The sequence below is a fragment of the Homalodisca vitripennis genome, chromosome 5, assembly GCF_021130785.1.
Source record: "Homalodisca vitripennis isolate AUS2020 chromosome 5, UT_GWSS_2.1, whole genome shotgun sequence".
NCBI lineage: Eukaryota > Metazoa > Arthropoda > Insecta > Hemiptera > Cicadellidae > Homalodisca > Homalodisca vitripennis.
Genome location: NC_060211.1, coordinates 94,544,258 through 94,688,436, shown reverse-complemented (window position 1 = coordinate 94,688,436; position 144,179 = coordinate 94,544,258). Strand labels below are relative to the sequence as shown.

Genomic DNA, 144,179 nt, shown 5'->3' with positions numbered 1-144,179 from the left:
TCGTCAAATCTTTAGGAGCAATTAACGAATACATATTTTTATATTCTGACAATTATATTTAAATGACACTTGGATTTCAGATGTTACCATCGTTATACATTTATATAAAACTAGACCACTAAGCTTCGCGGATTGGAATCTATCCTCTTCTTTTGGTTTCAAAACAATATACATTGATTTGGCCTCAAATACATTTATTACCTTTTATGGACACCTGAATAAGAGGATATATTGCAAACCTCGAAACTCAGTGTTTTTAATATAGGCTATACCGATGGAAAATATACAAAATCCTGTAATCCAGACATTCAGTTTGATTTGCAGTTATTGTATCACCTTATAATATATTCCACTTAAGATAAGAACTTAAAGTCCTTAAGGGACTTATTCTTGGTACCAATTTTTTTAGAACTCATATATTAACAACTATATATTAAATTATAGCTTCCAATTGGTATAATAGCTTCTAACCCATTGAACATATAAATCATGGTTCTACAGTTTAGACAGGATGACTTTATTCATTTATCGTAAATATCTCAATCATGCAGGGAGAGAAAGGAACAACAGCTTTATTAGTGTTCAGGACCACTCGTCAAGTCTGATAGGCGTAACATAGTATCGTATGATTCAATTTTATCAAGAATACTATCATTGAAACATAAAGCTGTATCTGTTTGCCTTGCTGAGGTATCAGTAATGTGGGGCCTGAAATTACGTTCCTAAACTAGTAAACCAACACACGTAAGCTGAAACCCAATATAAAAATATAATACTTAATAGAAACATTTTATTAAATTTCATTCGTTGTTTAATCTAAACACATCTTAAATATCCCTAAACAATTTATTGTGATACCTCTCACGCTTTATGCGTTTTCGGTGATTCTAAAATAAGAATGTCCTGTATAAGCAGCTTCATTAGTCCGACAAGTTCAGTTTACTTAAACACTTTCCTCTCCGGCCGCTCGCAGCGCTGCTGTCGATAAAAGCTTTTCGGGCTTGGAACTTCTCATTTTTAAGATAAAGCATTGTGCATGAAATAAAACTATTTTGAAATATTTATATTTCATATTTTATTTTTCACACTTACACATTTTTATACGTAATTAAAAATCACCAGATTAATTATTTTCTCAATGTATGGCTTATTCCAGTGCTTATTTTACAGTGAAATTTACATATGTTAAGGTTAGATGACAAAACGTACTTATATACCTAGATACACAATTACAATGAAATTCTCAAAACCTACATTATAGAAAGAATCTAAGAGCAGAAAAAAATGGGTTTTGTTCAATGAAACAGCCTAGTTTCTACTAATCGGTCATCATCAGCTACAGCAGTTTCGTAGCAGTTGGGAGGGGATGGTATTGAAAGAGTTAAAAGTATTGAGTCTCTTTATTATTTTTGACAATTCGTTTTTACACATTTTCTTAGCATTGTTACAACTTAACTGAGGAATGGCTTGAACCATCGTATTTTCATTTGGCTTCAAAACGATGGAGAAAAGATAAAAATCTGTCCTAGAAAAATCTGTTGTTTCGGGACAGGATTAAGTGCGGAGGCTGCAATTATCCTAAAAAATACTTGAAAGAGCAGCAAAGATGAAATAATATGCAGTGATCTAGTTCTCTTTCAATGGCCATAACTTACCTCATAGATGCTAGGGAACATATATCTGTTCATGATAATTGTCCGAGTAATATCCATATCGGAGGCAATATAAAAATCTGTTTTGGAGCAACAACAAAAACGTAAGTGCGAAGATTGGAGTTTCAGTACATTATGACCATATGTTACACTCCCATTTTTGTGGAAAGCTATTTAGTCTAAGTTCTAGCGAAAGTTTTAGAAAACTCTCATGCAAGAGTTGGAATAAGAAACAGAGATGTAGTTTTCTTCCAATGATCATAAATTTCCACACGGATGTTAGGGAACATATACGTTAATGACACGTTAATGGGCTGAGTAACGTCCGTATTGGAGACAATATATAAAATTCGTCTTTAAAGAATCTGCATAAGACTAAGTGCGGAGATTGGAGTTTTCCAAATAGTTTTAAGTTATCTGAAAGCTGTTAAGACCACCGAAAATGTATTGTGGCCAGGTATCTGTTGTGTAACGGTTTAATATTATGCCCCTACGACAGCTTAGTTTATTTTGAATCTAAATGATCATTACACACAAGTCTCCCCGCAAATTTAATTTGTCAGCTTAACATTCAATAGGCCTATTAACTATTAGTATTATCAATAATTATTTTATCACTAAAACTTCGTATATATTTTAAATTCCTATTTTAATTTAGTTAAAAACATTTGTTTAATAACGCAAACTAGTCTATCAAAAACTACAATGTTTTTAAATAAATTTCCCATAAACTCGTTTAGTTTTCGTACATTTCCATGTTGTAGAATTTAAAAAAACAGTTTTTTAATAACAGAGAATTTATCACCGTGTCAGCAGTATGTATCCCTAGAACCTGGCAGTTTAAAATATCCTTTTAATTTGGTAAAACGTGTCACTACGGCGATTGTTTGTAAAAACGAGTCAATTTGCCAAAAAATTTACTCGTTTGACCCAATTTGTTTTCTTTTTAGCACAACTCCGCAGCATCATTAACTTGTCACATGATTGCTAGTTTTGTTAGGGTTTATTACCAACAACGCCCGAAACATGTTATAACTGTTATAACTCTTCGTACGACATGAACACTGTTGTAGTACTGTGAAGCCTTGCTTAAAGTTTGTTACGTTCACAGTTCAACTGAGTTTTACAATTAAATTATTTGGTTAGTAATTAGAGGCAATGGTACAATGTTTTTTCTATGACTATTATTTTGAGTGAGAATAAGCGTAGCTATTAAACTCAGGTAACCGACAAAATATTGTATCTTGGTACTGATAGAAAACTGAAATATAGTATCCTAGTTTGGCTTGCATATCAAAACTATTTAACATTGAAATTACGTATGTGTAAATCGCTCGTCATTTTTAAATGTCACGGATATCAATTACAAAGAGTCGGTAAACACGTACGTCTATTTGGCCGCAGCAGGAGTGGTGTAAAAGTTATGTAGAACTATCACAGAGCTACTTCAGAGAAAAATGTAAATCAACCAGTTTTGTTACTTGCTAATTTACACATTTAAAATCTTGTATAAATGTTGATCACTGAGATAAAAAGATTTGCCTACACACCGAATTAAAAATGTAAATAAACAAATAATTTGCAAACTTGGTATGGCTGAACGCTGGTTTACAAATGAGATAATAATATAATATTTAACATTTAAATATAATAATTTTTACAGCAGGAAATGTTAATATTTTATACCAAGTTGATATTTTACCATAAATCATGTCTATGAACGTTATCTTTTTTGTTAGTTAGGTATGCAATTTAAAAAGGATATGCCTATTATGTTCGTTTATTCAGTGGAAAATTACGTACAAAGCGTTATCAGATTATAATTAATATTCATCGGTTAGTATCAAATTAATATTTCTTTATATGTAATATTTTCTTATAAAATTAACTAAAATTTCAATCGTCTCCAAGATGAGGATATAAATATCATCACAAAAAACACCTAAGCTAAATAGAGGTTTATAGAAGCAATGTCTTTTTTTAAAATAATAACACTTAAAATCACTGACCTTTCCAGACATCCTATTACGTTATGCTACAAGTGGCAAAACAACAAACTTGTTTTCAACGGTAATGGGCGGTGAAGAATAAATTCTTTCCAACAACAAACATATAATTGATTCAAATTCACTGCATTATATTTTGACGACAATTATAGTAATAATAAAATTCCAACATCAAGATTTATTTTTCACCGAATTCTTATTAGCAAATTCTAGTCAATATTTTCTAATTTCCATTATTTATTTTCTTCTTGCCCTTCTTTATTTTACGAGCTTATTTCATAGAATCTGTTGACAACCGTAAAGTCAAAATATTAAGTATAATTTCACTTCTAGATTAATTTAATCTTTTTATTTAATATATAATATTCAATAGGCTGTCTACACTGGGTGCATGGATACAGATGAACAGGTAATTGTCCGTTAATTGGTCAACATATTTGACCGACCCCTCTAGCTGTGTAATATCAACACCACGTGATATCGTGTAAGAAAACACACCATCGCTTCCCCTGCCCGCGTTCCAAAATGTGAATCGTGAACGCCTGGATTTCGAGTATGTTGCTCGTTTTGGAGAGCACATGTCACTTTAACTCTCTTTATGTAGGCGATTTCAAGAATCCTTTGATCTTAATTAAATTTAGTTTGTAAATATGGCTTCTCCGTGTAATTAAACACCCCCTCTTTGAAGCCAAGTGACTCTAAGTACTGAGAGTTTGTATAGTCAATCTCAGCTTTCATCTATGTAAATGTGCCTATATTTAGTGTGGCGACCCTGTGACAGTCCTTTGGAGGATGAGATATCCCTAAGTCGTTCTACCTGTGTGTGGCAGGTGAAGACCGTTATTAGTCTATGTTCAATTCACCCCTTCCTATCCACATTTTAGATGTTTTTTTTTTTATTATTATTTGTTCTCTTAGGACAAGAAGCTTATACATTGCACTTAGTCCTGTAAGAACCTTTGCGCTGTTTCCGGAGTGACAGGATATTCAGGATGGGTAAGGTTAGGGAGTAGGTGCCGCCTCCTATCGAGATCCATGAGGAAGAATTAGGGCACTACATCTCAAAGTCATCCCGGAAGAAGGGGAGGCCAGCTCTGAACCAGCCTCTCCAGTCAAAGTAGGCAAGGCGTGGCACACCCTTGTTGAGGTTAACAAGAACCTCTGAGGTAAGGGAATAAACCCCACCAACTCCAACAGTCATCTTCCACAGTAGACTAAACCTATCGAATTGCCCATGAACCCCAGAATCTCAACATTTGCGGTTAGTGATGTGCCGCTACTGGAAATCCTAAGGTTGCCCAGATTGAAGTGGCACATCGGTTTTTGCTGTGCCCAGTAGTGGGTTCAACTGGTAGGTATAAACCAGCCAGAAGTGATCCCTGCTGGGTATCATTTTAGATGTTGCTTTAAAGGTAAATTGCGTTAGCTTTGTAACCGTTCTGAAACAAGCCAGTTATGCCTCGTGTTACTTAATTGGCTGAAATAAATTTAAATCCCCTCAACAAAAACCGTTTCATAGTTGTCTTAACCAATTTTTAAATGCCTATAACGATTAACAGTGATTTAATAATAAGTATTATTAGGCTCTAATGATTGAAACTCATTAGGCCAATTAACTCTGATTGAAACATTTCTAACATGATTTCCCCGTAACATCGAACTGATAATTATAGAACTTGATCCAATAAAGGATATCCTCCTAAAGCTCCCACCTCCCAGCTCTGGTACATATCAGTGATGGATGCTAGGTTGGGATGCTTATATATATCCTAACATTCGGATATTGATGCTCGATGGATGGTCCCTGTTTCAGGAACACTAAAGGGAATCTCATCATTTAGGGCAAATTCCAAAGTTATATCAATTATAAAGCCATAAATGTGTCGGGAAGGGGAACCTATACGGCGTGGGCTACGGAGAAGGATTGCTTTTCAACTATGTCATTGTGAATGTACCGAATGATTTTAGGGTACTTAAAGAGAAATCAATCACAATGAAACTAGGAATATATCTTATAAATAAAAATGAATCACAAAATGTGTTGCTAATCTAAGCGCAAATCTTGAGAATGGCTGGTCCATTTCGGTTAATTCTTTTTGTAAAATGTTCATTGAAATCCATGGAAGGTTTTTATGAAGCAAAAAATAAGAAAAGTTACCTTGAATATTTTGAAATTCATAAAAAATTTAGTTTTTACGTTTCATATTCCAAATTAAACTGGCACTAAACAGCTGTTCAAAACTTCAGTTTTATGTCGACAAATTGGCTGAAACATCTGTTTACATTTAAATTTGATGAAATATTAAGTAAACAGATTGATCAGTATTTTAATGCAGATAGTAAATATGAAGTTAATATATAAATTTTAATCCACATTGCGCTAGTGATGGATTTAAATAATCTAATGAATTTTAAATATTATTTAAACACTGTTATGTAACCAACCTTAATGAACAAAGTTATGAATTTTTTCACATAAGTTACTTTAAACTGGTGGGCTTCTTTGACATTGTGATAATGGATTTTAACAGTGGCTTATGGAAAACAGAGAAATGGACACTAACATGCCTCAAAGATTCATTGTTTCCCTGGCTACAGTCCAAAAAGTAAGACTAGTATAACGCAAAACTTTAATAACGATTATTTTGGAATGTCGCATAACCTTAATTAATAAGGATTTTCCCCTTATCCTGAAAGTACATAAGAAGTAAGTGGGACTTCTCCCTAGGTCGTAATAGGCTTTTCAGTCCTACTTATGTCTGTATTTTCTTCATCGGGCCAAGGCAAACTCAACTATGTCAACACTCTTTTGATATTATGACATGAAGTTTTACAATGGCTTACGGAAAAATAGAGAAATGAATACTAACATACCTTAACGATTCATTCTTTCCCTGGCTACAGTCAAAAAAACAAGTGTAACGCAAAACTTTAATAACTATTATTTTGGAATGTTGTATAACCTTGATAAGGATTTCCCCCTTATACCGGAAGTACATAAGAAGTAGGTAGGACTTCCCCCTAGGTCGTAATAGGCTTTTCAGTCCTAGAAAACTCAACTATGCCAACACGATTTTGACCAAAATATATTTCCGAGGACTATATAATCGAACGTGTGTAGTATTTTAATCGAGGCAATATGGCAAGCTAACCTGTGACATAGTAGGTAAGTGAATTTAAACGGTCTTAAGTAGGCACTTTTTAACCGAAGTATGTAGGCCTCAGTCCTATGTAAGTATATATATTTTTTCTTCGTCAGAACAACAAGGCAAACTCTACTATGGTACTGGAAATATCTTAGACGTGAAATATATGACAAGGACTGGAAATATAAGTAAGTTTCCAAGATATGTGCGATCCGAGATTTGTGTTTTCTTGATCGGGATGACAAGGCAGATTCAGCTGTGACGTTTTGTATATAATTAATTTAGAACCAGAAATGCTCCTACACGTGCCAAACATGATATAATAATTAAGTTAAACTGATACTATTTACCATGAACTTAAATAATATCTACCTTATGCCTACTTACGTTTTAAAGACTCCCATCATATTACATCATAATTGCTTTTACTAAGTAATTCGGTTCTAAAGATTGCGTGCGAAGCTACGGGTAACAGATAGTATATATAAAAGATCCTAACCCAGAGTTAATACCAATGGTTATTAATCTGCACTTTTTACAGATTTTCTATATCCTAGCAATAATACAAAGTCACTTTTTCGCGTCGGGAATATAATTCAATCTAGCCAGCAGTGCTTATACAGGTGCACAATCTACGAAATTTCGTACCCAACTGCTAGTTAATTATAACTTTATTCTATATTTAAGTATATACCTGGTATTTCATTCTATAATACACGGTTAAAATTGATTATACTGTAAAAGTTTTTAAATTATTAATTTACCTGTAAGAGAAAGTAACCCATTTATACAATTTATTTGTAGAAACCAATTAACAGTAAGATTGATTAAAAGTATGTCAATGAAGCACAGTATAAAGGATTTGAACATGTAAAGGAAATGAACTGGATGTAAATGGATCAAAACTAAGGAAGGAGCTTCTGAACCTGAAATTTTCTACAGGCCAAGACTTTCTAGATCTCAAAATCTGCTACACATGGAAACCTTCCGGATTTTCAGACTTCTCAGAGACTACCATTCTTAAAGGCTGAAATGCACCAAATTCTATAAATGCCAGAGAGCAGAAGTTTCTAGTCGCTCAAACACTTGTAGAGGCTGGAGGCTTTCAGAGGGTGGGATCACCAAATGGCTTGATCAAATTTGGGCTCTTTCCTTCCACGCTACCATGATTTCAGAAATCTCAACAATACGTCCTGAACTTAAATCGGCTTTCATGGTCAGAAATCAATATTGGCATTCAAATTATTATGCACTACACAGCGGATAAGTCCTTCTCTCTCACCCCTTGTTTGATTGATTTTTTAACATTATCCAAATATATTCTGGACTGCATTCAAAACGTCTTCGTTATTTGATGTCGATGGCCTTACCGGAGCGGGCTTTGTCTACCAGTTTCAAACAAGTGTTCATGATATCTTTAAATTTGTTTGCAACTAGAAAATCGTAACTTCCATTTTCTACTTCAACATCTCTACGTTTGAACAACAGACCGTTGTAATTTATGTCTAGAGGCTATTTTAGCACTTTCTTCAATAATTAGTACACCAGCTATTTGTGACACCTCGAATGCGACAATGTTTCTTTATAACAGTGGCAATGAGCATGTAACAGCTGACATTATAATATCAATAATCTTATGTATCTTCTGCCTCATACGTTAAAAGATAGGTACACATTTTTCAGCGTAAGTGTGCTTTGTGAACATTCACGAAGGTATTGTAATCTGTAAATCCTTTGATTATTTTTAACGGTTTTAATTTTAATCTTCTTAAGAGTAAACATCTAGTTTTGGGGTAGTATTACTTTTTACGGTTTGATTACATTTTAATAATTCCATTAGATGTTTAATAAAATTATTTTAACTATAAGAATCCAACAATACTTTCAAAATACATAAAAGATTGCTTTTAAGTTTCATTTAACGTAATTTTTACCGTGATAAAGTTAATAAATGTTATCTGATTTTCGCAAAATCCTACACATAATGTTAGTTTACGTGCGTTCCCATATTAATAAATTATTTATTCACATTGAATTATCATAAAATGTTTACTCTAACGCCCAGACAGAAAACTTCGGTTTTTGTCACTAAATATGTTTTGTCAAAAGCTACAGAAATTTATATTAATTTTTTGTCTGTTTTTATGATTATTATATTTTATTAAATATTTAATCAAATAGTTCTTAGTATATTTAGTAACTATTTAATTAAATAATTATTAAATACTTTAATAAATAGAGGTACAAAGAAAATTCATAACAATGGTTTTTAAAGTATATTTCATTTTGATTTTGTATAATACGTATTCCTACTTACAATGTCAATGGAAATGCAGGTTTCTTTTGTAATTTTCATATTCAAACATCAAATGAAATTTTTTCTTTTGTAACCTTTGCAAAGCACCCCAAATATCCATTCAGCTGTCAGATAATCTATAAAAACAAGCCAATCTAGGACAAAGTAAACTACTGCATAATGCTGCCTTTCAAGTTATTGAGAGTAACACTATTACTCGTCTAACTCTGTTACTGTAACTATCGGTAACTTTGGAGCTTAGCTTTTATCGGCTGCTTAGCGAACCATAACGTGGCATAGTTCACAATGACCAGGTTAATAAACAGAGCTGCAAAGGTTGTTTGGGGTGAAATACCTCTTATATAGAAAGGTGAATAATAGATGAGCAAATAAGCCATTTTCAACTGGGCATTTTTTAATCGGCATGAAACAAAGTTTTAACTAAATTACTCTGTACTATGAACCTAGAATCGTCTCCGGAAATGAAGCAAATGCACGGATGCTGCTGCGGTGATGAAGGATATTGCAGTGATTAAAAGTTAGTCTGGGCATCTCTCTTCCTTCGCTTAGGGATATTGATTCTTCTTCATCCTTTATGTATTTATGCAGATGAATTATTTACGATCTTTCAGCTTTATGTGTGTTTCTGTTACTTGATAGCAGCTATAATTAACATTTTGTTTTAGTTCAATTACTTCTCACATAATTTTTAGCATTATAAATTTCATGTTTCACCAAATTCTGAACTAATAACCTAAATTTTTTTTGTCCATTCAACGACTTAGGAAATGATATTAAATTTTTCCTGTAACTTAGGTTTTTAAAAGTACTAGTTGAACTAACAGAATTATCTCTAAACTGTCACATAAAAAACAATATAAATATGACATTTTTGTTTGGAGTAGTATCATAATCACAATTTCCTCAGCTCCCAGTGATACTACCCTGACAAGATTGGAATCCACCCAGATGTTCTTTTTACAAACATCAGTTCAAAGTGCTTATTTCACAGCTCAACATTATAATTTACTTGCAATATGATAACTAAACAAATGTTACCGAGTAACAGCTGTAGTAAATTTTCAGTATGTGTATATTAGTCATAGATTCTAGTTCTCAAGTTAGAAGTTTTGATTGATCTCTGATACTTTACAGAGCGTTTAAATTCTTGTTTATTGTATTCAGCTTATTATATCTCATTCCGAGGTTGACACGTTTTTATGCTAAAATTATTACTGGACAGGTTATTGATAAGTTCATTGATAAGTATAATACTATATAATACGATATGTTTAGGTTACATGAGTGTTTTATTAGATATAAATTATCACTGTTTGTTTTTAAATTAGATAAAAAATTACCACTTATTAGTTCAGTCTTATGTTTTCGATGATATGAAGTATATGGTTTCGTTGTAAATTGTCAATGTGTCTAAATTACCAATACATTTTTAACTAAAACAATTTGTGAATATCAAAAACTCTAATTATAACGTACATAGCGTATTCAAAACATATTGAAGCAAATTAACACGACCTAGATTTGAAAAAAAGTATAATAAACAAACCCCACGTTCATACGGTTTTGTATGGAGGGTATACTTTTAAACCCCTTTCATAGTAGTATATTAAAGTGAGACATGGTAAATAAATAAACTTCTTAAAAATGGGCAACATTTACTCACTTTCGCTGAACCAGTTTAACCGATCGTCTGAAAATACGATTAAATATAAGTTTGTTTGTAAACTTGCAACCGTTCAATCTAACAATCACTTGTCGAAGTTTGTTTTTGACGATGGAAGGATTGTGAAGGACACAGGATTTTTCCGGACATTTGCCATCGTTAAGTGATACAAAAAAGTCAGGCATAGGTGTTTGTTTGACGAATGCAGACATATTGTACCCTGTATTCTGTATTTCAGTCTGTATAGTTAGTTTTGTGTTTATTTTTTAATAAGTGCATGTTTTAGAGTGAGTGAAGTTGACACGCAACATGGTGGTTGTGGTTCCTGACTGGTTTGATTTGTTTATTTTAACCTAGTTTGTAATTATGTGTTAGGTTAGTTATTTACCTGAAGAAGAGATCAAATTTCAGATCTCGAAACGTTGTGTTACTGATGTTTTGTATTATTGAATGATGGCAAATGTCCGGAAAAAATCCTGTTTCCTTCACTGAAAGAAAGTGACTTCTCTGTAGTTTCTGATCACTTGCTTCACGGTTACAAAACGGTCTTCTCATTTAAGTCCAAGATTCGGCATGCCATACCGCAACTTCTAGGTATCTCTCTGCTACTGCAGACAGTAAGGTAATCCGTGTTAGTGACATTGTTGAGTGTGTGTGCATGTGGCGATTCCAAACGGAACCAGCCCTTCCAGACCTGGGATTAAGGTGCTCCCGTTAGCCTCAACTAAGCTCTAATCTGCAGACCTCCTCTATGTGTTTTATAAGTAACTCTTAAGTGTGTTTTGGTTTGTTTGTTGAAAGTTTACGTGAATTCAAGGAAGCCGGTGTAGTATTTAGGACAAATATGTATTTTTGAAGTATAAAATAGCTTTCATTTTTAGAATAAATTGTTCTACATTTGTATTTTATACATACATAATGCTCAACGGACGATGACGTATAATTATGTGACTGCTCTTTTAATTTATAAACGTGCATGACATCGCTTGACATCACGTGGACATCAAGAATTGTTGCGCTTCGCTCTCGGCCGACAGCCATATTATTCCATAAGATAAATCAGGGAATAGTGAATCTCGTTGATCGTTTTGGGAAAGGCATATGTCGCTTAAATTATCTGTAATTGTACTCGCTGTCAGTGTATTCTATAATGTAAGTTAAATGTACGGTTCCCGAGTTACGTTGTTCTTTATGGGGCCGAGCACATGTCCGTAGTTCATTCCCTTCTCAATATTATGTTGTTTTAATTAATACGAGATGAGGACTTGCTTCCCCTATATCCGCTTAAAATGCTGCTTATGGAATTTGCCTTTCGCACATTCATCAAACGTAATTAAATGTGCCTATAAATAGTGTGTCGATCCTTTTGGAAAGATGGGTCATTTTTGACCTGTACTATGTTGTGGATGGAAAGTGAACACTACTTCGGTCAGTGGCATCATCATTTATTTAACCGTTTTTGCTTTTATGTACACCTCTCCCTTCCTATTGATACCTGGTCTCAAAATATTGGAATTTTGCTCTTTGATTGATTGCTAAAGTTTTTGATTGATTATTTTACGTATATAAATATGTGAACTGTAAAATTTCAAAAAAAAACATTGAAACGCAAAATCTGCTTCCCCCACCGGAACTCGAACACGGTTCTCTCACTTGCCGAGTGAGTTCGCTATAACTACACATAGGACCCTTACTTTTTACAATTCAATTATATTATATGTAAATTAACATGTTGAACTCACTAATCTAAACAGTAAAAGTACACTACGAAATAACAGACCTGTGAGCAGCAACTGAAAACTAAAGTCAATTAATACAGCTCTGAATAATATCGTTTAGTATAAATGTTATAACTTGTAATTTCAATATCAATTATTTCTAGGGAATACATGACGCGCTATGCGAGTCTGTGAAAGCTCTAATCTTTAAACTGGAATTTATGGAAACCATTTTACAATATTTTTTTGGAATATTAGCATTATCACCAAAACTTTGTAGCCCATCACATGATACCCTTTGCTAACGCTCAGCGAGCAAATTAAATTCACTAGTTTTAATAACTACGTTACTGATATTCCTTTGTTTGGTTTCATTGGTGGCACTATTTTTTAACAGCTTAACAGTTTTAACCCAAATTTTAAATACGAAATATATGTATTTTTGTTTTATAAATTCTCAAAAACTTATACTAAAATCAAAACATTTATATTTTTAGAGATAATAAATTATTAAAACAAATTGTATTGCATTTAATTGTTTAAGATAAAGTAAATATTTTTTATAGTGACATCCCTAACCAATTTTTAGATGTATTATAAAACAAGTTGTGTTTGTTATACTTTATACTGATTTTTTCATCTAATATAAAGAAATACAAGTAACCCATGCTAAATTCAATAAGCAATATTGTTAGGAACAAATTATAAAATTTTAAAAGTATTTAATGTATTTAAGGATTGTTCCCCGTATGAACAGTTGCAAATTCCGGAAACCCCTCTTTTCACATTAGGGGAGATGGAATATAAAAATTAAAGGCGTTTTTATAAAAAAAACAAACTAAATATATTTAACAATTTCACATTTAAATGTTACAAACAATAAAATTCATATTCAATAATGATTAAACTATTTTACTGTCTAATGTATAGTTCCTATCCATAAGAAAGCTATCCATGCAAAGAATACTAAACATTTTATTAGAACGACCTGATTTAGCTATAAGCAGTATATCTTGTACTAAGCAAGTTTGCTGTTCCCTTACTTTGTACAACAATATATTATGTAATTGAGGTTTTTAAATATCAGGTGTTTTGAGGAAAATAGAGTAAATTTTACGACAATATGTCATCGTGTACGGTAGTAAAATACGCATATCCAGTTCGAGTCATACAGTAAAATATGAAAAGATATGACTCGGATTGGGCGGAGTATGGCATTTATGGACTAAGGCAAGATAAGTGAAATTTTATGGTGAAAACTTGGAGGAGAATTTGACTTACTTGTGTGTTATGTACTGAACCTATTTGGTCTAGCAAGCTTTTTCGTGAGTTATTTCATAAATTCATTATTTCAACTTTATCTTAATATGTTAGATTATTGGTTTCATAACTAATGGTTTATTGGACATCTCATGTGGGTTGCTTTGCTACTGTAATACGAAAACAACTTTTTATTCTAAGTCTTTTTGTAGAAGCGTTTTATCTCTATTTTTACCATTACTATCAATTAAGTAAAATAGGTACTACTACTGGATTTCAATGGACGTACATTTTGCTTTGCGCAATTTCCAGCATAGATTTCATTTAATTGTTAATATCCTTGTTATTGCTTAGCTACAATCTAATCTGGTTAGAAAAAATATGTTTTTAAATGTTATTAAACCTTTGACGCTGTAAAGAAATCGCTTTAGCCAACGCCAACGCCGAAAACATCAAACATTGCCATCAGTTTAATCGTTTTGTAACAATTATAAACAATATTTTAATTTATCAGTTAGTTTTTTTTGTGACTAAGTTAATGAAATTATATTTTATTTAGAAAATATTTATTATTTTATAAAATGTATAACTATATGCTATAATTAATAGTAATTCGTTTTATTAATTATGTTATGATAATAACACACAGCTAGAACTATTATAGTTACTATGTTAGTAATTTTACATTACTTTAATATATAAAATACAAATAAAAGATAATAATAAAAAAGATACGAAGATAAAGAAGGCACAATATTAATGGCTTAAGATCTGATAAATATCAAACAGTTTTTTATTAATTAATTATAATTACACAAATTTACTACCCACTCCCCTCATTCGTTCATCCTGACTGCGAAGTATTTTAGCATAATGAAAAGAGACAAAATAGGCTGACGCTGAAGGTTAAGCTGACTGGTTTTTTTCAAAGTTCCCTCTCTCATATGTCATTCCTGTTATGGATGAAGAAAATAACTCGGAGATGCTCACAGAAGACTTGAGTTCCTTCACAAAATTCCCCCTTACCCAAATTAATCTATTAACGATCAGGTACATGTACCTGCAATACCTGTTAACATTGAGTTTTCTTAGTGCCTTAGATCTTTCACAACAGTTTATATCTATGCTTGTACATTTTAAAATAGCATCCAGATATTTGTGCCCAAGAAGGGCCAAAACGGGAATTGTCCCAGGATAGGTTATAATTGACGGTGAGAACAGGACCAGCTGCCGTTTTCAAAATTTCCAAATTATTGTCCTTCTTTTGATAAAATCAGGAATACCCACATGCGACGTAATATAGTCAGGTCCTGGAAGCAGCATCTTCTATTCCGATGGCTTTCAGAATACCACTGCCCGAACATCTCAAAGATGTCTCGTTCTGCTCCTGGTTACTCAAGGTATCTAGTGACACCCTGGTTAGGGATAATATGATTAATCATTTGAACATAATTATTTCTTGAATATAAGTCAAACTATTACAAACATTAATTACAATAGTAACACAATTTTATCGTAATGTACAATAATGGAGCACGGAACACAGTCGCCTATGATTGGAAAGTTCTTAACAGATTGAAGTGTTACATCCCGGCTATTTATAAAATCCCCACTAGGGTATCTGAGGCCACTGTATTACCTTTTATATAGAACAAGATTAACACTATAGGACCTTTCTAGGGTCGGGTAATCACCTATATCGTATGTGAAGGTGAGATTAATTAAAAGGAGTCGATATCTTGGTACTGATTCCTTTCCGAGTGTTCAAAGATTACGAATGTCACCCTACACATGTGCCTACATGTCTCCCGGTGCACTTACAACGGTGACGTGCTCACACGTCAGAAGTCACTTAAGAGGATTAATGTGGGAATTACTGTATCTGATCTTTCAGATCACCTTATCATTTTCTTTCCAAAGTTTGCTTTCTGCTTTTTTCAATCTATAGCCTTATTAAATTCTATAACCCGACAAATAAGCCAATACAAAATTGAACTGATTTAAATATCTTTAAAATTTAAAAAAATTCACAATTTTTTTATATAATTTTTTTTAATAAGCAAATAGAGAAATACTATTTTACACGTTTAATAAACGGTAATAAATACAAAGTCATATTATCAAACTAACAAATTTCTAAACAAATTTCAAACGTAGTGTTTAAAACACATAAAATATTTTTAACTAACTTAGAGAGTTCAGGCTGACCCTATTTTATAAAATCATAATTTGAGGGAACAGAAAACCGTAAAGGAATATGAACAATGTTTCTACAAGTTACGGAAAATTTGTATGGAATACAAGAATAATGCGAACAATAAGATAAAAGTTATCGCAAAGGTAAACTTTGCATACCAAGGCATTGTTGGAAAATTAAGTTTTCTTCACTTGAACTAACTCGCTAAGTTTTTGTTGGAGTTTTCTATCTTTCTACTCATATTGTGATTTAGTTAAATAGGTAGAAAAGTCATAGTCATAGTCTAACAATCAGGTAGTCGAAACTAGGCAGTAACTAAATTTAAAAACTGACTTAAGATTATAAAAAAAATCCTGTTAATGACTCCTCTAACTATTTAAAATACGTAGTTTTCTTTAAATATCTATAATTAAATGCTGAGAAGTGTGCCAAGAGTTGACAATTAATTTTGCACCTCATCAAAGATAGGTTAATGCAATTTACATTTAGTTCGCGGTCGATAAGACTATCTTTGTAGTGTTGTTAATTCACAAGGTTGTATCTTCTTTTATTATTTTGATATTTTATCTTGGCCATAAATTCAGATAGTCCCTGTGCTGTGAGTGAGAAGAGGTTCTAAAGTAGTAAAACTAGGTGTTTTTTTGTGCACCTTATTTTACTCATATTAACTGATTCAAGTATGAGTTTTAATGCAGATTTTGCAAGCAGCAGAAATCTTGTGTTATGGGTATTTAAAACCCCGGAATTACAAGGTACTTTATACAAAGTTGGATCAACTCTGTTTGAAATTACTAGAGACAATTGCTTGTCTCTCTGACTCGTAAAAGTTTTCAGATACAGACAAAATCTACACTGAAACACAAATAATTAAAAACCATAAAGTTGCTCTTGAAAGTCAATAAATAACTTTTGATAGCTTGATGTCATAATTGCGATACACAACTACGCTAGTGGTTTAACTGAAGAACACACAAACTGTAAAATGCACCAAAATACGTAATCTACCAGAACACACTTGCAAAACAATGCTACAATATAATTTTAGCAATTGATAGAAGTATTAAATATTACGTACCATAGTTTTAAGATGATGAGGCAAATCTTAGAAATAAAGCCAACTTGTGACAAAGAACTATATTTATCAACGATTGTTCGGTCATAATGATAGCTAATTGGATGAACTTCACTTCTTCTTACCTATCTTTATTAGCGAATATCTATAACTGGCTCTGCCAATTTAGGCAAATACCTATGTATTTAAAATGCTTCTCTAAAGAAAATATCCAGAAAGTTTAATTTTTTTAGTAATGCTTCAACGATACTCCAATCAATAATGTATTTAAAATAGTAATAATGATATAATTTACAAAAATTACTTGCTAGCCGAGAGCTAAACACGGATCTCTTACTCGCAGAGAGAGCATGCTACGCTACACAGTATAGCTCTCACGTTTGTCATTCGATCGCGTATTTTGTATATAGCAGTTCGTGTCACACGTGTTTCAATAAAAAGCCTTACATGAAATCGGAAGACCAAATGAAATGAATTTAGCTAGCACCAATATAAAACTACTGAAACTACATTGTTTATCATAAGAATACTATACACATATTATTGCTATGGTGGGAATGGTTGATTCAGTGTGAATGTTGAATGTAGCTCTATTTATATTTCGGTTTTGAGCAACATTTTAAATCTGACACTATTACATACTCTACTCCAGAAATCTGGAGTCCACGTCTGAATAGATTCAAAAGTTTTTGACGAAGAAGTTCAGAACGGATTCTTTGCCTACTTTCAACAGAGACACCTAAGGCTACATAACAAAGAAGAACTTCAAAATAAACTCTTTGCATAGTTTCGACTACAGAGACATCTACACAACAAAAGAGGTCTTTCTGGTTTTCCAGCAGCTACCCAGTGAAATCCAGATCCAGAAAATTTGTTGTCTTTATCTCAGCTGGTGCACAATTAGGTGCATTACGATGTTTTAGACACGATTGTAAAGCACAGAAGAGCGATCACTTAATATAAGGAGTTAAAATGGCAATACTAAGGCTTAATTTTCAGCAATGTTGTTTTTGGCCAAAAATAAAGATGTTTCCAATACAGCAAGTCTCGCGGTGCTTTAGTTGTTTCTACGGCTGTGCTTATGACCCCATAATAATTTTATTATACGAAATTAAATTAAAATAATTTTCACTCTGACCCACCCCTTTTAGATATATTTCCAAATGACGGAACCAAATGTGAAAATAATAAGTTGTCTATATGGGAAAATCTGAATATAAGTGTTGAAAAGTAATAATTTAAAATATGTATATGAAATTAACGTAGAGTTAATTATGTGATTGTATAAAAAATGTGATTTCCCAAAAACTTAATATATACTAAAATATTGTACCCTTTCCTTTAAATTATATTTAATTAAATGTTGCCATTCCTAATTCCCAAATCGTTACTTCAGACACGATTCAATGCTAGAAAGTCATACATGATATAAAACGCTTATTTTATATTCAAGGAAGTATAAAATGTCTAACTATAAAATTATAAATGTCTTCTTCAGGTAATTATAAAACTAAACGTCCATACACAATTGCATTGCCGTAATAAAGCAAACCAAAAAAACGTACTGCTATTTATCGTATATAAATTTTCTAACGTGTGTTTAAATTGTTATTCATATATGCATGTTGTAAAGACTTGATGAATTTTCTCCAACACTGCATTGTTTCTAAAATAAGAACAAGACATAAGCAGCTTCATTAGCCCAACAAGCACAGTTTACTTAACACTTCCCTCTCCGGCCGCTTGCAGCGCTGCTGTCGTTAAAAGCTTCTGCTCTGAACTTCTGTTATGATATAAAAATATTCACTATATTTTACAGATTTGCAAGAATTTGTAATGGAATGAATTAATAGTTTTGGAATTAATAGTTAATGGAATGAATACTAGTAGTTCTATTGCAAATTGCGATTAAATCGTCCACCAGAAATATCGGAACCATCACTACTCAGGTTACTACTCTTAGTTTAATAGGTACACATTGTCCAGAATTGCCGGTAATATAGCTTAAGATTTTTACTATACCGTATATTATACTTTAACATTATTTTAATCTTATTCAACACTATTTTCCAAAAATATACTTTGCAACATTTTTACAAGTTTTATTAACCTAACAGTATGAAAATGAGTTGTTTTTAAAACGTAATAGGATTTAAAATAAACAAATTTTAGTACTGGACAAGAAGACAAAAAATGATTTACGGTCTTAAAATACACGAATGGATTTAGTTACTTTCCAATATTAATTATTATACATTCAGTCATATACAGTAAATTTTGGTAATAAATAATTAGGGAGAGAGATTATGGTTATTCGTGTCATAAAATAAAATATTGTATTATGTTCCTCAAACTCAATCCATGATATCACGAAAGTTTTGAAGTGTTTTTATAAGATTCATTATAATTAATTATTGTATTATATTATGGTTGTGTAGTTATATTTTACTCTTCATACACCTTATAATAGATTTATAACCTTTCTCTTCTAAAAATCTTCGAGCACGCAGGTATAAGAATAACAAATTATTGACTGTTTCCCGTTTGTTATTAAAAATTACTAAAACTTTCTAGTGTGTTTGAATATTCCATTTATGTTTGAAATTATTGTTCAGTATGATAATATATACACAAGTAGGAATACGCCACATTACGCTGAGGTTCAATGCAAAATTTCAAGTTAACAGCTCATTTCATTATTCACAGATAGAACGACAATCATGTGGCAAACATTTACACATACCCTGCGAAACAAAAGAGAAATTGTGTCAGCCTACTGAGTGATAGGCTTCAACTACAATCAGTCAAATTATTTGGTTGCCACATGTTATATTCACATCATACTCCAATAAATTGCGTTTCACAGCAGTGTTTAAATAATAAATATTTTACACGCCAAGTCACCATGAAATGATGTTGAATGTGTTGGGATAATTAGGTTACATGTGTTAATATAGCACATTTTAATATTTTTCACGAGTACACTTAGTTTGTTTATTCATAAAACCAATGTAAAAATAATCGCCAACGCTTAGCCAAATCCTATAAAGTCATGTGTACCATCATCAAACTCAGTGTTTCTCATACATAATTCAAGCTTCATGCATAATTTCAAGTCTGTATGTTGTTTAGGCAGAGAGACAGAAATTAAATTTCTGGAGCCTCACGAGTGAGGTAACGCTAATAGCCTACTCGTATATTGACTTACAGAAACAAAAGTTTAAAAGGACATAAGATAAGTTTAAAACTATTAGCAATAATAAGTAAATTGAATGTTTCATAAGCTTGAAAAATCAAAGTGTGCTTTTCGCTTTGATGGACACATTTCAAATGCAAAGTTTTGAGCAAATATTTGAAACTGATTGCGGGGTAGTTAGAGGCCATAGGGTTGCTAACTTCTGATTGACCATTTCCCTCCCCTCTTCCATCATCTGCTGTACAAACCTTAGTGTACTATCAGATTTTGTATTTGAGTTAGCCTTGTCTAAGTGTAAACAGACTGTGTAAACGCTGACCAATTCTCAGATTATGAGAACATTCTGTTTATTAAACCGCTTGACATAGCATGTTACGTAAGCACGTTTCATTCAGTGCTGCAGTCCATATACTACGAGCAAGAGACGGAGGATATTTTACTTTCTGGCAGCTGTTCGGATGAAAAATAAAAATGAAGATGCGACAAATTCAGCTATGTTACGTTCTTAATTTTGAGCGGATAACATGTTTATGATCACAATTGTTTTGAGTAAACGGATGTAAAATCATGATTTTCACAAGTATACCGCTTTTCACTTGTCATGGTTCTCAGTCGAGTAACAAAGACACATCTTATAGAAATAGTTTAACGGAAAACTCAGGACAACAATCAGGGATATACGATTAGTTGACGGGGTTGAGTATCTACGTGATTAATGGTTTCAAGTTAATATTTTTCCTCCTATACCGAGCAATTAAAACATAAAACTTATTAAAATATTTTTTGTCCAAGAAGTTCTATATTTTAAGGTTTTAGCAACTACAGAAACAAATATTGTGGCTGAGTACAAGTTTTGACATTTCGTAAGTTTATGCGTAATAGATTAAGCCTCTGAGGGCATGGCGCCTATTTTATATATAATAAGACCTGTGATAACAACAAAACATATAATCACATTTGCACTACCAAGGTTTGTTCTGGGTCTCAAGGATTTTCGAATTCAGAGCTTCTAAGACGATGTTTACATTGAGGCACTCAAAATGTTCGCGAATGTTTGAACAGTTAGATCTAGTCTATGCTATTGCAAACAACATATCGTTCTAAAAAGCGACCTATAAATGCGCATTAATTTTCTGAACGTTAGCGAAGCCTATCAGTATAAGGGTGGAAAAACCCATTACTACCTACTTGGGTGTCTGTCCACAAGAACGCAGAACGAATTGATGTGTGATGATCTGTGAACTTAAAATTGTTATATGAAGTTTCATTTCTATATAAGCAACGATGATTTCGATAACAATACATATCAGTCCAAGGGATTTGGCTGAAGGTTACGGAATATTTACATTGATCTCACAGATGACCTTGGCAGCAACGAGAAATATTCAGAATATATAAATATGAAAACAAACTGAGCTTAATACAGACATTTTTAAAATGTAACATAGTAAACAAGTAACCTAATTAAATAAGCCATAGATTTAAAAATTTACATGCAACTTCAGCAAAGACTGTTGAGTAAGTCGTGGTGTTGCGTATTTATACCTTATAGGCTTTTGAAATAACAGTAAAATAAATTGTATTTGTTTTACAACAGCAATTACACAACATACATTATTTTATGGAAATTTAAAGTTTATAAAATAAATTTTAATGTAGATATTTCATTATAAACAAAGTAATTTACATGTACCGACATGCAAAAAGTTTCTGATTACCAACAGAGGTAATAAATTTTATATCACCTTAAAGCTGAATAACTTTATTTCTGGAAAAGTATTATCGTTTTTAAAAGTAATTATTAACATGAATGTTTTCATCTGTGACTAAAAGCGAAGCGATTAAAGATTTACGTTAGTTCCATCTACTGTAACAGATGTCGAAGTGCACAATCATGTTACATTATGCACAAGTAATGACAAGCCGGCCAATAACACATCAATTATACTTATCACGCTTTTAGGGCATTTATTTGGAAACACTTTTAGTTACAACTTATAGCACTAAATCAACAAATAGTAATAAAGATTTATTGATGTGGTGTACTTTATATTTAATGCACTGAGATTATAGTGCACTTTGCATATAACTCACGAATTAATTCATGTGTTTCTGTAAACTTATTTTATACTCTTGGGCTATGTTTTGATCTATAACTAATTAGCGGTGATTTAAAAAGTAATAACGATGTGTTGTAGTCAGTAAAATTGGTAAAATAGCCTAAACAGTTTTTTTTATGAAAACTAAATTGGAAATAAGTAATTTTCAGTTTGTCCTTTAAGAGGATTTTAGTACGTACATAAACTAACCCTTACGCAAGAAAAACTATAACCACTTTCCAGGTTAAACTGATATTATATACACAGTATAAATCTTTTGTTGAAATACATTGTTAATCTGTCTCGACGTAGATAACAAGGTATATACACAATGTGTCGCGCAATACGCTTCGCAAAGGCTGTGTACAAATTTACATAGTATATCTCATTTCAGTAACTTCATATGTTACTATGTTACATGGCAATATTTCTATAAGTGCACTGCTTGTATTATACATTATTTTATATCTTACAATAAACTAGAGGTCTTAATTTTGCCTTAATTAAGGATAGATGATAGAAGCTTTAATTATTAGCCATAATTAAGCTTAAAATCAATAGTTTTGTCTTTGGAGAATTGCAAGTTTCGTCTAACATATTTTCTATTTTAATTTAAATGATGACCAATTGACATTCATTTTTTGAAGTGAAATTGTTGCTCTGTTTATCTCTGAAAAAGTTTATCTAATTTCCGAAATTAAAATAAGGATTTTTTGGACGTTTGCTGTAAATAAAGATATTCTAGGTTTGTTTTGGCTTTGGAAGGATTGACTTATTTACAAAAATTGAGGTATACATTTTGAGAGAAGTCTGAAATGATCAGGCTCACTGAGATCATGCAAGTCTTAGATATCGTGAAAAGTAGTGACAAACCAGAAACTTTCTGTCCGAAATCTGAGTTATTCAAGTTCCTATTAGTGTTCATCCTTTCTAAGAATCAGTATTTCACTTTCCTGTAGACTTCATAGTTCAGGACATGCATAATTTATCTCAAATTCTCTTAATTTGACTTAATTGTTGAAAAATATGGTTCAGTTCATATACGCGTTTATAAACTAAGACTAGTTACTGACGATATCCCTATTACGCATTCATTAGGATCTAAAAATGCGTCTAATAAAGTGACAGTATAAATAAAATCCAACCGCTGGTGAAATATTTACGTCAGGAAATGATAGAACATTGAAGTTTCTAGATCCAAACCGACAGCGTTCAAAATTTAATTGGGTCAAATTTTTATGAAAGTTATCTCCATTATTAAATCTATATTTATGTCCTTACCTGAAATCGGCCAGGGCATATTTCAGGAGATATTTTATCAGTCATTATGAAAACCATGCCGTTATTTAAGTGATTATTACTGAATACTGAATTAAAAGGAATATAACCAAATAGTCCAAGAAAGGTCAACATGTGATGGACAAACAGACAACATCCAAAGTTCAATCATTTTTACTTTATATTAATTAAGCAGTTAATACTTGAGATAAATAATATAAAATAAAAAGAAATTCGGATGGAATAGGTTTCATGTATCTTAAGGAAGTTCTAAAATCATTTGCTTAAGCTGATATTTAGTACAATGGTATATTTTAAGAGAGACTCCAGAGGTTATGACTTCCTCCTCCACAAACCGACAAAGCAAAAATCCGTCTTAGCTCCTGGATTGCAGTAAACAGTATGATGAATATGAGCAGTTGCAGAATCTGGAGTTCATCAAATGAAGTACTCCTCCATTGGGATTACATTGTTATAATTGTTACTGTCTCCATAGAAACCGACGTTACCAAGTAAATGAGTGAACTGTCTCTTTCATCATTTGGGACAGTAAATGTTGTGGAAATAGTTTAATTGCTTTCGGTTTTGCATTTTATAAACAGCATTATGTAATATTCATTCCATTATTTTAATGAATATTCACAACCAGTATTTGTGTTAGATTTAAAGTAAGATGTGTGTGTGTTTTATTGTTGTTTTTTCATATACAGATATAAAAATTATTTATCGGATAAATTTAGAAACTATTTTTTAATTCAATTTTTAAAAGCGGAAATTAATAAAAATGAATTGATGATTTATAAGAAAAATGTACTTCTTTAACGTGCAACTGTGAAAACCAGAATGACTTATCAGAACTAAAGCCGTTCGACACACATTATAACTTCGGTTCGTCAAACCTTTGTAAAGGTGGCATTTGAAAGATTTTTATTGTCTGTGTTGAAGTGCTCGGATCCCCATCACTATCAGATTACACAAAGTTTGTTCCTTTAGCAATGTATTGAAAAAATTCAAAGAAACATCTTTTTATACAGAATCTTCTTTAGTAAACTACATACACAATATTATTCGTTTACAAAATACTATCCTGAACAAGGCTGTAGAATTTATTGTTACAGAAAAGTAGAAATGTAAAATTAAATACTGTATGGGCTTAAAAATCTTAAATATTGTCATTGTTATAAATTTAATATTTTAATCAATGTTATGTTTGCGTATTAAATGTTAACAAATTTACGTCAACACTGTGTCAAGAGAAATTCAATTCCACAATTGATGATGTAGGCTATTGTAACAATAATTTGTGAGAGCTCAGGTCTGTGATGATATAGTTACAGTAACAATATCAACACACGCCTAACTAATATACAATGTATTGGACAGAAGGATCATTTATATTCTTTATATCATTTATATTCTTTTATATTCTCTACTGCTCACACAAAATATCGTGTGACTGTGGACACCCAAAAGGTATAATTTGTAATTTAAGTTAGTCTTACCAACGGTTACCAGTAATTCTAAATTTACTAGGATATACCACTTTCATGACTCAAAAGTAAACTGGTCTCTTTTAAATGGACTGACACTAACAATAAAAAACAACTGATACTACAGAGTTAGTGGATAACAGGATCATGTGTGTATCTATTACACAACTGATAGACTTGAGAATGAACGCTGTAAACTTGCAAACATTTGTTACGTTACAGCAAGACAGATATGCCTCTGTTATCACTAATAAACTAATCACCTCGCGCTGTGCATAATTTCATAATTCGTGATGATCTTATCACTCCTAAACACAACCTCTCACATAAAAACTCAGTTAAAAAAAGTCAGTAGTGTGGTCGTCAGTTTTAGCGTACGCACTAACACGGTATCCTTGGGCATCACTAATGTGACATTCATCACATTGGTGTTTCCTTACCTTGTGTTCTATATTATGCTTCAACAAAACCTCTCATAGCAAATGATCATTAGTTTGGCAGACGTTCTAATAATCCATCGTTGGGCATCACTAACTTGACATTTATCGGATGCTGTAAAATCATTTATGTCTATCTGTCTGTCTGCACTTTTCTCGAGAACGAACTAGCCTTTAAAAGACTTGATATTTTGTATGAAGTTTTATTTATACACAAGAAACGTATGTGTATAAATGTATGTATATTCGATATATATTATATAATATATTCGATGGTGGTGCATTTCACTCAATGTGATTTCGCTGAGCATTAGCTTGAGCATTTTTACATTGGTCTGATGTGTAACCATGATGGCAACGATAAATCTCAGAATAAATGTTTATTTTTATATAAATGTTTAGAAATAAATATAAGAAGTATAAGGAATTAAATTATGAAAATTGCATGCGAAGCCACGGTCCCAGCTAATATTACATAAAACAGCTTAATTTTTATTTTGTGTGTCCAATAAATATATACAAACAACTTTGCCAGACTTTTCTTATACTCTTTAAAGAGTGCATAATGTTTTAAGACGTGAATATCATGTTATGACACCAATGGAACTTTTGCGCTAAGTTAAGTACTTTTTACATTTATATAAGGGAATCCAGGCAATTAAAATGAAATATAAATAATTAAAATCTATAAAACGTAAATATAAACCTAAATATACGAGTTACAATATAAAACCATGAAAACGTTTTCATAAATGTCTGGGACATGTTATATAGTTATATAAAATAATACTGGTGATATTTTGAGTGACAAGTGTATTTTATGGCAATAGTTAATAACATTTTAGTTAGTTTACCAAAATGGTATCAACGATATAATTGTAGTATATATAAAGCTCATTGAGTATTATATTTAAAAATACAAATGTAAAACAAAGGAATCTAAGAGTGAAATTAAATCTTATATTGTGAAGGAACGCATTTATAGATAAGAACATGAGTGCTGTATGAAATCAGTACTGAGACATTATTGTAGTTTTTACGGTATCAAAATTTTTAAATTCAAGTAATAAGTCGGCTCATAGAGAGTTTTGACGTTATTCAATCAGTACAGTTCCATTAATTTTATATGTTCCTCCCTTCTTGTTTGATTTGTAGATCATCGCGAAACTCTTCGCCCGACGCTGCTTACTACTAAATACAGTTTTTGGTCGGTACAGTTGGTACACCACTTGCTTTCCGATTTACACCTAAATATTTGATATTGTTTTAGAATTAAAATTTAAAAAATTAAATTTAAATTTTAAATTTATCCTTTCTATGTACGTCTAATTGTATATCCAGTTTCAGTAAAAATAACACATACAGAAAGTTTAAACTGTTCTAAATTGTTAATTATATTGCTCTACTCTATTTTTACTCTATTTTTTTTTCTTTTCTTTTTTGTAATCTTAGTACATTATTGGAGTAAATTTATCGCTAATGATGGTTGGTTTGAATGGATAGCAAAATTATTTTGTGGTTTAATAAGTGTTACTTTTAAGAACCTTTCCAAAGTGTAACATTAAGGCAAACATTTTATTTTGTTACTTTCATGATTATTATTATTTAACCGCATTATTATTCAACCGCATTATTCTTTTACCGCATTAAAATGAAACCTTTCACATGTAACACAGACTTTAATTAAATTTTATAAAAATTAAATAGTACTGCAAAAAAATTAACTACACATGACCATGAGGCCTAAAAAAATGTTACTATGCTATCAGTGACCATAATCAGCTACACAATATATTATTCAGGACGAGAAAATCAGATTACGTTGCATTGTAACCCGTGTAACATATGAGACACTCGATGGTTATAGAAGAGTTAATGTGTTCAGGATTTATAGTCAAGAGCTAATAAGGAGAGGCTCTTTATAAGAGGCTGATTAGACAGATCTTAATATCTTGTTTAAGTGCTGTCTCTGGTGCATTGTATCATATGTCTGGTACTCGAGAAACATGTTTCTATGCACATTTGAACAGTTCAAAGTATCTTTTATTTCAAAATGCTTAAATTCACCAATATCTCACCCTTTTTGTGCTCCCCATCACCTTTTTAGTATTTAATTTATAACATGATTATTGTAAGTAGTTCATCCGCTTTCATGTGCCACCCTCAACCCAAATTTGGTTACAATATTCTTACAGAGTAAAATTTATCAAGGTGGAGAATGAAACGCATAGTAACTTTGATATAATATGTATTATCATCAACTCTTTTTATATTATCAATGTCAACAGAAATATACTTCTCTATTTAACTTATAATGGTTACTGTCACCTAGGAAAAGAAGTAATATAAAAATAAATTGTAACTGCATTTCTATTGTTCTTAGCTGTATTAAAAAAATCCATTTTGTTTAAAACGGAAAACTAGTAAATTACTTTCAAGAATCTGACCATTAGTAACGGGTTTTGGAATAAGAAACTGCCTAATTTATTTATTAGAGAAAGCGTGGATTAATGCTCAACCTGTATTCATTAATTTATTAATCATGCTACCGTCATTTCAATATATGTTATGCTTCAGCAGAGCTTAAGATAATACGCTGTGTTCTCTCATCTGTACGATAGTATTGGTAAATTTAAGATAACTCTCTCATCTGTAACATAGTATTGATAAATTATTTAAGATAACTTTTAAGATAACTCCCCTTATAACTCTTTAATCAGGAAGTTTAAAGATACACTTTGAAAGATAAAGACGGTATAAAATTACTAAGACGCTAAATACTGAAGAAGGCGGTACGTAATGTCATAATGCATTGATGCTGTTTTTTTGTGAATAACCAGTGGATGATTGAAGTAAACTGGAGAATTTACTCATGAAGTAGAAGAAGAGTATTACTCTTTCAGTAGACGTGAGGTAAGAATCCTTTCTCCAGGCAACACTGAAATTATATTACACTTCTACACCTCACTAATTAATATGTTCCGCAGGTGACAGTAACGAATAAACTGAACAATTTCCAAACATACCATATTCTATATTAATACTCTTGAATAATCTATATCAAAATATAAACAAACTTCAAACAATAGCATCTTATTCACTTTAATACATTTCATAAAAAATAGTCCTTTAATTATTATGTTGGATTGCACCATGGTAACATCTTCTGATTACAATAAACACTATGTAATCTACCCTGACACGCCTTCACACCTACTATAAACAGGTGTTGATATCACTGCTTGGCTGAGTAGGTAAGGTTTATGAAAAATTCGTATAATGCTGGTCCCAGCTGGGTTAAACTTGTTCTTGAATCAATACAATAACTCTGTAATGAAACTGTAGGTACGATCTAGGAATTAAAACCCCATGTAGACTAATTAAAAGTGAAGCTTGTTCGGTTTTATATTCTCAGAGGTGTAAATAAATTCAGTGGACATTGCTCGATCCTTTAAGACACCTTTTGGAGTATTTGTTTTTATTAATAGTGAATGAATAATGTAAACTTATTCAACATATTAAAGACTAAACTCTAGTTATTTGATATCAAACACAATATTATCGCAATATACGCGTACATCATTTGATTTATTTTTCTATGTAAATTTAATATACATTACCTTAGTAAGCAACACATATCTGTTATACAAAATTACATTTCAACTTATTCACTCTTCATCTTCCAGACAGAGACATTAATTCGCAAACTGGACCTTTAAAACTCCACGTAGATTAAACTTATATCCGTCCTTTAATAACTTGAAATTCAAGACGAACCATAGACTTGCGGATATTTAGTAATTGACCTAAGTGTATGAAAGTTGTAATGAAGATTAATTATGCCTTTAAAGAAGATAAATTACTTAAAATCCTGATTCCTGAGTACACACATATTATCCACATTCACTACCAGGCTGTTATATAGAAACATTGAGTCTGCAAAGCTTCAGTTTTTAATTTAACTACACGCAATTAAGACCATTTTAGTTATAGATAGAGGTAAAAAACATTATTACAAAGCTGTTTTGCTCAGTTATTCTTCTTTCACTTTAGGGCAATTTATCTCTTCCTTGGATATACAGGATTTCAGTTTAGTAATAAAACTGTTTTAAATAGTTTTCCAATCTTCAATTCATAAACTATACAATGAAGTAATCGAGATACAACTGGGAGAACATATTAAACTGCGCCAAACGTTGTACGTGTTTGGTACATTTAAACATAATACTTGGGTCTTTTCATTGTACAAACAATTATTGTAAATTGTTTTGATGATATTTACATGTTGTTAAATAATATTAAATTATTTAAATATAAGATAGCCTGATAATAATGTTTAATAATAACTGTTTATATATATATATATATATATATATATATATATATATATATATATACATATATTTTTCCAAAGGATTGTTATCTTGGAGTACAAATTTTACTTTACTTAGAGATATACTCATTAACACTTGTTTTTACTTCAATAAACTTTTGTGTTGCACTTACTCAACTTTGAGTTTAACTTCACACACTCTGGATTAGCACTCATTAAAATGGTATTTTATTGCACTAAATCGAGATTTGCTAAACATGCTAAACAAGCTCACTTAACTATGGATTACTTTATTTAACCTGCAGTTACACTCGAAAAACCTTGCATTATTTCCGTTAAAAAGCTTGAGTTGCGCTGTCAAGCTTTGTGTATTTACTAAACTTAAATTCCAGTTCCATTGACAAAATTTTGAGTTCTCTTTAACTTTACTTAGACTTGTACTCACTCAACTCTGTGTTTACCTTCATGTTAGAATTTCACCCACTAATATTAAGTGGTTTACTTAATCTGAAAATTTGTATTTGCTAAACTTTATATTTTACTTTATTTATATGGAGTTATTAAACTTTTATCTTTTACTTAACCCAGAGTTTCGGTTTGAGAAATTTAATACTATCAGAACTGCAACGTCAAATTAAATATACTGTTTATTATCCATTTACAGATCTTAATTTGTTTGTTAATACAAGTTTATTTCTGTTGTATCACGGTGTAGAAAGATTATTTTACGTAATAAATTTTAACATAATGCTGGTAAAACAATCTGTTGAAATTTCTTTTCAAAGCTTGAAGAGTACGGATCAGGTTTAATTCATTAAGAAGTTATACTAGAAAACGTAGAGAACTATGTTTGGAAAACAAACTTATTTGCTTAGATTTCTTATAATATTCCAGAACAATACCGATGTTGCACGTAATTATTTGTTACCTTAAGCAAAATTTAATTTTTATGATGATAAGTGGGATTGCTGACATTTTTTCACAGTTATGACCCTCAAAAACATTGGATATCAAAACATTGTGTAAGTTTACTTATAATATTACGACCTTCATCGAATCTTGTGGGGTAAGATCGGTTACTGTATGCCTAAACAGTCATCTTACAGCAATGACACTCAAGATACTACGTGTACAGTAAGTGGTCTTGCTTGCCGACTTGACACGACTCTAAGCGGGAAGGTCTGTTCGCCGTTGGATTCTCTCACTGCGGCTGAGGTACGCGTACCAGTAACTCATGTTGATGGCCAAAAAGCACAGCGGAAAGAACACTCTGGATATTCGATCTATTTTGGAGACCGAGTTGAATCTAGGAGTCCGCTTCTTGCGCCGATGACTGCGGGGGTGGAAGGTAAGTGACGGTCGGGCGGCCTGGCTGGGCGGCAGGTAGGGTGTTTCACGTCCCGGAGACTGGTGTACACTGGCTTTCCCACAGCCTGCAAGTAAGCCGGGGAGTTAAACACTGGAGAGGAGGTTTTGAAACAAAACAATAACATTTCTACTCGCACCACAGGCAATAGTATTTTCATCAAAATTATCTCTAGTCTTTAACAAAGGGTAATTGTTCCTGAATATGACTTGAGTATCATATTCGACGTGGAAAATATTTTGCCTCACTGTTACCATCATTAATATTTCACTTAATGTTAAATTTGGAATATTAAAAACAGTTTTGAAAATATTTGTCGTAGTATCAAAACATATTAGATACTCGAAACTAGACAACATGAAACAAGGTACATTAGTGTTAAGAATTCTGATTGGTTCTTTCGAACTTATTTTACGAGTTTTATAAGACTTATTTGCTCTAACAAAAAGCCTCCAATTTATGTGATTTCTCTTATTTTTATTTGTGAACTTTTATTATAATCACCTCATATTTTTAACCCCAATCAGCCTTTGTATAATGACTAAGAAATTTGTTTTTAACTGGTACTGTTATACATCTTCCATACTAACCAAGACAGGAAGGCAAGCCACTGGTCCAGGATTCTTGCTGTCCTCGCCCGCTTATAGAAGATATGGTGCACGCTGATAGAGGTATTACCTGGAAGCAAGTTACCATTTTAGATTACTGTTAGGTTTAGGTTACTATTAGGTTTAGGTTACAGAAGGTTTGGTATTAATACTATTTCGTATTAAATCCCTCGGTATTAGCCGGTTTTATAATTTTTAATCAAAATTAACACATTTTCAAAACTAAAATGTTTTCTTTTCAATATTAACTATAGTCAAAGCAAAAATTAAACTATCAAATAGTTTAAAATTGCTTCATAGTATTTTGTCTTAATGGTTTTAAACCAGAAAAAAACATTTTGATTGTGCCTTGAAGTTAATAAGGATATAACCAAATTGGCGAACGCAATGTAACAATAACATCGCCAAGTTTACATCGTCACAGTTTTCTGAAAGACAATTGCTTTACCCTCTCAACAAAGAACAATAATATATTTATTTGAAAGTCATTGCAATAAAAGCAATTTGCCATAAACCTCTTGCCGTAAAGTCTCCATCGCTCAACACTGTATTTCTTCTTCAAGAGGATTTAAACAATCAGCTTTTACTTGTGAATATATTTGATATTTTATGAATTGTACAATAACGAAATGTATAATATTTAATACAAAATTATGATATTATGCTTTTATGCTTTTAACTACATAAAACATGTATGATATGAAAGTATTGATACATTTTAGGATATAATATAAGTATGGACTCTTGATTTTATGTTATTTGGTTCATAGGCTTATGTGGCGGTGTCATAATTGTTCCCTTTTTCGGTTCACACCACGTTAGTGACACAACTACAATTTTTTAAATATTTCGGCTTCGCTGTTAACCGAAAACAGAATGAATTATCTTGTGACTGAAGCTCTCTACATTAAAACAGAATGATTCAATAATTGAGTTTTGTAAGTAACGTTCCGACGTGTTTCCAGGCAGAAAAGTATGAGTGTGTGTTGTCTATTACGATGCAGCATTAGCTGTGGCTTGAATAAGTCGCTTTTCCTCTTTAATCTCAGCGGAATAGCGTTAGATAATTTTTGTCGTTAAAATCCTTTTTTAAGAGGATCAAAAAGAAGAGTGGCTTACTAGATCTTGATGCTTTAAATTTCTATATTATCTACTACGAAAACATCAGCAGCATTATGTTTAATCCTAAACGGGATAAAAGTCTCTTTACGAAGGGTTACCTAATAGTTTAATTAAGAAGATATTTTTCTGGCTCTTTTAGTCTGAAAACACCTTTAGTGCACTTTCAATACCTTTTATTGACTGAAAAAGGAATCAGGATTATATAGGTGTAGCAATCGAGGATGATATTTCTTTACAGGAGTGCTTGGACTGCTAGTTTGATCAGCTTGTGTTAATGTAATCTTTGCTTGTATCATTTACATAAGAGAATCAACTCATCCAATGCTATACATTGAAACACGGAAATGTGAGCGTCCAGACTGCCCTCTATGGAGTGAGATGCTAAGGTATTAAATATTTAAAGGTAACAATCAAAGTTACGTAACGCAGCTCTCCCAGAAATAACTAAAATAATCCCTCGGAACTCACGACACTCCGTGCGTATGAATTATTTATCTCCTGTGACGTACCTTTAGTATATTTACAGTTATTTATGTTTATGTACTATAGGTAATACAAATTAGATAGTATACCTTTATTACAAGAGATCCGTATATTTTTCTCTACTTTGGAATTTATAACTCAGTTACCAAGTAATATTTTAACAGGTTGGACCTTTATTACAAGAGATCCATCTTTTTTCCTTACTTTAGAATTTATGGTCATACAAGAGATCAGGTGACAATTAACAGATTGGCTTATTTTTAGTTCGTTTAGTTGGCTTATAATTTATTTTAAATAAATAAATCCATCACGCCATTTAATATACGAATGTCAACTATTTTTACATGGTCATAAAATACTAAATTTCTAACTACATCTCTTCAAGTATTGTAGTTTGCCGTCAGAGTTACTGAGCCTTGTATGATGTTATTGAGGAGATGTTTGGTGATCATTTGCAGCAGGTTCACTTAATTGAAATGAGTAGACGTAATGAAATTCTTTTTAATTCTTACCTCCACCAGTCGAGTGTTACCATTGATGGTGACGCTACGGCGAGGGACTACGCCTGCGCAGGTACTGGACTTTCTTCTTCCAGGACCTTCCTGAAACACAGTATATACTCTCGAACATGAAATTTATTTTACGTATTTTTCTATTAATATTATGTGTGTGTTTTGTGTGTGTGTGTGTGTGTGTGTGTGTGTGTGTGTGTGTGTGTGTGTGTTTTGTTTAATATATAGATTATACTGTATGTATAATCATAGTAATTTAGATAGCTTTTTATGTAATTTTGTTTCAATAACAAAAAGATTGTGTATATGATCTTACGTACTATTTATAAAATGTGTATCAACGCCTGCCATATATTTCAAGATAACATAAACCCATTGGAAGTGATTAAGGCAAGACAAAAGATTGAAACTAATACAGGGTGGAGCGCGGAAATTTGCTTTTTTGCACTGCAGGCTATGGCGGCACTGTTGGTCGAAGAGAGGGGAGAGTGGGCGTGGCTTATAGTGGCTGACGGGAGATTTGTATTCCTCTGCGTTCCAAATGTTCCAATTGCCATCATGCAGTGGACACGAGAGGAGAGGTCGTTTTGAGTTGAAGCGTATTTTTCAAATGCCCACTCGATCAATGCAGTGCAGCGTGTTTTTCGTTTACGATTCGCTGTTCCCCCATGCGGACGTGTTCCTGGTCGGCAATCAATTGTAAATTGGGTAACTGCATTCAGAACAGCAGGGAATGTGTCATGAGTACGAAGGGGACCTCAGAGAAGGATTACAATACCGGAAAACATCGATAGAGTTAGAGCAGCAGTACTGCAATCTCCAAAACGCTCTACTCGGAAGCAATCACTTGCTCTTGGCATTTCAAGACGTTCTCTCCACCGGATTCTTCATGATGAACTGAGATTATACCCGTATAAAAATGTGCGTGGTCCATCAATTGTCAGCACGGGACTATTCGACACGGCGTACTTCTTGTGAAGACATGCTTGCAACTATACTGCGTGACGCAATTTTGTTCTTTTCTGATGAGGCACATTTTCACCTCAGTGGGTGTGTCAACAAGCAAAACATGCGCTACTGGAGTGAAACAAACCCCAGAGAAGTCCACCAGAGACCTCTGCATTCGGACCGTGTCACTGTGAGGTGCGCCATATCATGAGTAGGCATCATTGGCCCTTACTTTTTTCAGGATAACCGTCGTGCTATAACTGTGAACTCCGAAGGGTACTTGACTATGATACAGGATTTGTTTCAGCCGGCTCTTGAGGCAATGCAATTAGAGGATACATGGTTCCAACAGGATGGTGCCACTGCACACACAGCGAGGGTTACCCTGAATTGTTTGAGGCAAATGTTTCCTGGACGGCTTATCTCTTTGAGGGGTGATGTGAAGTGACCGGCACTCTCACCAGACTTAGCCTCATGCGATTTTTTTCCTTTGGGGTTACCTGAATTCGAAGGTGTATATCAACTGTCCCAACACCTTGGAAGACCTAAGGAACAATATTGAGGCAGAAATTGGCAGAATACTAGTCGACACGCTTGTTAGAGTTAATGAAAACTTCAGAAAACGTATGCAGCAGTGTGTGGATGCCGAAGGTCGACATTTTCCAGATACATTATTTAAAACCATGTAATTTAAAAATTCCCTTACTGTTCAATATAATTAAAATAAAAAATAATTTTTTTTAAGGTTCATAAATTTTTTATTTTATTTCCATATCAGCAAATTACCGCGCTCCACCCTGTATAATGTGCAATGCAGTACCTATTACTTCAATATAAACGTGTATAACAGAGCATCAGGTAGATATATACTATTACAAATTTCTTGGGAGTAGTTACAGTTACGTAATATTGTATCTACCCAAAAGAGCACTATAAAATTAATTGAGGTAATGCGCACGTTTATTGTACTATTTTGATGGGCTCTAAATGTACATACAAAAACCCCTTACCATGGGGTGGTTCTGATCTATTGCTGCCACCTCATACCATCTCCTTATGCGTTCTCTTATTTACTCGAAATGTCCGTTTAAGTACTTCTTACCAAAGGCTCTATGGTTCTGCGAGAACTCCAGTCGTCTTCGTCAGAGTCCGAGTCCGAGCTGAAATCGGCGCTGAAGTAGCACTCTCCACTACCGTACTTGGTGAAGTAGTGTACTAAGGCAAACTGTAACCAAAGGTTTTACTTACTATCGGTAGGTAAGGGTGATTTTTTTATCAGAAAATATTTAAAAGAAAATATACAATATTCGTTTATCCGTATTACCTTAGGACATCAATAGGGAGGGATAACATGAAGTGCAACTGTTTGGTTTTTTATTTTGGTAAACACATACCAATTCCAAAGTGTTTTGGATTTTATTAAGTCAGTAATAAATTTAATAACCTCAGTTTGATATTTATCTCTCAAATCGGCGCTGTGAAATTGCCATTGATAGCAGCCTATCACTAAGCGATCAGACATTCGTAGGAATGTCTCATCGCTTTGTAACTTGTAGAAGTTCGACCAATTCCTGGTAGAAATACCATACTCCACCATTCTTATATAAACTCCAATATGTGAAGCGCATTTCTAAGAAAGGCCTATTGGCTTATTTTAAAATATTAACTGGCCTAAATACACTTTACGCATGAAGAGCCATCTACTGACACTGTGAACGCAGCTCTCCAATCTACGCGACAATCTATTGACAAGATGATACAATTCATTATCTCTTACTGGTAAAGGCGAAGAAACTTGGATATTGCACAACAACACAGAATATTTAAAGATGTTGGTGCATTACGAAAATCATTCATAACTAAATGATTGGTTTAAAATTAGTAGAGTGCGAGAGAGTAGTATACTATCGTTGTTAGTGAAAAGCTTCTCCCATTTATGCTTCTAAATGAAAAAACTGACCCTACTTCAAAATTATATCTCGCAAATTTGGCATTTCATCCTCGATTCTGAAACCAATAACAAGACATTAATGCATTGTCACTTTTTTATTCTATAAATTTATTGACTTACTGTATTAGTAACAACATATGAAATTTTATTATGTTTACTTCCAAACTATTTTATTGACTAAATTGTCTTGTACTGTTCCTGATTAAATGTTCACACACGCTTTGCTTCGACCATGTTTACACATTACTTTTGAAAAAATAATTAACCAATTCCTTCAATCTTGATAAAGAGGAAATAAGAATAAATAAGCTCTTACACGAACCTGTATGATGGTGGCGAAGATAAAGCCGAATGAGAGGAAGACAAAAAAGTCGAGAGCTGTTGGATAAGGAACTTTAGGCAGATCAGTTCGAGACTCCAATCCCAGAAACGTCATCGTCAATACGGTCGTGATGCCTGTAAATAGGAATTTGTAATTCGTAAAATATTCTTACATAAATTATACGAAGATGAATTAGGGTTTTTAATATTTCTTTTACTGGTGTTATGTTAGACGAAACGCCATTAACCTACATCAATAATCTACTCATGTAATTTCATTTTCTCTTCCACATAAGGTCAGAGTTCGTAACTACGACTACACTTTTTCAGAAATGTTTACCTCTAACAATTATTTATGTCTCGTTCTTTTCTCCACAACCAGCTTATAAATACCAAACCTTAACTTATAAATGAATACTTTCAATTCAACAACAGTCCAACAACAGTTATTTAATGATATTGAAATGAAATATGTTGGCAGAATAAGCTTATCAAGAAAAAACTTAGGTACGCTTCTGATATCCTTTTTAAACATTGTAAAACACTATTTTATCTGTTAATACTCACTTAGTAAAAGTGATATGTTTTGAGAACCAAAAATACAATCTTTAAACAAATCAAGACTAGCTTACTTATTAAACCACTCTAAATGTTTGGATACCAGCCACAATCCTAGTTTAAAAGTTTCACTTACAGTTAAGTTCACTTACCCAGTGACACTCTGTCAGCTGTGGCTTCACGGTTAAGCCAAAAAGACACCCAGGACAGAACGACAAGTAGGACACAAGGTCCATACACTTGTATCAGAAAGTTACCCATGTGCCGTTGTAGGTGAAAGCTGACCAAGAGCATGGAGTATTCTCCTGGAATGAGACATCACATAACATATAACACCAGAAGGACAGATAGGACAACACAACCTGCAGGATACACGACCAGCACAAATTTATCAGGAGGTTAGCTACGAGCACCTGTGAATGAAAATTGACCAGGTGCATGGAGTAAATATTTTAATGTAAAAAATATTAGAATAAAACTGTAATAGTTCTTACTATCTAGATAAATTACAAAATTTGTAACATTTCGCAAGTTTAACATATACGTATATAATGTAAAAATATAAAAAATATTTCGTTTCCTTGGTTTATACAATAGTTTTTAGAATGTTTAGTGCAAGCAAATAATTATTTGTATTTCGTATTATAATATGTTTATGTTTTAATTTCATAACCTAAATTAAGGAAATATGAGTTGTTTAGTGAATAAATTACTATGACATTTTGTTCGTACAGTTTGCTAAAAGTGTTGACACAATCAATTAAATTTATCAATTTAAATTTTTCCAAAATTATAGATAAGAAGTTAACTTTTTATAATACTTGTTTTTACACTCATCGTTAAGAAATGAATTAAATTACTTTTACAATTCCTGTTTTTTACTTCATTATCCTGAATAACTTTTCTATCCTGTAAGTTAATATGGCTTAGTAACTATAAAAAAAACTACAAACCGATAAGTTCATATATCATTTTGTCTCATATTTCCTGTGGTTGCCCTTAATTTACTTTAGAACAAGAATTGTATACTATCAATATCACTCTTATTGTACTTATTATAGTTTGATGGACAGATTTTCACTTTTATAATTGAACATAGAAATACTAATTAGTATATTGTCAAATATTGTGTCAAATATAGTATAATACAATCAAATATTGTTGTATACGGTTTTACCTAATACATTATGTAACAAACCTATGCAATTTATTTAAATTGGGTTTTATAATATAGATTATATTATAATTTTATTATTACAACACCTGCAGTAAATTTGTACTGTTATGAAAAATCAATTTTTAATTAGTAAAGTAGGTTTTAAATTGTTTAATAAAATAATTAGTTTTCAATTTGTAAAAAAATTGAATTATTCAACCCAATCCTCATTATATTTCACAAAAAAAACTCTTGTTATTTTGGAAAACATCTCCGCTGTGAGAGTTTTCCGTTACAATAACCTCAGCAGAAAATGATCTCGGGACTCGGTGGAGCGAAATAAACCCAAACTTGAACCAACCAGAACAGTCTATTCATTTGTAACTCTATGTTTACTGTTGGATTGTACTACAGATGCATTTAATTAGATTTATAGTTTTCTTCAATACAAACTAGTAACGTAATACTCAAGAGTGTTCTAGTGTTCTTTTAATTTATGTTCTAGTGAAAGAACCGGCTTTTATGTGCTCACTAACGCAACTAATATATATATATATATATATATATATATATATATATATATATATATATATATATATATATATATATATATTAGTATATATATATATGTATATATATATATATACATTTAAAAGATGTTTTAGTAAAATTTTAGTTTAAGTTTGTGTAATGAAAATATGCATGAGGACTATATTTACTGTATGTGAAAAAAACCTCTGGAAAAGAGATTCTTTTAAAAATGAGTTGTTTTCTCCTCACCCTAATACAGGAGAGTACAAACATATTAATAATATATGTACTCGGGATGTTTGAAATGGATTTTCCAAATTAAAAAATGCTCAAACGTAAATCATATTAAAAACATTTATTCTAAATAAATAATTAGCAACATTTGGTACATTTAATTAATGAAAGACCTCCTTTAAAACCATGTTTTGTATGTACAGATTTGTTAGCTATCAGTATTTAATCATTCATATCAATAAATAAAGTTTGTTACAAAGATACCTGAGTTATTTGTCCTTAACTTAGCTTTTATCAATTTAGATAGATCATCCTGACCTATACTACTCTCCGTGTTGTCAAACGCTCACTATATACTGTCAAGAAAAAGGTTAAATTATTTTACTTTGTGGTTTTAAAATATGTTAACAAACTATAATCATAGAAAGTAATATTTCGCGAGCTAAGCAAGCACTGCACAAAGCTGCATAACCCAAATACTTTATATACTGGAGGTCCTGTAATAAAATAAAAATATAAAAATACAATATTAGCGAGATAGTGAATCAATGAGAGATAAGTACGTGACTGAAGTAGGTTAGAGTTACAGTACGTAGTAAGAGAGTGTATACTTATGGACGATAGATGTGTGACCCAATACTGTAATATTACATAGTACGAGAAATCATAATTATGGACAGCTGATATACGACGTAATATTGTAAGAATGTAAGAACACATAGTACGAGAGAGTATACTTGCAACATTTTGGTACCCGACTTAAGCATGTCCGTCTGATTGGCGGCTGGGGTGGCGATCAAGTCGAACTGGGAGAGTTTCATGTCGTCTGCGATAGCCACTTGCCGCTTGCCGTTCCACACGTAGAGTACGTCATTCACCGTGTAACCAACTGCAACAGACAATATTGTCAAGTTCTATCTAAATATGTGACAAGGTAGGAGTACGCAACATTACGTAACGGGTAACCTTCTCTAAGGTTGTATGTACAATCTCAAGCTCATTTCATTCTGATAATGATTTAATCAGTTACAAATTTATTTTCTCTGTGGTTTTATCGTTGGCATAAAAGATTATACGTACACCAATGTAAAATGTAAGCTATACATTCCATGAAGTGAAATGTACCATCGTTGAATATTCATGAATTCTCATTGACAAACTTTTAAATCTATAGGTCAGTTCTTTCTCAACAATATCACGTGGACAGGCACACAGATAGACAGACGAACAAAAATTAATTTAATTTTTCCAGCCCTTCGAGGAATAGGCTTCGTTAACGCCTAACCAACACACATTTTCCTTGCTGAGTATACGTCAAACCAATATATGTATACAGTGGGAGAAGTGTACCTCAAAGATTTTTACTTTGATACCTCTAATAGAAACAAAATTGCTGGTCCCGACAGCAATGTATAGTTTAAATTTGCAGCGGCGGGTGCTGCAGAACAAGATATACGTATCATAAAAGCTTCAAATTTTTAAGAATTGTAACTTTTTTACAGGATTTTTATATTTTACTACCTTAACATAGAAATCGATGGGGATCTAAAAGGATTGGTCGAAGAAGAAATGCTTAATGGAATTGTCTGAGGGTTCATGATAATTCATCTTATGAATAACCATTAGAGCAACTAGAAAAGTGCAGAATAAAAGAATGTGTAAACAATTTGATTAAATTAAAAATATGAAATTCTAACATATTGTGACGCAGATCACATGTACTCTGTCAGAATGAAAAGAGCTTTAAGCTTGATACTTTACATGCTACCCCAACGAAACCTGATACACAACACGTATTGAGGCGTACTTCTACCTTGTATTTTAGTAATTAAATAAACATTTATTACGTTTACAATTATTAATAATATTTACAACACAATATAACATGTTTTATTACAACTGCCTTGTATCTATTACGGATGTAATGTTAATGTACATTTTGGAATATATCCCATCATATACGTAAATATTGCTACAAATTGGCTGACTCATCCGATGGTTGTTCAAAAATGTAAATATCTTCATGAGGCATAGGATATAATATTGCTAGAATCTATGAATAGTGTTCCAGGACTACCTACCGTCTCCTTTAGTTCCGCCACCGTCTAGTATCTTTTGGTTTCCTAATTTGCTTGGTTTTCAAATTCTTTTTAAATAGTTAAAATATAAAAAAGTAATGTAAATACATATCAAATAAATTAAAACATACCACATATATTTCATAATTTTATTTTGGTTTTCAATATTGACTGAAGATGAATGGCCCCGTGAGATGAATGGTGGTACAGCCAGACTGACATACGAGCTAAGTCTGCAAGAACTCGAAGATAAGCTTTCTCCACACGTGATTAATGATTTGGATCAAGTCAGAGAGAGCCCCACATCACTTGAAATTTATAACACGGGAATAGCTTTGAACCCTGATATCGGTTTTATAAACTACTAACTTGTAATCAAAGAATTTAAATAACAAGGTCTGTTTTTTCTGAAGACACAAAACACATTACCTTTGGTATTAGTATAAACCTAGGTGAAAAGATGAATAGAATATGAAATATAAATCAATTGTCTAAGCGCCTAAAATATAATTTGACTAACATATATTTAAAGGCGAATATGAATTTAGACATGAAAGTACCTTATGAATGGAATTTTGCTTTGATACACGATATTGCATATTGATATTAATTCTCATAACTTAAAAGTGCAATTATTAATACAGACAGAAGTTTATTTTGATTCCAGTCTATGGGGGTTCCTGTACGTAATTAGTGCACTTAAATCCTAAACGCAAGCCAAACATTAACACTTGAAATGGTTCTCAGAATTCTAACCCTTCACTATAAAAAAGTGATCTATACAACTTTACGAGGCTTCCTTTCTCCCAAGGAACGCGTGCTGTCCACAGGCCACAGAAAATATTTATTAAAATATATCTTAACTAACTTTATAGTGTTTTTACAATCTATCTTCACTATCAAAAGTTATTTAGAGGTTTACAACATCCACGAATCAGTGCTGACAACAAATGACTTAAAAAGGATGATTAAATTCTGTGTTAATTTTAAAGTGATCTCAGAAAGCAACCTTCAATTAGCTGGATATTCATACCGTGCCACCTCAACCCTTGGAACATCTATGATTACTAATGATTACTTCGTGATGACAAAAAGATATATATATTTGTATTCCAACGATTAGAACATATTAATAACTCTGAGTCCTTAATTTAAAATATATAGCTTTACATAGTTTTATACATATATATCGTATTAAGTAAGGCACATGTATCCAGTAATAAGGAGAACAATTATAATTTTTATAAATCCGTTTCATTTTAAATTTATAATTTTGAATAAAATTTAACTTTTATTATTAAATAAAAAGATATCTATAATAGAAATGTTGTAGAGATTTATTATTTTTTGTAGAGTGACATAAATTTAAACATTCATGTGTAAAAGAATATTTCCCAGTACTGTATATATAATTGTTGAGAAAAGGCAACGACATACAGCTACCAAACTTCAGAGGGCACCGTTGTGTGTCCATAGGGAAGTTCTCGAGGTTCATAGGGCAACCAGCTTTTATCGTCAACCTGCAAAAAAATCTCATTGTAGTATGTATTTACACCTTATACAGTAATGTACTCAGGTGAAGCTAAAAAAATTAAATATACAGTACACTCACTCTTGAATAATTTCCCGTTATCTACCCGCGTGTTTAACTGCGGTTTTAACCACGGAATTCCAAAATGTCGTGACTTCTCCGTTATCAACTGCTATCCGTTATCCGTTGTGTTGAACCTAGTGTTGCGGTGCAGGAACAGGAGCCACAAACAAACAAGTCACATGTCGATACATCACTGTTATTTTGACAGTTGTTTTCCATAGTTTACTTCGAAGGCGTTGAAGTTTTAGCTATACGTTATGGCAATTACACGTGATTCAGAGATTCTATACAACTCTTTTAACATACTGTTTTAAATTAATACCAACCTTAAGTCTAGCCATATAAGACAATTTTGATAAGGAGTGTATTGTAATTAAAATTTTAAATGTACTAAAATATAAAAGACATAATTATTACATAAGCACTTACTCTTAAAATTCCTTGTGTAAATAACTGTAATTGTGACTATTTTGATGTGTATGCTACAAGAACAGTGATAAACCATTTTTGATAGTTTTGGTGAGGTATCTCATTTTTAAGGCACAACCTACACTTGTCCGGGATTTTCAAATTGCAAGATACTAATCCTAGTTATTCAACAACAAAATATCATTAAATCACTATAACTATAAATCAAATCAATGAATCGAATCAAATTACTCAATATTTTCAACCGAGGCCTATGCGTAGATGTAACTTTTTAGTTAAAATAATTTTTATAATAACAGACAGTTTTTAAATATTTATCTACAAAATAAACACAAATACACTTTTCTCTCTCTTAGGACAAGAAGCTTATAAATTGCACTTAGTCCTATAATAACCTTAGCGATGCTTCCGGAGTGACAGGATATTCATGATGGGTTAGGTTAGTGAGTAGGGCCGCCTCCTATCGAGATCCATGAGGAAGGATTTAGGGCACTAATTTCTAATACATGTCCCCACGGAAAATATCTATCATTAACAAATATAAATAATACTTTCCGAACTCGCGAAGTACCGTAAGGAATATGTTGCATGCCCTAATCAAGTTACGCCATCGATAAATGACATTATTATATTTACGATTTTGAATTTACTTAGAATATTAAACACGATATAATACATCGGAAATCAATTTCTAAATTGATTTAAATTTTAGAACAGAAATAAAATATGCTGTACAGAGACAGCAACAACAGTATATTTTTGGAAACATTCAGCCATTTTAGTGAATATATAGATAGATAGATTATCATGTTAACTATTAGAAAGAAGCTTTTAAACTTTTAAATTGTCGCAAAATAATTTTTATATCAGAATTTTTATAAAGCACTATTGTAATTGTAGAAATTGTACTAATTGTAGAAATATCGATCGGAAAGAATTGTTTACTCTATGGTAATCGAAAAGTAAATAACACTATTATGATAATTAAAGTGCGTTAAATTTAAAGCATAGATAATTATTGTAAAGTTTACGCTATAATTCATAATAATTACCGTTATTCTAACTTAAGATGACACATGTTGGGAGAAATTCTCCCACTGTGTGTTTACGCCATTGATTATGCAAATGATAACAAGTTTGATAATTGTGTGAATAATTCAAACTTTAAGACAGCTTCAACTTTACGGGGTAATTTCTCAACCCATTGTTAAACTTTATATGATTAGTTTACAAAGCGTGAACTACAATTATAAAGAAATCAGATGGATGTTACAACCAAATGATGGGAACTTGTAAGGAACTTATAATGACAAATGTATACTTCATCTGTGCACTTCGAACTTGTCAGCTGATAGGGAAACTCTTATTTAGTCACATTTACATTATACTCATACTTCTGTTGAAACAAATTCTTTAATAATGTAAATAAATTCCTTAGAAAATCTTTAGTAATCAAATGTAAATAGTAAATTTGAAAAACCTTTTGAATGCCATCTCTATATGTTTTCAAAAGAAATGGTTTCAGTTTATGTTTTTTATACTAATATTTAATGTGTGCCATGGTACTATAACTACTGTAATATCGAGGGATACTGACCGACTACTGATGTCAGGTTGTCAGATGGTATACTGTAACCTGAAATGATTGGTAGCCAGTTCCGTCTGTTCGCAGTAGAGTCCAAGAAATAACTTCACAATCCAGACAACTCTAGTGATATTGACACTTTTGAAAATTGTATGTTTTAAGACGTGAAGTCATATTTGTTTCTAGGCATTTTTACTCTTTTCGTATATAAAGATTTTAATTCTACCACTGAGCATGAGGTGGTGCTAAAATATATGATATTTAAATATTGATTTGTTGAGTTTAAATTCCATGATAACAAATAAATTTTGTGAAAGGATTTTAAATAAATCGAAATTGCAACTTCACTATCGTCTAAATGTTTCCGGTTTAAACCGCTCCACAACATTGTAAAAGCAATTTAATCCTTTAAATATTTTGTCTTCGCTGTGGAAAGCCACCTTCGATGAGCATATGTTAAATGCACTTGCCAATAATATACATTCGTTGTACAGGGAAGTTAATAATGGAGAGCTGATCACTAATGAACGATAAATCATAGAGTTATGACCAAACAACAATCAGTATAATAATTATATGACATAACAGCTTTTTTATAATTAGACGTTAATTCCTTTCTCAGTTTGAAATTGGTTATCAAGATGAATGATTTCAATTGATATATTGATTTTGGGCATTAGCTTTAATTACATGTTAGAATAGAACACAAAGTTTTGAGGATCGGAATCCAATCTCTCTTTCATGAAAAATAATTCATTAGGTCAAGTAATCACAAACCAATATTTTTCAAGCCGTATCCCACTGTAGCCTTTGCCAGTGTGATGTGTGATTGTGATCCTCGACGAAGAGGATAGATACCAATCCTCAAAACGTTGTATTATACTTTTTAAACCTATAACGATGATAAATGTCCGAAATCCTGTTATCCTTTCAAATATTCCATCGTCAATAACAACCTGTAAACAAAGAACATTTTTTCATGGCAAGGCAGCATTTTAGGCTAATATTTAAACAAAAGTGACGGCAATCCGTTTATACTGTGCTAATAACACATTGTAACGAATTGTTTGTATTTGAAAATCAGTTGCATTGTCTTTTTGACACTGCTTTCCCTATACAAACCCAGAATGTAAAAAGAGAAAAAATTCTCAGCTTTAAAATATATTTGTAATAATAATTTTAAAACATTGCGTTAGACTACTGGGATAAAAACACTGATAACAACCACATAACTTACTGATCTCTCCTTAATTATGTAGTGCGAGACTAACCTGGAGGAATAAAGGACCCGGCCGTCCTGATAGAGACGCACAAACTTGTTAGGCGTAGTGATGGTGTGTAGGTAGGATTGCTTGCCGTTGTAGAAGTAAGTGTCGGGCTTCCAAATCCTCTCCAGCATGGTAATACTGAGAGCCAAGGTGTCCTTGTCTGACAGGAAGGCGAGGCGCCGATCCACCCATGTCTGGCGGAAGTAACAGTCCATCGAGTACGTCTGCAGACATCGCAAGTTGTGAGGGTACAGTAACATTGCCAGTGGATTTAGATATTATGTGTATTATATTTAGGATCAATCCATGTCAAATCAACACACTTTAAATAAAAATTTCTCCTCACCACTTTAGGTTTGGTAATATTTTGTATATAGCGATTACTATATACAATCACTGTATAGTAGTGATTGTATATAGTACAATCACTACTATATACAATCATAGTATACTATGATTATGATAGTATACTATGATACTATATACTATGATTAGTATATAGTACAATCTAAAAAGACTCCAAGTTTAAATTTTTAGTTTCCAAGGCTTTTTAGTTTCATATATTTTTATTGAAGTGTATACTGGAGAATTCCTAAGAATAAATAAATATTTACATAGAAAATAGTGATTTCTAGTTGAAAAGAAGGATTGAAAATTAAATTGTGGAGCAGTAGCAAACAGAACGGTAAGAGAAAATAGGTGATATATAAGTGGATAAATGTTGTGACGGGAAAACAACAAGTACTTTCATAAGTTATTCAACCCAATATTATACTTAATACACAGAACACTAAGTGGTTGCAATATAATTCAGTATTCAATCACTTTTCAGGCAAATAAAGATGATTGTAGATTTTAACTTTTAATTTCTTTGTCGTGAATGAATCAAACAAGTTTTAGTTTTAAATGGACAAATCTATATTGCAGTGTTTTTGAAACGCCCACGGAGCCATCAGCTGCACGTGACTATCAATTTGTGAGGAGACTAGGAACACAACGAAGTTGGTAAAAACAATCAAAAAGGTAATATAAAACTAGAAATAGTAAAACGGATCATTCTTTGTAATACAATCGAATTGGATGTTTCTTAACCAAACCCAGGTTTTTATGGAGTTTAGATGGTTTGTTATTATTTGTTTAATGTGGTATAAAATCCCAATATTAACTTACTCTTTTGAATTATATTCTTTCTCATGTAAAGTAGTTTTTAAAAATATTTGTGATGTTGATTAATCAATTGCAGACTTATAAAATTACAGTGACTTTCATTATCTTAATTCAAATATTTTGATTTCCTTATAAATAAAAAAAATACTTGAGTGTAACTAAAACGTGCATTTAGATGATTAATCCGTCTAGACAAGGGGTCTCAATCAATAAAGGATTTATTTACTTAGTACCAATCAGCTCTCATCAATTATATCCTGTTAGCATTCACCAGTTCATACCTTTATTCAACTTGTTCAGTTTCTCATATAAATGTATTTTTTTTGCAAATGATCTTCTTCACTTATGTATGGAAAATACTAAGATAATCCTTTACATTAACAAAGTGTAAGAGTTATACAAAACAATTAATTAAACTTTAAATTTAAGTAACACTATATTAATGTAAACCCATTTCAGCTATTTGTCGAATTATGTAAATTAAATATGTATAACTCAATAGTACGCCCGTTAATTGAATGTCACAAAACCATTGATTGGGTGACACTTCATTATATAAAGTAAATTGTTCTTGATAGATAGCTAATTGCCTCATCAGGGCGGTACAGAGAGTTAATAGACTTTGGTTAATAGTGTAACATTGACTTACCATATCAACCTCGGAAATAGGCCCCATGCTGCGCACCATGATATCTACCTCCACTACGGCGGGAGGACCTAGGGCAGAAGAATTGAAATGAAAATTTTTGGATTAATTCATTAATTAACAAACTGTCTCACTTACTAACAATTACTAAATTCTCAGTAAAGTGAGAAAAACTTTAATAAAAGCACACAAGAGGAGAGGCATTAAAATGAATGGAATATTACTTCAAAACATGTATAAATTCTTGGTCATTATATAAAAAACATTTCTTTTAGCACATCCTTTTTCTTTGCAGCCTTGAGGCGCTATTAATAATACAATAAAGGTGTTGAGAAGTTGGTCTCTCATACTAAAACAAGATTCACCATTATAACAATCCTAATTTCCAGTTTTATAATTTTATACACTAGTTCGAAGTAGTATAAAAACTTTTAACTTTATCATAAACATATCTGAACGGTTTCCTGATAGAAAAAGATATAAATATAGTTCACAATGAAAACTATCCTAGTTTCATAATGGTGAAAGAAATACACTATGTTCACCATTAACATTACACCTCCAGTTCCATAGTGGCACTGGAAATACACCAGGTTCACCATTAACACTGCACCACCAGCTCCATAGTGGCACTGGAAACACGTAAGGTTCACCATTTTGATATGGGCATTGGTTCTACGCATGGTTCATTATACATACACACGAAACGGCACTTAATAAAACATACACGACATGTCAGATAAGGTGAGAGACAAACATTTCCCGCCATTTAAAGTCGTTAGAGCGATTTCGAGTTACGAATTGATTAGTAACAAAACATAAATTGCGAATGCTCATCTCATTACCTCATCACTACTCCTGGACACTGTTGTAACAACAGTTGTATGTGGCGTCAATGTACTAAATACTAGTAATCTTCAAATAACGGGATATTCTCATTCCAGATATTAGTTCTTCGATAAATCAAGACAGTCTCACTACCATGCATCAGCACATCTCTTATTACGTCATTACTGCATCTGGATAAGTGAATTGTATGTGGTGTCAATAAACGGAATACTCCAGAACCTGCACATGAAAGGATATTGCCCCATGCTGGTAATTAGTTTGTCAAAATCAGCGCGTTATCCGCAGTCTCACATCACCGCCTCCTTAATTTCCTTACCGCTATATTAATTTATGTGATGTATAGTTGTTCGTTACGTTGTCAATTTAAGTATTCATCCCAGCAAATGGCAGGTCAGTATTTCATGTCGAATAATAATCACGTTATCTTGTATCTAACTATATAACTTCCTTATTTTTCAATACTGACGTTCCATTTTTTATATTCTTCTTAACTATAGATTACTCCATAAAAGGATATTTTCATACTGGTAATCACTTGTCTGAATATTTATGCATTACCCACAAACTTTTGCATTACAGACCTTTTTACTTTTACTTTTAATCTCATTACCTCCTTCGTAATTACCTCACTACATTGTCATCTAATGTTTTGTAACGTAATCAATCTACAGTGTTCCCCATGCTAATTAAATGACAGTATATTGTCTCTTGTTGTTTGCCAGTCTCCGACAATTTGTATATTGCAGCTATGCATCGAATTGAAATGTTTACGGCATTATTGTAACGGTGAATGTAACAATTTAGTTTATATGTAATGATAGTTAATTACAGACTACTAATAACAGCACATGACGGTTTATTACCAGATGCCGGCGATCAGTTACCCGATGATCAAAGCGTAACCCTCTCTCTCGCATTGCTCCCTCTTTAGCTATCTATTGACTGCGCTTGCTCCGGTACGCATTTTCGTCTGTGATCTAATCAATCAAAAGCTATTCCAAAACGGCATAAATAACTGTTAATATAATAGTTATAATAATTATCTGGAAACCTGATTGTATTGTAACAGTATTATTGGTTAATTGTTGAGACACCCATATACTTTATAGATTCTCCCACTACCTAATAACACCTAATCAAAGCATCAAGTAAATTAGAAGCATTATACTACTTAAAACAGTGTGACTCGGTTTCTATAAACACAATCTGTTAACTTTTTATAAAAATATTAGAAGAATTAGCGATACCAGTGTATATAAGGATCGGATCGTAAAATAAAAATTTATAAAAATTAATGAATCACAAACTCGTTACATCCCCCACTTATTCCAGAGTGGAAATAAAAATCTAAGAAAAGAAAATATATTGAAACGGTATAAGATGTACACTAAATGTATCCAATATTTAAGGAGTTAGATAGTCCATCCACCCGTATAGTCAGCAATATCGTTTGTGTAATTTCTTTTCCTTTCTTTTACTATGGCCTTTCCTATATATTTCCGTCGATTTAGATGACGGTTTGATTGAGATCTACCCCTCTGTCCGTGGATCTGTCAACATGAGCGTGACTACATGTTATTTCCTTTCACCATGATTCTAATCCTGGAATAAAAATAACACACAAGAGTAAAAGAGAATTCAATCTCAGTCATAGCTCGAAACATTAGAATCACCGACCATTATATGTATTTTCTTATGTATATTTTACCAACAGTGCGACTTTTCTAGAGAATATTCGAGAATATTCAATGTGTTGGAGAGTCACCCCCAGGTTGCGGAGTGGTTTACTCTAGTATATGAGAAAGGGAGGGAGAGAGAGAGAGAGAGAGAGAGAGAGAGAGAGAGAGAGAGAGAGATTGACACCACATACAATTGTATGTAACTTATCCAGATGTAGTGATGACGTAATAAGAGATGTGGTGATGCATGGTAGTGAGACTGTATTTTTTATCGAAGAACTAAGACAATATCGTCAGGATTAAAGTATTGTGTACGCTGTCGCCACATACAAAGTAATGTACGTAACTTGTCCAGGTGTAGTGATGACGTCATGAGGTGAGCATTCACAATTCATGGCCTATACTAGTTTTGATATTAATCAATTCGCGATCAAAAATCGCTCTAACGATCATAAATAGCGGAATTTTTGTATCTCACCTTATCTAGCGTGTCTTATATGTTTTATTAACTGCTTAGTTTTGTTTGTACTAATTATGAAACATGTGTATAACAAAACAAATATATACATAAATCTATATCTTAATATATACATAAAGATAACCTATTCTATGTAATAAAAAGGTAATTTACCTTAAAATTTTTGTTTTGTGTCTGTGATATAGGTGTTGAAACATCATCATCAGTCAGAGTTTAGAAAGATATATAACATTTATTTTCTCTCTTGAGTTGGCAATCATATTGAAATTTACTTTAGGGTAATACACATAGACGCAAACATAAAAGTACATTCAAGTTTCAAACTTTATACTTCATTGGTTGGCTGCCATGCCTATCACTTTGACAGAGGCCCAAATTGACAAATTCTCTTTGGTGAATGATTACATTACAATATGATTCCTTCTTCTTCATATTATGAACTTGTCATTTTATTTCCTGTCTGTTATCTAATTCCATTATAACTATAAAATTAATTCATTACAATTGAAATAAGAAAGATAATATGTTTACAAAATTCTTTTGTTTAATCAGAACTAATATTACTAATTATTTTAAAGATTTATACCATTTACCATTGCATTATGATCGTATACCAGATAGAAATCAAACAAACCCACTCATATATACTATGAAAAGTGTCTATAACAAGTATGCCAACGCAAATATAAAATTAAACAAGAATATTATCCCATAAAAATATCAACCAAATGTTGGTGTATATTTATTTTTGTGTACGTGTGTATTTTATTTCAACTCTATTGTAACATCATTGATCTACAGAGAAACTTTATGTTTATATCTGTCTAAAACCTAACGGATGATCATGTTTTGACAGCGAAATCGATCTTGGATATTAAAACTAATGAGCAAATATCAAGGACAGTATTGAAACAATCTAGATGATAATATAAAATTTATCTGTTTCAAGAAGCATGCTCAAAACTGATTCATTGTTCAAACATTAAAGCAGCATAATGTGCATAAGACGCTTGAATTTTGCCTTTCATCAACGCTTACAACAGTTCTTTCAGGACGTTTAAGACTAGCTGTCTCTTCTTTAGCAACTTAATTTCATGCAGGTTTTAACTGAAACTGAATACCTGAAGGCAAGACTTAGGATACAGATTGCTCTTACTTTGAATATTGAATAAGAGTTAATTGTAACAGTTTCGTAACGTATTGTTTTCAGTCCAGTATTCATATAAAAAAATTATCCCCAAAAACTACCCCAAATAGAGTAAATTATAGGACTATAATTCAACGAAAATTGGTAAGAAACCTTACAATTTACATTGCCGCTTCTTTAAATTCCTCATCTTTCTGTATCAGGAAATATGACGTTTAGCTTGCAGTCATTTCAAACACTACACTAAAGAATAGCAAATGTCAGAATATTGTGTAATACTACTAATGGTTTCTCCAACAATGTGCAACGTTACTCTCTTTTTAGCATTTCAATATCCTTAATTACGTCATCACCTAAATGTAAAGTCTTTTTTTGTGTCGTAGTGAATTTATAGGCAGCCTCATATATAGGAGTACTAAAGGTCATAATACTATATTATACTGGTTACCGGTACCAATACAATTACGCGTCACCCATTACCTCACAATGAACATTTTTAATCACGCCATTTCGGTATCCATAACCTGCCATCAAGGTATAATCTAGGTGTCGAGATCCAATTTGCATTGTACAACCATGGAATCTATTTTTACGTGAAATGTATAGAGCAATTTCCCCTAAGAAATATATCGATGGTCAGCAACGCTAGTTTTAGCGGAGCTTTAAATGGTATCAAAAGGGTAAAAAAATAATAAACAACGCTTTTTTCTGTATTGACATACTTTAAACCTACCATTAGACCTGAATAATAGTTATATCACAGTCAGCCAAAAAGTTAAGAGGTTAAATATTCCTTTTTTCGGCAATAATCAACAATCTTTTTTTCTGAGAAGTAATAACTCTATTAATTTTTCAAAAACTTGTATTCTTATAAAATGTAAATTGGCTCTCGTTCTACTCTATCAAGTTTTTTGCGTTAATAACACCTGAAACGACAAAACAACAGACAACTCAGTCATATTAGTATTTAGTCCTACACGATTTGTTAAACTCTAACTGGCGGAAAAAAAATTCCATTATTATGTCATCACTTTACACGTATATGCAACGTACTAAAGGTATATAGGCGAAGCCGGGGACAGCCAATATTGCTCAATATTGTATTATGTTGGTAATTGCTAACTAGTTCCTAAATAATTAGCATATTACTCCCTATTTTCAACCACCGTCACTTACCTTCACCTCAAAGAAAAATCTTCCTGAGCCTGATTTAATTTTTTTTGCCGTATCAGGTGCCTCATAATAGTGATTTGATGGGAAGTTATTATAAATTACCTTGTCACTTCCCTGAGTGTTATTGACACAGTCAGTCTACATACTCTTCCACGAAATTCAAGAGACAAAATCAATAATTACTCCCATGCAGCTAGTTAGTTCATCGAAAATTGACTGGACACCCATTACCTCGCATTGAACATTTCTTGCTTCAAAAATAAATTAAATTTTAACCATTAAATCCATTACTTTCCGATGACATTATTGAACCTACAGACCATCCCAGAAAAATAATGTAACACGATATTTTCTCATACCGGTAAATCATTTACCATCCGTATGCACGTACATACCATCCCATGAACATCAAGTGACAAGATATTTTCTCACACCGGTAAATCATTTACCAACCGTATGCACGTACATACCATCCCATGAACATCAAGTGGCAAGATATTTTCTCACACCGGTAAATCATTTACCAACCGTATGCACGTACAGACCATCCCATGAACATCAAGTGACAAGATATTTTCTCACACCGGTAAATCATTTACCAACCGTATGCACGTACAGACCATCCCATGAACATCAAGTGGCAAGATATTTTCTCACACCGGTAAATCATTTACCAACCGTATGCATGTACAGACAATCCCATGAACATCAAGTGACAAAATATTTTCTCACAGTGGTAAATGATTTACCAACCGTATGCACGTACAGACCATCCCATGAACATCGAGGACAAGATATTTCTTCACGGCTATAAATCATTGCCAACCATCTGCAATGTTTGCAATCCTATTATCCTTAAAATTATTCATCGTCAATAACAAGCGTTAAAAATACTTATCTGAGTTTGTTTGGACAGAATTAATTTGACAAAAATAGTCTATACGCATTTCTTTTTCTACTGTATTTCAATAAATTGCTCGCAATAACTCAAATACACATTAGTGCATAAATGCATGATGTGAATGCAACTATAACTCTTAAATAATTATTACACATTACTTACTTTAAATCGTCAACGGAGTATACAAGCTCAAGTTTCATTCTAACTGACTGTGTAAAAATGGAAGGAATCAAACTATACCAACATATAATTCATAAAACAACAAAACTGTCATAATAACAAATACAAAACAGGAAAAAAATAGTAGTATTAATTATTAGTCTAGTATTATTTATATATTTGAACTCCTCCGTTCATTTTCTACTTTGTATCCTTGGTGGAAGTAGGTGGGTGTTAATGGAAAATACATTTTTTAGATACTTCCACATAAAATTTATTTTTTTTAAAAAAACGCTTTCGCCGGTTAAAGAATCAAACTGATGATGCCTTAACCGGCGAAAGCGCTTTTTTAAAATAAATTTTATGTGGGTGTATCTAAAAAATGTCTTTTCCATTAACATCCTCCGTTCATTCACGATTTTGTACTCTGAGGAAAAACATGGGCAACATTTCTTGAGTTTATAAATATGGTTAACACGAGGTTTCCTTTTACATAATATGCAGAATTCAAGTTTAACATACTTATTTTAATGACACAGTAAAATAACTAGCCCATTAAATGTTTAGTGATCATTGTTCATCATATAGAGGATGAAGTTTACTGACCGATTACATTGGAATTTATATTGAACAGCGAGGTATTCCCAATAAAGCTATTGCACCTTTCATGGCAACATCCAAATGAACCTCTGACGTGTTTGATGACATAGTTTATATAACGTAATGTAATGTCCAAACACTAACAGGACCTTTGACATCCACTCTGGTTAACATAACAAAACAATCTTCAGTAAGTTGTATCAGTATCCATTTTTATCATACTGTACAGATATCAGCTGTTTTTTATACGTAAACGTAGTCGGTGAATTTAAATTTTACGTAACCTTGTAAAAGTTATATGAACAATTAAAGTTTTTTTTAGTGCCTTAACCTCTAATTTTATTTTTGTTTTATTTGAAGTAATTGTGACCGATATTTTATACAATAACTTGACTATATTGCTACGAAAATCCACATTGGGTAATAAAAAGATCCTGACCTATAATGAATGGATAATTGTTGGTTCGGATTATGAGCTCTGTTTGGAAAAGGCTTGATGTGATCCCGCTTGAGAATGAGAGGTCATTGTATTGGCCTTATCGGAAAAAAAGCTTTAATAGGTTGGAGAGTTCCAGGTCTGAATTCTACTTGACAAAGAAAAGAGTATCAAACATCTGGGAATAAATTATACATGTTACTGTTATCATGTGTAGTATGCTCGGACCAGAATACAACAGTGCGTGGCTACTCAATAATAGTTCTGTACTAAAGTGGTCCAAGAATTGTTTGGGTCTTGGTGTGAAATGTGGATCAATCTGTGTAAGTAAAATAAATTATGTAGGAATTAACTTTGTCATTTTCATGTTCAAATACAAATTTAGAGATTTGTGTAAAAACAAGGAGGTCATGGCTGGAGATACTAAAGCGTGTTATCGTCCCAAGACAGGACGTTTGCGGCTAGATAGAGTATCGTCTTTAAGAGTCCATAAGACCCGTAACAACCCCCTTTCCACCTTTCTATCTGCTGTATGAGTAGTAACATATATAATGACAGTACCTTCTGCTATAGTTTTACTAAAACAACTTTTTTTAATTGTTGGTTTTCTTTGAAAAATACGTATGATGTACGATAGACCCCACCGAAATTCAAACTATAAAAGGCTTTTAATTGTATTGTTAAAAATAGGTCATATATTTCAAAAGGTATTGGTGAAGTGTACGTGTGTGTGTGTGTGTGTGTGCGTGTGTGTGTGTGTGTGTGTGTGTGTGTGTGTGTGTGTGTGTGTGTGTGTGTGTGTGTGTGTGTGTGTTTGTTTGTGTTAGTATAAACATAGATATAGTGGTAAAGAAACAGAGTTATTGTCGTTGCGTGATAATATGAAAAAATATTTGCGTCATAATTAATACACTTTCTCACTGTGTGCAGACCAAGAATTCGTGACTTTACAAAAAATAAATTTTCTTACGGGACTCTAAGGCGGGCAGAAGAATGGAACATACTAATTTTATAAAACTTAAAAGGTCCTTCATTTTTATAGAAATAATATTTCTTTCCTATATACATGGAAATTAAAAGATCCTTTTTACTTTTAATTTACTACAGATATCAGGAGGAATAATAACTGGTAAGCTTAGACCTTGTAAGGCCTTGTAGGGCCTGTTTTTATGTCTGTATCCATCAGTTAAATATATGGGGGTTGAAAATTTATATTTCTTTATAAAATAGAATTACATTTACCAAATTATACAAACTTAAAACCTAACTATGTATGTTATCTTGAGAATAAAAGTACCTGTTACTTCGATATGAAGGCATTAATCGAGATATTTGTTTTACATAGTATCCATAACATGACAGCTTGGTTGTGTATTCTCTATAAACAAAATGTTACATCATAAACTGTCTCAGTAAAAACGGTGAGAAATTTTCAGTATCGGCATTTTGAGACAAATTATATTTTACTATTACTTTTAAAAATTATTTTACAGAAAGCTTTATAACTTGTAAAATCATAAAGAAGCAATTTATGACAACACTATTTAATGATCTCTAGAAAATCTACCCAATTAAAATTGATCAGTTCTACAATATTCCGCGTTTTTTGTGTGCGTGGTTGTTTATTTCAAATTTAACAAAGCTTGTTATGAATATCACTGTAATAGGATAGCCTATCTCTGGATAGAAAATCAACTGTGAACTGAAACTATACATGATGGGAAAATATTTTAGAATACATAAAAATAAAATGAATGAAAATTATTACAATTATAAATTTACACAAGTTGTCCGGTGATTCATTTACTGCTACTATTGCAATAGTTCTCTCCGGTAAAAAATAGCTTTTCATTCAACAGTGAGTTAATGCTGTCTATCTAATCAGGATTAAATTATTTATGTAAGTATATTTGTTTTTATAATTAAATTCAAATTTATTTTGTCCAACTTCAACTCTGTAGCAGTTGCAATAAAATAGCAACTTAAGCACTTTAAACCCATTGTGTGTATGAAAATCATAATTTATTAGGGAACAGTGCCCGAATATGACAACCACAAATATTGCATGAAGAGCTCATGTTATACCATGAACCACAAAATCTATTTAGATAGACCGGTGTGATCCAAATATTTCGCAAATGAGATAGCTTCATTTGTAATGTGGTGTATAATATGATAGATACGTCAGCTATAGTTAATTGTTACAGCTATATACAAAATATACTTAATACGCAGTTAATTAATGGTTAATTTAATTTAGTTTTTTCTATGTGTTTATAGGTTACGCAGAAAAAAGAACTTGAAATTTTTAAATTTCATCGTGTAAGGATTAAAGAATATACACTGATCTGTATACTTTTGGATACATATTAATTAGATCTTCAAAATGAGACTTCTCCCATACTGCTACGGTAAAAACAAGTGTGTAGGCCTACATGAGGGGTAATTCTTTTCATTGGGAATAACTTAAAAACCGGTCGTTTAAATCAAGACTCATGTACACAAAGATCTGGAAAGATACTCTTTCGTACCGAAAAATGAAATTGAATTTCTATATTTATTTACTGCAGGACATTAGAAGATGTAATCATGAAATACTTAGTTCAGAATAGCATAAAAGGCACAATTCAGTTTGGTATTTAGGATTTTGATGTTTGTTTCATGTACACTTCTTACAGTATATTATTATTTCTTTTAAAACAACTCGGGTAATTCTGCATATTACTATCTATTTCGAATTACTGAAATAAAGGAAACGATTTCTTTAAGTATTACACAACTTTTTGTTAAGGTCTCGTCTACTCCTTCTCTTGAGGATTTTTTTCAGTACTCTTCCCCCCCCTGCATAATGCTATCGACAAGCTAATCAGTCATCTTTGCTCTCTTCATTGTTTACAGGTAACCCTTTCTCAGGATTTTCTTCGCAGCAACAAAATGAACTACTGTCTCAATATGGCATGTTTGACACATTGTTTGGGTTTTCTATTGCTATTCATTCTATTAAAAATAATACTGTTTTATTTCCTAAAATATTTACAGTTATTTTACAAATAAGAATGATTAAGAAACCAGAACTGTGTACAAAAAAGTGAATTAAAGTTCAATTACACACTAATTCTACAACTAAATATCAATACATACAGTACATAGTTTGAGAAAGTGTAGAGACTCTAAGGCTAAGCCTGTTTTGAGGTTCCATCATTAGTAATGAAATATTTAAATGTAATGTGCAATCAGACAAAAACTATTGTTATACTTTTTTATAAAGCCGACAAAAAATCATTCAATGCCATTTCTTAAAAAAGAGCATGAAAAAAATGTAGAAGAAGTTTCCTTGTACTACTGTTTTAGTTCAAATAAGAATTAACATAAATCCTTAAATATATTACATTGTTAAAAACATCGTTTTCAACAATATAACATTTACTGATTGCATATTTTTTCTACCAATGCACTCTGTGCACTTATAATTTGTGGGTTTTAAATAATTTATTTCTTTTCTGAGATTAAAATTTACATCTATACGGGGTGTAAATAAAATAATAATGTTCAAATATATCCCATATTTCTTGTTATAAATCGCATACAATAATGGAAAAATTACACATTTTATACATGTCACTAATAATATACAAGTTTATATATTCTTTATTATAAACATTTTTTTATTGTTCTGACGTTCTCCCGCCTTAATATCATACGCAGCATGTACCCATTTGTATGTATGTATATATATATATATATATATATATATATATATATATATATATATATATATATTGTATATATATATATATATATATATTTGTATGTATATATATATATATATATATATATATATATATATAGAAGGAATATATCATGTATTTTTGACTGCGCCTATTCTTAGAGAAGAGACACACTATATATACATTACACATGATTAAAGAGCACACCAAGTATCTCGTAACAGGCTACGAAGAGGTTGCATGCAAAGTTTTATTTATATAGCTCATTTCATTCTTGAGATGCCCTGTGGATAGCTACACATGTAGACAATCATACGGAAAAGAAATGTTAAACACCCCGGCAGACAAGAGAAACTGTGTAAGCCTACTGAGTGATAAGGTTTCACTGACTGATCAGCCAAATTCCATGATTGTACATGTACCATCATAAAACTCATTCTTTTTTATGTCTAAATCAAGTTTCACACAATATTCAAAGTTTCCAGATGAAATTTTTCCTCAATATCTTGCCACATGATACATTCCCATTTTGTTCATTGAGTTACTATTACGCAAAAGGTCCTTGAAAATCAAATCTACTACCTACCTACTGCCTACCTACTGAATTTACTGTCCACTGTATTATGTTTTTCCTTTTACTGTTGAAGTAACCTATATGTTTTATCATACATATAATTGTATTCCCCTTGTTTACAAATTAATGTCTTTTTCTATTTTCTTGTTGCGATTATGGTGATCCATAAGATCAATGTAAAAATATGTTAACGCTTAGCAAAATTCCATGGTCCATCTTTAAACTCAGTGTTACCATAGAAAACTACATGGAAATGAAGCTTGATACAAAAGATATGATCTGTAGGTTGGTTCGTTTTAGAGGTATCAGACAAACATTTGTTATGAGTATTTTCGCTAACGCTCAACTAACTAGCTACAACAATTTACAAACATTTACAAACAAATTACAAACTAGCTACAACATTTACAAACAATACATCGTACTGATTTATTCTTAGTAACTTGACACGCTCACTGTATACTGCCATGAAATATACCACAGAAATACTATTTGTAAACGTGTTCACATTTATAGAACGCGAAGGTATATCACCATATTTGTGTTCATACAAACAATATTAATGTAAGAAGTAACAAATGTAAAATATATATTAATTTTCAGCCATCTATATACTATTTTGGTTACTTTAAACAGATTATCTCTTATTGAATAGAATCAACTAAATTTTCTGCCAAAATAAAATTGAATAAATGAGGGTCTAGTAATGGTATGAAAATATCCGTTTAGTTCCGTAGTTTTAAATTCTTTCAATAATACATTAAGTACGTTTTGAAATCGATACGAACATTGATTTGACTTTGATAAACCTTTGTTACTGTGCGCACAATCCTTTTTATTGGATTCTATGGTTGAGAGGTGATAGGGTTATTAATTTTAATTGTGACATTAGTTCGAACTCCTAGACTATTTCTATTACATCGCAGGAAACTGGCAAAGTAGATTGCGAAATCTTTTAGATAAATGAAACGCCGTTTCAATTCACTGCAACCTATCTATTCCAGTAGTTTATTCCGAAAAGGGTTGAATGTATGACGTAGGTGTTACGAGAGCATAGCACCCCCTTACTACTTACTGCAACATGTATTTATTTTACAGTACTTGGAGTTTACTTGCTTTAGATTATTTGAAGATTTTTATTCCAAAGAAATTTAGTTGAAATTCACTGTAAATAAACATAGGTACTAACTTATAGTAGTAGGTTTTATATTATTTTTGTAAAATATTTACCAACTTCTTTTGCTCTCAAGCAATTTTTTTTTCATAATTTACAAAATATAGCTAATTAAATTTTTGACATGCGCTAAACATAGCGAGAAATAACATGACAGTGACCTTTTGGATTTTAGTATTTAAAATGTTGTTCTTTAAAAACAGTTCTCTTATATTATAAGTGAATTTAAAGCAAGGAAAATACTCATATGAATAAAGAACATTTTTGAATTCACTTTCTGTAACTATCCTTTTTCCTTGGTTTTTGTTAATAGCAACTCGTCACAGTTTTGTGGTATGAACAAAGGGTGTGTTAAAAGGGATCCGTAAACTAAACATGGCTCTTCAAGTAGTAATGTGTGGCATCATTTGCCCTCGACCTGTTTTACGGTTTTGTGAGACAGTTTTTTTCTGTTTATGACGTAAAAACTAAATTTTACATTTTTAACTTCATGATATATCTAAGTGATAGTGGTAATAATAAAATTAATATACTTGTGTACTGACATTATTGCTGATAAATTAGTGATTGAGTACTAATAACATATAATAAATAATTTGATTTCTATATTAACTATATTACCTTTCTCACTTGGCGTGATTAACATAGTTGCATTTTAAGACAAAGAACAACTTGAAAGTCTTGAAATGAAATTTTATTTATCCCTTGCGTTTATAAATTTTCAATGAAGATACCGGTCGTAAATGTCTAAGACTTTTGGTTTATATAATAAAAGATACAATGTTATGTGACTTTTTAAGTTTCAAACAACATCCACATTGTCAGAAAGTCACACAAACGCGCATGCACCATAATTCTCCTTCAAATGTACTGTGCAACTAATAAGGAACATAACAGATAAAAAAAGAAAGAAAAGTAATAGCGCAAAATAAATTTCGAACTCTTATAGGACGTCACGTGACTCGTATTAAAAAAGAATGTTAATTTTAACATTTGGAGTTCTGCTAGAAAAATATTGTAATGGCTCCAAAGTAGCTGCAGAACTTATTGTTGTTTATGAGAATTTTAAAAGTTATTTTACTATATTGCAACCATTTCTTTTCTGGTTGAAACACGACAATTTGTAGACAATGCGCAAGAAACTGTCAAACTGTTTGTTACTTTATTTGGTTGGTAATAAGTGACATAAAGTAATGATACGTAGAACAAAAATTACGGAAAGTTTCATTGCTCTAAATGGAATTTTATTTAAAAGATTCAATAGGAGTTAAAACAATTTCCAAAGCACGAAAGGAATGCAGGTATTCTTATATTAATCGATGACCTCAAATACAGGCGTAATCTTCTGACAGTTGTAAAATACACGTTATAACACCAAAGTGAGGGAGCTATCCTTTTTCTATGAATCAACTAGTACAATAAATTCAAGTATTTATCAACTTATACACACATATCCTACACGACTTTCTTCACAAACGCTCCCAGTCATAACTGATGTTTAGAAAATATTTTCTTCCCTTAATGTTGACCGCATTTTTATTTTAGTTTTCGATTTTACATTGAAAAACTACAAACCATGAATAAACCATATAATGAAATCTCAGTCGCATTTCAATTTTATTTGTCTTTCATTCTTCTATGTACTCTAAACTATATGAGGAATCTGTCAAATCACTTAAAATAATAGTAAAAAAAAAGGTATTTACCATTTACAAACCACTAAGTAAATTTTGAGCTTTAAGGGGTTATGTGTGTAGTGTTACCTCCCAGACCAGGACGCACGCTGTTGTCGTAGCCCCTGAGCAGATTGTCCAGTAGCTCGGAGACGTTGCGGTGATTGTTCCTCTGAGATCCGAGCGTGTTTCTGGAATAATGCAAACCGTCTCATATAGTTTTCATGGGTTTTCAAAAACCAAAAGATATAATAAATTATTCTTATGAACCTAGTTTCTAAATATAAAAGTAAATTTTCACTAAAACAATCAGTAAGAGGATTTATTTTTAGGGAGTGTATGAATATATTGTAATAATTGAAATTATTCTACTCCAAATTGTTGTGTTATGTTTTTTATTGGGAGGTTCTCCTTACAGCGAGTTAGATGTAAGGTTCAAACTGACCAAGACAGGCTACACGCTCTGAGATAAGAATCACTGCAAGTTATCATATTCCACTAGGCTTCTGTGTTATTGTTCCCCGACTTTGTGTGTTGTAATCCCCACAATATCTTACGTGGTTTACAGATCATGTCCAATTTTTGTCGAATAATGTAAGAAAAAAATATTACAAAAATTAAAAATATTTTTACATACATGTAAACATTTGATAAACTTAAACTCTATGTAAATTTGTATAAATTTTCGTAAGCACCAGTTTTAGGTAGATTTTTATAACAACCATCCTCATAATGGAATTTGCGAAAGATTTTGTAAAAGATTTTAAAAAAAACAATTAAAAATAAACACCATAATCCGTAAATGTATGTATAATGTGGGGGCTATTTTTCTATGGCTTGAATGAGTTCTTCATACAGTATAGACCAATAAAAGGTTTCAAGACGGCGGCGGCTGTCCACATGTGTGCAAAGATTCTGTTTCAAGTTTCAGACCCCAAAAAGTCTAATACATTTTTAGGATTACTTATTTTAATACTATTTAAATGACTTTTACTTCTTCACATATCATAATAACTCTTTATGTTTCAACCTCGCGGAAGTTCAAAACTTTTAAAAGTGATTGCATCAATTATTAGGCATGACGTAACAAGAAAATTATTTAAATTCTCGCTTACCTATACAATAATTATTATTCTTACATAGTTTTTAATGCTTCAAGGGAGTAGCCATAGCAATTTTTAAAATTATAAATCAAGTAGTGGAAACACAAATGTTTATCATGCAATCTACAAGTGAAGATACAAGAAGCTATTTTTAATTTTGAAAGTTATACGAGTATATAAATATACCAAACTTCAAAAATTCAATATACTAAAAAAAAAAAAAGTAAAGAATGTCTTATTTTACCAGGCGAAGTTAGGGCTAAGAAGCCCTCTCTAACACTTAATACTACTGTGCTGTATATAAATAATCTCCATAAATAATAATGTATTTTCCGTTTGATAATTTGACGTAATGGCCACACATGAAATCTACTTTTTCTGTTTATGCCGAAAGGGAAATATGAAATGTTGTAAAGTAAAGTCGTTCTATGTTCTAATCTTAAAATAACCACAAGTGCTTTAATTAGTGAAGTCATAATGCACTATATGTAACGTTTCTGAAAAAGAAATTATTTAATTAATTCAATATACAGTGTGCCCACAAAGTCATGTTTCACTTTTCATTGTTTATTCTATTATCGGTCACAGGATTAAGAAACAGTTGTAAATTAAAACAGCTGTTAATAAATTTTTGTTTTCATTAATTTAGTTATTAATTTTTGATATCTAGTAATGTGTGATTAACGTTAACGTCACTACATCATTGCGATTTATTTAACACTAGCTGTTTCCCACGGCTTCGCACGCTTTTCGTAAGCTTTGCCCGTGTATGAGGTCTGGTTCAAGTGAATTATACTTCCTAAGCCGATATAGAGTTTACCTTGTTACCACGATCAAGAAAATCTGTCAAAATTGTGTGTTTTATTGCTATTGTACACGTGCATGTACTGTAATATGAAGTGGACTAACACTCAAAGTCTAAGTTCAACCAGAAATTTATTTTAAAGACAAATATAAATCAAAACTTAGCGGCTTTAAATAGTATTTGGCTATTTAATATACGTAACTGTCTCGTAATAGCAGTTTATAATGTCCAGTCGCTTTGATAACTGTTACATTTTACAGCGCCGCCTGGTGGTGAGTGACATCAATGGGCATGGCATATAAACCTTCTACTTAGAAAAATACATATACATAAAAATTTATATACATATACATAATGATTCGTCAAATAGTTCCTGAGTCTATTAAGGACATGCAGACAAACATGCATTTAAATATGTATATATATATATATATATATATATGTATAATATATGTGTATATGTATATATATATATATATATGTATATATATATATATATATATATATATACACACAAACACTTTTGGTGTGATCTTTTCCGAGACTGTATTATTGGTCTATTTTTTTGAAAACACTTTAAACAGATTGATATATTTTTATATACAGAAACTTATGATTTCCACAAGTTAAAAATGTAATTTTGATTTTTCACCAGAGTGGAGTACCTCCGCACTATGGCAAAATTGTCCATGATTTTTTAAACCAATAAATTGCATGGAAGTTTGATAGGTTGAGATGGGGAAAAGGTTTGACCATTACGCTCTCTCAACCTTCTTTCTTTAGATTCATATTCATTTGGCTGTGTCAAAACTTAAGTTTGTAGAAAAAAGTTTTTAAATATTGATATTTAAAGCAACGAAACAGAGCAGCAATTGAATCAGTTACCCCAGACATCCTGATCAAGGTATGGGAAGAGATTAAAGTTCTCTTGGACGTCTGTAGGGCGATTCATGTTACTCATGTTGAGCTCAGATAACGGACGTCTAACTGTTTAAAGTACTTTTTAATCCTATGTTAATCTTCAGACATAATAGTAGTACAGTTAGAATTGTTATATGTTAGGGACATGGACCTAGTACTTGAGAAAAGAAGTTATCTAATGAAATGTTACTAAATATTAAAAATAGTGGTTTTGCAAATTTTTAGAACAAAGACGGGGAACAGAGAAATCTAGTACTAGCTATAAAAGCAAATTAAAATGTAATTACTAAATTATCGTTGAAGACAATCTAAACGACAATATTTTAGAATTTTAATAGTTTTGTCAAAATATGGGTAACTAAATGGTTTATTGTCTTAATAAATGGTCCGAGAAATTATGAATGGTACGGTAAGACAGCGGTGGAAGTTGTTCAGATGACCATTAGTTTCTCTATCCTTGTGATAGGATAGTCGGAGGCCAATCAAGGGTGTCGGTGATGAGGCAGTTTTGTTGAGGAAGAGGTCGGTATAAAAACCTCAGACACTTCTTTCACAAGGAATTATTGTACTATTCTGATACAAAAGGGGAATGAAGAAGATTTGGAGATCAATAAATAATCAGTTAACAAGTCTTCATCAAGTAAAGTTTTCAATTTTAATATTAGTTAAAGGTCACTTGCAATAGAAATTCAGTCAGAATAAATAAATCAAAATATCAAGTTTGTAGTGAATATGTTTGGGTGAAAAATAGTTCAGTAACAGCTTTAACTTTGAATCTCTATCAACATTAACAAGTAGTGACACACGGGATACGAATAATTATCAATGAGTTTTAATAGATTTATTTAGCTATGCTTATAATAAAGAAGAGTACATTTAATTTTAGATAAAATCATAAATATTTATTTTATTTGAATTTTATTAAAAAAATTTATTGTTTTATTCTAGTTTTTAATCAAGAAATTAACTTTAATTAAATTCATTTTATTTAAAACAAGAAAACCGTTTCTTCAGAAATCTTTGTGGTTGTGTAAGTATTTAGGTACTAAATCTCAATATTTAAATTGTACATGGTTAATTTATCGAATGGCTATTTAATTTGGTTTATTAATAAACAATTTTTAAGTAATTCAAGAAAGTATTCTCCTGCCTATCTTCTCTAGCAAATACAGTTAATTAGTTTTTAAAATAAAAATATAAGAGCAGTTAAACTAATCAAAATTATGTTAAGATATTTTGTGGATTTTGAGGATCACTTTACGGTATCACGATTCCCTAAAATAAGTACTGTATAATAACTGTTACTTTTAACGGACATCGAATTCGTTCATTCGGTATTATAAATCAGAACTGTTGAGACTGTGAGGATCATCTTCAGCAAAGATCTGTGAAGCATTTATCATTGAAATAAATGTTAATACAAATACAAGTAAAGGCCAGATATGTTTAAGTTTTTTTTTTTGTGATTCAATCATGTTTTACTGGTGAATTTTAAGACAAGCCTGGATATTCGATCAAGGAAACAAAACACTTTAAACCCCTTTATAAACCTATAATACTTTAAATACGAGTTACAAACGATACTTTTCATACCACTGTAAATGCTATTAATAATAATTGTATTAATTAGTATAATTTTGTATCATAATGTAGTTAATCACCACAAGTATATTTTATTAGGTAGTTAAAAAACAACACTACGAAATCCGATTGAATGTACGTACAACATTAAAAATTGATAAATATTGTTTAAATAGTTCTTGTAAAATTTTTTGGACTTTTGAAAGTTTTGAATGGTCTTATTTATTGGTAAGCAGTATACGTATATGCAAATAGAGCAGTTAAAACTCTACCTGAATGATCGACGGAAATCATAAATATTATGTGTTACTAAAGTTATGAGTCTGTAAAGCTCCAACGTATTTTATAAAAATAAACATGTATCGGCAGTAAGTTTACACATTGTACTTATACTCGTACAAACTTTCAAACTACTTGAGGAAACTCACAAGCAGTTTCCAAATCACTTACTCAGCGCAGTTTCAATCTGTCAATACGTTGACTTAGTTACTTTGACACAACTGAACATGTTCAACTTTACAATGTCTTGTGATGGGTTAATCTGAATTTGACGGTAATATATTTTGTGATCGTTTGATTACCGTGTGTGAACAAATATGTAATTAGTTAATACTAATAAGTTTATATTCTTAAATTCGGTCCAGAGGTGACATGTACCTGTTTTTAGAAAATATAGTATCTTATACAATTTTTCTTGCATAGAACCTCACTGGCACCTTATATTCGTGCCGATTCACTTTCATCGACATCACAGAAAAATATATTTTCTTTTTGCAAATTTTAACATCCATATTACTTCCCCCCTTCTTTTAGCGATTGACGGTAAATCGTCGACTTAATTGTAAGATTCAGATAAAGTTAATATATTTTAGTTAATCCTGGTATGTGTATTATAATAAAACACACGTAGGCCTATACGTAACACAATGTTATGTTGTAATATGTAGCAAAATATGTAGTACGTGTCACCAAATGTGATGTGTTAAACCATAGTTATTCTTAATTCCTTTCTACACTTGGATATCGAGAGAAGTACTGATATTGATTTATAGTACCTTCCATTAGTGAAAAATTGGATTTTCAGCTTGCAGAAGATTTAAAAAGTTCAATAATATACCCATCTGACTTTCAATACACTATATTTAACTATTGCTCTTTAAGATGTAGTGAAATAAATTGTCACTGGCAAATTTAGAGCATTTAAATATCCTGCATTGTAAAATCTAATATGTTACTGAGATAGCAAAAAGTAAATTTTTACCAAGTAAAGTGATCCTTAACTCGACTAAAGCTATCATCTTACCGTTCTTCTATGCCCTACAAGTACAAGTAGTTGATTCTGCTGGCAGCCAAATATATCTACTGGTGGACTGTGGGATGCCTCCAAGATTTGGATTCCATTTTTTATTTGGTTTATACATTGACAGCTTGAGGAATAAATTATGAAGAACACCTCTCTCATTGAAAATGAGGACTCCTACTTTTTCCTTAATATGAAACATTCAATATAGCTCCGTATTTTGTTGGGAGGGATTTATATTTACAGAATAGTATTTGCAGCTAGATAAAAGACCATTGTTGATTGTGCCTTCAGAGGGAAGAGTATTGTGTAGAAGTCTCACTCTCAATTAAATTCCAACCGGCCTCCACTGCGGCTCTGTACTGAGTGTTACTGTGTAATCTTAATCTGTAATGGGCAAACACTTGCAGGAATGGAGGAAATGGAGGTAACGGAGGAATCTTGCAGATAAAATGTTAAACTTAAACTACTATAAATGTCTAGCTATAATAATTAGCATCTAGTTAACATCTTCATTAAATGTTAATGATAAAGTAATTAATTATTAATATACTACATAAGGCTCTGACGACTTATTTACGTACAGAGACGTCTTATTGAAATCTCTGACAAAGTCCATAAACCTATCAGGTTTATTAAGGTCGTATTAAGTACGTGTAATTTTTTTTGTGTGTTAAACACTGTTAAAATGTATATGTGTGGTGTGTGTGTGTGTGTGTGTGTGTGTGTGTGTGTGTGTGTGTGTGTGTGTGTGTGTGTAGAAAAAGGCCAACACATTAATCTTATATATTATTATTTTATATATATATACATATATGCTACACCAAGGGTCACATAGTACAACGCTAAGGTTGTACGATAAAGACTAGTACTTATTTCATTTTAGAGACGTTCCCCGATCAGATAGACGGTCACACAAGCATTACAGAAAAGAAGTATTTACGTTGATTAAGCAGAAAAACTAAATTACTCCATAGTTGAAAATGCACCTAGAAAAAGCAGTTCTAGAAATCATTCTTGGCTATGTAGAAATGTTTCATGCAAAACCTAAAATCTTCAGAGGATCTTTATCGGTATATCTTGCAGTATAATATATTAAAACTTTTGTTAATTGAGTTAGGTTTCATAGTCAGATCTTGTACCAACTTTAAACACTGACTTTCATTTTCTTACGTTTTTCTATATTAATAATGTATATGTATTAATTTCTCACGTGTTAAATTCTCATATGATTTCAACTAAACTTTACTAATTTATTTGTTCTGATATTTTCTTATTACCATCATGGTTACCGATGTAAATATATTTTCTAACGGTAAGTCAAAACCCATGGAGTGATATGCACCAACGTCGAACTCAGTGTTGCTAATTCAGTTTGTTTTCCAGATATTGTGCAGACAGATAAGTGATAGGCTTTGATAACGCTCAGCCAAAGACACATCGAAATTGAGTCTAAAGATAATTGTTAGAGTATACAAAACCAAAATTAATTTAATATATAAATTCAACCGAAATTTAATTATAGGCTAATATCACTGTAATTTATAACTAATCCGAGAGTAAGTAATGAATAGCAAGGCCATGTTTCGAGAATGTTGCAGCAGTTAAGGCAGTTGAGTGCTGCTGCTGCAGAACACTTCGTCCACAGCACTTGTTCAGTTCCACACTATAATCAGTTCAGTTGCAGGTATTTATAATCAATTTCAAGTTGCTTCCGAACTGAGATCTATGTAGTTGTTAGTAGGCTAAAAAGGGCTCAAATTCGAAGTAAATTTTAACAGACTAAAACAATAAGCACCCTCTCCTGGTTTACTTTAAGTTCCCTTAAACTTCGAATTGAACATATAGATTTAATTAAAACAATTTGAGTTTTTGAGACTTTTTGAGTTAATTTTATGTGGTTTTTGTATAAAATTCAGTCTATTGCTACTGTGTAAAAGTCCATAAACTCGTTATAATAAACGTATAGAAAATTGTTAGTCTTTTGGAATCCACATATCATTTCCTACACTTTTGTATATAAAATCATCTTGGCTTTTAAGCACATATTGATAAAAGTGATTCCTCTTTGAACTTTGGAAGGAAATTCCGTAACTGCAAAATAAATTAACTCGTTTATCTAAGCTTCCTGCGAGTTGGTGCAGTTTTAAAATGTACACATTAACCTGGATAGTAAAAAAGTCGAAATTATTTACCACTCGCATATAATACCTACAAATTAAATTTATTACTCAGTACTTTTAATGCGCCGCAATGTGTCAATAATTGATTAAAGGAGAAATGTTTTGAGATAGACACCAACTGAACCTTCCATCTGTATATGAAATTAATTATAATTATTAAATTAAACAACTAAAATTTATAATGAGTGAAAATTCTTATTTGTACGTTGTTACATTATTCACCCAATTATGGAACGCATTGAGGAGAGGGATTTAATAGACGTGTTCACTGTATGAACCTGATTATATGTGTTTAGCTGCACGAAGTGTTCAAGAAGGAGAATGTATCATCTGTTAGATTTTCCATCTACAAGTGTTCTCTGCGCCACGAGCTCTCTTGAAGTCAGGGGTTTAATATCCTGTGTTGAGACACAGGATTGTCAGTACAGTAGAAGTGGCATGTATAACTATTCGCATCAAAACATTGCCATCATGCTACTGACAGAAATGTTTTTTTTTTATTTTAAACAGATTTATTGTCCATCATATTAAAATTGTACAGTTGTATTAATAAAACAGTTACGTGACAAATGTACAAACACAAAGTGATATGTGTACAAATATAGAATTGATTGGGTACTGTTATTGTGTGGGAGAAAAGGACGTGAATAAAATAACGTTAATAAAAAATAAATAACAAATATTTTTTTATGAAATAATAAATTTTAAGAACAAATTGAACTTAGAAATTAAATCTTATTCCTCTGTCAGACAGTTGGAAGAGGAACAAAAAATGCAATAAAAGTATGCTTATATGGCGATAATGAATGATAATATAAAATGAGGTGGTTTAAAATAAACTTACTTACTTAATCCATAAACAAACAGAGCAATCATTATTTAATAAAATGTTTTGTGAGGCCTTTCGTGTAACTTTGGAACACATCAAAATTATGTTCTCTCTCTCTCTCTCTCTCTCTCTCTCTCTCTCTCTCTCTCTCTCTCTCTCTCTCTCTCTCTCTCTCTCTCTCGTATCTTTTTTCTCATATTTTCTTTCAAACTTTATTCTGTTAACTTACATCCTGATCATTTACATTCTGAATTTAGATATTCAACATTATTTATCCATCAACCCACCACTTGTTCCTGGAAATGATTTGAATAAAATACGAGATATAATCCGTCAAAACGAAACGGTTAGTGTGCATGTATATTATTTTTAAAGATTTGTTGATAAATTGGCCTTAAATAGCTAAATAACTTAAAAAGACCTTTCTATATTTGTGATACGCCTGTTGTTATGTTCATCGGGTTGTTTTATTCAAAATATGTACAAGGAAACTATACAAGGTGGTTCAATATTATGTCATGGCATGTCACATGAAATCATTTTCTAAATGTGCTGCGGACGAACTGACAATCAGACTTTAAAGAAATGTTCATATTTCCGTGGCAGGCAGATAATAAATCTTGCTACTGTACAGAGTAATAGGCTACAATAACGCTCACCCAATTATTGTTTGTTTTATGTATATATTGTTGTTATTTTGCTTCAATTGTTTATTTTGTTAATATAAACAAAATACTTTACTTCTGTTAATGTATAACCGATTATAAATGAAAATCTAATATTAAATCCTCACGGTCGTCCCAGACTGTAAGATGCTTCTCGGTATTATGAGCGAAGAATAATAAACAAGGCAAGGATGAGCAGAGAGCAGCTTCATTAGCCCAACAAGCACAGTTTACCGTACGTTTTCCCTCTTGACCGCTCGCAGCGCTGCTGTTGTTAGTGTCTGTTTATTGTGATCCTGAGTTGTGCAGGATAAAGGAACATACGTGAGACGAAGTATAAACACTGTATATTTTGTTATTAGTATGAAGATTTAATTTTTAATTAAAATCTAAAATGAAATAATCATTGTATAGAATAAATATTATCAAGTACGTTGTACTTTATAGTTAGACTGCATCCAAACAGTAAGTTAAAAAAACTATTTACCGAATTAAAGTGGTTTGTTAAGTAATAAAAAAAATATATAAATCTATTAAATTACATTTATTACTAATATCATGTGTATATTTTAATCGAAACTGTCAACAGCTCTATATATACTGTATATAAGTAGACCTTTAAGCCGTGTTATTATTTTCAAGAATTTTCAAAATCGTTGTATAAAAACTCTATTAGATTAAACGTTTCAAGAATTTTCACGGGTAAATATAATATTACTCATTGCTCATTGTAAACCTACGATATAATTTACACCAGTTGCAAACGTATACCTTCAAAATATCATGATATCCTAAATGTGTAGTGTATTTGGAAAAATACAAGCATATGCTCATATGAGCTCGATGAAAAGTATGTTCCCCGTTAATAGAAATATCGGGATTTTCCTGTATTTCAGTAAACATTCCCGAAATAAGAATCAAATGCTTTAATTTTGTCTTATATTTGTATATATTTTAACAATAAGGCAAACAATTCTAAACCTAGCACTAATTTTATATTTACTTTAATTAGCTTGATACTAACAATGAATAGTTTTAAATTTAGAGATCAAAATTACCTAAAGGTTGATGGTACAGCAATGGGAACTATGATGATATTTTCGTTATCTGGGAACATGGTAAAACTTTATTGAAAACTTTTCTTAAGCAACTCAATTCATTTTCATTTTTAAATTTTACATACTTGTAATTTTTCTTCTAAAACTGTTACTTTTTTGGACTTAGCCATTTTTATACAACACGGCTATCTAAAGACAAAAACTCATGTAAAGGAAACTAACACCATGCATTACCTACACTATAACAGTTGCCATCCTGTTCACATTAAAAATTCCATACCAAAAAGCCTATCAATCCGAGCAAAACATTTATGTTCAAACAACTCGGATTACCATCATTATATTTAAACATTATCTAAAGCTTTTACTGCTAGAAACTACCCTATCAAGATTATGAGAATTCAAATTCACAAGTCGAAAATAAATAACAACAACAGAAGGAACAAGAAACATTATACAGATTTATTACGCAATAAATTTATCAAGCAATATTTCCCGGGACTACATAAAACTAACAATATATTCAAAACGGCCTACAACATTTGGAATTATCTCCCTTGACAAACAGTTTGTTTTCAACCCCCGAGAATTATTTTTAGTAAAGCCCCTAATCTGAAGAACCTTTGGGTAAGACCTAAATTATTGCCTAATTAAATTCCAAATTCAGATGCTGATAAAAAGTTGTTAGGTTGTCATACTTGCGATGACAATCGTTGTGCTACATGCAAATTTCTAAATCCTTCTAAAACTTTTACAAGTAGCACAACTAATAAAACATATCAAATTTCAAATAACATTAACTGTAAATCAAAGAATGTAATCTATCAGTTGTCATGCAAATTGTGTGCCAAGGACTATATTGGTTTAACGACAAATCCCTTACATATTAGGATGAATAACCATCGGTCTTCATCCAACAGAAAAGACGACAGATTGGTTTCACAACATGCATCGGCTCATAACGAAATATTTAATAATTGGTACACATTAAAAGGGATTTGTAAAGTACCAGAAGATTCTTCCAAAATTCAATTAGAAAATTTAGAACAAACGTATCAATCAGTGACTAAGTCAAAATTACCTTTTGGTTTAAATAAGTGCAACAGACACCGCAACTAGCACTGTCCGTGCCTGCCGTAGCATCGCTTAGCGTAGCCATTTGCCCATTACGTGTAGTTTTAACCCTCGGCAAAATTTACCTCGTCACAAATTTTAGCTCCGTTTCATGCGTATAATTTAAAGCTTTATAGCTAACATACTTTACTACGGTTGCTTATGATACCGCATTCAGTGTCTCTATTGTGCTCTATTCATGTGACGAAGAGCACTCGGATGCAAGATTTTAAATACGGCATTCAAGCTTTTTTAATAACTTGAATATACCAAAAATTAAAATCCTGTCATTCATTCAATAAGTTCATTATCAAAATAATATAGAGTTTTTATCAACAAAATATCAGCAAAATTTTATAGCCAGTTTGGCTTCTTCATATTCCTCGGTGTAAAAGGAGCCACCAGAAAAAGATCAGTGGGGTTGGATCATTTCAAAGAAGTTGTCATTTGCATTTACCTTTGCTGGACCAGGCCCCGAAACTCCTGGTCTTCTAAAGAAGAATTCTTGGCTTACATTTACCACTGAAAAATCTACAAATGTTTTTTTTTAATTAGGACAAATTAAAACCTTTCCCATATATGTAAGTTAAAGAACTATGAAATAAAAGAGAATAATGTAATAATGCTTATTTGTCACAATTTTTGTTACAAAGTAACCGCTAAATAGAAATATATACATATATATATGTATATATAGTATTGTATATTACTATATAGCTCTCTAAAACTTTTATACATTATAGACCAAGTATAACCTGCCACAAAATTTCTGCTAATTTATTTTACAATCTACCATTTCAGTAGCCTTGTCATTTTGATTAACCGCAATTGTGGGAATACGTCCTACATATATTGGTTTATCAAAATTATTTTTGGGAACACATCAATATTTCAATTCCTATAAACACAGAGTTAGCATTAGTTATGCACCACCGTTTTCTTCAGCAAACCAAGCTAGGAAGAAAATTCAATGGTGAATACACGTCAGGTAACACTAACTTCAACCTGAAGGTGGAATTGGGAACGCCTAGCGCTTCACCGACAAAGGACCGTATTTTTCTTCAATGGATTGGAAATGGAGTTTAAACTAAACTAAACAGGCTTCTTATAATAAACCTTTTGAAGACAGTATCATCAAATTCCACAGAGCTGTTAATGAATGAATACTACAATTCTTTAAAATAATCCTTAATAAATGAACTTTAACAAAAAACTAGATATCGAACTTTTATAATTATTATAAAATAAAAAACACTAAGTTAGCAAATTGGAATCCGTCCTCTTCTTTAGGATTAACAAATTTAATATCACTTGATTAATTCCTTGGTTGTAAAATGTTTGGTTTTCTCAAGTTTATTTATTTAATTAACCTTATTTATTACATGTTTTTGACACCTGAATTAAAGGATAGATCGCAATACTCGAAACATGGTTTTTTTAATATAGGCTATATCAATTGATAATGTTCAAAATCATATAATGTGGAGACTTAATTGTACAAGAGTGTTGATTTACAACGATTGTATTTATTTATCACTTTTGCGTAAATATCCCTATAGCTCCACTATGAACATAAATCTCTAAGTTGAGAACGTATCCTTTATAGCATTTTTGTGTTAGTATTCAAATTTGAATAATTATAAATTAAATTATTGCTTCAATAGCCTCTAAAACTGCCAAATACTTAAAAATCATGTCGTGTAACAGTTAAGAGTGGACTATTAATTTATCTACGATAACTCATTCGTGCAGGGAGAGAAGGGAACAAAAAGGTTTATCGTAGCGTTTAAGAACTATTGAAAATATCTCGGGCGTAAAATATTAGAGTCGTATGATTCTGTTTTATCGTAGATACTATCAGTGAAACATAAAGCTGTATCTGTTTGTGTTACTGAGGTAGAAGTAATTTGAGCGCTGTGGTTACTGTCCTGAATTTCGTGAACTTGTAAACCAACACACGTGTACTGAAACCTCGTCTGAAAATGTAATGCATGGTAGAAGCATTGATAAATTGCATTTCATCCGTTGTATAATCCAACACATCTCAAATAGTACATTATTGTAAAACTAAATAGTATTTTGAAATGTATTACATAAATTTAGTGTAAGATCTCTCATGCTTTTTGCGTTTTCGATGTTTCTAAAATAAGAATGTCCAGTATAAGCAGCTTCATTAGCCCAACAAGCACAGTTTACTTAACACTTTGCTCTCCGACCGCTCGCAGCGCTGCTGTCGTTAAAAGCTTTTCCTGCTTGGAACTTCTGATTTTTGAGGAAAACATTGTGCATGGGATAAAATTGCTTATGAATAATTGTATTAGGTATTTTAGTCCTAGAAATTTTATTAATAGGTATACGTAAATAGAAATAATCAAAATTACTTTTTTTGCAGTATAACGCTTAAAACTATTTGTACAGTGAAATTATTGTATATATGTAAAAAGTTTAGTTGAATAACTTACTTATACATCTGAATAAACAGAATGAACCTCCCAAATCCTACTTTGGTGAATAGCCTAGGAGCAAAGAGAAAATTTGTTTTTTCCTGTGAAACATCCGGTTTTCCATTTCGTCAGCCACAGCCGGTTAGAATGAGAGATATTGAAAGGGTTAAAAGAATAAAATAATAATGATAATGATGCTTGACACACTTAAAATTAACCGTCAATAACTTAAATAAAACTTTAATTAACGTTAGCCAGCCGTGTTAAGACAGACCATATAGCTGAAAATTATAACTTTCAGCACCTTTATCTAATCGATGATATGCAACGAAAATTGGCTCTCGGCTCGTAGACTGAAAGTTTGATTGGATTATTTTTGACGTTTTATCAGTATTTTATAGTATTATATATTTAGTGTATTGCTTTAACCATAACTAAAAACGAACTAAAATGCTATAGCCTAATGATTCAAAATTTATAATTAACCAGTTATAGTTATTTTTCCTCTGAAATTTTTTCTAATTATATTGCAATCGATGAACTAACTAGATGCTGCTGTAATTTTTTTCCAATATTTAAATTGTGAATAATAATATGATATAGCTTTAAAATAAAATAAAAAGACGAATGATTATATACTAAATGCCTAAATTCACATTTTTCAAAAACTCTCATATTATGAAATGATTATTTGAGTCATACACTGAATTTGGAGAGAATTTAAACAATATTTCAAACCCAAAATATTACAAAAAACATTTAATTTTACCACATGTTATTTCCGAAAGACAAATTTAAGCAAGAATTTTACTTCAAAACAAGCAGACAATTTTGCATTATGTACATATAACATGGCTAAGGTAGGAAGGGTAGATACAATTTGAATGTTGAATTTAGCTCCAGTTCGCTTTCCTTTTGTTGCACAAACATCGTAGTGCACTCAGTTGTGCCCCTGATGAGACAATGAGACTGCCACTTCACCTAGATTACACTATATTGTTGTATCTTATAATCTAGGTGTCTTTGATACCGAAACTATGTAAAGGTTCGTTTTGAGCTTCTTCGTTGCCAACTTTATTAGAATCTTTTCAGACGAACATGACTCCATATTCCAGGAATCAAGTCTAAAATAGCGTCAGATACCAGACTTTGCAATACTATCAAATTATATGTTCTTTGTACGATTTAAATACGTTTGATTGATCATATTTAGTTTTTTATCACAAATTTTATATTATTATTGAACAAATTTTAGTTCTAAAGTACGTAGTATAGTCAGGCATACTCTAAGTGGCGAACGCAGGTGAACACGTAGTTGGCTGTGGTAGTTTTCAATCTCGGCTCATTCTGTTGTAGTGGTGGTAGCACTGTGATCAAGTATAAGATCACTTTACCTGCCACGTGGTCTTTATAGCTCATATACCATATCAGTATACCTAATAGGTACATAATAATCTGCATTATAAACAAGTACAGATTTTTGTTTAGAATGGTATACTATATTGTAATCAATATATCGAAGTCATACATAACCACTTATGTAAAGAATTTGTCATTAAAATCACATTTAACATTTGATAGCTGAGAATAGTTTAGCCTACATAAGCTAACCGTTTTGGAATGTTATTATGGCAGTTTAATATTTTTAAAGGTACATGCTTTAAAATACCGCCCATTACGGTATTATATAATGTAATACAAAGGGTTTAAAAAAACTATTTATGTCTCCAAAAATGTCAGATTGAATTGCATGGACTGTATACAAGCGAGTCATTAAGTATTAGACTTTATTTAGTAAAATATTTACCCTTAGCATTGTGTTTGTGAAATTCCAGTCTTAAGCCGTGTTCTGCTCAAATTTCATATTAGAAAGGACACTCATGATAGTCTTTACGTTTTAAACCTCCAGTTGTGCTATCTGTCAATATAGTTAAAATGTATACATGATTATTGAGTTATGTGTTGGTTGCTGAAAATTTTGTAAGAGTAAAACCAAATTAATACCTTAGTTATGTTCCTCACTCATATTTTGTGCAAAAGCTATTAGTAGATAGCTATATCTATTAGCTTTTAGCTTATGGGTCGTTTGGGTTGATCAGATCGGCACTCCCGATTGTTTGGCACGGTACTGATGGTTATATACCGGTTATCAGATCCAGTAAAGCTTTCCACCAACCTCAGTGCGTGATAATTCTTAAGTATATTAGATGTCAGATCATTGGTATGATTTAGGGACGGAAATTATCACATAAACAAACCTTGTGGTATACAGGATCTAGGGAAGGGGTAGAAGAGTTTTGAGATTATAAAGAGACAGAGTAGTTGAGGTATCTGAAATGCCATTTTGCACTCGTTTGTTAAAGATAATTTTGTTGTTTACAAATTTTAATAATATTCTTAAATCTCAAAGAGATAGAAACAGTGATTGTTTGAAGCCAGAAATTAATTGATAGCTATTTATAGTGTCCATGTGTTTAGGATTGCTGATCAGTCTGTGGAATCCAAAATGTAAACTAAGTTGAGCGTCCATTATGGATTAAAAGACTTTAATGAAAATTTACATAACTTAAGTAGGGTGAAAGGTTTGTACTTATTACTGTATTTTATTTATTTATACACAGTAAAAGCCCATAGTCTTGGACAGGTAAGTTTGGTAACTAAACGGGTTATCTGATTTGAGGATATCCCTGACCAACCAAATTGGGTATGTGGTTCTGTGGTTGTACAGGAGATTAGATGCCTGAATAACAGTGTTAGCAGTATTATCTTAAATATCCGTAATAGGCTGTATAAAGTTCATAATTGATTTCATATGGATCAAGTGTGATTTGTATGTTGTCTATATTTGGATAGGATATTAAAGAAATTACATGTGATTGTTGTACTTGTTACTCGCTTCCCTTATATGGTTTTATAAGATTGTATCAGTTTGAATTATTTTTGTACTGTCTTTTGAAAAATTATTAAATTTAAGCATCGATCCACTTGTTTTTAGGGTTTTATAAATGTGATAGTCTATCATAAGTTCCGTAATGCGTTTTAATTCATCTGTATTCCATTTTAATATTTTTGAATGTCGCCTTTAGCCCTCAATTCAATTGAAACCAAGTTAGCATATCTGTTAAGAAACTATTAAATAAATTTTTAACATTAATATTATTACATTTGTATAACTTTAACATTTACCACCTGTCGACCCTCAAACATTCAACAAACAAAGCTTCTCGTTTGCGATTAACGTTTCAAAAGTTCTTATAATTCTTATGAATTGTTTCTCAGTACTTTAAATTTATAAGAAGAGAATTATGAAATACAATAATTTTACACCTGCAACTTATGTAAAGAATTAAAAGAACATTTACTGGAGAAAAATCTAGACACTTGTTACGCCTAAAAACATGTTAGTGATCATTAATCAGAGATTGCAGATCTTGATTGCAAAGGCCATCATAATAGGATCAGTGTAATCAAGGAACGGTAAGTTGAAATCTCCTGATACCAATAATTGTTAGTGTCTTGTTAAACCTTCTTAATTGGGTTTTCAACACAAAAAAAACTCCTTTATGTAAATGTATATAATTGTCATGTCATTGAAATTGACACTTGAGATTCCAAAACTTTTATCAGATATAACAAATACCTTAGATTTAATTTTGCATGCTTTATTTTTTTTAGCATACATGCCTGTGCCACGTTTTACAAAATTTGCCAGCTTTACAACACGCTATGCTATCTTTATTAAATTCCTAGTGTGTATACGCAGAGATCTTTTCCTGCTTCAACTACTTTTCACTTATGCATTATATTTAATTTTTGCAAACAAAGATGCTTGAATTGCAATTCATATGGCTAATCACAGGAACTTCCAACATTCATCAATCTTTGAATTAGACAGTATCACTGAATTGCGTTACCAAGAAATACTCAAGAGATGGTTCTGTGATCTCTTATGAATGTGTAGTGAGGCTACATGTGTTAATATGCCACATATTGCAACCTCTTATTTGTGTACTGAGTTTTTTTTTACAAATGAGTGTATTCAACTATTTTCCCGTTGCCATGAAGGTGTCCCATAAGACCAATGTAAATAGATTTGCTAACGCTCAGCCAAATCCCATGGAGTGACATGGGACTCTGTGTTCTTCATGTAGACATAAAGGTTCAAGAAAAATTCCAATTGTATATATCAGTTCACTTTCGAGATATCCTGCGGACAGAAAGACAGATAGGCAGACATACAGACAGCAATGAAGGCTCTCGGGTGTTGGGGCTTCGCTAAAGCTCAGCTAAAAATTGTCATTTACTTCTTCTCGTGTAATATTTTTTGTAATGTCTTCGTAAATTAATGATTCATTCGTGAAGAATTTTCAATTGTTCATACTTACTATTTCCTTTCCCTCCGTTTGAGGAGTAAGTTACAAACCACTAGAAATGGCAAAAACATTCCTTATCAAGACAGAGTAAAGACTTAAATATATTGATTAAGAAAGTGGAGAGTTGGTGGTAGAGAAACAGTACGAATCTGAACTTTGTCTCTCAAATGGTTCTCGAAGACTGGTGAAGTCAAATTAACAAAAAGACAAAAATATATAAACAACATAGATAAGCCACTAACTTAAGAAACTGAATTACCAGTCTGTCTGTACCTGTCAGTAAAGAGCAGCAGTGAAGGTATAAACCTACGAAATACAGCTAGACTGTCATTGAACAATTGTTTAAGTTAAAGTCTGATGTAGCATATTAGTTACAAAAGAAAAAATCATTCATAAGGCGAACTGTGGTTTGGCGGAATAATTCAATTAGTTCTGAGGGTCGACGCTACATTATGCCTATACGGTCTCTTTCCATGTGTTCGTAACCTTTTAAGAAAAACAACCGATCTGTGTCATGCCGAGTGACGGCGCTAGCGTCGAATTGTCTCCTTCAATCCTGACAGCTTCCTACACTTTCACCATCAGCAGCGCTGCACTCGGATAACGGAATATAGTTACATTCTGGTGTGTAATCCCAAGTAACAGCTTCCTACCATTTCCACCGTCATCAGCGCTGTACTCGGAAATTGGAATGTGGTCGCACTCAGGTGTGCCATCCCGATTGACAGCTTCGTACCATTTCCACCATCATCAGCGCTGTATTCGGAACGCAGAATATATTTGCGTTCAGGTGTGCCATCCCAAGTGACAGCTTCCTATCGTTTTCACCGTCAGCAGCGCTGCACTCGATACCGGAATATAGTTGCACTCTGGTGTGCCATCCCAAGTGACAGCTTCCTATCGTTTCCACCGTCAGCAGCGCTGCACTCGGATAGCGGAATATAGTTGCACTCTGCTGTGCCATCCCAAGTGACAGCTTCCTATCGTATCCACCGTCAACAGCGCTGAACTCGGATAGCGGAATATAGTTGCACTCTGGTGTGCCATCTCGATTAACCGATTCGTACCAATTCCCCCTTCATCAGCACTGTACTCGGAAAGCGGAATGTGGATGCGATTATAATGTGCCATCTTGAATAGAGGCATAACTCATCACTTGCTAAGGAGTGTATGAGGGAGACGCCACAAAAAGCGTCCGAGCATTCACTTTTGCTGTTCTTCAATTTATAGTATTAGATGAGTTATCTTTTATGTTAAGTATAATAGACCGTGGACTAGTGATGGAACATTGATGGAACACAAACCATACAAGAAACATTGAAATAAAGCATTATGTATTCAAATACATAGACGAGTTACAATATAAAACTATTGGTACTAGAAAAACAAAATTTGGACAGTATTAAAAGTAATAATTTATGAATATTATTCTTTTTATTATTTTCATTATTTTACAGCATATTAAAAAAATTCCTATACTGTATACTTTAATCAAGTAATATAGGTGACTAAATGCTACTAAATGTAATACAAAAAATTTGTAAGCTTTAGCAGACATACTTTTTGCATGGTACATGTATCGGAGAAAATTGTAAATATCTATTAAACTGCCATTATAAATACAATGATAAGAGGAATAAAATAAAGGAAAATAAACTTGTAAGATTGTAATAAAACTTATAGTCACTTGAGGGTTTTAATATTAGGGACATCCCTTTACAAAAAGTAGAACGTTCAGTATTTGACGGCAAGAACTAAACAATTTAATTTTAATTTTTAAAACATAATCTAAACATTTGCCTGTCTCAGATAAACAAATAAAAATCTTTATAAAGCTTGAAAATATATTCGTAATGTGGTATATATATTATATATATATTTATATATCAATTATATATATATAATATAAAGGCGTGTATATTATGTCTGGAAAACCAACCCAAAAATATATCCTTTAATAATTTAAATTATATAAATTTGAAAAACCTATTACAATCGTGGATAGTATGATGGGATCTACTTTTTGGAACAATGTTTTGTTTATGACACACCAACGGGGGGACGTCTGCCGAGGTGGGTATCGTGAATATTCTTAATGGAAAGCCTAATACCTTGTGATACATAATTTTTAAAGGTAATAGCTTACTGAATTTGGAAAATGCCACAAACCGCCATCTCAACAGGAACTTATTCTATCAGAAAAACTAGAGCATTTTTAAGTATTTGAAAATTTACTGATTGAATTCAACAATGTAATTCTTCAAACATGGCATGTCGATGTCCTCTAACTACGAGCTTACTAAGCAAAATAAATTTAGAACCCTATTTTAAAATCCCAGTTGAAACACCATAAGCGTACATCAACAAGTTAAGCAGCGGCGGTCACAAGTACTGCAGCAGTGTCTCAAATCATCATATGGTAGAGTCTATAAACAGTTATACAAATGTTTCGGGCGCTTGTTTGTGACTAAAGCCAAACAAAAACGGGGGCAATTTCATGTGACCAAGTTTATTGACGCTGTGGAGTTCTTGCCAAAAAACGATAAAACAAAATTGGATCAAAACGAGTCACTCCCGTTACCTAGTGAACACGTTTTTAACCACATTAAACAGGCTTTTTATACTGCCAACCTGGTGAGAGACATATTAAAACCAATATGTGCACTCTGACATGGCAATGAAATTATGTGTTTTTAAAAGTCATCATGCCACATAAAGTCTGGTTTATTTTTATAAACTCTCTTCAACATGAAAAAAGTACGAGATGGTAACTGGTTTCTTGAGGAATATGGGTTCTGTACAAAGATTGTAATTTGTGATAGTACTAGCAATTGGCTAACATGGGAAAAATGTTTCTAATTCAAATTTAAAATATTGAAATTGATAAATATTTAAAAATAATAAGTAATCAAATTACATTATTGTTGCATATTTAGTAGTTTATAAGCCTATTGAATGTTAAAGGGGGGGGGGCTGACAAAATAGAGGATTGTGCAGAAGGATGGATCTTGTGGGCTTTAAGAATTTAGATTAAAATATAAACTCATTTACTCATAGAGGTAAAAAATATTTCGTTACAATTATACTCTGGTAGACCACTTTAAAATGTTCTCAAAGAGGAGAACCTGACCACCTATTACCACCGTCCATAGTTGTTCTTTATAATGGTTTAAACAACTGCTACTATTAAACAGCCACAAACCCCACATTTTGTAAACCCAATGGGCCTTCGTTCTTAGTGCGTTATATTTGGAATTCCGATTATTTATCTATATTTATATATAATATATATAGCTAGATATATATATTTACTATATTTTATCTATATACAGGGTGTATATTATGGTCTGGGAAACACCGCAAATTATATTCCTTTAATAATTTAAATATAAATTTGAGAAAACCTCTTACTCAAATCGTTGATAGAGATTGGGCCATTACTTTTTTGGGAACTAATGTTTTGTTATGTCACACCAACGGGGGGCGTCCGTCCTGCCGAGGGTTTATGCGTGAATTATTCTTTAATGGAAGCCTTTAACCTTGTGATACATAATTTTAAAGGTAATAGCTTACTGAATTGAATGCCAACTAAACGCGCATCTCAAAGGAATTATTCTATCGAGATAATTTGAGGCATTTTTAGTATTGAAGATTTACTGATGTTAACATCAACAATGTAATTTTAACCATGGGTTCTTGCCACAAAATGTGTTACACTAATTTTTTAGGCATTTTTTAAAGTTTCTAATTAAAAAATAAAATAATATACAATTTATTTTTAAGCTGGTTTCATTAGTACAAATTTACCAGTTTTTATTTACACAGAATAAAACCTTATGAGTCACTTTCTCTGATGATTACTTATGGAATCTTGTACTTGGTGTTTTCCAGTCAGCAGGAAGCGGTTTAAAGAAGACAAAGGTCACTTAGCCTATGAGAAACCATTATTGTGTTAAATTAATCAATCTGGGTCTACAGGTTTCAGTTTGTTGAGCATGGAGCCTCTTCACTAGACAGGTCCAAGCTTGGGAATTTACAAAATGGGACAAAGGTCATTATCTATTTGACCTCGTCGATGTTTAATCAGTGTCCTCTGTAGCATTGGCTGTCAACAAGTTAATCTAATGTACAGTAGTTCAGTTTTTTATTTGGCAATCATTTTAATGGAATTTTCTGATAGAGAGAACGAATTACTATGTTGATGATGCGAGGATATGGCGATCGTCAAATAGATTCTTATTCGGGAAGTTTGTAATTTGTTTAATTGACACTTTACCAGTAAAGGAATCCCATAAGTTGTTTTACCAACAATATCAAAAAACTATTCGAGCCGTTTTGAATTGACAGGGAGTGTACGTAATCGGCCAAAATGTCGGGGTAGGATCCAATCTTGCAATCAGATGAAGAACCATCCACTAGATGTTTTGCAAACAATTTATTGAAGACCCCCACAACTACATTCGACTCAGAAAAGCCTGCACGAGCAAACAATGCTATGCCACCCTAATGTCTGTGAGTAAGATTTTGAAAATTAATAAATACACAACCATTTAAGTTCATTTAGTCCAACAGTTAAGTGGAGGATGATTACGACAGAAGAGTTGAGTTTTGTAGAAAACTTGTGATGCGCCAAAATGTGATGACAATTAGAGATTATCTGACCAAAAAAAAAAAAACATACTATTTTATGATGAAGGCAACTTTGTTTCCTATCATGGGCAATAGTTAACAGGCACCAAATATTGCCGCGTTTTGGGGCTAGTGAAAAACCCTACATTGGTTACTGAGTCCCATTCACAGCAACCACAAAAAAATGAACGTATGGTGTGCGAATTTTTAGGTAACTAAAATTGTTGGAACCCTTTTTTTTTTTCCAAAAATTTTTTTCAATGGAAATTTAAATGCGAACTTTACTACAGTATGCTCCAAAATGAAACTAATCCCAGACTATTCTAAATCTGCATCAGGAGATTCGTTTGATAAATGTATGGTTTTCTAGTAGGATGAGTGCTCACACCCCCATTATTGGGAGACAGGTAAGTCGTAGTATTTGGATTTAAGGTTTTCCTCATAAATGGATTTGGCCGAAAGAAGTAGGAGAAATCGAATAGGCCTCCAAGATCTCTCGGATTTGTCACCCAATCGATTATTTACTTATGTGGTCCATTTTAAAATCCAATGTATTACAGAAGAAATGCCTCATTAATTTGGGAAAGACCTAAGATAATGGATTATAGAGGAGATTGCTTTGATAACTGAAGAAAGAAATGTTAGGCAACTCTGTCGAATCATTTTACCAACAAGAATTGGGCTCATTGTCAAATACCGTTAGTAGAAGGAACACAGTTCGAACAATTTGCTTTGACACCAAATGCAAGAGTTAAAACGTTTGTTTGTAAGACTTTTCTAACAGCATTCATTATTTTTTATTTGTAATAAGACAATCAATAACATAAGTATTTTCCATAATTTGTACTGTAATAAATAACTGGCAAATTTTGTGCTAATAGAACCAGCTTTAAAATGAATAATTTTTGATTTATTTAATTGAACATTTAAAAAAATGCTAATAAAATTAAGCTGCTAACACATTTTGTGGCAAGGAACCATGTTAAAAAATTACATTGTTGAACATCAGTAAATTTTCAATACTAAAAGATGACTCTATTTTCTGATAGAATAATTTCCTTTGGAGATTGCGGTTTGTGGCATTCAATTCAGTAAAAGCTATTACCTTTAAAAATTATGTATCACCAAGTGTATATGGCTTCCATTAAGAATATTCACGATACCCTCGGCAGGGACGTCCCCCGGTTGGTGTGGACATAACAAAACCATCTGTTCCAAAAATAGTAGATGCCCAATCTCTATCACGATTTGTAAGAGGTGAGTTTCAAATTTATATTTAAATTATTTTAAAGGATTAATATTTGGGTGTTTTCCCAAGACATATTATATACAAACCCTGCCTGTATTATATAGACCTATATATAGTATATTTATTATATATATATATATATATATATATCGGAATTCCCAAATATAACGCACTAAGTACGAAGGCCCATTGGGTTTCAAATGTGTTGTGCTGTTTAATAGTAGCAGTTGTTAAACCATTATAAGACTACTGACGGTGTATTGCGGTCAGGTCTCTCTTTTGAACAGTTTATGGTCTCCAGAGTATAATTGTAACGAAATATTTTTTTACCTCTATGATAAATTAGTTTATTTTTAATCTAAATTATTAAAGCCCACAAATCCTTCTGCAAATCTCATTTGTCACCTTAACATTCAATAGGCTTATAAACTACTAATATATCATCAATAATTAATTTATTACTTTATATTTTTAAATATTTTCAATTTCAATTTTAATTTAATTAGAAACATTTTTCTTGTAGCAATTGCTAGTCTATCACAAATTACAATCTTTGTATAAACAAAATTCCCAAAAACCAGTTACATCTCGTACTTTTTCATGTTGAAGAGTTTAAAAATAAACAGACTTTATGTGCATGACTTTTAACTACACAGAATTCATCGCCATGTCAGGTGCAATATTGGTTTAATATGTCTCTCCAGGTTGGCAGTATAAAAAGCCTGTTTAATGTGGTAAAACGTGTCACTGGTAAGGGAGTGACTCGTTTGATCCAATTTGTTTTCGTTTTGGCAGAACTCCACAGCGTCAATAACTTGTCACATGATTGCCCGTTTTGTTTGGCTTTGTCACTAACAGCGCCCGAAACATTTTATAACTGTTATAACTCTACATATGAGTTGAACACTGCTGCAGTACTGTGACGCCCTGCTTAACTTTTGTTACGCTTATGGTTCAACTGGATTTTAAAATAGGGTTCTAAATTATTTGCTTAGTACTCGTAGTTAGAGACAGCGACATCCAGTATCAAAGAAATATTTTAAATATATTATCTAAATGTTGCACGCGTGCATCACTTATTTGCAACAGGAACCTTTTATTGCAGACTTGTATACTTAATTACCTCTTTAGTTATTATATTTTCAGATCTCAGTCTTTAACGAAAATGAGTAATGTTAGATTACACCCGCCACCCTCTGACAGGCAAAAGAGACAATGTGCCAGCCTACTCAGTGAAAGGATTCAATGACTCAGCCAAATTTCATGGTTGGGCATGCACAATCGTACCAGTAGAGCTCTTTCTCGCATGTCTATAAATGAAGTTTCAAACAAAATTTTAAGTGTACAGTTGAAATTATTTGTGATATTTTGCAATAAGAAACATACAAATTGTTAGTTCCTTAAGCAAGGTTCATACCAGTTTTTAAATAATATAAAGATCAAGGTGGGTATTACACCAGAGAGCGCTGAAATCAAAAGTTGGTACCGATTTTAAATATTAATGTTCCACTATTACTTTCTTTTTCCCTTATGAAAAATTTACATATTTTAATACGTCACATGTTACAATAACATATGAATATTACTCATCTCATTTATAAATTTGATAATTCTACTATTTTTCCATCATGTTTACCCATGCGACGAATGTAAACATATATTCGTCCTCACTTGCTCATTCGTGTTAAACATTTTCGAATTTTTCATTTTACATGCGTCCATATTTTTTTTCTGGATTCAAACATCAAGTTTTGCATAATCAATTACAAGAATATATTTGATCAGAGGAATCTTAAATATATGGAAATGGTATTACTCTTTGGTCTTCAAAGTTCTAATGTCTCACAAATTTTGAATTATTTATTCTTTGGAGGGTCTGTACATATTTATTTTATTTTCAGATAATCTTTAAAACGATTGAAAATAAAATACCGGTAAACAAAAAATATAACCTATTCTTCTTTTTCTTATCGTTCTACTTTCTTCTTCTTTCATTATGTTTTACTTCTTTTCTATTAAGTACCGTGTGTCTCATAATTTTCTACGATACTTTTTCAATATGTAGTTTTAATATTTTAATAATATATGGTTAATTTTAGTAAAATAAAAACTAAATTATAGCAGTAGATGTCTTAGCCATCACAATTTCAATATATTGACCTATATGTCAATGGGGCCTTTTTTATTTGGGACCACTTAAAATGATTTATAACATGATACGCTCACCCAGCAGAAAATTACATGTTTACAGATATTTGTGCAATTCTTTAACGTACAACCGCTTTGTTTTCCTATATTTTATATATTTTTCATATGGGTATAAGTATTTTTTAACTGTACAAAGAACTATTTTAATTATCGTACGGTTATTTACCTGGGTGAAAATAACATTCGTAACAGTCATTACTCGATCTTCAAATACCTTATATTTTAAAATTGTGAATTTTCAACCCATCGGACTTCAGAAGAGACTTTTTTTTTAATTTACCGTAGGATTAAATCTAACCGGAATCTACACTAAATGTGACTCATAATTTTATACGATATTTTTTCAATATTTAGGATCGATATTTTAAAAATCTGTGGTTAGTTTTAGCAAAATACTCACGACTCAGCTTTCTGATACCTCGTGACCTACATTTCCTTTCTCTTCTGCATACGAGTTTGTTCAGCCTGCATGTTTTAGGATTTCGCAGATTAGATTCCCGTCCCCGCCACATCATGTTGTTCTGTTTTAATAAGTTAACAATAGCAAAAGCGTTAATCCTATTACTAACTAAAATGCTCTTTCGGTACACTTTATTAATTGCAGCATATGCAATTTTAATATCTATGTTTAAAACATCTCTCTGATGGTATCTCTCTCACACATAACTCGTTAATTCTAAAAGAGGGAAACTTCGTTTTGTGACAAATAACGTAACTAACTGTGATTGAAACCAAACGGTATAGATTATATAAATATACAAAATATATACGTACATAGTGTATCCAGAAAACATTTTAGCATGTTTAAATGTTTTTATTTATAACGTAACGAAAATTATATTTTTATCTAAGAGAATGTTTTAGTTTTAAAAAGCAAAATATTTTTAAGAAGCTAAAATAATTAATAGAACTATCATATATAAATACAGCATATAACTTGATTACAAATAGGTAAACCAGATATACATATAAATCTTCATTATATTTAACATTTAATGTATTAGTTTACTTTACATATTCGATTGAAACTATATCAAAATAAAGGTTTTAAGAAACAGCAAATAAGTATGTCTGAGTAAAGATAGAAATGTTGTGTGTATTTCTTATATTTTTAGTAACGTATTAACCGTTTTAGGTTATCTATTTATAAATTTAAATTAACTACTGCTTCATCAACATACGAGTAAACCAATGTGACTCTAGGGTTAGGTGTTAGCTGTTACTTACTAATGTAGATTTTTATGGGTTAACCAGCAACAAAAGGAAAATTTTATAGCTAAGATCATATATCCTCTGTGGATATATAAAACTGACAAATAAATCTAGAGATATAATATATAGTAATTGTTTAATAGTGCTAAACAGTAGCAGGATGCATGAATGTGTAACAACATGCTTTACGATTGAATCATAAACTGTAAGGACTCAGAGAACTGGGAATTTCTCCATCCAAGGAAGATGAGGACATGCCGTGGATGTCCAGATCATGTTTACTGTAAACCATTGTGCCCAAACATTGACATGGTATCAATTTTCATCTTTGTATTAGAGATTCTATTGCAATTTGGATGAGATTTTTACTACTCTTTATGACTAGAGAAATATATTTGACCTAGATACTGCCTGAGCTATATAACATTTATGATATAATAGGAAAATCAACCTGAATGTTCCTGCGGTCTCAAGATACATGACATGGATGATTATTTTTTGACCTTTACATTTTTAAGTAAGTAACAACTACATATTTTTTTCTATTTTTTATTTCTTAACGGTATATAAACCTGTAAAATACGTTATAAAAAGAATAAGAGAGAGAGAGAGAGAGCGTTGGTAAAGTATTAAGTGGACTGGAATTCCCACTTAATACGTGGGACTGTAGTCACGTTATAGGTTAAAAAAAAATAACATATTCTACAATATTTTACTCAGCGCATGTTTCAAGTATCTACCAATTGGTAAGAAATGTATCTAAAAAAAATACTACATTGTTTATAATCTTAAATTTTAAACATTAAGATGTTCCATACGATCAATATGTTTCATTTCTAATCAATGTGTTCCGTTCATTTAACATACATACTTTTTTCATCTCGAATCAAATATATTCTAAGAATGTTTATAGTAATCATCGTTACCGTTAAGCCGATTGAAACACTAGGGATTAAGCTATTGTATGGCGGCTAAAACATTCGTGCGATACGTGCAAGGGCGGATCCAGAGGGGGGGCGCGAGGGGCGCCGCGCCCCCCCCTCGGTAGTCACAAATTCAAATTTTTGTTTGTTTATAAAAGATTTAAGCTTAAAGTAATACTATATTGTTCGTTAGTAAAGGGTGCTTTCATCGGCCACACTATTCGTAATTGGTACTGTCGGTGTTTTCAAACATACATTTTGTACTTAAGATTGTAGATTTAATTCGTGTATGAGTAGAGGGTAGGTGGGTAACAGTGCGTATGATCACCGGAAGGGGTGGGGGAGCGGTGCGTGCGCATGAGTCGTCCTAGTCCGCCCGCCCCCAACGATAGGGCCTACACCCACACCGCCTACTACGGCCACTCAGTTGATTCAGTGCGTACGTTCGTGAATATCGTGAAGTACCCGTTCGCTTGTATTTAATAGCTTTTTGAGTGTTAACAGATTTTTGTGCAATATGGATCGTTATCTTGTTAAAAGACCAAAGTTAGACAGTGAAGTTCCTTCTTCAAATGTTGAGGTTTCCACCCAGCATGAGGTTACAGACGTGCCGCTGCCACCACAATCGGCGCCATCATCCTCCAATTCACAAGTTAGTATCTCCGAAAACATGTGCTCTTTCGACATCGGGTCTCACATTAACAACATCTCTAAGATGAGTGACCATACTAAGTATAGTATTTTTACTAATCATTGGAAGCCTAAAAAAGGACTTTAAGTTTCCTACATTCCTCTCATGTAAAACGAGGACGGGAAGAACAAAGAAAAGCTAATATTGGCCATTTTGAAAAGTATCCATGGTTAGTTTTTTCAGAAGCTAAGCAAGGGCTATTTTGTAAATTTTGTGCAGTACTATGCCATTCAAAAGTTAGTTGGAGGACAGCATACAGTTTCTTTAAAGAAATTAGTTACTGAACCTCTACAGAAATATGCTAAACTCTCAGGCAAGGACGGAGATTTAGAAAGTCACGCAGCGACACAATATCACAAAAGATGCTGAAATTGACGCCAAACATTTTATATCTGTTTTTGAAAACCCTGAGGGAGAAATTCTTAATTTGTTAAAACGAAAATAGGAAGGCCCAAACCATGCAGAATCGTGCAAGGCTTGTGCCAATAATTAAAACTATTTTGTTGCATGGTAGGCAGAACATACCCCTTAGAGGTCATAGGGATGATGGCAGTTTGATTGAAGTTGGAGATGATCCAGTACAAAATGACGGCAATTTCAGGGCACTTTTGCGATTTAGAATAGATAGCGGGGATGTTTCAGCTTGAAGATCATTTGAAGTCTGCAGGAGCAAACGCCACTTGCATCAGCAAGACAACAGCTAACTGCCTTATAAAATGTTGTTCTGATGAAATTTTGGAAGTGATAACTCAACGAGTATCAGAAGCTAAATATTATAGCATAATATTTGACGAATCAACAGATGCGTCTCATACTTCTCAGCTAAGCCTTAGTTTACGTTACCTGTATAACAATGCTATAAGAGAAGAACTTTGTAGGTTTTGTTGATCTCCACGGTACGGGTACGAACTATTCTGATTCAAGAAGTTTGAACCTGTTATCACGGGGGAGGTTTTTAGGACAGTCTGTGCTGAAATTTCATGCAACAGCTTGGTTTGAACATGAATAACTGTGTAGGGATCGGTTGTGATGGATGCTCTGTTCAATATGTCTGACATGCGAGGAGCAGTGACAGAAATTAAAAAAATTGCCATAAACAGCACCTTATGTGGCTGCAGTAATCATGCATTGAATTTGGCTATTTCAAAGTGCAATAAAGTCCAAAGCGTGAGAAATGCAGTAGGCACTGTAAAAGAGATTTCTAGATTTTTCACCTCCTCGGCAAACGGAACTCTATTTTGAAAAAAGTACTGGGACATCAAATGAGAGGATATTGTGAGACCCGTTGGGTAGAACGGCATGAATCAATTTTTGAGTTTACAGAAGACCTAACAAAAATAGCCGAGGCACTTAAAATTGTCTCAAAGTGGAATGATAGCTCAACAGCAAGCAAAGCAAATTGCTTATTGTGCTCTATCTCCACTTGCGAGTTTATAATAACTATGCATTGTCTTAGTGATATAACGGATGCAACCTGTGTTCTTAGTAAATATCTTCAGTCAGAAACCATAGACTTGTGTTCAGCAAGAGACAAAGTAATGCACACAATAAAAGTACTTCAGAATAAAAGGCAAAATCCTGATCAATTCTTTTCTCTGATTTTCAATACTGCTGAAAAGACTATGGAGTCTATGGGCATAGAAGTTCGTATTCCAAGAATTGTGGGACAGCAAGTAAATAGGACCAAACTACCCTCAAACGTCCAGTGACAGTCGGGAATGTACAATACAACATTGGAAAAAATCCGCATACATAACAATCCTGGATAAATTATTGCAGATATGACAGATAGATTTTTCAAGCGATTCACTGGAGTGTTATATGCTGAACCTAACCGCTCCGACAAACTTGGACAAAATAGTGGATATGAAATCTAGTTTTGAGCCCATATGTATGAAGTATTGCAGTTTAGTGTCATTGAACAAAAAAACACGATGCTACTGAAACTTATGAACGAAGTATGCTCCCTCAAGAACATTCCTAATTATAATGAATTTAAGACTATAACTAAAGCAATGAAATGTTTTTGAAGCATTAAATGAAAACAGCTACCCTCTTCTAAGGGCTTTGGTACAAATTCTGCTTACTCTTCCAATTTCAATAGGTAAGTAATTTTTGTTTATACTATTTTTTCAAAAATTATTTATTAGCAGATAATTTCTAAAACCAGTAAAACTAATAGTATTTTCTTAAATCGTGTGGTTGTTAGTAAAAAGTATTTTTTTTCATTGGTATGAAACATTTGAACCTTTTTTGCCAATCTGTTAGAACTTATTGTTTTTCCAACAGCAACGGCAGAACGATCTTTTTCAACTCTGAGAAATTGAAGTCATGGATCAGAACAAGGATGGCAGAGGATAGGTTGACTGGACTCGCTCTGCTAAACGTGCACAGGGACATCGAAGTATGCCCCGAAAAAGTCATTAACAGATTTGCAAGCCAAAAAAACAGAAGACTCGATTTTGTACTTTAAAGATAAAATTTTGTATTTTTTACAACTTTTGTCAGATTATATACAGTTTATTGGAAATATTACATTGTTTTCATTTATCACTTTAGCCCTTTTTTTCATTAGTATACAATAATAACATTATATGTCAAATTACAGAGCTTTGACTACCAACATGAATCATATGTGTAAAAAATCTCCCAAAATCTCAGACCGCCCCCCCCTCACAAAAATCCTGGATCCGCCCTTGGATACGTGGTACATAAAGTATAAGATGTTTATTGTAATAAATTTGGCTTCAGCCAATTAAACCATAAGCTTATTAAGAATAACCATACTAATAGATGATAGTGGACCCTCTTGCTCGTTGTGAAAGGTTGAATCGGAACTACATAAATCTCAGATACTGCAAACGAGGTATTTAAGTTTTGTAAATATTCTTGTTACTTCGCATGTGCTCACAAAGATTTGCTATTCGACTTACTGTTCTTAGTTTCAAAGAAGAAGATATCTTTGTATTTATAATGTGCTGCTTAAAAGACGGGGACGTATCTTATAGTGTGTGTAAAAGTGTAGCAAACCAATAAATACAGTACATACATAATTGAGGATTACAAAATCAGGGGAAATTTAATAAAAAGCTGAACCATTAGGAACTTCACACCTTAACGAAAGTACAATGGCACAAGAGTGACTTAGCTCCGTACGACGTAGAATGAGCAGATTAGTGCTACGAATAATAAAGCTGTTGAGTTAAAATTGTATGTTAATGGGATGAAGGAGAGGTTTGAGGGTTGAGAGGGACTGGAGGGAGTGAGGAGGGGAAGGAGAATGGCTTAGTCAGCTGGTCTCGAGGGTTCTGCCACTTTAATAATTCCCTTAACATCCGGATATGAAGGGCAATTCCAGAACGGGACCTTACGTAATTTTATATTCTAATTTTACTACGTTTTCTTCGACATGCCACACACAATGCTTGGAATTATTCATAACTTAAGTTTACTTTAGTCATTTAATTTAATGTAACAAAAGTTACTACTTCTGATTTTATAACACTGTCAATGAATGCTACTTTATGGAGGTTCTTTGAATATTGAACTTATGATAAGAAAACTGATCAATTAATTAGATTTAATACAGGAAATAAAAGTATATGTCGTTAAATTAGAATTTTATGTACATACTGTTTTTATTAATGAAGTACATACCCAAAATATATATCTATAACTCGGATTTTACTTAATTTTGAATTTAAATCATCAGCGATTTCCATTTCTTGTTTAGTGAATGATATAAATGATATTTTTGCCTGCTAAACCGTTGTTTCTCCTTTTGCATCGCTTGGAAGTAAATTAATTAACTACTCCACTCTAGTTCCATCACCGTCAGGTTTTATGTCTCTGTTGATCATCAGACCCGTCTAGGTAAGCTTAAAATACAATATATCGAATTTTTAGGAGAAATTTTATTTGGCCTATGATGATAATATTTAATTTTTTCAGATTTTTCTACTGTTGCAACCGATATATTACCGATTTTTCTGATAAAAACAAAATACTACCTATTGCAGCGACTAATTTTGTTGCCTTTGATAACAATAAATACCAACAAACCCCGTCACGGTACTTACTCGAACTTCGCCGTAGATATCAGAGAGGTTTCATAAAATAACGTTCTTTGCATATTAAGAAACACCGCCATTTTTTGAAAAGGAATTCTTAACCTCCCTACTATTTCCTCTTCAGTAATCAAGTGCCGAACATTTTCCCTGATATATTTATAGACTTTTTATTACATAAATTGAAGTAATATACTGTAATCACATCATAACCAATGCAGTAGTAATCATTACTAAGTAACGTCTATTCTATAATATTTCTGTATACTACCTAAAACACTGCATTCCACGGAAAAACAAACATTTTATATTAAATTCACACGGTTTTGCAAGTGGGAAAATCTGGTTTTTTCCTAAGTACATGGCAGTCAAGTTAAGGTGTCACGCACGCATTGCTTTTGGATTGTGCAATTTTATAACTTTAAAACTTTAATTATGTAAAAGTTCAATTTGTAGGAGAAACTTAGCTCAGAGAAGCTGAGAGATTGATGAGATTTAACACACCTATAGATTACCGCTTGAGCTAATGCCCAGGAAAGGCTTACAGTTTCCTTAGTGACTTGTGCTGTCGTTGAGTCTAACATCATTTAATCTTAAAGTTTAGTATGAAATCGTTTAGTTCAACTTGCAATGGTAAACAGCCCAGAGAAGCTGTTTGACACAGCTTGATTGGATTTATGTGTCATAGCGGCACTGAAGTTGATTACTTGGTATACTATTCTGGTAGAACTTGTGCTTACTAATGTCGTCGTATAGTCTAACATTTCATCTCTTATGACCTATATCAGTTTAGTAGAAAAACTAAATCAGCAGTGACAAACTTCGTCCAGATAAACTATGCAATAGATGTCTTATGACATAACTGAAGCTAATTTCTTAAGCTGTTTGCAGTTCCGGTAGGGTTTACGGTCTCCTTCCTGACATTCTGTCGTAGGGTCTAACATCGTGTCATATTATGTGTTGTTTTTCATCAAATAAGACACATAACTAACTTTTAAACATTCTGATTTGTAGTAAGTAATTTTACTCAGAATGTTTAAGGTTTTATATCATTGGAAAATGTTATATAAAATTCATGGTACTGGAAATTCAATAAAAACTTATTAAATTTAAATGCAGAACTCACGTCATCCCTTACTTTTAATAGTTCTGTGGAGTGTTTATTGCATAAGCTATTCGTAACGATTTGTACACTTTTCAGCTATATAATCAATTTATACTTGTGCAATATAGGTCATATCCAATTTAGTAGTTTGTAAGCTCCTATTCACGCTATATATGGATATTGGAGATGCAATGAAATCATCTTAAAAAGGATTATAGTTCAAATGGTATTACTCTCTGCTCGGAGAACAATAGCCCTTGAAGGATTATAGATCCTTACCACTACACACATACTGATACTGGTAACGTTCACCACAATCCTATTACCTATCTGGACTGAGTTATCGACTGTACCATGGCTACTGTACAGAAACTGCTGTGGCAATTTATTGAAAATTATTTATAAAATATGTTATCTATATGAAAGAAAATTGGTCTAAACACGACTTTATTGAGGTGTGTGTTGAAATAGTGTAAAGATAAATTTAATAATAGCCTTTTAAATTTATAAATTACATTAAGTATTTCATAAGAAGACCATACCGTATTTCGTAACTGATTTTTAAAATAATTACTAATAATACTGGTTAATACATATTAGGAATATATTTGACCATTGACAGGGCAACGCGATCTTAAATGAAAACAACCACTATTACCTATACGTTTATACACTTTACTGTATCCGTATTTGTAGATTCAAGACCAATCACTTTACACAATGCTATTATCCAAGGATAACAAGAGGAATGTATAAGGTTCAAACAATCAATAAATTAAACAACTTTAAAATGAAAAACAGCATAAAACTCTCAAAATTTCTTTTTCTTTGCTCTTTCGCACGAGCAACCCAAATTTTGAACTTACAGAAAGACTGAAACAGCTTGGAAAATCAGTTTTTCCACAGTGAACTCTTCAGCGTTAGCCTGAAAATTCTAAAACTGAAATAGTCGTATTTATAATCCTTATCCCACCGTCACTTTAGTTCTCAGTATCTCCCATTTGTTTTAACACACCCACACATGCCATTCATCATCGACCTACACGCTCCTACGTCTTTCTCTCCAACTATCCTTCACAAATCCCTTGTTTCAAACTACCACTTTATCATTTATATAACGTTTAAGATAGAATTTTATATTGAGGCCTACAGTATTAGACTGTATTACCTAATTATGTCATATTGTGGCGTACAGATTAATGGCCGTTCACCCGTAAGCGTGTTAATACACACCACACTATTAATCATAACTGTTATTGTTACAAAAGTCGTTAGGTGTTAACGTGTCATTATTATTTGTCAGACTATTTATCAGTTGCTCTCCTCATCAAGTTTTATTTTTGTTATCAATTACATGATGAATATTAGTCGTTATTCATTTTACACCTAAAACTTCTAAACACTTAATACTATAAAAAGAATCACTTGATATTTAGTTTTTTTTTTTAACTAAGAAAGGGTGATTTATATATCAAGATATCAAACATTTCCTATGGCTAATGTTATTTATATTGTCGTTATACATAACGATTATAAAAATCTTAAATCCGATAATGATAATATAAGTTTATCCTTTCTAATCATCCTTTCTCAATAAAAAGTTATGACATTGCGATTGATGTTTGATTTAATGGTTGTTCCTATTTTAGTATTTATTCGGATTGTAACAGAAATAACATAGCCAATGCAATACATAAACTTATTTAGAATTCTCATTAGGTGTTTAACATGGTTTAATACATTTAGTGATAGCAAAATTAATTATTAGTATGAGAAGATAGGTTAGATGTTTAAATGTCTATATGACCTATAAAACAAACTAAGTTATTTTGAAATAAATTCTTAGTGATATTTCATCAATACAGTTTTTATGGTAAATGAAAGAGAGAGATAGAGAGATAGAGAGAGAGAGAGAGAGAGAGAGAGAGAGAGAGCGTTAGAATGGCATTGACCTTGAGAGCATTAGCTGTTGACATATCTGGGTCACTGACACTACGTTGCGATCGACATTTTAGTCAATACACCACCCTGCCAACAGCTACTCACCATGTATAGTATATTAAACTGAATCTTTTATTTTTATTTTTACTAATAAGAAAATAGGTACAAACTTACTGTTAGTTTATATACAAACTAATTTAACTCGTACTCAGAGGACTGCTAGCTGCCAGAAGGAGGGCGGTCCTCATGGAATCGGAGAAAAGTTTTAATGGGGCATAGGTCGAGTAGGTCATCAAATTACAAGTATGGTTATTAGAGTAAAATGGCTCTAACCTGAACTAAAAATATGTAAGTAAATCAAATTACCGCTCACTGAAGTTTGTAAACATTGTTAGTATTACTTTTTGTTTTTCTTGCAAAAGCAAGCACAACAAATTTTCAAGTACCAAATAAAAGGTTTATATTAGTAAAACACAATTAAGCTATTGTTGTACTGATTAAAACAAGTTTAATACTACTTATAATGATTATTTTATTCATAGCAGGTGTTCAAAGAGTTATCTCTGAGTCACTTGGCAATCCACTAATCATCCGTATACTAATGTTGGACTACCAACATTGCGTGTTATAAATATAAGCAGGAAATTTTAAGGCTTCTAGTAAAATTCGATTTCTGAAATAGTTCAAATCTAGGGGCTCATAACGGTATACTTTATCTTTTAGATATCTCAAATAAAGAAATTCAGAAAATGTGGATTGCTATCATCTTAATGCCGGCAGTAATGTCTAAAAATTGGGGTCATTTAGCATGAATCTAGTTTCACAAACTAATCATCTCAATATACAAAATACAAAACCCTCACCCATTCATCACTAACTCTTGCATGTCTCCCATATCTCACTTCTCCGTATTCCATAAATTTGGCAGACGAAGGCCCCATGACTTAAATAGAAACTAAATCATTTTCAAAACAAACACCCATAGGAGTTGAAAAGTGGTGCAACCTCTAGAAACATTATATTTTGTTTTTAAACTTGTCGAAGTCCTAGTGTAATAAATTTTAACACATACGTCTTATGCCCTCAATATAATAATTAAATCCTTTCCATGAAGATCAAATTTTATAGGGATTGAAATAAGGTAGGATACCTAGAAGAACTATATGTTTACCAAACGTGTGTCTCATTTTGTTATTAGACCAAATAAAATACCATCCTTGAAGATTCCTTGATTATCCCCTTAGCAATTTATCCTAAGGGGATAAATTGGGTTACAACTTATAGACGAACCATATTTTCTCCAACTTCATAATTTCCTATTATGGTGACATTTTACACACACATGCCTCATCACTTAAATAGAAAAACAAGCATTTTTATGCAGATCAACCTCCCATATGGTTAGATATAGGGTTGCAACCCTAGATGAACTAAGTTTTTGAAATGTTATGTAATTTTTTATCAAATCATGTAAGTTATAATAAAACCGAGAAGCTTTGAGGACCTTGTCAATGTTGTAAGGAAAAGATAGAAATGGCTTAAATTTAAAAAATGATTGATTACTGCTAATAAAATGCAACTTAACAGTGAACAATAATAATGGATCTTTTATAGTGACAGTATCAAACTGTTAAGAGTACGTAATATCATATGAAAAAGTAATAATTCAGTTATAAACGCCAGATATAAAGTGTTTGTTGAAACTATTATTCCATAAATATGCTTCATTCTTTCAAGCTTTGGAAACGTTTGCTCCGTACCTAAAACTTCCTTTGAATACCTAAATTATCTTATAAACTTCGTCCTTTGGTAGAAAACTCCTTGTGACGTCACTACTCTGAAAGTATGAAGACAAATGCTCATTTAAATGCTGTCCCATTTACAGCAGAAATGTATACAACATTTTTTTAAGGACACAACCACAATCAAAAAATTTTAGATACAGAAAAATTAGGTAAATTTTGCAATCAGACTCCTAACCTTTGGCACGTTTTGTTAACTAATAACAGAAAATCAAAGACAAATCTCCTGGTAATTTTAAAGATTTGTAAAGAAATTCAATTGGTCATAGATAAAGGAAATAAAAAGTGTTCTAATAATTTTATACTTGCTTATAGAGACTTTTCAAAATAAAAGATCCGGGTGTGAGTTCAAACAGTTTGAAACTGTATAAATATTTTACAATTTAAAAACAATGGCATCTTTAATGTTGAAAGGCCCCATGAAATATAAACTAAAAATTATTGCACAATTTCCAGCAATAATTTTTGAAGTTGCTCCTCATTCAATGAAATATTTATAAACTTTTTACGGTTACGTAATATAGTATGATTTAAAGTAAAAAATTTGTTGTAAATACGAGTATAAAACCAAATACTTGAAAAAACTGTGTTTTACATCGAACCCTAATAGATTACAAAATATCGACATTGTATAACAATTCTGACAAGTACATGTACATTCCATTAGACAACGCATATTTTAGCAGATATACATGGTAACTATTTAATTTATATTATATAATACTTTTTCCTTTATGTGCATCTCATTGGAAAGGCTTTCCATATATCTATGTGGAGAGTAACTTTAACACACTTAATGTAAATATCTTTTACATTAAATTTAATATTTCTTCTTATAATCTTTTAGATAAATAAAATTGAGGGTCAGAGTATTAAGAGCTGGAACATTAGGCCATTTGTAATCGATATTAACCACACTAACAATCCACGCTAATACGAGTAAATAATCAAATAATAATCACGATCATAATTCAAAACTTATTCAAGTTTTATTTGCAGTTTGGAATATTGTAACTGAAAGGCAGTTAAAACTTTTAAGTTAACTTATTAAAGTCCAACTAGTTTACACCCAAACTTAGCTTAGTGAATGAGTTTCAAAACAAACATGAAAAAGAAGTAATGCATATTTATTTTATTTCATTCAATTATGTTTATTAAAGAATAAATTCTTAATGATATTAATGCCTTATTTTGTATCGATCAAGACATTTCAAGCTTTATTAGTTGTTCAGCTTGTAATGTTAAATACTCTACAAATATTATGTATCTGTGTTTTAATGGTGATAATCCTTGATATCGTATTTTAATCCATTATATATCACATTTTATTAAAATATTATATTCCTCACAAAAGTACCGTATATCTGACAATACTTGAACTGAGAGTCCCGTCTCTGCTGCATGTGATATTTCGGTGTAAAAGACGCAGCGATCTGAAGGATTCCTCAAGGATTCACAGAACATTCCTCGCGTTCTCAGTCTTTTGTTTACCAATAAAACAAAGCGGGGATCAAACCCTGATCTTGCTTTTGACGATCAAACGCGTTCACTTTGGGCATCATTCGAGATCCCCTGTGCATGCAACATTCACACACCGCTAGAGATCTTGTGCTTGTCCTCCCGTTTACAAATTTAGGTATTCTTTCTTGCTTACCTCTCATTGTACACAGTATGCAATTTTTCTGTCCATGAAAACGAGAAATATGCACAGAATCATTGAAATTTGAGATACTAATAGAATTTGTTTGGGAAACGTACTAAACTAACAAATTCAAACCGATGTCTTCTAGTAACACTTATATCACTTGTCTAAATCAGAGAAAACTGAATTCTCACGTCTTTTTTAAGGTTTAAAAACATAACCACTAAATATGAATATTATATACATGTATATACAGTTTCTAATCTGAGTTTTAATTAGAAGAAAGTTCGAAACTGATGTAAATGTACAAAGATCAGATCGTAATCAGCAATCCATAATCATGTTTAGCAACAAAGTACACGTTTTTTACTAAGACGTTTAATTTTATTGTTATTAGATTATTTAATTAACCATCCTGTGAAAGTTCAAAACGAAATATTTCTTGTTTATATTCATTATTTTTTCCTATAATTACTTCCCCAATTTACAATTTTTCAGGCTAATTATTAGTAGCTCAACAGTACAATACCGCCATTTAATATTGTTAAGAATATAACATACAAAAACGCTCCGTAAAACTAAAACTAGGTAACTAGGCCAACAACAAAAGTAATAACTTGAATAATTAAGACCAACTACAATGGCCTAGAATTGCCTGTTGGGTTGCTTAAATTGTATTCAATTATCTGGCTATACTTGTTATAAATTCTGTGTATGTTATTTTTTATCGTTAAATGTAGATTTATTGCTTTATTTATTGTTGAAACTTTATAGTTTATTCTTGTTAAATATTGTCATGGTTTATTTCTATTTGTTCCGCTGTTCATAGTTTATTTACCTTGTTATCTACCGCCTACAGTTATTCTCTTTGTTATTTCTGTGTATGGTCACTCTCCCTGTTACGTACTGTTACATAGCTTTTCCTCTGTTACGCTGTTACAAATAGTTTATTCCATGTTACTTTGTTAGGTATTTAAATGATGTCCAGGTTTTTTTAAATTTATTTTTATTTTTAGCGTGAGGAAAATGTTTGAAATTATTATAAATTTGAACATGTATGCTTAGTGTGAGCGTTATTATTCTATCTGTGTTGCAACTGACTTGCTTTATTATAGTGGTTATCACTTGGTAATATTGTTATTTATATTTATAGTTTAGTAAGTATATTATTGCACTCTTTCTGGTCAGTGTTTCTATGTCCTGTATTGTCAGCTATGCCATCTTATTGTGTCAAATATGTTGTAAGAATTATAATAGTTTACCGTTGGAAATGAATAAATAAATAAATGGAAACAAAAGATACTAATCTTCATTAATATCATATGTATCTTTAACTGTTACTATACCATGGCCTATGAAACTTGTAAACAAAAAAACTAGAAATATACAAAAGGGTGATGACTAAGACAATAGTAGTATATTGCACGTATACCATTAACGAATGTTCGAGAGTATCTCAATTTTTGTCCATCACGTATTTAATTGTAATATATCATTTTCTTTTTAAATTTAAATTACGAGTGGTTAATTAGATATTATGATTGGTTATTTCTATATTATATTAGATATTTCTTCAATTGCTTATTTGTGTTACATTTTATTTGGAAATAAATCTTTTGAACTTAACAAATCTTGCTCGATATTTGCAAAAATACTCTAAATAATTTGATTTTTTTGGCACATTTTACAATATATTAAGCCGGACTCAGTTTTTAAATTGTGTTATAAAATCCTTGATTACTTTATTCTATAATTTTTAACACATAGATAGATTTATTTGAAATCTACCTAACTGTAATCCCCTTTATGACGGAATTTCCGGGAGACTTTTGCATTTTCTTTGATCATGACCCCCCAAATTCCAAAACCACCATAAACCGAATATTTATAAATGAATGTATGGTGTTTATAGGGGTTTGGTGCTTTTGCAATATAACGCTAGTTCGTGTATACGATGTGCTGTAAAGTTTTAAAATATACAAACTAAACTTGGAACAAAGGTATTACTTGCACATAGCTTGAATGCTTAGTCTGTCTTAACCAATAAAAAGCTAAAAGATGGCATCCATATATATTTGAGCAAAAACTTTGACTGTAATGATTCCCAATATAGACCCAAAATGTCGAAGTTTAAAAATATAATAGGTAGTTATAAACAACTTGTATTTGTATTTTTTCGATATCTCTTAATGTTTCAAGATGGTGGCCATTCAAAGTTTGGAAACGTATTGGTTATATATCAGTTATACGTTACAGCACAAACATAAGAGTGCTTTAGAATTATCAATTACAATAATATCTGTTCTTACTTTTTTTCAAATTTCTTAATATTTTCAGATAGCGGGCGTACAAAGGTTTCAGTGCTTTTCAACATTGCGGAATGATTGGGAACACGATAACTACCGTAGTTCTGAATAGATTCAGACTAAATTTGGCTCAGGGACCAAATTGATATATACCTTGACTGAGTTTGTTAGCTAGTCTTAACCAATAAAAATGTTCAAGATGGCGATAATTCACATTCAGGCAAAGTTTTATCTGGGGTATTTAATAATGTATAAATCAAGATTTATACTGTTTTTAAATGTTCAAGCAGCATTTAATCTTACTTATCGTTCGATAACTCTTTCAAGATGGTGGCCATATAAATTTATTGAAGTGATCCGTTTGCTAATATAATTTCGCCATTAATTATAACTAAATCAAGTCCAAAAGCCTTTACGAAGAAATGCTTCCTGTGCTTATAACAATTTTTGTCTTCAATGTTTCAAGACTGTGAAGTTTCTAAATGTTATAGTGTTACGGTTATATTAACAAGCCAACATTGAAAGTTATTGCCCCATAAGTGTTGTTTAAATTAAACATCTGAATTAATAATGCATCTTCAATTATTGTACATATAGAGATGACGGTTACATGTGAAATCTACCTTTCTCCCGACTGAAGGTACATTTAAAATTATAATTGAATCATTTGACTTGGAGAAATAATTTAAAATTATATGGAAAGACTTCCTGGCGTTCCGAAACATAGTTAAATTATAAGGGGTTCAGTGGACCTTAACGTATGGAATAAGATTTCTCTCTTGGGAGTTTTGATAGTTTATTGAATAGCTTTATGTTGAAAGTAGTTGAACGTTTACAAGAATGGTTTGTATTTTTCCAGATGGTTTAAATAAGACTTTTTTTACCTACTTAACTTAAGTACCTTAAACAACTTTAACTTTCATCTAAAATACCTGAAAATATATATATATATATATATATATATATATATATATATATATATATATATATATATACAGTCAGATTCTTGTAGCAAATTGGTTTTTACTTTGGAATCCCTATCCTTCAAGAGGCAAAGTCCGAATGTTTGTTTAATTACAAAACATAGTCATTAATCGACCTAGACCAAAAGTCATTTTTCTGTCAAGATGTGTTTAACATGAGTAGGGAGGAGATTTTATATCCAACCTGTATAACCGGTTTCTGAATTAAAACATAAATAATTTTTAGGCTTGCAGAAATTAAATTTAATTGATTATAAGAATATATATATATATATATATATACAAATCTGTATATAATAAGACATTAACAGTGATTACTAAGTATTCTCTAGTAGACTAAGTCATGATGATGATGTAGATAAAATTATATGTAGGGGGTCCGCCGGGAGGACTGGTGTTCGGAATAGCCTCCCTTAAAAAGCGGGTTCTGTGTGCTCCCTCGGAATAAAGTTTAAATAGTACAATACAAATTAATAGCCTTTTAGTTTTTTTTTTTATTAAATTTGCAATTGTGTGACAATTTATGTGATTTTTAACATTTGTTTTTCTGTGGTAAGTTTAAGCTATTTATACTACATAATTTATTAAAATATTCTATACTTTTAGCATACTTTTACTAAAGAATATTTTTCATTCACCTATCATTTTGTTTACCTGCAAATCCTATTCAAGCTAATAAGACGAAGACTGTTTTTTATTGCTGTCTGAAGAAGCACAGAAATTTGAGCCTCCGTTATTGCAGTGTTTTAGCCAAACCATTAGGCCTACAAAATTGAAAAACGTGTCGCTGACTTCATCTTCTATTTTTATCTTATCTGTATGCATAAAAGATCTCAAATACCTCTAACTGACTCAACATGAAATCTCCCCAACTGCAGAACGGATTTACACGGACTTTTGTACTCATATCAAATCTACGCCACTTGATCTACGCCACTGCGCTGACTGGAAAGCTTATTTAAGTTAAAAACCGTACAAGAAGTTTAGTTCGTAACTTGGTTAAAAACCTTTGTTTTGTAAAAATAATTCCAACACAAGGGAGAGACAAATATTTGATAATGACATTGGGATACACACTGCATAATTCGATATTGTCAATTCTATTCTATAATGTGTGTTTAGGACAGCCACACATTGAAGGCAACGAACGCGGCCCTATAATTATTTTGGAGACGTATCCGCCTCCGTGTCGTCGAATCATCGCGTCGGCTGACCATGTCCTTCATGCAAAAGGAACTCTCGGATTACAAAGGAACTCCGCGACGCGACTGAACAACTCTCGGATTAAAAAGTTTAGATACGCGAGGTTGAAATTTCAATTCAAATATTTTACTAGTCTATTTTAGATTTTAACAAACTTTATTTTAAAAAAGGTTTAAATATGTATACATTTAATCCACAAACTAACTACTGAAGACACAATAACGTGAATTATAAAAATTATCTCTACTTATTTTTGCGCTTGGAATTACGTTACAATTTTACGTGACATTACAATTTAGCATGTTTATTTATGGGTTTAAATATGATTATAAAAAAAAATAATTTACAAAAAATATAAAATAACAGGCGCTTTTGCCCCCGCAGTCTGGCGGTTTGACCGTTCAACAGAGTAGGCGAACTGGCCGCGGTAATTGACAAAACCTGCTCAATCATATATGTGTTAAAAATTTAATGTTTTAAATAGTGCACGCCAATGACTCATAATTCCATAACAAGATCAATGCCAAATTTTTCGAGCCGGTTGAGAAAACTCAAAAACCGTGCACTTATAACTAACTATCTTTTATAAACGTTTTTCGGATCACAAGTTTCCGAGTTAGGAATTTGCAGAGTGACAGTACGATTGAAAAGTTGAAACGATACTATTTCTCTTTTTTATTTATATGAGAACTGGAAGTTATTGTTTGTAAATTATTTGTTTTATAATAAAGTCTAAACGCATACATAAACAAGTTACATTTTAGTGTAACGTGCATTCCACTGCTTAGATCGCAGTTAACTTTCAAAGTCGGATGTCTTAAACTTCTTGTTCCGGCAGTATACCGAAAGATTGTTTTGGGCAGACTGTTTGCCCGTGTCTTCTACTTTTTGCCGAGAGATAGAACGCTTTGCTGCTTCGTCAACTATTAATGTTTGGGCCGAAAACAAAATACATCCCTGAGATTTGAATATAATTCATAAATATATTAATTTTAAATAAATAAATATATTTCATGAGTAACAAATTAACTACTATTTAAATTACGTGATTTTAAAAACTTGATTTTTAGTCATGATGTTCAGTAGGTACATCGAATACGTTACTCGAGTGAACATTTGGTTGACATAAAAAGTGGTTGCTAGTTGTTAGATTAAATAATTTTAGGTTGAAGTTGCTTTCACCTCACCAGTCTACATCACCTACCAGATAGCTTACTTGTCTGATTAACTCTAATATCGTTTATTTATTTTCCTCTTACCTCACCGAAGTACTTATGTAGTACGGTAAGCACCACCAATAAAAAAATAGCATCGAAAAATATTAAAATCGTGTCTTTCAAATTGTAATTTGGTATTTTCTAAATATTATGTATCGTTTTATTATTGTTTTGTACACCTGAAAGATTTGAGTTTTTTGTATCATACAATTGAACAAAGCTATTGCTTGTATAATACGTATGCAACACCAATCAAACAAACAAATCAATACTAAAAATAGACATCCATCAAACAACAAACAAATAATTAAAAATTGTATGAGCAATTAACAATTGAGTTAATATAATTTTGGGCGAGTCTCTCTATTCCTTAATCGTTCTAAAAATTGTACATCCTAATAATTCTGAATTATCGTTTGACAATATCAAGATATTAAATCAGTATTATCTCTTTTCTCTTTAGATATAGTCTATTCTTACAAAAGTTAGGTTTTTGCCAAATCTTAGGTTTTATGAGGTGCAAAAAATATTTCAAATTCCGGAATAATAATAAATTATAATTCTTAGCTGGATTCTTCTTACTACTTTACTACAGCATAATAATTTATAAGGTATTATAATAATATCTAATAAAATACTTTACTTTGGTTCCCAAATTTAATTATATGAAAACCCCACTCTTTTCTGTTTTTAATATGCCCACCAGCTGGCAAAATTGCTAAAACAGATTTCTCCTCACTCATTGTGCTTAATGTGCACTACACTTGTCCAAAATAATAACTTCTTCAGTAATTGCTCACAAAGAGTTTCCCAGGAGGATTCACTTCTGGAAGGTCCATATCTTCCAGTTGAACCTTCACTAGGTACAGCAAATACCGATGTATCACCTACGTCTGGACAATGAGTAGCACTTGAATGACTGTGTAGGAGCAGCACATTACTGACCAAACATTGCGGTATGTTGGAATGGAAGGGTAGATCGATATGTCTCATCTACCATGGGAATGACTGCTGGAGCTGGGAAAGGTCCCTTAGTTATTGCTATCCTGAACTTGAGGGAGTGCTGTACCTTCCCCGCCTTGAATGGAGAGGCTGGAACAGAGTTGGCCTTCCCTCTTTCAAGGAATAACACGACTGAGATACAACTCTCTATGCCTCCTTATGAGATCTCAATAGGAGGCGGCTTAACACTCAACCTTATCGAATATCTTGTCACTCAGGGAGCAAGCGCAATAATCCTTTTGGGACTAAATATATGTGAAATAAACGCTTCTTGCCCTAACTGCAAAATATCCTTGGAAAATAATTTCATTTTTTGACTGCTGTATTGTCGCATTGCGTTTCAAATACCCGCACACTGAAGGGAACAATACGAAACGTTCTGACAGAAAACGTCTTGAGACACGTCGTGTCATTTTGCATTCTGTTTGAACACGTTCAAAAGTTTAAGATTTTCATTGTCTCGGAACGTATGGATGGGTCGATACAAAGTATGGCCCTTCAAATATAATAGTTACCTTGTACTCTTTGAAATAAAAATTGATTGAAAGAGAGAGCTGGAGCCCGTAACATAGTGGTTGTATGTCATGTCATAAACTGTAACCAAGGACTGATGTAATGGTAACATTTTATCACAGACAGTAAAGCCGTTACAAGGATAAACTGATGTTAGAACCTTGACCTCATAGCTTATCTTTTATTGGTGGTGGGTTACATACTCGTAACTACTTACTCAGAAATAAAGTACAGTTTACAAGCAAATATTAATTTTAAAAATAAGAAAAAGGAAAGTTAAGCTATAAAATGCGGGGAATTTCCTGAAATGTCTTTCTTTGAGTTAAAAAAGGGAGTATTTGAAGTTAAATTATCTTTATATAATGGTTTTATTTATAATTTCAATAAAAATGCGATCATGAATAAATGAGGGTATCTTCGAAATCCTTTAATGAGCTAAGTAACAAAAAAGATTTAGTAGATGAAGGCTTAGATTTTACAATATCTTTGATCTAAAAGCTTGACATGTCTCAGTCTAAGTCCTTCATTTTATGCAGTGAAGACTTAAATCGCATAGATATTATGTGATTAGTTTCGCGTATATTCAAACATTGTGTATCGTGTGCATTACAATAAGCATATACATAAAAATTCAACTAATATTAAAGGCGATAGCGGGAGATAGTGAAAGTATATAGACGTGAAGTCCTTGAACTTATTGAGTCTTTTATGCTCTCTCCAACCATTTTAAGATGTAACGTAATGGCTTCCAGATCACTGAGAGGGAGACATCCAACTCGCCATTCGTGACACTATAACGTGATTTACTTTTCTATAGCGTATATGCTGTGAAACAATAACAATAACAATAAGCATGAAAATAACGAGTAAAAAATTTTTAAAGAGCGATACCAGAGATGGAGTAAGTGGATGGGTGTGAGGCCCTCAAAACTCGCTGATTGAGTCTTTTATACACCCTCCTACTCAACTATGTTAAGAAGTCTCGTATCCTTATTTTGGCTTCCAAATAAATGTGCGGAAAAAATTGAAATCAGTACTGGTGACAATACATTTATGTTTATACAACCTATATACTCTTTAAATTACATAAAACATGAACATATCAAGTCAACAAAACAACTTCAAACTCCTTGATTGAGTCTTTAACGCCCATTCTTAAAGTCGTATGTACTATATATGCTAGAACTACAGTATAAGCATGAACATAACATGTCAATTTATTAAAACGCGGTAAAGGAAGATGGGTAAGTATATGGGCGTGAGGTCCTCCAAACTCGCTGATTGAGTCTTTTACACCCCCTCCTACCCAACCATTCTTAGACGTCTCATATCCTTATTTTAGCTTCCGAGTCACCATGAGGAAAACTACCAACCAAGTAGTGAGTGATCTCCATGCATTATAAAAATACTATTACCAACCAAATATTCAAGTAATTTTATTTGTTTAGAATCATAAAAATATAACCCTAATCACTTATTTCTTTCCCTCTTCGTTTTGTATCAGATTCCCAAATATTCACCTGCATTTTTACAAAGTTTCAAAAACTTGAAAAAGACTAGTGCATGTGAGTTATAGTAATTTTTTACAATATATGTTCTATTCAACGTATTATAGTATGAAAATACATTTAATATGAATGTTTTGAAATATGAAAGGTGTGAATAATGCTTGATCATCTATGTTCAATCCTACTCCTTATAGTATGAAAGTACATGTTATATAAATGTTTTGTAAAGTGAAAGTTTTTAATAATGTTTGATAATCTATGTTCGATCCTACGCCTTATAGTATGAAAATAAATGTTATATATATGTTTTTAAAAGTGAAAATTTAAAATAATTTTTGTTAATTTACGTTCTCCTTATAATATGAAAATAGATTTTATATGTATATTTTCAAAAGTAAAATGTTTTAATAATGTTGTATAGATGTATTGAAAAGTGAAAGTTTTGAATAATGTTTGATGATCTATGATCAATCATACTCCTTATAATATGAAAATACATGTTATACAGATGTACTGAAAAGTGAGTTTTGTATAATGTTTGATATTCTATGTTTAATCCTACTCCTTATAATATGAAATACATCTTATATGGATGTTTTGAAAAGTGAACTTTTTTGAATAATGTTTCCTATACAATGAGAACGAAATTAATCGATAGTTCAAATAGCTTAAACTACTCTTTACTCTGACTTCTCAAGTCCGTATCATCTTGTGAAGAAAATTCCAATTGAAATCAAATCAGTGCAAAATTCTACTATCACCATCCAATCTATGCCAAACGTAAAAATTGTATATCAATAATCCAATAATTAACACGACTGTTATTTATTGGATTAAAAGTCGCCAGTGTAGTGGGTATGGCGGATATCCCAATATAACAGAATCAAGCAACGTCGAGCGTGGCTTCTGCTTGTATGGGTGGCCGCTGAGCGATCCTGTCCTTGCACGCAGTCCGCCTACCCGGCGGGGTATTGGTGGTAGTTTGAAAGTCACCTTTCTTTTCTTTGTGAAAGCCACAAATTATCACCTAAACTAATGTAACTTCGTAATGTTTGTGCTCCAGAATAGATGTATTCTAGCATCAGATTCAGATTCTAGTGGCGAAAAGAGTCTGAAATTTTACTGTAAAATTTACTTACGAATAAGCGTGGACATAGACGACAAACAACCAGGCCAGCAGAGGCAGAGGCTCCCACGACATCTAGCGGCACCTGGATACAGCATTCAAAATTACGAACTAGTTATATAAATCAGAGTTTTATTTTATTCTATTAGTCGTATTAAATCTATGGTGGTTAGTGGTGAGTACTTCACAAAATATACCGTTGGTATTTAAAGTATTGTTAAGACCTTTTGGAAAATTAAAATTTAAAACTATGCATATCCAGCCTTTAGAGCAATTTTAAGATGCTGAAGATGATTTGGATTAATATTAATAGGATACTGCCCAATTGTAGAATAATTATTTTGTAATTTATTTTTCTTCTGGTTTTGAAAATCAATAAAAGAGATTTCACCATCAACATAATTTTCAATGAACGGTAAGTATTATTCATTGTCTAATTTCATGTGTTTCAAAATGTATTTTTAATGTTGATTTTATTTTTCTATACACAAAATATATCAACATATCTTAACCAATGTTAGGTGTATGATTTCAATTGTTAAGAGTAATATCTTGCAAGTGGTCTTTACATATGTTACTAATTGTTGGGGTGAGAACAGCACACATAGGTAAACCAGTTACTTATTATTTGTAAAACTTGTCTTGTAACTGAGTAGTTGTGATTAATGCATAAAGTGAGTAATTCCGTTATGCTATTAACTGATAAATTGTTCACATATTTAACATGTTGTCATTATTAAGAAGATCTTTATAAAGCAAAAAGTTTCAGTGACCGGTACATTTGTTAATATTGACGAACAACGTCATATCTAGCCATTTCTTTATTAGAGATTAATATTTTTATCCTGTCAATAAAATGGTCAAAATTATCAAGAGTTTCATAATCACTAATGACAGATTCAGCATGCCCAATAATAATAATTCGTAATATCAATTTGATATGCAGGAGTTTGTTTGCGGGAGAAGTATTAATCGACTATTAGTGTAATTAAAATTATTCATTAATCTTTTAATGAATTCTTGTTTTGAATTAAAGTTTTTTGAATAATATGGAATATGAAGGGCAACGATTTTGTGAAAGTAATGAAACTTTTAATGATTTAAACCAGTTTCATTATAGCCTAACGATTGAATGGTAGTGTCGCTCACTGGTCGAGATGCCGTTCCTAGTATTCATTCATAGGCTGTTAGGACCATTCAAGTTAAATGAAGTGAGAGCACCAATATTGGCCTCAACCACTGTTTCAGTATTTAAGTCAACGAGAGATCATACTGAAAACATCAGTAACCCAAATCGAACATTATCAAACTTTTACTCCGATGAATCATGATTGGCCCTGATAATAGACGCAAAGGTCTTATGCGCACGATAGCAGTTATATTAAATGAACCCATAATGTGCTTTTTTAAGATATAGATAAAGCTCTCAGTTAGCAATGTGTTAAGATAAATTCTGCCTTTATAGTTCTTAATTAATAAAATTAATTATGTTTTAAAGATATTTTGACATCTTGGATTGTACATTCTTCCTGTAATGGATTAATTTGACCTATTTGAATAGTTTTTAACTGCTTTGAGGTGTTCAAAATTATACTTCTTACATATGGTTTTTCAGTATCTAATTAAGTATTGTGTGATGTTTAAAAGAAAAACTCACAGAATGACAAATGGCTGCAGAAACAAATTTTGCTGTTCCCTAAGCTTTTGAATTCCTTAGTTCAAATTTAACATTTTCGACACAAACAAATATTGTTAATTTATATTAACGCTTTGTGCGTGCATGTATATTATCAGTAAGAAATTTTAAATTACAGTATGTTATGGTGGGACTTAACAATACACTCAATTTTTATAACTGATAAAATACGCAGTAATTATTTAAGTATTAATTATTATTTAAAATAATATTTTATTGGTATCATAAGCAATACTGGGTAGCATCTTCAATATTTGGTATCATTTGAATACTAGTAAGATATGTTTTAGTGGTAAATTATTATTCTTATTGTACTTACTTTATTGTAAAATTAAATTTGAAAATCAATAATTTTCCTTATAAACAATTGTACATCATATAAGGTATCTTTAGTTCATAATTATTTATCCCTTCCAAAATATTTATGAGAAATTTAAAGCGTTTGAACATCAGAATTTAACCTTTTAATTTATATACAACACATTTTGGGTTCAAATAATTCATTTTTATCTGTATCAAAGTTGAAATAGTGCACTAAAGTAATAAAAAATCAAACATATTAGAAAAATGCGTTGCTTTCCGTTTGCCTGTCCGTATATATTCATAAACTAATAATACTTGTATTCTAAGAACAATTTTAATTACAACTCTAAACTATTGTACAAGTATTGTATGATGAATTTTGTAATGTTATAAAAAAAGAAAATACCTCACATAAGTCCATATACATTTAAGTACACCACAAGATTGCTACTTGTACTTAATAAATTTAATTCATACAATCATAAAATCAATTGTAACAAATTTGTCAAAACCTGTCAGTTATTGACCGAAGTACACGTTTTTCCAGTCCTATTATTGACATGGAATAGCAGAAGGTTCTTCATATGTTGGCAACAATGTAATCAATTGGCACTATCCTACCATATGATCAATATTGCAACTCGCAATCTCTAATAGTGACACTATCAAAACGTAATCTTTACACCGCTGGAAAATCTTTTATTTTTATCTTATGCGTTTTTTTTTTATATAAATAAATATTTAGCTTTATCGGTTTGCCTAATTGAATATATAAGTAAGATTTACAAGAGATGACGCTCACCATTGACTTAAATAATAAATAAAATAATAAAAAATACAAATCCTATTTATTATGAACCGTTTCACAGATACATCTGTTATCACATCGTTATACCCAAACTAAAACTAATAGCAATCAAAATTATACGTTGATCACTTAAAACCAATGCATATGGTAAGTTGTAGATACTGCAGGGGGTTATGGTATTTAGAGCGGTTATGGTATGTAAGATAAATCGATTGAAAGCCGGACTTGAAACAGTGCATCAGGTGAGATTTGTGCAATAGAAAAAATGAAAATACTTCTGGGGGTGTGTAATATCTGAGATCATCAGTAACTATTAACCAATACATTTCACTATATCTAATTAATATATATTGCCATTAGGACATCAGCACACGCACAAGTGATATTTAATGTATAAACATGTATATGTTTACAACCAGGATAGTGACGTCAGAACCAAATCACAGTTTACTGGTATATCACTTCAGCAGAGCACCAGCTGCTAGACAGACAAACGCCATTGTCATTGTCTGGGAGTGTTGAACCGAAAGCTGTTGACATACATACAGTAACCTGACCTTTTGATACTGTCACTACAAGCAGAACTATTACTAGTGTATTTGGTATTACTTCTCCCATGGTATACAACATATTTCGGTACCTGCTACTTATTACAAACTGACAAATAAAATAAATTCAATATTTATATAAACGGTCTGCCATGCTATCACGTAATAAAAATCAAATAACGAAGATTTCTATTTAAAAATTCTTGACATAAGGAAGCAGCGTTTTATCTATCTAGTCAACAGCAATTAGGCAAAGCTTTAATAAAAATTTTGTAACTTTTCATTAAATTAACTTCACCAGTAGACCGAAGCGACAAATCGTAATTTCACGAAAACATTACTATTCATTACATACAACAATTTTATTCTTAAAGAACATATAAAATTTCCGAATTATCTTGTGGGATCTGTGATATTTTAGTTAAATCTTGTAAAAATTTCCACTTAAGACGTTTAACGTGGACTTTAAAAAAAATTAAAAACGTCACTGATGAAGATGTAAAAACTTGGTCATTTGATCATCTAATACAAATGTAACAAATATTGAAAATGTTAAAACAAAAGTTTAAGATTTGGTGTCAGAAGAAGAATTTGAGCCATAAAACTTACTAACATTAACTGCTGATATGCACTATTAAGTAAAAATAACCATCTTAAACAGCAGCTACATAAAATCTAACAATATAAATCCACGAATTTCAATTTGAAGACAACCTTAATAAACCAGATAATAAAATAGAATACATTATAGAAGAAAATAAGAACTTAAGTTGAGAAATATCAACATTTCCAATAACGAGCACAAACCTTGAACTTTCAGAAACCATCAAAGAATTTGTTGGAAAAAACTTTGAACCTATAAACTCTAAAACTCAAGTGGACTCTAAAGAAAATAAAGCACATGACTAATATAAAGTGTATATTACTTTTTTTATAAATAATACCCAAGAAAAGAGATGTGTAAAAAATAGCATATCTAACAAGTGCATAACAATACTTCTAAACAAGAAGTTTCCAACAGAACAAACAGATTAACAAAATTTATAAACAGTAACACCAACGTCAAATGGGATAATCCTGAATGAACATGGACTGAAATCACAGCATATTGAAAATGCACAATAGTTAATACAAGATATTGTATTAAATCACATGTTAGCAGAGAGCACCACAGAGAAGGGGAGTTACAATATTTGTGAGAAAGCATCTCATGGAGAATACAGAACACACACACACACACACACACACACACACACACACACACACACACACACACACACACACACACACACACACACATTGTGTATTACAGCATTGTGAGGAACTAAAATGTGAAAAGGAATTTGTACAAATAACACTGAACAAGGCTTATCTTAAAATCATAGGCATTTACAATCGGATTATCGGGTGAAAATCTTGATGAAGCATTAAATACGCTTTCAACCACTATTGATCCCAACAAAATATATACCTCTCCTACCATCATCTTGGGGGATATTTAAATCGATACTCTCAATCCAGACAGACAAATCAGTTAAACTAATGAACGCCTTGCATCCCACAATATGCACAGGTTGTACCTGCCACCCATTAGTATAACTCAGCAATAGATTGTTTTTTCACCTAAATTTAAGGCGACAACCCCAAATCAACAAACATTTTAGAAACAAGACTCTCTGACCACAGAGCGCAACTATATACACCCCTTGCCAAACTACCTACCGAAGTATGAAAAAACTTTTGGCTCGTGGACCGACTTTTTTACGCTCTTGAAGAATCTCTCCAAAGAACCTTCTAAAATTGGTCTCAATCCACCATAAAAATTAAATCTTTGCACTGTTTTAAACTTGATTATTATTGATAAAGATGATTCTAATTATTATAAGTATTAGATCTAAGGCTAAAATTTAAATAAAAATAGTGCATGAAGTGAGTTGTGTGCGATATAATGTTTGGAAATGCTGAAGAGAGTTTGTGATATTTGAGATCATCAGATCCAACCTGTTATAAGCATTTGAAGCAAGGCCGAACATTAAATGAAAAATTGCATCAGGTGAGTTGTGTGCAGTAGAAAGTTCGGAAATGCCGCAGGGAGTTGGAGATATCTGATAACATATTCACCGAGCTATCTTTGCTCCTGAGGGTGAGGTAAACACTTAAGTTACAGCACAGCGTTGCGTTAACCTCCAGGAAAGGTGTGCAGTGTTCAGCACGATTAAGTGTAGAGAATCTTGTTATATTGGACATAAGTTTGGTAAATTGTAAGATTAATTGTATTATAATTATTTAATAAATAAAAGTGTAATATTTTTATATTGCTAAATTTGTTCCGAAAAGCTAAAGGGAGTTTGTGATATCAGAGATCATCAGTACCAAGCTATATAATTATTTTATTCGAGCCCACAATTTTGAGTAACAACAGTGCATTTTGAAGTGAGCAGTAGAAAGTACGGAAAAGCCGCAGGGAGTTTGAGATATTTTAGATTATCAGTACTAAGCCATACAAATATTTGATTCGAGGTGAACTGTGAGTAATAACTTTACATCAGATTAGTTGTGTGAAATATAAATTTCGGGAATAATAGAGGGAGCTTTCGATATTTGAGATCATTAGATCCAATTTATAAGTATTTGATTTAATGCCAAACTTTAGTACAACAGTGCATCAGAAGAGATGTGCAGTAGAAAGATCAGAAATATCGCAGGGATTTTGTGATATATAAATTATTTGGCTTTAAAACCAACCTGGCAGAAACTTAATGCAAATGACCTTCTTTATATTTAAACCTGAGAAAATCATTAGATGTACAGCTGAGAAAATTCCTCTTTAAATGCTCAAGTGCTGTAGAAAATCGATATCTCTAAACATCGTCAAGAGCAGACACCGTCTTGCAGCTGATCTAGTAGATTTATGTCACTTAAAAATGTATATCACTAAATATCGTCAATAGTAGACACTGTCTTGAAGCTGATCAGTAAATTTATGTCACTTAAAAACTGATATCACTAAACACCGTCTTACAGCTGATCTAGTAAATTTGTCACTTAAAAATTGATATCACTAAACATCGTCAAGAGTAGACACTGTCTTAAGATATGAAGCTGATCTAGTAGATATAAATCCCTTAAAAACTGATATATCTAAATATAGCCAAGAGCAGGCACTGTATTCTAGCTGATCTAGTAGATACGTCACATCACTGTTCGCTGTCACCAGTAGAACCCAACACTTTGCTCAATCCTATGAAAACCTGACTGTTTTTACACCCCCTTACATTGTAATATGTATAAAAAAATAGCCTTAGCGCTTATTATAAAATCCTTTGTATTAAAAGATTGAATCATAAAAGCACATTGAATATTATTAATAAACAAATATAATGGTACCACCCTCTAAAATCTACGGAAACTGCATTTTTTTTACTCCTGGCAACAAATATATATATTTTTTTTTTTTTTTTTAATACGACAGAATGTCTCATAATGAAACTACTACAGTTGATTTCCCACTGGAAATTCGTCTGTCACAAGAAAGTCATCTCTAAATAATTGGGATTGGCTTTGTGATCTTGCCAATTATTGTAGTTGGACAAATGTGTGGTTCTAATTTTAGATAAACGATTATGATGTCATGCACAGCTGAAGTAACAAATTAATCTATTAGATACTGTTTTATACATATATATATATTGTGTTCAGGTTTTTGCTTTTTTCATGAAATTGGAACTGAAAAGGATGAATAAAAAATAATCTTGAGAAATGATAGATCCTTTTATATCAATACGTATTTTCTTCCACTCCATGTTCACATATATCTGCTCAACTATTATTCTTATTATCATCTGAGAATTATCGTCTCAATTATGAAGACGATAATTCTTATTATCGTCCTCATTATCTTTATCGTAACTATATTTTAAAATATCTACTCTTCGGGTTGAAATGTTGTGAGCTATCTTTCATCACATCTCATTAAGATATGTTTAACGACAAACGAAAACCGGTTTGTTATTTTACAACAGACCTAAGACAAAAAATGTTTATACTTGATGAGGTGTAAGATCACGACCATTAATCGCTAGGCTTATGCACACAAATAACTCGAGGAGCTGGAAAATTTCATTTCTGTCTGTCTGTCTGAAGATTTCTCGAACATGAACAGACCTGTATACGTGAAATTCTGCATGAAATTCTATACACCATCGTGTTCGCTGATGGTGCATGTTACTTCATATGATTTAGATGACAATCAGGGAAATTGTTACATTGTTCTCATGGGTAATCGTGGTAGCAATGAGAAATTCGCAGAATAAGTAATTTTGTAAATAACCCGAATACAATTATACGATATTTTAACATGTGACAGTAATATAATGTCGCCTACTAATAATAACTATCCAAAAGATATTTCGAGATATTAATTTTATAGAATATAAATTGTTTATGTATATGAAACGTTACGTGTACGTTTCTACAGAGAAAAGAATAAAATCTATAAAGTTTTTTCCATCCATACCATTTGGCTGAGCGTCCTTGAAGCCATTATTCAGTATGCTGGTATAATTTCTCTAGCTGAGGAGTGTAAAAATGTATTGTCTATTTGTTTGTCTGTCTGTCAGCCAGCAGTGCATTTCAAGAATGGAATGAGCTACAGACTTTCAATTTTAAATGCAACCTCAGCAAACCCTGATATACGACACTTGGCGTGGCGTTCCTGGGCGTAAAGAATATTTTCAAAAACAATAGGCACCAAAATAGTAGCTTTAAATGTCATCCAGACAGCACTGTAGTCAGACTGATTTTCTCGAATATTTTTGTCAGAGCCCTTTTCTACAGAGGTCCGGGCTGGCACTGTACCACCAAACACTACAACCCAATTAGACTGCCCCGCTTTGACATTGCATTTTGAAAATTATGGGGATCACTCAAAGTAGTCAAAGTAGTAACGCTACATTTGTTACATATAAACTATATGATATCGTTTGATTAAATAATTTTTATATTAATGTACTTTAAAGTTCTAAAATGTATTGATAGGTCTCTTTGAAAAATAATGTACGAGTACTCAGTGCGATGTACTCGTAATTCAGGCTCGTGGCATGACAACTGAGACGGTTAGTGAGAACCTAGGCCTCGCCTTAGCTGGGGGACAAAATTACGTTCTATCGGCAACGTGCAACTCCAACGAAAGTGAACATCAAAAACAAAACGTGGGACATAAGCGTATCCTGGTAGGGCAAAGACTTTGGTACTGAGACAGCACCGACACGAATTTAAACACCTTCCCGTTTGTCACCAACATCTGTTGAGACCACTGTGGACACTATTTGTAGCATCGGTTGCGTCAAGGACAGATTTTTCGTCTCCCAGCTAGGACGGGGCCCTAAAGATATAATTAGTGAACTTCAAACTTTGTTAAATGAGGGACAATAAAAAGGAGTCCAAAAATAAGAACAAAATGTAAGGCATGTTTTAAAGTATCAGAACGACGTTTAAGATGAAGTATTAGATCAAAACTAGTAGAATTTTATTATTAGATGAACTGAATTAATTCTCTAAAAGGCGGTCAAAATAGAGTTATTTAAACCATGAGTTTTGTACTGTAGAGGCTCAAACTTACTAAGACTATCAATATGGATGAGACCATCCATGAATTCACAGGAAGAAAAAGACTGCAAGCTACATTTGACAATTGAGTAAAATTAAGAGTTGGATGTGATACTGTTTTGTATTGTAAGGTAACCCAGTGTAACTATACTTACATTTTATAAGGCCATTTTATGTCCCATTAACCATTCATAACTAGGGTTACGTAACACAGTACTTTTTAATAGTATTTTTAATATGGTGTATTTAACCCAATAAGTACGTGAGTCTGCAATAAACTTAGTTTTTATATGATACCTTCATTGAGGTTAAGCTTCAGATTGTTTATTATAGAATGAGTTGAAATTTTCCAAAACTCTTAGATTTACACACTATTAAAAAAAATTTAATATACACTGAAATTACACCAATATTGAAACGAAGGGACTATTAGTAACTAGTTAAATAGCCATTTAAGCCCTCAAACAGTTTTAGAGTTATTTATTATATAGTACAAAATAAAAGAAGGCAACTTTAGGGGAAATGAATAAGATATGACAATAAGTAGAAAAAAGTGTTTCATTCATTTCATATGAAAAAATAATTTTCCGCAGTTAGGCCATGGAGCATCCTATGCATAGGTGCCCGACTGATTGTTTTACCCGGTTACCGTCAAAGCTGTCTACGGCCCTACCTCCAGGATAAACCGGGATATATTTTAAATTTAAATATAGCTATGTGAAATATCAAGTCTATATTCATATTTCTGTAAAACATATAAAATTAAATTGTATTTTTATTAATTAGCTACAATACATACGTGTTCTAGATAATTGTGTAATTGTTTACATTATAAACAGTTTGGTTTAAGATCTTGGATATTTTTCAGCCTAAAATCGAACCGCATCAATAAAACAGTGGTAAAATATAATTTTTATAATCCTCATCTATCTTAGGCATTTATTTTAAATTTACTATTGAAGATGGATGATTAAAAACGATAATAGGATTTCAGTCATGTGCCTTAATTGTATTGATCAACATATAATCCTGTTGTTCTTTAGAAATATAATGTATATTTTCGTTTATTACGTAAAATATAAACAACTAAATGAAAATGTGTTGCCGATATTGTCATTTATTGCAACATCGAGTACTGACGCCGCGTCGACATAAATATTGCCCAAGTGCGGTCTAGGGAGTTGACTTCGTGACGTCAGCTGACATTGTGTCACCGACAAGTAATATGATATAAATTATCACAGAACTGAAGTGAAATTATAGATACGGATGTTACAACATTTTATAGGTACACACCTCAAAAGGCTTCTCTGAAGTTACATACAAAATGTCAGGTCTATAGATTATTTTATTCTTCAGATTTAATGATAGACAGACAGATCATTGTATAGAAAAGAGATTTTTACAAAAACATGCTAAATATAGGAGAATCTGCTCCTGCTGATAGGTTGTAATGACGCATAGCAAAGCCATGGATAGTCATGCCCATCATTGAACTCATTCTTTTCTATGCAGCATCTATAATAAATTAGTCTAAGAAGAAATCTTTTCCAGATATCTTCCTATATTCAAATTTTCCTTTATTGTTACTTTCATAGCAGAGTTTAAATAATAAAAATCTTCACACCAATTCATTCTTTTTTGTGTCGGGATAATTAGGGTACATGAGATAGTGTTGTCACGCGAAAAAAAATCTCATGTGATGTCAGTTTGTCAATATATTTATTTATTCTGTGATTTTCTCGTTTCCATCTTGGTTACCCATAAGACCAATGTAAAAATGTTTGCTAACGCTCAGCCAAATCCTAAAGAATGACATACTCCATCATCGAACTCGGTGTTGCCTATCTAGAAATGAATCTTCATTCGTTCTCAATATCGTGCGGACAGACAGACAGACAGAAATAAAATATATCTAGCCCATCGAGTGACATGCTTCACTATCGCACAGGCGTAGTGATTTACTTGATTGATAAATCATAATTTTATACAACACAACCTACAAAAGTTTGCTGCATATTACAGCTTCATGAAGTTGCAAATATTACGTATTCAATGGTAAAGGTAGCACTCTTTGTGGAAAGAACATTCAATGAATGATTCTGTCAGCAAACGAGCGGTTTTGACTCTTCAGTTGATCATTCAATACCTTTCATTAATGAACTCAATATCGTGACTTGGAAGTTTCCATTTAGCTTGAGGCGAAACTTGTTGCAAGTTTGTGTAATGTCTGTTTCCCTTCAATGGGCCCGCACAATGGTTTATCGCCGCAGAATATAGACTACGAGTAACGCCAACATTTAAACTAGGAAGGGTAAAAAGGATTACAGAAAGAGGTTTCACATGTGGCTTCCGTATTACGTTATTGCAAACACCCCACACAATTTAATAAATTTTAATTATACTGCAGATAAAACAGATAATACATTTGTAGGTAATAGACTTTTCATCTTGACCAAACATTTATGTATATGACAAATATATTTAACTAGTATTCTATAATTATTCCACTGTTCAATTACGACTTTTAGCTTTATTAACGGCTAAAGACCTTTTATTTGGAATCCAGAACTCTTTCCTAATATATTACTAGGAACCCTTCAATTTCATGCTGTCACAGGAAAACTTAATTAAACCAAAAGACAAATATTACTGTTTTATCAATATTTAAAGCAATATGATCATAGTATTGATTTATAATTTTATAAGCGTAGGCTTTGTATGTAAACTAAAAGCATTTTCGAAAATATAATGCAGAACGTTTTAAGGTTGCTTCATTTCACAAGGATCCTATTTGTTTATGAAAAACGTTTTGCCTCTGATTAAATCGGTAAATAATCATTCCTTTCTTTTCTTACAATATTTGCACTCTTAAACTTTATTAGGCATTTCCATATTTTCTCAGTGAATTGGTGCCTAGATACCATTATTATAAAATGTTGTAATTTTCCTTCAGAGTGTTTGTAGATCAAGGTTATAGTTCGCAAAGTTGAGCAGGAGTATTTTCACGCACTTTTATAACTTACATTAAATTACTAGATGTAAATTAAGATAATTAACGCAATTGATAGTCACAGTTGAGATAGTTTAAAGATAATAACGACAATCCCGATAATGTATGAAGATTTACATAATGATTTTAAAATCTAAAATGGAGTAAAAAGGTTCAAATCCACAACACATATAACATAAGTCGTAATATAAATATAGTATAATTCGTCAAACTACAATGATTCAATTGTATTAGTCCTTTTAGTAACTGCTTCATAAAATGTCTTCATTAAAAACTTTCTCAGCTAGGTTTCGGTGGTTATAATAACTTTCAGTGCTGAGTAAAGTTGTACATAAATGTATCAAGGAAAATATGTAAAGTGCCTACGGTTCTTATCCGTCTACCTTATAAATTAAAATGAAATTCAACATACACAACTTTTCCTTAAATAATCATTTACCAGTGCATAATAAAAGTTTGGTTTGACTTTAATATGAAATGTTTAGTTTTAAAAATATTAAATACATCTTTATGATTAGACTAATCTTTATAAGGGTTTTCATTAATTGTTAAAGTTAACAAATAAATGAGTGAGATGAAAATTAAAAAATAATTATTTTATATTACGAACTATTGTGATATTAATAGAAAAGGTGACGTCTGCAAAATAAATCATTAATAAAAGATTGTTATTGATCACTCACTGCATATATGGATCACAAGGAAGTCGAAAATAAGTCTAAATATTTTCTTAAATAATTAGCAGTTATTCTGTTTATAAAATGGTAAATATATTTTGCTTGGCTATAATTAATTTGCAACTACGAGTAGATAAGACAATTCCAGTTTCACATAAGTGATATAAGTGAGTGTGATTTCTGTAACACATTTCCAATGGTAAATCAATTATAATATTTTCTCCACAATATTTAAAAATGCATTGATTAGTTAACGAAAATCAACGTCGAAAGATAAAAATTAATAAAATAAAGTTTTTAGATGTTAGCGGCTGGTGTCATTGCTTTTTCAAGTTTTCCGACTCTATCCGTGCCAAAATATATCTAACACAGTTAATTTATAAACCTTAAATTTTACGCCATTGCTGTGAAGAGCCGTTTTAATCCAATATAATAATATAAGATGCCTAATATTGAACTAAAGCTGCATAAAACAGCGATGCTTGTGGAGAAGGGTATCTATTGATTGACTAGAACTAAATCAATCAGCGATCGGTAGCATGTCAGTACCATTTTCATAGTATGTATTGTGTAGTTAATAAGTTGTTTCAATGTATTTCTTATATGTTATTCTCATAAATAATCTATATTTAGGCTAAAAGAGTCCTAACTCCACTGCAAAATACTTTACTTTTACTCCATTTGTTTTTTAATTTTTGTACAAGGTACCAACATTTATATATCTTAATGGTGCCTTTTTTTAATTAAATTCTCTTTTGGTTATTTCTAAAGTTTCCCTTAGTATACTTTAATGTTTATATGAAATGTTTTCAAGTACATTTGATTTGATGATTTCTACAGTATTTTTGGTTTGTCCCTATTTTCTACTATGACTGATTTTCTTTGTATTTTAATACTTCTATACTGATGTCTGTCATCGCACATTCATTTTGCCCTTTTTCGTTTGCTCAAGTTTGCTTGTTAGCTTTAGGAAATAAGTACAAGAATTTACCGAGGTACCAATTTTATATGTGGACTTATATGTGACAACCACAACTAAAGGAACATCCCAGGAGCATTAGTCCATTCCCACTAGTGGGAGATGAGCGAGGTCGGTAATGTAGATACGAACTTTTGCTTTGTTTTCTTTTGGTTTTATTATCCTTTTCTTATTTTAAATTTTTGGTAGGATTTCAAGCAAAAAGGACTTATATGTTGATAATAAACCAGGATATAGTTAGTTAGGGGATTATACTAAACGTTCCCTCATTTCTAAAAATAACGACGAAATCTTCTTTGATCACAATTTGAACATTAATTTGAGTCCTTACCTTTTACAAATAAACGTTGTATTCTTATCCAATATTACGATTGATTCGTCTGGTATATGTATATGTTATTACAACATACAATGGAGATATAAACTTATAATTTTACTATTAAATTTATTATTTTATTAAACATGACTAGGTGAAATCAACTCACGAAATTCAATTTTTATTGGATAACTATAAAGTTTTAAGTTTTTCTTGAACGTTACTAAGTGAACTTATTAACTGAATCCAATACAATTTAATCGCTAACTTTAGATATTATTAATGTTTTAACAATGAATACTTCGGTAAAAGTAATAGTAGCAGTTTACCATAAATTCAGAGGTGGCTTACATTATTATAACATGTAAGTGAGCTGGATTTTTTCTGAAAATTTACGCATCATTGTGCTGCAACTTAAGTGTTTACCTCACCATCAAGGGACCAGATAGCTTGGTGATATGGTATCAGATATATTTAGCTCCCTGCGGCATTTCCGAAATTTCTTCTGCACACCACTTGCCTGATGCATATTTTAGGATCGTTACGTCTTTTATTGTAGGAGGGAGAATTCCAGTTATTTCTTTTAATACAACCCCAGAGAACACAGTTAACTTACGGTACTCACACTGCAATATGATGTCCTTCGTGAGGAATCAATATATAGAAGATTTAAAATTGTTTGATTCCGTTTTAAAATAACGCTAAAAGTACATGCCGTTGTTTCCAAGCATAACTGAATCCTGTTACTCAATTCACATGTTTACAATGTGACCAGCCAGACCGAGTGCATGGTTGGAGTGATACTTTTATTTTATTTTTGGCCTCTTAATTGGCTAACTTCTTGTAAAAGAAAATGTAAACTTCCACTTGGTGCCCATTAATACAGTTTGTTGCCTCAGTATTGTTATGGTTTAAAATATAAACAACTTTAAATGTGGATCACTTTCTTTTTTTACGGCCTTTAATTTGATTTGGTAGAAATCCCCCTCCCCACATATCATATAAAATCTTTAGGTAATGGGCAGTTTATTCAAGTGGTAGAAACCTTTTGAAAAATACAGCCTTGCATGGTATCGTTTTAAAGTTTGTATCATGATGTATCGAAAACTAATTTATTTTTGTATGTGTTCATTACAGAATATAGATAATCACATTTTTCGCTGTCAAAATATTTAGGATGCAAAACACTTTATAATTATGTACAACATGGTGTGTGGGACATTTGAATGTTTTGAAATTCGAACAAGGAACTTTTTCTAACTTTAAAGAGTTGAAATTATTTTCAACAAATTCTCTAAGGTGAATTTATTGGATATCCGTTTAAATTAAGTCTCTGCAGTTAGCAATTAAAGCATTAGATATTTGAGACGGGTGGTCTAAATCACCCTGTATAGTATATAATTTCACCAAACGAAATATTCATAGTTCTATATTTTAAGGTACTTACTATGGACAGTTCTTTTCTACAGAACGGTTTACTTTTAATTCTAAGTATTACGGAGCTCCAATTAAATATGTTTAATAAATAGACTAACACTAATTTTTTAGAATTAAGTTTACAATAGGGTAGTAAAGTACTGTTCTAAAATATATTTAAAGAAGTATCAATATACTACGTTAGAACCAAACAATATAATTAAATAAAGACCGGTATGTTACCTGATTGGCAGGTCAGACCCTGCCAAACGAAGGTCAAAAAGGTCAAATCACTTTTATCTCTGACCCCTCTGAACGCTCGATTGGCCAGGGTAGTTCAGTATGTTGAATATGTCACACCTGCTTCCCATTTGTCCATGTAGGCCATACCATACAGTGTTAACTCTAGAGTCTATGCTTTGATCAATGTTTATTCGCTCTGCTGCATCCGGTTTGCGACTATGGCATCGCTTTGTACTGTTACATAGATTTTCAAATACACACAGATAGATTTTTGAAACCATGTCTGTTATTAATGAAAACTAAACATTAAATATATTTACGTCATAGCTTATTATAAGTTATTATAGAAATTATAAATTTCAGTTTACTTTATTTTAATATGTGTATATTAATTGTTCTGTCATATTTTGTTATTGTTTTTCCTAATTAAATTTTCCTTTTCTTGTTTTCCTTAGTAAAATTTGCTAATTTTGCTAATTGCTAATTAGGGTCAGATTCCGTTATATGCCCCCAACGCTTAAACTTTTCCAATGAACTTAGAACGTTATAAAACAATGTAGTTGAGTAACAGAACTAACATTATGCCCCCAACTCTAATTTTTCATTTACGTATGATTATAATGAATTACAATTGGTTACTAGCTAAGAAAAAAGGGTACTTACGTATTATATCGACCACACCCCTACATTTCTTCAAACACAAAAATTCAACAAAAACAACCATTAGCAAACAAAAATAAACTCTTTATTGAAAAAAACACACAAAACTTGTTTTTATTCTTGATCACACTCCGCCACCCAAAATGCGAGTGCCTCCGGCCATCAGCGCGGGCTTCGGCAGCACCTACCGAAGCTCGCGCTGAAGTCAACGAAAGAAAAATATCCCTCGAGATAGTACTTATCAGTAAAATATCAAATTCTAGAGGGGTTCATCAGAAATATAAATTGAATTGTAATGGAAAGGCAATTATGTACCGTGCAAAAAAACTTAAATAATCATGTGATGTGGTCATAGTTCTGTTACTCAACTACATCGTTTTATAACGTTCTAAGTTCATTGAAAAAAGTTTAAGCGTTGCGGGCATATAACGGAATCTGACCCTAATTTGCTAATTTGCATGGACAATAAAAACCCTCATCTTAAAATTGCCACATAACTATTTGTACTGTTAATGTAGATATTATGACTGCAGAGTTGCCATATTTTCTCTTTATATAGGATTGTTGTAGACGTGCAGTCCTGCTAAATTTTCAATAAACCAATAATGTTATTTTCAGTGTCATCAGATTATAAAACTAAAAATTCCGTTTAATTTGTTATAAAAAAGGCAACATTTTAAAAATTTAGACGTATACAAACTTCCTTTTAAATTAATAATATATTGGGATATTAAAAAAATATTGTAATTAGTCTACCTACATTTTAAAGTTTTATTATAAATTCCGTTCAGACGTTTTTATTAGTAAATCGTAAGATACAATTTTAAAACTAAACTAACATACATGCAGTAAAACAAGATATGAACTGATGAATTTAGTTTCCTAAAGTTTGTAGTGAAAGTTCTGAAACACATAACATAGGTATGGAGAGAAGGTTTGATTCAATTCGAATGTAGTATAGGTGTCTCTGATGTCGAAACGATGCAAACAGTTCGTTATGAACGTCTGTGTCGCCAACATTTTGTTGAATCTCTTCAGACAGCCGTAAACTCTAGATACCGGCAGTCGAGTCTATGACAGTATCAGATTTCAAATGCACTGAGCATTAGGTTAAATGAAGCTAAACTCAAAGTTTTGAAATATATACACACGCAAGGTTCAGGCATAGACCAAACATACTCCTATAAGAGGAGTAACCTTGTTTTTCTAAGAGGAGTAACCATGTTTTATCTGTGGGTCAGTGTGGGAGACTTCTTGTTCACCCCACAGCGGACAACATCCTGGTCTGTACTGTAACATTAATCTGTGGCAGTGTTTGGCAGGAGGTTGATTCCGAGCAATTCCAAGTAAAGGAAACACTACCACGCTCCTCCCACCATCGAGAAGGATAGCAAACAAGAGATAATAATTTGTCCGGATGTTAATGATGTCGGATTCACTTCCTAAGTCTAAAATATTTTCGAATGGATATTTGAGTACGCATTTATTAAAGTAATTCAAAATAATTTTCCTCCTGGCCGCACTAGAGGCAAAACCATTCACTAGAGTGATTCGAACTATTTCAGCCATTATTGTTTTTCAACGAGCTGTAAGTAATTATTAACCTACTAATTTAAATTTCTTTAACTGTACTAACGATTAATAACTATCCAATAACAACTACTGCAATTATTGATGTTACTACTATGTGTATGTTAACTAAATGAAATTAACAAGCTCCATTTAAAGTGTTCTTTTTAATTTATAGTAACTTTCATTCAATAAATAAATGAATTAAAGTTTTATTTATATAATAAATTACATTATAAATATACCCTAATGACTAAACTATTGAACAAAATAATTATCCTTACATAATTATTACATGTTTCAACTGTTAAACTGTTCAGGTTTGTAAAATGAACCAGTAATCTGCTTAATTAACTGGTCAACAATGTTTATCAAGATAAAAAAGAGTAAACCATAAAGGTAATTAAGGAACACTTATTCGACAGAAAGTATTCCCTAAAATAATTACAGTAAGTATTCCCTAAGATAATTCTTTGGTACCATAAGTTAAATGCTGTTCAATAGTAGTTAAAATCGTTTACTAAGGTATTTTAGTTTATTTGTGTTTAATTAATTTTATCCCACTAATATTATAAATGCGAAAGATTGAATGTTTGGATATTTGGATGTTTGAAGGTTTGTCCTCGAATCACGCTGAAACTGCTATACGGATTGTGCTGAAATTTGGAACAGGTATAGCTTTTGGTCTGAATTAACATTTAGAGTGCTTTTTACCACCCATAACACATTCATTTCACCAAATAAAGTCGAATTCAAATTGAAAAATTAGTTTGTTTACATTCGAATGTTATTATAAGAACGAAACGTAATAAACGTTTCATAATTCAAATCAAACTGGCACTAAACAGCTGTTGACAGTTGTCAAATTCGACAAACTTTCTGAAACATCTGTTTACGTTGCTAATGAAAATAAAAAGATAATGGCGGGCGACTTATTATGCCAAAACACCGGGGTGAATTTAAACGAACAGAACAGACCCATATTGGCTGCAGCAACTTTTTAGTTGTACGATACACTTTCGTCATTGAGGTAAAAAGGCTAATTCTTATTGTTACTGAGGCCATCGAATAACTTCAATAAATGATCATGGAATGTGGGAGGGAAATACTAATCTTATAAAAAACTGTTTCACTTTACGACTTTAGGATCCCAAACCTCTGTTCTTTAAACTTAAATCTAAATTGGATCAGGAGATTGGAATAACTTTGAGTGAATATCGATTATCTCTAGACTGTTTATTATGTCATAGAAAAAGAATACATAGATATATTGTCCAGTTTTTCAACAGAAAATTGCGTGCGAAGCCGCGGGTAACTGCCAGTAATATTATAATAGAAGAGACTTATTCAAATAAATGAATACGGTTCTATTCAAATGCCTCGTCACTACTGCCTGCAATTTATTAATATTGTAGTGACGGGAACCACTTGATAGAACACAATTGATGCATTCAGTTGTTGAAAAAAACCGATTCACTCGATTGGAGTTTTTCCGTACGGATTTAAATTTTCATTCAAATATTTTGTCAATGAGTGAAACCAGTTTCAGTCGGTTGATTTAGTTCTTTCAGTTGTTTTCATTCAGTAGGTAAGTGAATGAAACCATTCAACTGTACTCTATCGAGTATTGCTAAAACTACTCTACATTTTTCAATCGCGTATATTGTTGTTATATCTGTTGTTTTTTTTTTTTTTTTTTTTCATTAAATTAATTAATTCTGATAATATTGCCAATATTTAGAATTTTTTATTTTAATAAATACGAATTTTATGACTAAAAATAAAAATCCCCCGCTTAAGATAGTTTTATGATTACTGAAAGCAATTATTTATAACCAATATAATATTTAATATCATATGTACTTACAATATTGTAGTACAGTTAATTTAGTATCGTTTTGTGTAAAATCGGTATCAGCAGTAGTAAATTGTTATTTTGAAAACTATTTCCATTCGTAATTTTCTACTAGTTTTGTACTTGTCAATTAGTATTATTCTGATATGTGTTCATTATATATTGTAAATGAAATGAAAATGAATATGAAAGCTAAATAATCAGGGGTTTCAATCGATTGTTTCATTAAACTGGAAAAAGAACCAACTTAAAATATTTTTATCTGTCCTATAAAACACATTGAAACATTCCGTTATCTAATCACTATTCAGACGCTATAATTAAAATAATTAAGTAGTCTTTAAAATACTTTTATAAGCTCAAAATTCATAACGTATGAAAGTTTTTGAATACTTACAGTAGTACTTCTCATATAAAATATAAATCAGAATTAAACAATGATAACATTCTTCTTTTACACCGATACGGATTACGTATGCTACAAAATATCACCTGCACAATACAAGCCATACCTCATACATTTTCTGAATTTAAAATTAAACAACAAAATAATTTTATTTTCGATGGGCCTTTTGCTTTTTAGGAAATAACCAAGAGACCCACAGGGAAAGGCCTAACCATAAATAAAAATTAATTAATGGATTGTTTGATTTTTAATTAAGAAACGGTTATATTTAATAAGTAAGGGGCATCTGTAATGCATTTTTATATGTGTGTATTCTCATAAAAGTTGTATGATTAAAATCAATTATACTTCTAGAGGTAAATAAATAAGTGGCCACTTTATAAAATAATTTATATAATGAAACCTTTGGCTTTTTCTCTATAGTAAACCTATGTAGCTTGGATCTTCCAAATGTGAGTTTAAAGGGATATTTATAGTATAGATTGTACACACAGACCTTTTTGGATGAATTTAAAATGTTATCGAATAAATGTATTCCTGAAAAAACAACATAAACAAATGGTTATTGCGATACTGGAATTTGATAAATTGTATGTTTATGCTTTCAATGAAAACAAAGACATGATGAAACAATAAGAGATGAAGAACAGCAGCAGTAGATCAGATACCGTAAAATAAACAATGTCTGATGGAACATCGGGTTATGTTGAGCGCAAATTACGGCTAATATAACAGTTTTCCTTCTTTCTTCTTTTAAATTTAGCATTAAGTCATTCTGAGCAGGGTGAGGAATTTATAGCCAACTTATACACGTATGTTAAAACCTTATACTACTTCAGTAACATGATGGTTTAGATTACTCTACTAGTTCGATATAAAATCCATATATACAACATTTCCTTAGATTAATATTAGCAATTACGACTTAAGAAATATTGTAACGAGAAGGTTTACAGCATTTATCAGCTGATTTTGTTCATGTTAAGCACTTTGTCGAATTATTTGTTAAATAGCCTACACAAGCTGAGTATTTAACAAAGCTTGTTTTTAGAAACACAAAAGAAGCTCCGAAAATTAAACTAATTATAGTGAAATGTTCCATCGCTTGCCGTATGGGATTGAATATTTTCAAAACTTAAGAAGCGGTAATCAGTTTTGGGTTTGAATGATATTTTATTCTTTAATTTATAGAAAACTAAATCTCAGTTTTCTTACTAAATTGTACTCTCATTTTATCACAGAACGTGACAATGCAAGGCATTAAAATAGGGATATCTTGGGATTTTGTAATTGTTAAATTTTTATAGCATGTACATGGGTTAGTTTTAGGGATTGACAATAATATTAATTTAGTTAAGAACAAAAGTATTTAAAAATATATAATTTTGTAAATTATATAAAGAAAATTAAATAAACATAATTTGACTGTCACAAATTTTTGACAACAGTTATGAAACAATACCCATATATAACGTATTGAAGAATATATATGCCTATTTTAACACTTTATATCCGCTTATTTTGACATTCAAGAAATCTAGCGAGGCTAATGATCAATTTCTATATCGATTTTAAAAACACTGTATTAAGTGCCCCTAGTCTAACTGCAAGGTAAACTTTCCCATAAGGTCTTCATCAAATCTAAAGACTATATACAAGTGCGTAAGACATGCAAAACTTGAAGCACCATGAGGTAACATGCTTTATTTATCGCTTACAATACTCAGTTAAGCATCGGCTATAAATGCTTCTCAGTTTATTAATATTGTTAATTTTAAGTGCAATTTAAATGTTAGTACTTATATATAAAATCATTTTTATTCAATTGGAATGAAGAATAATCACATAGTAAAGTATACTTGAAATGTGTGTCTATAATGTTTTCTATCCAATATAAAGTATGTAATGAAAGCAGCTGTAAAATATCCAGCCGATGGATTAGTCCTGCAACAACTCGGATAAAGCTAATTGAATCCAGTGATTAAAACTCTTTTCTGATTAGAACCAATTTTGTCCGTCAGGTCCATGAATTGGTTTGTTTTATTTATTTTTTAAAGAGACATAAGCCTAAAAATTTACTGGTATTGTTTACAGTACTCTTATTCAGTAAAATATTTAATATTTCTTCGAGATAATCTTTAAAAAAAACCTTCTTTAATGATAACACACTTTTCATTATAGTTTTCCTAGTTTCTAAATGTGTTTACAATAATTTATAAGAGGTCTATTTAATTTTTAAAGAATTTAGTTTTTATTTTAACCCATATGGTAATAAAGAGTGGAGGATCCAAAACACCAGATATCACTATGATGCTAGTGACTGTAATATAAGTTGTACCAGAGTTGTTAGAACAAGTACCAACCATATAATTGTGAAACAGACGCACTTAATAAAACTTCCCCAATTATCAAGAAAATATAAGAGACTGACAACTAAAGGAGGGATTTTGACACTTGAATAATATTCAAATTCTCGAAGATTAGTAGTCTTTATTTTTGTGACATATAACGGTGGAAAATTTTTAAAACCCCTTTTTACCTTTCAAACAGTATGAAACTGCTTCCAGAAAACCTATCCAAACTTGGGTTATAACAATTGGAACAGTTGACTGTGACTATTGTTTCTCATCAAAAGTTGATTTGAACTAAGCTTTACCTTCTCACTCAAGTGCAAACATGAGGTGTTTGTCTATCTACAGACACTAACAATGTGGTCGACCCCTCCACTCGTCATCAGGCTGCGGTCCACAATAAACGGTATTAAGCGGCTTTTCCAGAACTTCTCTAAACTTGTGAATTGGCTCCCTCTGTGACAACTGACTTAATTTACCTCAGATATTGAGATATCTTTTGTTTTGTGGTGACCGTTTTATATCTCTAAAGTGTTATAATTATTAGTCCATATTAAAAGGTTTGAAAATAGTCCATATCTAAATATTTGAACTAAATAAAATTGTATTTTTGTAATTCTTATAGTAGGTTATCAGTAAAATACGGTAGTATTGGTGGATTAATACTGTTATTAGTCTCATATTATTATTGTTATGTCTAAATTATCGCCAATCGTCAATTAGCATTAGAGAGATAGTTCGGTACAAGGGTGATAACTAAAGTTTTCTAGTAACTCAAGTTGTGTACAAACAGTTTTTAACATTAAAAGAGTAAGTACATTAAATAACATAAGTAAATACGTGAGAGGTACATTTCATTATTAGTTATGTTTAGTTTTACAATATTATGTAAATCAATGAAGAGTTCAACTTCCTCCATTCATAGGGTAACTTCTTTAATTTCTAATACACTTATGCTAAATAACACAATTAATTTAAACATTAGTTTATTATTTTGAATTTTAAAAATTATTTAACTTAAAATTAACGGGAAAGAAGGTAGTTCGTTAATGGATCCTTAAAGAGCTTTAAACAAACTTTGAGTATTAGTTTTATCGTGAGAAGTAAACGATTTAACAGTTTAACAAATGAGTACTTTGCTCTTTATTAAAATATTCGTTATTATGTGTGTAGGATATTGTAAAATATATCTGAGAGAATAATAGTATTGTGCACTGTAACTATCTTGCAAAGTTCTAAATTGTAAGTAGAAAGAAGTTTTAATATTATACTTTGAGTTATAAAAGATTAGTTTGATTAGTTACTTAACACTTGAACTGTACATTATTCTTATAATTATTTTTATTGGATATTTAATATTACAAGAACACTATGTCTGTACCAGTATACATTTTTAGAAAAGCCATCCTAAGATTCGAAATTATGTAAGTAACGTTTCTTGTTCTAACAGTATTAAAACAGCCAAGCAAGTTGGACTGAGTTTTCCACCAACTTTGATACGCCTCTTTCTTTTTAGATAATGTGAATCCAGAAAATGCGCCAAAGTTAGTGATACAATGCTTTTATCAGCTAATTCCAGAGTGTTATGACCGAAAGCTTAGTGGAAAACTGCAAAGGTTGAATATTTGAACTATTTAGCATAAGTCTGTTGAAGTGGATCCATAAGCTCACCTTGCAAATAAAGGGCATTATCAGATAGACTCTAACTATTATTAAATTCACCCATTTACAGATCAGTGTTACGATTATAATGTTTAATGAATGATTTACCATGGTTTAATCATAATTTTTACCACGCTTTACAGTTTAATATAGAGTGAATTAAATTTGCTTTATTATATTTATACAGTAACTGTTCCACGAGGCTTCGTAATCCATTATATGTATTACAAGTGAAGTAAGGAATCCTTATTTAAAACCATATGAAACATTATAGGATAATTTATATTCAAATTTTTGAGTTTATTTCTGTACTTTTAGTAGTAGTTAGTAGTTATTTGTCTGTGTAACCTAATAAGGTTAATATAAAATCCTCATCAGATAGGCCATAGAAGTATTGTGGATATGTGCTGTTTTCAGTAGTTATGCTGCTATATTTTGTTAAATAGTTTCTTAGCTACAATAATAAGTATGAGGTAGGAGGAGTACACTACACTACGAGTTACATAACAGGCTTTACTGAGGTTGCATGCATAAATTTCAACTTTATACCTCTACTCATTACGCTACAGTTATTTCTCTATTGCATTTAAAATTTCAATAATTGTTATTATTTTGTTCACTTATTTATATATTTTCTCGTTGGAATCATGGTTACCCATTAGAATGTTTATCAAAGCCACATCGAGCTCGACGGCAGTCCTTGTTACGATATGGGATTTTGCTAAGTGTTAGCGAACAATTTTACGTTCTTCTTGTTATTCTGTCAAGAAATAAAGCTTCATGCAATATTATTGTAGGTTATTTTGTTCTTGAGATATCGTACGGACAAAAAAAACAGATAGAGAAACAGAAAAACGTTTTCCATCCGCTGCGTTTTGGCGCTGCTTTCAAAGTTTGGATGGTAATGGCTTTTAAGTAACTTTACTTTTCTCAAATTAATTTTATTCTTTACTTTTTGGTTCCTTAATTTTATTAAAAACATCGAATTCGGTTTATTTTTACTTATAAAGTTGTATTATTTTTTAAATTTATAGTTATAGTTATTAATTGTATATTTCTTCTCTGAATAAGGAAATAATTGCTCCGCCGGGAGTCGAATAGTTCAGGCACTGCAACACAAGGCGAATAAATAAATATATATATATATATATATATATATATATATATATATATATATATATATATATATTTACGTTAAATTGTATAAAGACAATAGCCTTATTTAATTTCAATAAACATTGAACCACAAAAAGTAATTGCTCCGCCGGGAGTCGAACCCGGATCTCTCACTTGCCGGGTGAATGTGCTACCATTACACCACAGAGCACTTACTTTTTTCCGATTCAATTATTTTGTATTTGGCCGTATCTGTCACATATGCGTTTAAATAAGCAAACTAACATATGATCGGAAGACCAAACACCTGTCAAACGACTTTTATTTACGTTAAATTGTATAAATGGCAATAGCCTTATTTAATTTCAATAAACATTGAACCACAAAAAGTAATTGCTCCGCCGGGAGTCGAACCCGGATCTCTCACTTGCCGGGTGAATGTGCTACCATTACACCACAGAGCACTTACTTTTTCCGATTCAATTATTTTGTATTTGGCCGTATCTGTCACATATGCGTTTAAATAAGCAAACTAACATATGATCGGAAGACCAAACACCTGTCAAACGACTTTTATTTACGTTAAATTGTATAAATGGCAATAGCCTTATTTAATTTCAATAAACATTGAACCACAAAAAGTAATTGCTCCGCCGGGAGTCGAACCCGGATCTCTCACTTGCCGGGTGAATGTGCTACCATTACACCACAGAGCACTTACTTTTTCCGATTCAATTATTTTGTATTTGGCCGTATCTGTCACATATGCGTTTTAAATAAGCAAACTAACATATGATCGGAAGACCAAACACCTGTCAAACGACTTTTATTTACGTTAAATTGTATAAATGGCAATAGCCTTATTTAATTTCAATAATTGTTTATTGAATATTACTTTGCAGGAGAACTCCTTGATGGACCATTAATTTCGTCAAAACTAAGAACTTTGACTTAATCCGTACTGTTGTATTAAAATATTGATTTGCATCCATGAGGATAGTAATAGTAATGATAGTATTAGCTATAAAAGTATCTTGGCAATATATTCCATCTCGATGCTCTTTATCATGTTTCAAAAACTTCTTGTAGGAATACAAGTACAGTAGAAATATTTCCGAAGTGTCTGTGGAGTAAGCTGTGCCTATTTAAATGCGTTACTTTCTGGATTCACTCATAATTTACTGCTCTAAGACAGATTCCACATTGATTCCAATAGAAAAGTCATTTAACGATTATTATGTTTGAATATGCTAGGTCATAAGCATCTGTGAGTTAAGTATGGTCATCAAAATAAATTTACATTTCAGATACTTATTCCGTGTTCGTTGCTTCGTGCCATGACAAAGAATTCCTATAGGAACTTCATTTGGAATCTTGATGTAATCTGAAAAGCTTCCTATAACAATTCTGAGATGTCAAATAGTGTTTTGAAACATTAAAATCTCAGCACTCAACCCTGTCTTATTGATCCTAACGGATTTAACATTGGCTCTAACAGGAAGGAAAGTCGGGCCATTACTCAGAACAACGATAGATTCGCTAGCATTTGAGAGGTTTTTTTCTTTTTCTTGTGAAAAATTTTATACTGTATATAAATAATAAACAGGTTTTGAGAAATTTAGGTTTTGAGATGTTTCTGTTATTTGTTCCAGACAAGTAAGTAAGAGATTTTAAAGTGTTGACCTTTAGTCGCAAAACCTTAAAACAAAATTACTAAGTTATTTAACCATTAACATTCTTGCCTTAGTTGTTTATGACATTTGAAAATAAAACCTTATACAACTGTAATAGTTTGAGTATGTAACACATTTTTAGTGTAAGAAAAAAAACAAACGAGCACAGAAAATCGAGGTTGACTTGATGACAGTCATGCTATATCACCACAACAAAACTGGCGCAAAAAATTAAGTAGTTAAATCCTCTACTTGGTAAAGTAAAATTCAGTAAAACTTCAATAGACCAACAGACATTCGTTTGATTGTTTCCCGCTTATTTTGTTAGCTTTAAGTAAAAAATTAGGCTAAAAATTTTGTAATTTTTGTATTTTGGAACATCTTAAATAGAAATATGTTATGTAATACAGTTTTTTGTAATATACATTCTAGCAGTTAAAATCATATTTTTCTTAAATCCAATCCCTGTGTAAACTTAAAGTTAATTTGCTTAATTACATCCGGCCACTCTCTTTTTCCGTCCAAACATTTTTTGTGGTTTCATTCAATGTTTAGAATGATTCAAAAAAATATTTAACTAAATTAGTTTTCTTACTGTTACCGTTCTTTAATTCTCTTTCAGCAATTTTGTATATTTTATTTTAAACTATACCCACCCCATTAATCTATTTTCAATTGTCCTCGTCAAGCGTATTTTTTTCTTTTATTTCTAATGAAATAAGTACGGTCGCCCCATCACAGTCTATGCCCATGGTGGATATTTACCAAGTTATAATTGTAAAATGTTAATATTGAGGTTCTATGATTATAAATAATTTCTTTTCATTTCAATTTAAATGTACATTTAATTGAGGACATTCATGTTGTATTTACGACAATTTCTTATTTTTATTTATTTCTATCAAGGTAGTTTAAAAAAATCTACTATAATATTAATAGAAAATAAATTTCGTTAAACACTAACGGAATACTTTTGATCAGTAATTTTGTTTTATTTATATGGTCAACGTATTATATACACCCATATCAAAAACTTATGGAAATATATATAAACAGCCACGAGAATGTTCTTAGAAAAGGACTGGAATGAGGCCCTTGAAACATTACACGATACCGTGTTAAACATGCAAAAGTTCATATCTTACAAACTGACTAATTTCATTCATAGTAGCGTGACCACAGAAGCCACAAATACGTTTTATATACTTGTATATTGATTTTTATTATATTATAATGATACTTAAAAATTACTAGCTATATTTTAATTGATATCATTATATTTTTAAAACCACTATATGCAGTTTACTTTACATTAAATGTACAATCATATTGCACGCATCTCAGTCTTATGAAATTCTAAAATTAATAAAGACTTGCTAAGCAATATTAAATCAGTACGTGATCATTAACATTTCTTGACGTATTTGTTTTGAGGACAACCATTAAATAATGTTCTGGTGGGAAACCTTTTGCTTCGATAACCGATATCCAAGGAAACCCTAATAAATTATTCAGGGCCTGAGTTCTGGATGGAATATATAAAAATTGATGTATGACCTTTGGTTAACTTGTATGGGAACAAAGATTATAGATTTCTATTTCCACTTGAAAATTTTTGTATGGAAAGTTTCAAATGGAAAATGTTTAAATAATGGAATTAAATACAAACTCTTTTTGTCATAGGAAACAGTTCAAATTTCAAAGTGTTACATGACTGATGCCAGAACATCGAATTACAATAACTATAATGTTGATTTAATTACGAGAACTTAAATTTTAAATGCCATTATAATCATCAAAAGATAAAATAGCTACACTGAAGTTACACAATTTTACCGGAGTAAGTTACCTTACGATAATGAATGTAGTACAATCAATTTTCGGCTAGAATATTATTTTAACAGAAAAAAAAACTTTTTGCTATAGCTAATTTAAGAACCATTTCTGAAGACAGGAAATATAGAAAAATGTTTATTATTCAATGAGAAGTTGAAGGAATGTCAAACATATTTTTGAAACATAGTTATGTACATAGACATAACACAGGACGAATGAAAAACTGTTGAAGGAAACTTTTGACAGGTAAAATATATATATATATACACTAAACACATATTTTTTGTTTAAAAAATCAAATTCAAACATTTAGATAAACAGATTAATATAAAAAGATAAATTTAATTTTCTGAATTATATTTAGTTTGAAGTTTATATACTGGAATTTCCGTAAATTATAAATGAGTATAAACATGTAACACTACCTCCAAGTATAACTCAGTTACATACTGTAAAAAAGTCCCTTTTTCCCTCTTAGTCCATGTTGATTTAACAATTATCTATCTTGAAGCGGCAAGAAATAGTTTGTACTTTTTCTGTTATTCTTTTTAAGAAGTTATAAGATCTAAAATTAAAAATATATTTTCCCAAATTAATTGTATCGGGTCTTCTTTTACGCTACTGTGGAGAGAAAATATTCAAAGGCGGTAATACCCCTACTTTGTTGTTGAGCAAAACACCAAATTGTGTAAAATAACGTCTCCTTTGTAAAAGCTTATACTTTCTGTCTAGTTTAAAGACAGTTTTTAAACACCAATTTGCCTCTCGCACGAACGAACGCTTTGTAATTCTTTTCACAGGGAAACAATAAAAAACAAATAATAAAAAAAATAAAACCATGACCATCTAGTTTAATATCGACTTGTGGTTGTTTTATATCTTAATACATTATATAATAATACATTGTCTACAATAATACATGTTGATATAAGAACTATTTAAATATTTATATCACTCCTAAGGGTAGCTCTAGTAAGTAGTGTGGAATGTTTTTGTGCGTATAATTATATTTTAGAGTCGAAGTTGAAACTTTTAAAGTGATATATTAATTCTTAAGCGTAGGTAACAAATTTAAAATGTGGGAAATGTTTAATTCCAACAAATCACTCAATCAATATTATATATTTTATCTTTAATGATGTATATTTAAGGAAGAGAACTTCGTCCAGTTAGGGTGTTTCAGGCATTTTTGGCGTCAAAAAGATTTTCGTGTAGGCCTACCTTTTAATGGAACACATAAAATGTTACAATAATGTAATTTAAGCTAGAGTTATGCTGAAATAATGTTGGAATATTTATTACTTTAGAACGAATAAATAAATGGGTTTGCTCTTCATACACGAAAAAATATTGTGAATTAAGTGTTTTAAATTGGGGTGTCCCACCAACAAATGTAATTCCTTCATCTTCAGACTACGGAGCATAAACTGTCAATTTCTAAGTTACTAAAAAAATGTCTCTAAACTACGATTTTTAAAATTGTAGAGATCAAACAATCTGTTTGAGGCTTTGATTTGTTTTTTTTAGTATGGACAAACGAGAAATAAACGCTAGAAACCATTTATGTGTCCACTTTTCAAATCCATACACCTATACTAATTGGGATTTTGGTACTCACCTTTTATATCACGTTGTTCATCAGCGCGAACTTTTGTTGGGTTTAAATATTTTATATGAGCATACCAGATGTACAGTTTCAATTTTGAAATTTTTTTGCAACCTATTTGTGTAACGTAAGTTAAAATGCTTCATCAATAAATAATTATATATATTTTAATCAAGAAGAATCATCACTATGAGAACCATTAGTTTTATACTGTTGGTACATTTAATAATCAGCAAGGTATATTAAGTACAGGTTTTCAAGGTCACACGCCAGCGCACGCAAGTTGAATACGTGATTCCGCGTCTATGAGAGCGCGTGAAGGCGTCGAGCCGAGGCGACGCTCGGTGTCGCACTGCTCTCAGTGTCGCGACGCTAGCGCCAGTTAGATAGGACACGCTTCCACCACCCCCCGGCTTAGTCGCCAACTCTGCCAAACCGATAAATCGACGCGTTATAAGCAGGATTTGTAGAGATTTAGAGGGGTTGTATCTCACACTCAGTCAAATTAATTAATACGTTAGTTAGTAAAACGTAAACAGTAATAAAGTCCATTTTAAAGTTGATTCCTAATAATATTTTGTTTAGAACATTACTAACTTAACTTAATTCGACATAGGTCAGTTTTTGGGACTCTTCGTGACAACTATGAACGTAAATTTGGAGGCGGTAACCTTATGATCTAATGTGCCTGACTTAGAGATAACACATGTTATCGGTATTTCCAATGAATACTGTAATAGAAAGCATTTTCCATATTCATTTAAAATAATCTCTAATTACAGGCAAATCATAGCTTTATGTATATGTACTTTATTGGTCAAGAAATAATAATTTGAATTTATGTTTTATTATTGTATACGTCAAACCTTGAAATTTGTGTGTCAATTTCATTTCTGTATAATTTCTGTTTGTCAGTCTGCAAGACATCGCGAGAATGACAAACTATAAATGTGAAATTTTACATGCAATCCCAAATTTTACACGCTACGCGACACCCAGTGTATTCCAACGTGGATTATTAAATATAGATGATGTTGGAACAACAATATTCGAGAAGCCTTTTAATGGGTGTAAGAAAACAATTTTTACTGTGTGAACTAAACAAGTTAAAACACTTCTTCCGTTATAGAATGGCGAATTCTACT

The 144,179-nt window shown here is 31.6% G+C and overlaps 1 protein-coding gene across 2 annotated transcripts; it reads right to left on the bottom strand.

Annotated features, from left to right (window-relative positions):
- Window positions 1–30,493: 30,493 nt before the first annotated feature.
- Window positions 30,494–143,375, bottom strand: LOC124362541 (gamma-aminobutyric acid receptor alpha-like). Of its 2 annotated transcripts, XM_046817141.1 has the most exons (13): window positions 143,047–143,375; window positions 112,708–112,779; window positions 63,083–63,183; window positions 48,425–48,492; window positions 46,612–46,832; window positions 43,170–43,252; window positions 40,409–40,543; window positions 37,886–38,038; window positions 37,177–37,310; window positions 36,006–36,128; window positions 33,956–34,045; window positions 31,821–31,908; window positions 30,494–31,297 (listed from the first exon to the last, which is right to left on the bottom strand). In XM_046817141.1, exons 2-13 carry the CDS (start codon window positions 112,767–112,769, stop codon window positions 31,032–31,034), a joined length of 1,524 nt encoding a protein of 507 aa, XP_046673097.1. In that variant the 5' UTR covers window positions 112,770–112,779; window positions 143,047–143,375; the 3' UTR covers window positions 30,494–31,031. The 2 variants fall into 2 exon arrangements, with proteins under 2 accessions (XP_046673097.1, XP_046673099.1); XM_046817143.1 differs by lacking the exons at window positions 63,083–63,183; window positions 112,708–112,779; window positions 143,047–143,375 and adding an exon at window positions 48,967–49,036.
- Window positions 143,376–144,179: the final 804 nt, after the last annotated feature.

What these genes read in the sequence shown, in the direction of transcription:
- LOC124362541 (XM_046817141.1), bottom strand. Translation starts at nt 112,769, where the DNA reads ATGTCGTGGGAGCCTCTGCCTCTGCTGGCCTGGTTGTTTGTCGTCTAT. An exon ending in GACGGACATGCTTAAGTCGG is followed by an intron (nt 38,039 to 40,408) that starts GTACCAAAATGT and finishes GTCTCATTCCAG; the next exon opens with GAGAATACTCCATGCTCTTG. An exon ending in TGGCTTGCCTTCCTGTCTTG is followed by an intron (nt 31,298 to 31,820) that starts GTTAGTATGGAA and finishes GCTTACTTGCAG; the next exon opens with GCTGTGGGAAAGCCAGTGTA.